We start from the raw sequence: 144,179 nt of genomic DNA on the forward strand, positions 1-144,179 counted from the left end.
TTGAGGATATATTAGGTAGCTTGTTCTTGTTAATCTTGCAATATTGCTCTATATGCCCAACTTGCTTGCATCTATTGCAAAACCGAGCATTGCCCTTCACAAAGCTAACTTTGGGAGTGACAAAGGCCGCCTTGCCTTTCTTGGGGATATAGCCTAATCCCTCTTTGTTGAGAGAGAACCTTTGGCTACCCAAGCACTTTAGCAAGCGGGCATCTCCACCATAGGCATTGCCTAAGGCACGAGTGAGCTCATTCACCTCCTTCTTGAGGGTCTCATTTTCCACTTTTAGTGAGGCATCACAAGTGATTCCATCACTCAAAGGTGAAGGAGAAGTGGTAGTGCTACAAGAGGTGTTAGTGGGAGCAACAAAAATATTTTCATCAATAAGATCACATGTTAGTCCCACATCACATGATATGATCACTTGCTCCTTCTTGGCTTCCTCCACTTTAACTTGCTCAATGAGAGAGGAGTGTGCCTTTTCAAGCTTAGAGCAAGCTTTGCCAAGCTTCTCATGGGCTTCCATTAGCCTCTCATGAGTGGCATTGAGCTCATCAAAGGATTGCTCAAGAAGTTTTACTTTCTTGCGCAATTCTTTGCACTCCTTTCTCTTCATCTCATTGCAAGTGTGCACTTGCTCACACATGTCCAAGAGCTCCTCCTTGGTGTACTCCTCCTCATCATCATCATCATCATTATCATTCCTACAAGAGTCACTTTCACATTCATCATCATCACTCACATCATATTTTACCTTGGTAGGCTTTGCCATAAGACATGTCGATGGAGTGTCAAAGATGGAGAGCTTCTTGTTGATGGCGATGCTTGCTAGTGCTCTCTTGATAGATTTCTTGTTATCATCACTAGAGCTATCACCATCCGAAGAACCATCACTATCCCAAGTGACTACATAGCCTCCACCCTTTTTTTCTTTTGGAAGGTCATTCTCTTCTCCTTCTTCTCCTTTTCATTTTTATCTTTCTTGTGCTTCTTCTTCTCATCTTCATCATTATCACTATTGTAGGGACAATTTGCTACAACATGATCGGGGCTCTTGCAATTGTAGCATCTTCTCACATACTCTTTGCTCTTGGTGTGATCTCTTCTCTTTCTTGCACCATAGCCCTTCTTCTTCATGAATTTGCCCATCTTGCGCACAAATAGAGCCATGGCTTCATCATCAATGTCACTAAGATCATCATCATCACTTGATTCTTTCTTGGACTTGCCCTTGTTCTTAGATGATGATGAGCTAGCCTTAAATGCTACACTCTTCTTCTTCTTGTCCTCTTCTTCCTTCTTGTCCTCCTTGTCATCCCCCTCCCTTTCCACACGATATGTCTCTTGTGTCATGACATCACCTAGTACTTGGTTGGGGATAATATCCTTCAATCCTCCTCTTATGATGAGCAATCTCAACATCTCAAATCTTGGAGGTAAGCACATCAAGAATTGATGAGAGACATCATCATCCTTGATCTTTTCTCCTAATACCTTCAAGTCGTTGACAATGACTTGCAATCGATAGAACTTCTCCGGAATGCTCTCATCATCCTTCATCTTGAAACTTGTCAACTTGTCCTTTAGGATGTACAACTTGGCACTCTTTACCACCGGTGTGCCCTCATATGTTTCCTCTAATCTCCTCCACACCTCATTTGCTCTTTCATAATCTTTGATTTGCTCAAACACCTTGGAATCAATAGCATTGTATATGGTGTTGAGAGCCATTGTGTTACATTGCTTGTTGATCGTGTCTTGGTTGGTGGGATCATCGGGATCAATGATAGCATAGTCATTCTCGGTCACATCCCATACTTGATCATTTATTGAACCAAGATACTTTCTCATCTTTCTCTTCCAATAACCATAGTATGTGCCATCAAAGAACTATGGTTTGCTCCCCACATGGTTGAACATAACTTGAGCCATAATTTGACACCGAGGTTGTTAAGCCTTTAATCAAATGGTAACCTAGCTCCGATACCACTTGAAAGGTCCTAATATGGCTAGAGGGGGGGTGAATAGCCTATTTAAAATTTTACAAATCAACTAGAGCAATTTGATTAGTATGACAAATAGCGAAAGCAAACTTGCTCTAGCTCTATAAAGGTTGCAAGCCACCTATTCAACAATTCTAGTTGCAATGGTTACTAGGCACACAACTAGCAATGTTACTACTCACTAAGAGCTCTCAATCTTGCTACTCTAAAGAGCTCCACTAGATGAACTTAAAACAACGAAACAAGCTCTCAATTCTAATTACACTAAAGAGCTTGCCACAACTAGTTTGCAATAATATAAATGAGTGAGTAGGGTGATTATACCGCCATGTTGAGGAATGAACCAATCACAAGATGAAGATTACGCCAATCACCGGGAGAATGCAAAAGACAAGAGACAACTGATTTTCTCCCGAGGTTCACGTACTTGCCAACACGCTACATCCCCATTGTGTCGACCAACACTTGGTGGTTTGGTGGCTAAGAGGTGTTGCACAAACCTTGTCCACATGATTGGACACCGTAAGAACCTACCCACAAGTGAGGTAACTAAATGACATGAGCAATTTACTAGAGTTACCTTTCAGCACTCCACCAGGGAAGGTACAACTCCCCTCACAATTGCCGGAGACGGCCAACAACAATCACCAACTCATGCCGATCCTCCATTGCTGCACCAAGCCATTTAGGTGGTGGCAACCACCAAGAGTAACAAGCGAAATCCGCAGCGCAACACGAATACCAAGTGCCTCTAGATGCAATCACTCAAGCAATGCACTTGGATCCTCTCCCAATCTCACAAAGATGATGGATCAATGATGGAGATGAGTGGGAGGGCTTTTGCTAAGCTCACAAGGTTGCTATGTCAATGAAAATATGCAAGAGCGTGAGCTTGAGCCGGCCATGGGGCTTAAATAGAAGCCCCCATGAAATAGAGCCGTTGGGCTACTCACTGCACTGAACACGGGCCGACCGGACGCTCCGGTTAGATTGACCGGACGCTGGACCCCAGCATCCGGTCACGCGATACACGCCATGTGTCCCCTCTCTTCAAATACTGAGCGCCCGATCCCAATGGTTAAGTGATGACTAGACGCGCTGCTGTGAGGTGACCGGACGCTAGACCTTAGCGTCTAATCGTTTCCAGTAAGGTTCCATTCGCGCAAAATCACGACCGGACGCGTCCGGTCATGCTCGACCGGACTCACCCAGCGTCTGGTCACTCAATGTCTCCACTTTACACCAGACGTCAGCGTACGTCAGTACTGACCGGACGCACCCTGCTAGCGTCCGGTCACTCTTCGTGCCAGCGTCTGGTCATAAGACCGAGACGCGTGCTCACTGCTGCTATTGACTGGGCTCTGAACCCATCGTCCGGTCACTACACCACCAGCGTCCGGTCACTCTATGAACCCCTGTCTTTTCTGTCTAGGGCATCGGTGGCACCGTCAGACTGTCCGCACTCTATGTGCGGACACTCCGCTAGTGAGGTTTCTAACCCTTGCTCAAATGTGCCAACCACCAAGTGTATCACCTTGTGCACATGTGTTAGCATATTTTCACAAAGCATTTTCAAGGGTGTTAGCACTCCACTAGATCCTAAATGCATATGCAATGAATTAGAGCATCTAGTGGCACTTTGATAACCTCATTTTGATACGAGTTTCACTCCTCTTAATAGTACGGCTATCGATCCTAAATGTGATCACACTCGCTAAGTGTCTCGATCACTAAAACAAAAATGGCTCCTATAATTTTTACCTTTGTCTTGAGCCTTTTGTTTTTCTCTTTCTTCTTTTCCAAGTTTAAGCATTTGATCATCACCACGCCATCACCATCGTCATGATCTTCTCCATTGCTTCTTCACTTGGGGTAGTGCTACCTATCTCATAATCACTTTGATAAACTAGGTTAGCACTTAGGGTTTCATCAATTAACCAACACCAAACTAGAGCTTTCTATGTTCCGATGATACGTTCCGCAACATTTTTGTTCGATAAAAATTTACTTAGAACCCTAAGCGATACAAAGAGACATGAAATGTAACACTTATTTCTCTTGTTTCATATGAACGTTTCAAGTGTCGTACATTGATTCATACTCTATATTACTCACATGTACAAACAAGTATGATGATCATGCAGTGTTTTAGTAAAATCTGTACAATGCAACACCGAGAGTGTTACACTTCCATTGTCACTTCTCACTTTCTTGATGGTTGTTTCAAACTTGTTGTGAATGCCTTTGACAAATGATTTGAATGTTGCAAACACATTACTCTTGTCAACAAGAAAGAATACCCATATGTATCTAGTAAAATCATCCACAATCACAAAACCATATTTGTTTCCACCAATGCTAGTGTATGTGGTTGGTCTAAACAAGTCCATGTGCATCAACTCAAATGCCTTAGATGTGCTCATCACGCTCTTCTTAGGATGTGTGTTACCAACTTGCTTTCTGGCTTGACAAGCACTACATAGCTTGTCCTTTTCAAATATGACATCTTTCAAGCCTCTAACTAAATCATGCTTGATCAACTTGTTTAATTGTTTCATTCCAACATGACCAAGCCTTCTATGCCATAACCAACCCATGCTAGACTTAGTGATCAAACATGTTGACAATTGAGCTTCTCTAGCATTGAAATCAACCAAGTATAGATTCTCATATCTAAATCCTTTGAATATCAAGTTAGAGCCATCTACACTTATGATCTCTACATCACCCACACTAAATATGCACTTGAAACTAAGATCACGCAATTGAGCTACCGACAATAGGTTAAAGTTCAAGCTCTCTACTAGTAGCACATTGGAAATGCTCAAGTCATTGGATATTGCAATCTTACCAAGCCCTTTGACCTTGCCTTTGCCATTGTCACCAAATATGATACTATCAATCCCATTGCTCTTGTTTTCATTGATTAAATTGAAGATTCTTGGATCACTGGTCATGTGTTGTGTGCACCCACTATCAAGCACCCAATTCCTTCTTTCGACTTTATAATTGACCTACAAAAGAAGATCAATTCTTTTTAGCTACCCAAACTTGCTTGGATCCTTGAAGGTTAGTTACCAAGGTCTTTGGTACCCAAATAGCCTTCTTCTTTGGGCCCACAATTGGTGTACCAATGAACTTAGCCTTCACACCATTGGCACCCTTAACGAGCATGTAACAAGAATCAAATTTAATTGAGGATACATTAGGTAGCTTGTTCTTGTTAATCTTGCAATTTTGCTTTATATGCCCAACTTGCTTGCATCTATTGCAAAACCGAACATTGCCCTTCACAAAGCTAGCTTTGGGAGTGACAAAGGCCGCCTTGCCTTTCTTAGGGGTATAGTCTAATCCCTCTTTGTCGAAAGAAAACCTTTGGCTACCCAAGCACTTTAGCAAGCGGGTATCTCCACCATAGGCATTGCCTAAGGCACGAGTGAGCTCATTCACCTCCTTCTTGAGGGTCTCATTTTCCACCATTAGTGAGGCATCACAAGTGAGACCATCACTCAAAGGTGAAGTAGAAGTAGTAGTGCTACAAGAAGTGTTAGTGGGAGCAACTACAATGGGTTTACAAAAAGATTCATCAATAATATCACATGTTAGTCCCACATCACAAGACATAATCACTTGCTCCTTCTTGGATTCCTCTATTTTGACTTGCTTGATAGGAGAGGAGTGGGCCTTTTCAAGCTTAGAGTGAGCTTTACCAAGCTTCTCATGGGCTTCCATTAGCCTCTCATGAGTGGCATTGAGCTCATCAAATGATTGCTCAAGAAATTTGACTTTGTTGCGTAATTCTTTGCACTCCTTTCTCTTCATGTCAACGCAAGTGTGCACTTGCTCACACATGTCCAAGAGCTCCTCCTTGGTGTACTCCTCCTCCTCCTCATGATCATCATCACTCCTACAAGCATCAATTTCACATTCATCATCATCACTCACATCATATTTTACCTTGGTAGGCTTTGCCATGAGGCATGTCGATGGAGTGTCGAAGATGGAGGGCTTGTTGTTGATGGCGATGCTTGCTAGTGCTTTCTTGATAGATTTCTTGTCATCATCACTAGAGCTATCACTATCCAAAGAGTCATCACTATCCCATGTGACCACATAGCCTCCACCTTTCTTTTTCTTTTGGAAGGTCATTTGCTTCTCCTTCTTTTCTTTCTTGTCCTTCTTGTGCTTCTTCTTCTTCTCATCCTCATCGTTGTCACTATTGTAGGGACAATTCGCTACAAAATGATCAGGGCTCTTGCAATTGTAGCATCTTCTCACATATTCTTTGCTTTTGGTGTGATCTCTTCTCTTTCTTGCACCATAGCCCTTCTTCTTCATGAATTTTCCCATCTTGCGTACAAAGAGGGCCATAGCTTCATCATCAATATCACTAAGATCATCATCATCACTTGATTCTTTCTTGGACTTTCCCTTGTTCTTGGATGATGATGAGCTAGCCTTGAATGCTATACTCTTCTTCTTCTTGTCTTCTTCTTCCTTCTTGTCATCCTTGTCATCCCCCTCCCTTTCCACACGGTATGTCTCTTGTGTCATGACATCACCTAGTACTTGGTTAGGGGTAATCTCCTTCAATCCTCCTCTTATGATAAGCAATCTCAACATCTCAATCTTAGAGGTAGGAACATTAAGAACCGATGAGAGACATTATCATCCTTGATCTTCTCTCCCAAAGCCTTCAAGTCATTGACAATTACTTGCAACCGATGGAACATCTCCGGAATGCTCTCATCATCCTTCATCTTGAAGCTTGTCAACTTATCCTTGAGGATGTATAACATGGCACTCTTCACCGCCGATGTGCCCTCATATGTTTCCTCCAATCTTCTCCACACCTCATTAGCTCTTTCACAATCCTTGATTTGCTCAAACACCTTGGAATCAATGGCATTGTATATGGTGTTGAGAGCCATTGTATTGCATTGCTTGTTGGTCTTGTCTTGGTTGGTGGGATTGTCGGGATCAATGATAGCATAGTCATTCTCGGTCACCTCCCATACTTGATCATTGATTGAACCAAGATACAACCTCATCTTTCTCTTTCAATAATCATAGCATGTACTATCAAAGAATGGTGGATCCCCCACATGGTTGAACACAACTTGAGCCATAATTTGACACTGGGGTTGTTAAGCCTTTAATCAAACGGTGACCATGGCTCTGATACCACTTGAAAGATCCTAATATAGCTAGAGGGGGGTGAATAGCTTATTTAAAAATCTATAAATCAACTAGAGCAATTTAATTAGTATAACAAATAGCAAAATGCAAACTTGCTCTAGCTCTACAAGGGTTGCAAGCCACCTATCCAATAATTCTAATTGTTATAATCACTAGGCACACAATCCACTAGGTCACTACTCACTAAGAGCTCTCACAATTGCTACACTAAAGAGCTCCACTAGATGAACTTAATCCACAAAGCAAGCTCTCAATTCTAGCTACACTAAAGAGCTTGCTATAGCTAGTTTGCGAGAATGTAAATGAGTAAGTGAGGTGATTATACCACCGCGTAGAGGAGTGAACCAATCACAAGATGAATACTTTATCAATCACCGAGATAATACCAAAGGGCAAGAGACAACCAATTTTCTCTCGAGGTCTTGTGTCGACCAACACTTGGTGGTTCGGCGGCTAAGAGGTGTTGCATGAACCTCGTCCACATAATTAGACATTGCAAGAACCTACCCACAAGTGAGGTAACTCAATGACACGAGCAATCCACTAGAGTTACCTTTCGACGCTCCGCCGGGGAAGGTACAAATCCCCTCACAATCACCGGAGATGGCCACGAACAATCACGAACTTGTGTGAATCCTCCTCCGCTGCTCCAAGCCATCTAGGTGGTGGCAACCACCAAGAGCAACAAGCGAATCCCGCAGCAAAAACACGAACACCAAGTGCCTCTAGATGCAATCACTCAAGCAATGCACTTGGATTCTCTCCCAATCTCACAAAGATTATGAATCAATGATGGAGATGAGTGGGAGGGCTTTGGCTAAGCTCACTAGGTTTCTATGTCAATGCGAATGGCCAAGAGAGTGAGCTTGAGTTGGTCATGGGGCTTAAATAGAAGCTCCCATAAAATAGAGCCATTGGCTCCTCAATCCACTGAAAAATGGGACGACCGGATGCTAGACCCCAACGTCCGGTCGTGCAATGTGTGCCACGTGTCCCCTGCTTCAAACGCTGATCGCCCGATCTCAACGGTCATCAGTACATTTAAGTTGTGACCGAACGCGCTGCTTGAAAGTGATCGAACGTAGGACCTCAGCGTCCGGTCGTTTCCAGTAAGCATCTAGAAGCAAAAAATCATGACATGCCCGACCAGACTCACCCAACGTCCCGTCACTTAACGTCCCTCCTGTGCGCCACTTATGTCATCATACGTTATACTGACTGGACTCAATCCCTGAGCGTTCGGTCAATTCTCACGCCAGCGTCCGGTCAAGAGACCGAGGGCAGACTTCACTGTGCCACTAATCGGACGCAGGACCCCAGCGTCTGGTCCCTGTGCCACCAGCGTCCGGTCACTCTATGAACCCCTATCTTTTCTGTATAGGGTGCCGGTGGCACCATCGGACTGTCCGCACTCTACGGGCGGACACTCTATGACAGAACCGCCCAATTTATACAAGATCAAGTATGGTTGTCCCCGCTAACACGTTGACACACCCATACTTTCACTCATATAAACCCGGTAGTCCGCCGAGTGTCCCGAAAGACCTCGGTAAATCAACATCACAACCAAGATCGCATGATTAAGCAAATACACATCACATACATCGGGTTGCAGCGGAAATGATATTACAAAGGGGTTAACAAATAATAGTACAAGTTTGGGTTTCAAAACCGCTTAGTGAAAACAACATAGCTTTCAAATGATTACATTAATATAAGTTCCAAATATATTGCTAGCTTAGTGACATCATCCGACAAAAGCATATAGATGAGAAATAAGTATAGAATCACCGAGCCCACCGGCGGTTAGCCACCATCATCAACAGGTTGAGAACTTCACCTGCAACAAGGTAGGATAAACACTGAGTACTCAAATGTACTCAGCCAGACTTACCCGTCGGAAACCAAAACAAATGACACCAAGGATCATGCAAGGCTTTCTTTAGTGGGCTAGCTGACTTATTTGCGAAAAGCATAAGCTATCATGAAGAAACCATTTTAAGTACTTTGCATCATCTTTATTATGACCTATCCATCTAGGTAAGCACCTGTACTATAGCAATCACTTGATTAACCAATAACATCCAGTTACCAATTTAGATTTAGCATATCCCATACCATCCAGATAACCATCATTGTTCCATAATAATTACTATGATGCAGTAACTCAAGTCAAGTGCTCACTATCCAGGAGCGATGGTGATTCGAATCGATTCCTAACCAGCTGGTGATTTATTCCTTACACAAACCTCACTCACCCGCTAAAGTGAGATATTGATCACCGAGTCAACTATCCAGGAATCTCGAGTTTGCCAGGAACCACATGTACCCAGGGGCCGACCGACTGCACTTTGGTCTTATCATCTCGCCCCCGTGTCCTACCACACCTGCTCCGGCACAGTGCGCTGTGGGCAATCTACTCGGCCCGAATAATCTCCCAGCTTCGCGGTCGGAAGGTACTTTATCCAGCCAGCTAAATGTAAGGCATGCGTTCAACATGACTCGAGGGCCAACAACGGTCGGTCCTTAATTGACACAGACGAAAACTAACAGCACCCCAGAACCCTATCTGGTTGCCTCCAACTTTTTCCGTCCGGTCTCCAATTATCCATCACACAGGGTTAATTCTAGGATATCATTCTTTCCATAGCTAAATTCTTCTAGTAACCACCTATAATGTAGGTGACCGGATATCTCCGATCGCTACCGGTCTAAGCAAGGCTAAGCAGTTATTCGATCCTGACCTAACAGGGTAAAAAGGTAATAAGGTAGGCAAGGATAGTAATAAATGCATCAACGGTTTCAATCAACTCCTACACCTTAATGCAACAATATATAACTTGTATATAGACAGAATTGCTTTTATAAAGTAGGAGACTTAGAATGCTCCGGGGCTTGCCTGGGATCCGACACAAGTCAGTTCAGTTAGCTTGCACCATCCTGGTGACATCTCAGATCCTAGCACTCGCTTAGTCCTTCCATCTTCGGGACAGATCCATCAAACACCGTCTTCGGGTTTGGCTCCAACATCATGTCCTTCACGTGGTTCATCTAGCGTACCTAGATGAGATGCAATATGCAAGTGCATAAATATGAAGAATAGTACCATGAGACACATCACCAATTAGCAAGCAAGACAAGCATAGTTTACACTAACACACTTAAGTACTTTGTGATGCTTAACTTAAACATCACACAATCTATCATGCTAAGATGGCAAAGAAGACGACAACACCAATCATGACACAAGTTTCCCCAGATCTCAAGTGCTCTAACTCAGTCATCATTCAAGGCATACGTTACACTTAACAATATACAAGCAAGCACTATAATTGGAATCTGCTAATTTCTGGACATGCAAACAGCAGCTACAAGATTTAGCTATAACTGGAGTTACACAAATCCAAATGACTTGCAAGAAGACATTATGGAAAGCTTATGAAATTTTCTACAATTCATCTTTAATCATCTTAGCATGATTCTCAAGTTAACTAAGTCAAATATATCTATTTACAGAAACTGGTCCACAATTGACAGAAAGCAATCATTTCTGAAACCCAACTTTAAACAGCTGTAACTCTTAAACTACTTGTCCAAATGACACCAAATTTTACTAGAAGCTAGATACATGAATTATCTACAATTTTTGTATAAACAAGTTTCACAACAAAGCACATTATCATGAAGAACTTTGCTAAGTTTCCAGATCTGTCCATAAACCACATCGGCAAGAAAATAATTATTAACTTATGTTGCAAATACATAATTGGGCAAAACCAACATTTCACACATGACTAAAGAACACCAGAAAACCTAGTGTCCATGACCAAATAAATTCTTTTAATGCATTTCTTAATTTATTTTAGATAACAAGGTGACTTAATGAACATATACCAAAAGTGCACAATAACTTCTACAAAAATTACAGTGGCTCACATATCCTCTCAATAGTCTATTGTACAAATTTCACTCCATTTGGATATGTATAGCAACCTCTACGAAAAAGACAAGTTGCTAAAGCAAGAATTCATGTGAGAGCAAGATAAACCAATAACTCACTCATACTTCATCCAATACTCATGAAATTTTTACCACACATCAACTATCACATGAGTAGCATGCCACAAAAATTTCACTTCATTTGGAGCCCTAGATCTACAGTTATGAAAAATAACAAATTCAACTAGCATTACAACCTTACTGCACAAATCTATTTTTACCGCAAAATATTTAAACTAAAACATGCCATATTATAGATCCACTGCATAGACAATTTCACAAGGATTCCAAAAAGTACTCATTTACTATTTTACGAATTTTCTACGATTTACTATGAATTTCCAAAGTTCCTGCAAAATAATTACTAACCAGTCCTTACGGCACTATTCACATGAGTCTATGACATTGCAGCTAGGCCCTTGACTTTCGTCAAATTGTCGCGCGAGGTCCTTGACGCGAATTTGGAGCAGAGGATCGCCGGGGAATCGCTGCTCCGGCCGGAGGAGGCCATGCCGTCGGCGGCTGAGGGGCGGGGGAGCACCAGCGGGTCCACGCGCACCCTAAGGCTGCCGCGGATGTCTGGGAGACGGGCCGTGGTGCCCTGGCCACGCATGCCGGCGGCATGCAGCGGCGGCGGCTGCGGTCCTCCGGTGGCGACGGCGATACGGCGGCCGATGGCTTGGGCGAGCGTGCGCGCGAGGTGCAGCACGACGAGGCAAAGGCGGTGGTGCACGTGGCTGCGGCCGTGGGGGCTTGGAGCGGCGAGGACGCGGCGGCGGCGAGCTCGGCCAGCCGGCCATGGCGGACGCGCGTCCCGGCGCGGAGCAGAGCGAGGAAGAGCAAGTGAGGGAGAGCGCTGGGGAGTGGGGAGCTCGGCGTCCAGCTCTATACTGCGCAGGGGAGGCAGGGCGCGTGGCAGAGGAGGCAGGGCACGCGGCAAGGAAGCTCGGCAATGGTGGCCACGTCCACGGACACGCGGCATCCTTTGAGGCATTCTACTGAGCACGTGGCGGGCGACGGTGAGGGCGACGTGGGGAGCCAATTTGGGCCACTTCCAGGCCGAATCAGTCCTTGGGCCAAAAATGAAGTTTGTTCACCTCGGCCTGCTCTACATTTTTCATTTAAGGAGCCAAGTCATTAGAGCTCTGGATCAGCGGGTAATTAGGCTCCAAGTTAATAGTGTCAACGCATTGACGGCGATGAACAAAAGCCCCAAATTGAGGGTCAAAACGAAGTCCAACAAGTGCCATCTTTATACATGCTCATCTCCATCATGTACACTCCAACTTTTATCTTTGGACCAAGTTGAGTTGCTTAATGAATTTCAGAGAACGTGAGACGTCAATGCCGATGTCGATGAATTTCTAGACTTAGAATATTTCTAAGTGCTGAAATCAGCAGCAAATTTGATCTTGTGACCTTGATTTGACTTACTTCCAAGATGATCTAGCTCTTAGTCCAAAAACAAAGTTTGTTCTACATGATATGGACTACAACTTTCATTTAAGGTCCAACCTTAAAACTGGTATAGAACCTACTGTTCTACTTTGACCAAAGTAGGATCACGATGAAGCTTAAATTATCCTTTTTGATCCATTGGAGCATTTTCTTGGCATTTGCCCAACATGAACCTTTCATGACTTTTGTTGTAGAGTTCATCTAGAGTCATTTGGGTATGGTTGCAAGATTTGGTTGACATCTCATATTCTCATTCACTTAATAGTGCAATTTAAGCACTTAGTAAAATCATTCCAACAAGGATATAACTTATCATTTCATGTGACTTTTTGATTCCAAACTTTATGAAACTTTTTAAGTGTCCAATATAGATGGGTATTGATGTGAGACACATGAAGATATCCCAATCACACCACCCAAGCATATATCTTGAAAAGGGGTCTATAGGCGAGCAAAGGTGCAATATCCAAGTTTAGGTTGGGGCTCGTTTCTATAGGTTGGACCTTGGCATCTTCATCATCACTTAATATGCCATGTTTGAGCTTAAACCCATTGCTTAACTAGTGGCAAACACCTGGGATGTTACAGCCCTCCCCCCTTAAAAGAATCGCGTCCCAAGATTCAGGACGAAAGACTTTTAGGGAAGAGAGACATGCTACCAGTTTCCAATATCAGCCATAGCTTTAGGCTACCTAGCTTCAAGCATAAGAGAGGCTAATTTGGTCAAGACACTTTCTGATACTTGTCCTTTGTAGTAAGTTTTGTCTGAAGAATTTCCTTCGTTGGCCTTCATGATGTATTGTTACTTTGGGAGGAATCCAAGATAGCAATGTTCTACGTACCTCGTCCTCGATGTACGAAGAGCGATACAAACGTAGACTAAATACTTGTAGCATCTACTTCCCAAGTGGATATAACACAGACCTTATGGACTTTGCACTAGACCGTAGTCGGTTGACGGATATTCCTTGCAACGATGCTATATTTGCTCCCAAGGTTTGAAAAGCAGTTCTCTATTAAAGTGGCTTGAGCACAACTTCTCGTAAAGGATGTGATCATAAACGAGTAAACGTCCTTTGAGGGTATGAGAAGCTAGTTAACCAATATCCAAACTGGTTGTAGCGGTGCAATCACTCAAATGTCAACTGATGGAAGGCTACCTAATGTTCCATGTGCACAGTGCTCTTTCTTTGATAACAATATTGTATGGTCTGAGTCTGCTGAGTGAGTGGTAAACATAGTAGCTGACTCTGTCGGCTCAACGTTCTCGATGATCATTCCTTAGGGAGCCTTCGTATCCAAGTTGCAACAGTGATCTGGGTTGAATCTGATGCAACCTCTTGGGTAAAAACACATATAAGGTACCAAAGGTATGTCAGCATTGGAGAACCATTGACGTAGAAGGATGTTAGCGAGGCTTGGAGGACAACACAAGTTGCAAGTAATTCACAAAACTAGGGACTAGTTCACTACCAAGCAGGTTGAGTACAATTTGCCTTCGTGGTGCAGTTGCACAGCAAGTTGGGTTGACTTGCATCGTAGCAAAACCAGCTTTCTTGAACTATATTTGACCTTGAGGCTTCCATTCTTAGGCCAATCAATATCTCAAAAACCATAATCTAAAAATCTGCGGTCTGACACCTTTCCAATTGCTTTCGAATTGCAAGGGCACAATTTTGACTTCTAGAACACTTTGACTGCTTACGCATTGCTGATCTAAGAGGGCAAAAGCAAGGCACATAGGGGTGCAATTAGTCTTCTCAAGGGTATGGAGGGTTGTCTAATCAGCAATATACCTACAAGTTGTAATTCCTTGGCATGAATTACAAACACCACCGTCTAATGCAAATGATGATCGCAGTCACAGCGAAATTGCAGATTCTGTACCCTTTTGTTTTGTATTCATATCTCACAAACTGCTACTCCAATATGCACAAATTTTTGTGGACATGTAGATCCATGGGTCTTCTAACTACTCACCAAAATTCAACTCAAATGGACACCGTTTGACCATCCAAACAATTCATCTACCAAAACTGCTCTGTTCTGAAATGGCAGCAAACCGAGCCGACAAGATATCTCTCGAATCCGATGTTTTACTCAACCAATACTCAAACAAACTTGAGGCATCGACCTGTCCTAAGTGAGGAATGAGGTCATCAAAATTTGAGGCCATTCCAACCACGTTTGAGTCACTAATTGCTGGCTCGAAGATAACCAATTTTTGTGTCACAAAAGCTGGACAGATTTCTTGTTCTTCCTTTTCTTTGCTCCACACGTTGAGGTGTGTGTTTTGCACTCACTAACTTTTATCGTAGCAGCAGCAGTCTTTCTCTAGCTGAGGATGGAGGCTAGAGTTTTTCTTACATGCTTCTCTAGTAACACTTCAACCATCGTTCTAGACACCAACTTGACTATGCACAAGCATTGGACTTGTGGGCTGTTTTCGCAGGACACAAAACATTATTCCACATGTAGGGCATTTCTACATTGACAAGGAACCATTCCTATATATCCTTCGGCACTTCATCCAATAGAGTCTGGACACATGTGTTAGTGGCACCTTGGGGCACAAAGATGCTGACTAAAAACTAGGGACATGCTTTTGCTAGCTCCTACCTAGCCGATACCACGTCTTGTACTATATACGTGATTGTCCAAGATGGATTGACTTGATAGCACATTTGGAGAAGAAGTAGCACTTGCATTGTGGGGCCAGGTTTGCTGTTTCCTTGATCAACATTGTTCTGTGAGATCTGGCCTTCATAGTTACCAATTAGTCGTTACCTAACTGAAGACTAACTTTCCTACTGGTAACAAATCAGTTACCCCTCAACACTAAAAAGGTTCCAAATCTTCACTCTTGATAATAAAAACTGTGGTCGAAGCCTATAGATGGTCGCCATTGAAGTCAGCAGCAAGGGGTCACACCAAAGAAGGTCGGTTCATCTACGTGATCCTTATGCACCTAAAGATTGAGAACTTGGACAGGAACTCATATATACCAGGTGACCTATTACATCACATAATATCTTGGTCCATTTATCATCTGACTGGTAACTTGTTTAACCTTAAGGGTGGTGCATCTTTCTGATCCAACGAAAATGACATAAGTTGCTCACTAGATGACCGACGTCATTACAGGGACAGTCACGTCGAGCAGAGTCACTTGTCTACCCTCTTGCAGTCTGTTTATGTTCCTATTAGTGACCTGTTCTTCAAAGGTTAACCATTGGACGACTTCACAAGGGAGTCCTATTGCATCTAGTTCGACATATATATCTCTTGACATGATAAGGAGAGATAACCAAGGAAGAGCTCAAGTGAGAATAACATATCGGTGTAGTTCTGCAATGGATCATGACTAGAAACCTCGATACCAACGCGTGCCGAGCAGCACAACCTTGTGTGCGCGCCCACAGGAGGCTCTCGGTTTCGTCGCGGCACCATAGATCGCTAATCGTGGCACCATTACTGAACATATAACCTACAAGAAATCTCACATGGCACAAATTGGGTTGCATAGGAGCAAGCACTATGCGAAGGAGGGATAGCAAACAAAGGTAGTCACAAGGTTAGGAGTCAACAAGCAGGGGATCCGAAAATCAAAACACAACGCAAGAGAGCATAGCTTAATTGCCAAAGACAACTGAGCAGGGGACTTCTTGCCAAATTTCCATATATGTCTTGTGTCCACCAAGTGATTACCAAAACTTGGACGTGGTTCTAGGATAGCGCTCTTCAACACTCGTATGCTTACCGAGGACAAAAAGGGTGATAACTATGGCACTAATTAAATAACAAGCATACATACCCACCACTTGGCTAAACTAGAGGACATTAAGCATGTAACCACAATTATTTCTAGCAAGGCTAAGCACACACTTTTCTCAAGCACTTCCTATTTAAACAACATGGAACACGGCATTCTTGTTTAACTCCACACAAGGAAGATAGTGCAATACATCGACCACAAGTTACTTAGTACTTAGAACAAAGGAAGGGAAGCATATTTATGCACCAGCACAATCATGATGCATGCTCGTCCTATTCATCCTCACGAAATTGCCAGCCTAAGGTGGCAATCACGTTCTACGTCGGTGGCATAACACGTACTCTCTCGATATATAGCTCGTCGTCAGCTACATTCAATCTACGCATTCGTGGTTAGCGTACCTGCAGGCAAATTCATTGCAGCCCATTCCCATAAGAGATAAGTAAGCACATAATGAAAGCAGTAAACTAAGATACTTTCCATATATACATCCCCAGATATATATACTTCGGTATCCATAGCTACCCGGTAGATATACCCACAATTAAGTACCTTCATATATACATGTGTGTAACATGTAAATATTCCAGTAACCACAGCTAACTCTCCCCTAGACCGACAGTTGGACGGTCATACTCTCACAACTCACACTTACCTGGGCGTAGAGGCAATTGATCCATACAGTACCATTCAAACGAATGACATCCATACAATAGCATGCCGTATGGACGACGAAAGAAAAATTGCAATACAGTACATCCCGCAAAGCTAGTACTTAGATAGCCACCTAATAGTCCTTAACTGGGCATAAAAGAAGATGTCGCTAGCATAGTTTTGCAAATAAGTTTTGACAAATTTGCCTATAGCTAAAGTTTTAGTTAAAATAGACTTTTTAAAACCAAAACTTGGCTTTTAAAACTATGTACCTGACAGTATTATGCTTAATCTCGCTCTGATACCAGCTGTGATAGAACCGCCCAATTTATACAAGATCAAGTACGGTTGTCTCCGCTAACACGTTGACACACCCATACTTTCACTCATATAAACCCGGTAGTCCGCCGAGTGTCCCGAAAGACCTCAGTAAATCAACATCACAACCAAGATCGCGTGATTAAGCAAATACACATCACATACATCGGGTTGTAGCGGAAATAATATTACAAAGGGGTTAACAAATAATAGTACAAGTTTGGGTTTCAAAACCGCTTAGTGAAAACAACATAGCTTTCAAATGATTACATTAATATAAGTTCCAAATATATTGCTAGCTTAGTGACATCATCCGACAAAAGCATATAGATGAGAAATAAGTATAGAATCACCGAGCCCACCGGCGGTTAGCCACCATCATCAACAGGTCGAGAACTTCACCTGCAACAAGGTGGGATAAACCCTGAGTACTCGAATGTACTCAGCTAGACTTACCCGTCGAAAACCAAAACAAATGACACCAAGGATCATGCAAGGCTTTCTTTAGTGGGCTAGCTGACTTATTTGCGAAAAGCATAAGCTATCATGAAGAAACCATTTTAAGTACTTTGCATCATCTTTATTATGACCTATCCATCTAGGTAAGCACCTGTACTATAGCAATCACTTGATTAACCAATAACATCCAGTTACCAATTTAGATTTAGCATATCCCATACCATCCAGATAACCATCATTGTTCCATAATAATTACTACGATGCAGTAACTCGAGTCAAGTGCTCACTATCCAGGAGCGATGGCGATTCGAATCGATTCCTAACCAGCTGGTGATTTATTCCTTACACAAACCTCACTCACCCGCTAAAGTGAGATATTGATCACCGAGTCAACTATCCAGGAATCTCGAGTTTGCTAGGAACCACATGTACCCGGGGGCCGACCGACTGCACTTTGGTCTTATCATCTCGCCCCCGTGTCCTACCACACCTGCTCCGGCACAGTGCGCTGTGGGCAATCTACTCGGCCCGAATAATCTCCCAGCTTCGCGGTCGGAAGGTACTTTATCCGGCTAGCTAAATGTAAGGCATGCGTTCAACATGACTCGAGGGCCAACAACGGTCGGTCCTTAATTGACACAGACGGAAACTAACAGCACCCCAGAACCCTGTCTGGTTGCCTCCAACTTTTTCCGTCCGGTCTCTAATTATCCATCATACAGGGTTAATTCTAGGATATCATTCTTTCCATAGCTAAATTCTTCTAGTAACCACCTATAATGTAGGTGACCGGATATCTCCGATCGCTACCGGTCTAAGTAAGGCTAAGCAGTTATTCGATCCTGACCTAACAGGGTAAAAAGGTAATAAGGTAGGCAAGGATAGTAATAAATGCATCAACGGTTTCAATCAACTCCTACACCTTAATGCAACAATATATAACTTGTATATAGAAAGAATTGCTTTTATAAAGTAGGAGACTTAGAATGCTCCGGGGCTTGCCTAGGATCCAACACAAGTTAGTTCAGTTAGCTTGCACCATCCTGGTGACATCTCAGATCCTAGCACTCGCTTAGTCCTTCCATCTTCGGGACAGATCCATCAAACACCGTCTTCGGGTTTGGCTCCAACATCACGTCCTTCACGTGGTTCATCTAGCGTACCTAGATGAGATGCAATATGCAAGTGCATAAATATGAAGAATAGTACCATGAGACACATCACCAATTAGCAAGCAAGACAAGCATAGTTTACACTAACACACTTAAGTACTTTGTGATGCTTAACTTAAACATCACACAATCTATCATGCTAAGATGGCAAAGAAGACGACAACACCAATCATGACACAAGTTTCCCCAGATCTCAAGTGCTCTAACTCAGTCATCATTCAAGGCATACGTTACACTTAACAATATACAAGCAAGCACTATAATTGGAATCTGCCAATTTCTGGACATGCAAACAGCAGCTACAAGATTTAGCTATAACTGGAGTTACACAAATCCAAATGACTTGCAAGAAGACATTATGGAAAGCTTATGAAATTTTCTACAATTCATCTTTAATCATCTTAGCATGATTCTCAAGTTAACTAAGTCAAATATATCTATTTACAGAAACTGGTCCACAATTGACAGAAAGCAATCATTTCTGAAACCCAACTTTAAACAGCTGTAACTCTTAAACTACTTGGCCAAATGACACCAAATTTTACTAGAAGCTAGATACATGAATTATCTACAACTTTTGTATAAACAAGTTTCACAACAAAGCACATTATCATGAAGAACTTTGCTAAGTTCCCAGATCTGTCCATAAACCACATCGGCAAGAAAATAATTATTAACTTATGTTGCAAATACATAATTGGGCAAAACCAACATTTCACACATGACTAAAGAACACCAGAAAACCTAGTGTCCATGACCAAATAAATTCTTTTAATGCATTTCTTAATTTATTTTAGATAACAAGGTGACTTAATGAACATATACCAAAAGTGCACAATAACTTCTACAAAAATTACAGTGGCTCACATATCCTCTCAATAGTCTACTGTACAAATTTCACTCCATTTGGATATGTATAGCAACCTCTACGAAAAAGACAAGTTGCTAAAGCAAGAATTCATGTGAGAGCAAGATAAACCAATAACTCACTCATACTTCATCCAATACTCATGAAATTTTTACCACACATCAACTATCACATGAGTAGCATGCCACAAAAATTTCACTTCATTTGGAGCCCTAGATCTACAGTTATGAAAAATAACAAATTCAACTAGCATTACAACCTTACTGCACAAATCTATTTTTACCGCAAAATATTTAAACTAAAACATGCCATATTATAGATCCACTGCATAGACAATTTCACAAGGATTCCAAAAAGTACTCATTTACTATTTTACGAATTTTCTACGATTTACTATGAATTTCCAAAGTTCCTGCAAAATAATTACAAACCAGTCCTTACGGCACTATTCACATGAGTCTATGACATTGCAGCTAGGCCCTTGACTTTCGTCGAATTGTCGCGCGAGGTCCTTGACGCGAATTTGGAGCAGAGGATCGCCGGGGAATCGCTGCTCCGGCCGGAGGAGGCCATGCCGTCGGCGGCTGAGGGGCGGGGGAGCACCAGCGGGTCCACGCGCACCCTAAGGCTGCCGCGGATGTCTGGGAGACGGGCCGTGGTGCCCTGGCCACGCATGCCGGCGGCATGCAGCGGCGGCGGCTGCGGTCCTCCGGTGGCGACGGCGATACGGCGGCCGATGGCTTGGGCGAGCGTGCGCGTGAGGTGCAGCACGACGAGGCAAAGGCGGTGGTGCACGTGGCTGCGGCCGTGGGGGCTTGGAGCGGCGAGGACGCGGCGGCGGCGAGCTCGGCCAGCCGGCCATGGCGGACGCGCGTCCCGGCGCGGAGCAGAGCGAGGAAGAGCAAGTGAGGGAGAGCGCTGGGGAGTGGGGAGCTCGGCGTCCAGCTCTATACTGCGCAGGGGAGGCAGGGCGCATGGTAGAGGAGGCAGGGCACGCGGCAAGGAAGCTCGGCAATGGTGGCCACGTCCACGGACACGCGGCATCCTTTGAGGCATTCTACCGAGCACGTGGCAGGCGACGGTGAGGGCGACGTGGGGAGCCAATTTGGGCCACTTCCAGGCTGAATCAGTCCTTGGGCCAAAAATGAAGTTTGTTCACCTCGGCCTGCTCTACATTTTTCATTTAAGGAGCCAAGTCATTAGAGCTCTGGATCAGCGGGTAATTAGGCTCCAAGTTAATAGTGTCAACGCATTGACGGCGATGAACAAAAGCCCCAAATTGAGGGTCAAAACGAAGTCCAACAAGTGCCATCTTTATACATGCTCATCTCCATCATGTACACTCCAACTTTTATCTTTGGACCAAGTTGAGTTGCTTAATGAATTTCAGAGAACGCGAGACGTCAATGCCGATGTCGATGAATTTCTAGACTTAGAATATTTCTAAGTGCTAAAATCAGCAGCAAATTTGATCTTGTGACCTCGATTTGACTTACTTTCAAGATGATCTAGCTCTTAGTCCAAAAACAAAGTTTGTTCTACATGATATGGACTACAGCTTTCATTTAAGGTCCAACCTCAAAACTGGTATAAAACCTGCTGTTCTACTTTGACCAAAGTAGGATCACGATGAAGCTTAAATTATCCTTTTTGATCTATTGGAGCATTTTCTTGGCATTTGCCCAACATGAACCTTTCATGACTTTTATTGTAGAGTTCATCTAGAGTCATTTGGGTATGGTTGCAAGATTTGGTTGATATCTCATAGTCTCATTCACTTAATAGTGCAATTTAAGCACTTAGTAAAATCATTCCAACAAGGATATAACTTATCATTTCATGTGACTTTTTGATTCCAAACTTCATGAAACTTTTCGAGTGTATAATATAGATGGGTATTGATGTGAGACACATGAAGATATCCCAATCACACCACCCAAGCATATATCTTGAAAAGGGGTCTATAGGCGAGCAAAGGTGCAATATCCAAGTTTAGGTTGGGGCTCGTTTCTATAGGTTGGACCTTGGCATCTTCATCATCACTTAATATGCCATGTTTGAGCTCAAACCCATTGCTTAACTGGTGGCAAACACCTGGTGTGTTACACACTCCACCGGTGAAGTTTCTAACCCTTGCTCAAATGTGCCAACCACCAAGTGTATCACCTTGTGCACATATGTTAGCATATTTTCACAAAATGTTTTCAAGGGTGTTAGCACTCCACTAGATCCTAAATGCATATACAATGAGTTAGAGCATCTAGTGGCACTTTGATAACCGCATTTCGATACGTGTTTCACCCCTCTTAATAGTATAGCTATCGATCCTAAATGTGATCACACTCACTAAGTGTCTCGATCACTAAAACAAAAAGTCTCCTACTATTTATACCTTTGCCTTGAGCCTTTTGTTTTTCTCTTTCTTCTTTTCTAAGTTCAAGCATTTGGTCATCACCATGCTATCACCATCATTATGATCTTCACCATTACTTCATCACTTGGAGTAGTGCTACCTATCTCATAATCACTTTGATAAACTAGGTTAGCACTTAGGGTTTTATCAATCAACCAAAACCAAACTAGAGCTTTCACACGTGGCTCGTGCCCAAGGGGTCGGGTGAGACGGAGCCCATACCCTTGGGGTCGGGCGACACGGGACCCGTGCCCTCAGGGTTGGGTGAGACGGAGACCGTCCCTTTGGGGTCGGTTGAGACTAAAATACATCCTTGATTGTCTAGGTGAGTCATCATCCGTGGTCCTCAGATCCCCTCTTTGGGTATCCCTAATACTGATACCCGACAGTAGCCCTCGAGCCTGCGGAGGAGTAGGATACTCCTTCATAGGCTTTTTCGGATGGAGGGACTTCGAGGGCCTTGATCTTCTACTGCCCACGGGATGCCTTGGTGGGTTGTGATTCCCTTCTGTCGCGACCGGACTCCTTGGGAACATGTAGCTACAGGATTCAAGGGGGCAGAAAGGATTTCTCTTGATTTCGATCCCTCCCTTGGATCCGATCGATCCGCCATCGTCCTACGACCGAGTATTCAGTCTCCTTATGAGTCCAACTTCCCTCGAGCTCCTGCGCGTAGCAGGGGTCTAGTCGAGGGGTTAGCTCATCTTGAGATCGTCCTCCCTCAAGCATTTTTTGATAAAACAGAGGGGCTGAGCCATGCCATGTTTTCCTCGATGGACGAATCATGGTGCTCGATGAGCTGTTAATGAGCTAGTCCGAGTGGGGCCCTGGCTTCCCATTCGAGGGGGTCTGGCATGGGTTAGCTGGTGACCGACTCTATATTCTTGGCGACCAATCCATATAGTTCTTGGGTCCGTTCGACCGGTCCCAAGGGCTCGCTGCCTTTCTTCAAGAAAAAACCAAGGATTAGGAACTGACCAAGACTCGAACGTGGGCCGGGATACCTACGTCGCTCATGTGCTCGGGTACTGGCCGCTAGCGGGCCCATCCCTTTCCACCCCTCACTCCAAAGGTGCCCTGGAATGATTGTGAACCCATCGGTGGGCCAACCTTTGAACTCCTAGGCCTGAATGGGCCATGGGAGCGTTTTGAGCTTCGTATCCCTCCTTAGCTGTGGCAGTTCTCAGCCCACCGAATGGGGCAAACCGTCATCTGGCACGTCCTTCGAGGGAGCGACCAGAGGTGGTGTGCGCATGTTTCTCGAAGAGGCGATGTGACATGGCATGGCGGGAGTGTAAATCTAGGCGGACGGTTCGCCTCTCGCCTCACCCCGCCTTATAAATAGCGGCCTCCCCTTCGTGTTTCGGCACACCAAATTGTAACCTTGCCTTCTCCACCTTTCCGCCACCGTTGTTTAGATCTGCTACCCTTGCTAATCCGCCGCCAGCGCCCTAGATCCGTAGCCTTCGCTTCTCCACCGCCACCAAAAAGTCCTTGCTCCTCCCATGGAGACATGGTATTACTCTAACATCACCCACGCACGCATGGTGGGCCTCATCAAGCATGGTCTTCTCCGCGGGAGGACCAATGTGGTGGAGTGGCTCATGCCCGGTCGCGAGGATGCACCGGCGCCACCCGATGGCTACGTCGTGTCCTTTATGCCCTTCCATGAGCACGGACTCATGATTCCTCCCCATCCGATCTTTCGAGGACTGCTGCACCACTACCAGATCGAGTTGCAGCATCTAAACCCTAATGGGATCCAGCACATCGCGGCCTTCATTGCGCTGTGTGAGGGATACCTAGGGATCGAACACCACTTCGAACTATGGAGGTACTTGTTCTCCATTTCCCTACATAAGAAGAGGGATATAGCTAGGGACCTGCCGGTGCTGATGGGCTGCGCGAGCATCCACCTCCGAGGGCAGCGGTCCACCGCGTACATGCCCTGTCAGCTATCAAGGTCCAACAAGGGGTGGCATGCGTAGTGGTTCTATGTGAAGAACGATGCCGCCGCCCCTTTACCGGATTTCACCGGACGCCTCATCGAAGAGGCGCCGCTAGTGAGGTCGTGGGGACCTCCCGAGAAGGAGAAAAAGAGGATGCACGATATCCTCGACGCCATGGCATTCCTGAAGAACCACGGCCTCTGCGGGGCCAGTGTCATCGGGGCATATCATGCGAGGGTGGTGCCGCTGATGGCGCACGCCCTCCCGCTGTACGGGATGACGCCCGTCGCGTAGCTTGATGGGACGATGCTCGCCCAGGGGCTGCTCCGCAATAGCGAGGTCACACAGTGCATCAAGGAGGTGACGGAGGAGTCTGATGTCGTGATCCCGATCCTAGGACATCTTGTGATGCGGCCAGACGTGGGCTTCATCGAGCTACTGGCGAGTTTGGGATTTTGGGCCTCCGTCACGCCGCTGCCAGAGCATGTGGCCGTGAGGGCGGCGAACCGCACCGTAGATGTGTGAAGGAAGAAGGATAAGGACGACAAGGAGGCAAGGCGGTGGGTGAAGCAGCGAGCAAGGCTGAACCAAGGAAAGTGGCGGCAGGGTTCAGAGGAGGAAGAGGAAGAAGAAGAAGAAGGCGACGGTTCTGGGTCGCCCATCCAATGGGATGAGCTCGGTGGCGGGGACAGTTTTGGGTCGCCCGTCCAATGGGATCCATCTCTGCCGCAGGCAGGGCCTTTCCGGTGGCATGCCCTAGGGTAGGAGGGGGAGGACGCGCCCCCGGAGCCGACGAAATCAAGTCGTCCCGCTCCATCCGGGCCTCCCGCGATGCCCCCGAAGTCGGTGGGAACTGGCCGCTCCGCTCCATCCGAACCCTCCAATCAGAGGGAAAGCTCGAAGCGGCAACGTGTCGACGAGGAGCAGCTAGGGTCGGGTGGGCCGACCCCAAAACATCATCGTCCAATGGCATTGAGGTGAGTCAAGAGTTTTTTTGTCCTTTTGTTCTAACAAATTTTTGCCATAAACTGACCGTCATGTCCTTTGCAGCATCAGAGGACGTGGGACTCTCCTGAGGCTTACGCCGAAGAAGAGCCTCCTCCGGCAGACGCACCAGGAGCTGGCTGACATATGTATATTTCAAGTGTTTCAGGCATTTCATATGTACGTTGTAATTGTTTCATATGGATATTGCAAAAGTAGATCGGGGGATGTTGCATATGTTGTAATTGTTTTAGAGGCATGTTGTAAGCGTATGTTTCAAGTGTTTCTGATGTTTTAGAGGCATGTTGTAAGCGTATGTGAAAGTGCATCTAGCCCTTTAGTGGGTTTTGGATGATTGAATGACAACGTGATTAAAGGTCTAACCCGTTTGCTAAGTGTGGATAGATAATAGGTTGTCTCACAGGTATTTAATGAAAGCCAAAATGATGTATTGTTGGAAACAATCTAATTCAAACACAAGACAACAATGCAAACGTAATTCATTCAAAGCTTATTCATTGTGGGATTTCAATAACTCATATGAAAGCAAGCATGTTGAAAAATAATTAATGAGACACAAGGGATTGCATATGGATTGGTCTCACCGATTGAAGCTTGCTAAGATGAAAGACAAGTATACAAATGAATTTAATGAATGATTCGACATCAAGTGTGACTAGATGGCTTGAGATGGTGATGATAGCAAGGAAAGGCTTCGAGGTACTAAGCAAGGGTGAAGGGCAAGCGACGGCTTGGGAACCGAGGAACCTCGCTAGGGTGAAGAAGGAAGTACTTGCATTTAGTCAAGGCACCAATCAAACCATGTTGATCACATTGAGGTGAAGAATCAAATCCTAGATGAAGTATTGGAAGTGACTTGATGCATTTGGAGCAAACTCATATTTATTTGAATGGAATCAAGTCAAATTGCTCAAGATGGCTATGCTCAAGGATAAAATCAAAGTCGACATGTTGACACCCTCACTTGATGAAGATTGAAGGCTATGGCATTTCGATTCAAGGAAATTCAACCCAAGCGCTTCAAACTCTGTTTTCATTAGATCTTGAGTTCATAGGTATGCCATACTATCAAGAGAGATGCATCATGTTGATAGATAACTATTCATAACTGCTCAAACCAACCCACGTGAAGAACGAGAGTTTTAAGAGACTTAAAACTAACTCGGTTTGCTGTGGTCAGCAATACCGGACGCGTCCGATATCTGCCTGACCCTGGTGACTTCTTCGTTGGTCTCAACTGGGCTCGTTGTGAGTTCCAACGTGAGTTGGGAGTTCCGGGGGTCGAGAGTTCCGACAATCGTGGGAGTTCCGACATCTCGCGCGTCACTGACAAAGTGACCGTTGGGGCTGTACGACCAATACCGGACGTGTCCGGTTGCCCAACGGCCACAAAGGAGCTATAAATACCCCTTAGCCTCCATCTTTGGAGGCTGCTGATTCTACTGACTTCCAGACACGTTTTGAGCCTTGAGAACACTCTCCAACTCTCTCTTAGTGATTGATTGATTCAAACTTGTAAAATCCATCTTGTGGGTTGAGTGAGATTCGAATTTGAGAGCAAGCCACCCTTGAGCACTTGTGCATATTGTCGATCTCGTGATTTGCATTTGTTACTCTTGGACTCTTCAGTCCTAAACGGCTAGGCGTCGTCGAAGAGTACCCGAGAGATTGTGGTGTGCCTCAGAAAGTTTGTAACGGTTCGATTCCACCGCCGCAAGGGAAGGAATCAAGCTAGTGGAAGGAGAAAAAGGAGTTGGAAAAGACTCCAGCTAGAGTGGCCTTTGTGGTCCTCTAGAGTTGACCTTCGATGGGTCGCTCGTAGCCCCCTCAATGGAGAGTAGGTCTCGACGGAGGCAGAACTTCGGTAAAACATATCGCGTGTCTCGATCTCTCTTTACACTTGTCATTCGTGATCTTGTATGTTGCTTGAGCTTGTATATAGGTTACCTAAAGGTATCAGCAACTAAGTGAAAAGAAAAGATCGAAAGGGAAGAAGAGGGGAGCTGACTTGCACAGCCCGTGTATACCGGACGCGTCTGGTATTGATACCGGACATGTCCGGTATTTCCTACCTGTGCTGAAATTATTTATTCTTTGTTCTAACTTTGTGGTTGCAGGGTTGTATCTCGTATACATATTCTATATACCTTGTTTGCCCTGTTGGCTTACTCGTGAGGGGTTTATTTTTCTGATTAGGAGTTTCCAAGTGTTTGGAAACTTCAACTCTAATCGTTTCCGCATTTTGAAGGGTTGAATTTTTAGAAACGTCTATTCACCCCCCTTTAGGTGGCATCCTCGATCCTTTCAGTATGTTTCAGAGGCAGATCTGGCCACGATGAAGGACTAGGGAGAATAAGTTTGAGATCAGTCTTCCTCATTCTTCAGTGACAGAAAGAAGAAGGAAGACACTAGAAAGAAGAAGTTTCTCAACTCCGCCTACATGAACGTTGCTCGTCGTTCGTTGGGCATGTGTTCTCAGGCCTTTTGCCAAGTGTTTGAATGTGCTGTCATCCATACTGCAAAGCGTCGGACATGTTTGGTTTTGAGATTTGGAGGTATTCACAGCGTCAGTACATTTAGATGAAAATCCGTTTCGAGATATTTGTAGTGTAATCCAGAGTGCTTATAATGTATTGATGTACCCAGCTATCATCTAATATAATTCTTCTTTCGTCGCAAAAAATGTGTATGTTTCGAGTGTTTCAGAGGTATGTTTCATCTGTGTTTTTCGGACGCATGTTGCAGGTGTGTTTATCTGGATGTTGCATATGTTTTACACATACGTTGCATGTGTTTTATTTGGATGTTACGTATGGTTGCAATGGTTTTCAAGTGTTTCCAGGTGTTTTTTTCAAGTGTTTTAGAAGCATGTTTCAAGTGAACTGCCTTCAGACGTATGTTTGCAACTGTTGTATTTGGATGTTTCAAAAGTAGACCGGTTGTTGCATCTCTCCTCCATCCCCACCTGCTGCATCATCTCTCCCGGCGCCGGCGGGGCATCCATACGACGTCGTGGCCAGGTCCTTCCGAATCGGAGGCGTCGCGCGCCCTTCCCCTCTTATCGCTCGGGCAGCGCGGGCCCTGCGTGAAGCTTGAAACGGAGTGCAACATACGAGCGCGTCTGTCTAAACGTCCGGTGCTAGCACTGCCGAACCGATACATATAGCTAACTCACGCACACCAACTACTCCATCGGACACCGTCACTTGCTCTGGCATGTCGAGCCGTAGTAGCGCGGGTGCTGTATTCTGGGCCTTCTGGGTCTCGGCTCCTGTAGCCCATGGTTAGGAACCTTTCTTCGTCAGTGACAGAGGCGCTGACAAACTTATAAGTCGCAGACCCTTCCCTTCTGCCTCGCTATGGACAAACACATGGGTAGCAACGGAGTGAAGTACTATGTGTAGCTGAAGCTCGCTAGGTACCTACGTACGTATGTACATACCTACGGTGTCGTCTACCTCGATCTGTAGTACGTAGATGCATCGGCACACGTACGCAAGCATGTGCCGCCGCTACGTAACGGTAACGTACCATGAATCCGATCACATACGTAGGTACGTGCCTGGCCGACAAATAAAGTCAGACAGACACTCAGGCCGATGCATATGCAAAGCAAAGCAAAGCGTCGTCGTCGTCGTCTTCGATCCATCCTGTTTGCTGTTGCGGCCTTTCGATTGCCGTACGTACGTACGTTACGCCTAGATCGGCACTCGGCAGTGTAGCATCTCTGAATTTCCTGAAGCTACCTGAAAATCTGAAAATCCTGTGGTTGGCTATGCTATGGCCTATCTATGGGCCAGGAATGAACAGTGTCTGGTTCCTCCTGTGTATTGAACTTGCCACACTATCCCGAAAACAACAATTATTGTCAGTTCAAAATCGGCTTTCACTGCCGAATTTGGAACCGACGGTGGGTAATTGACGATGTGGACTTTGGTTTTTCACGCGCAGGCTATTTTCACAAAAAAAAACATTATGCCCTGCACGGCTGCTCCTGCACCCACCGCCGCGCTAGGCCACCTGCCACGCTCGTAGTAGGGTGAGGCGTGGGGAGGAGGAGAGCGGAGGGGAGGAGATCTGGAGAGAGATAGCCACGCCCGTCGTCGGGGCCAAGGAGAGGAGGACAACATAGTGACATATAGCTTCACATCACAATAAAGCACTAATTTGAATTCCATATCCCCAATAACGTGATCCTTGGTTGGATATTTGATTTTATATCAATCTTGTGATCAAACAAGTTTTCCTCTTGATCACTTCCCTTGAATTGCTAAGCTCTTGATCCTTTATTCCTTTTTATTAGGAATGCTATCTGAGTGGTCAAAATAACCAATCATTGGAATTCCAAATGATTGATCAGCATTACCTCTTGATCATATAACTTCTTCCTCCTCTTCATGTGATCTTCTTTTCTTGCCAAAATGTGTCAAAGTAAGCTTATCCACAATATCTTTCAAGACCCATAAAGTGCTTGACCGCATTTCCAGATCTTCCAATCTTGATCAAAATATCCATACAAAGTGATTTTCCAAATCTATCTCCGCCATGCAAGAAAACCAATGTTGGGACCATCTTATCTCCGATATATCTTCTCTTTGTCACGTAATATTTGCTTGCATTCCAACCGTTTCATTCCCCATTTAATTTGTCCTTGACACTTTCAAGAAAGTTTTTTCTTGTTCAAGTGATCCAAGAGCACACACTTAGGGTACGAGCCCAATTAATTGATGTTTTTTATTAAAATAATCTGAATCTACCTTTGAATTCGTCGTAATGTTTCTCCCAGCTGATTCTTTACCATGCACGACCTCCAGTATGGCATTGTTGATGTCCACTTATACTTATCTGCAAGCTAGGTATACACACACATATATGTCGACGCAAATGTACTTATCACTGGTGTCGCTCTCACCTGGAAGGTATATATACAATGATCTTGTATTATTATTGTTCATGCACCCCATATATAGTTCATTTGACTTTGCCGCCTATCTGACCCACCCACTGCAGCCTCTCTTGTTTGCTTGCTAGCCTCAAACTAGTTGACATTTGATTGGGCCGGGCAATTAATATCTCCAAGTGCACATTTCATCTGGCTCTTCATGTTGCTCAATCATGTCATGACTGATAAGCCACTGGATAGGATGTGGTCCTGTGGATTGATCAGCTCCAACAAGATCCTGAGCTGTCCTCCCAAGCTGTTTCAATTCACTGTTTGTTTAATATAATGCAACTTTTCCATGGACTTTGGGCTGCCTCCAATCGTTGGTATCTCAAAGTTTTGTTTGAATGCTTCTGGTACTCGACAGTTATACTTAGCTTAATTTTGGTTTTGCCATTATGTATATGTCACAGAATGTGTTAATTAGTTAAGGTCTGGCCAGGTAGCAGTCTAAGATAAACTGAAAGTTAAGTTTCACAGGAGTTTTAGAAGAAAAGCACCTAGGTCTAACAAAATTATTAAGTGAACACCTGAAATTTTAGTCATTTTATTTGGTTTGTTCCTTCAAAATAAAAACAGCTGGGGGGTGGGGGGGGGGGGGGGGGGTTGCTTTAGAAAGAAAATCGTTTTAGTGCCGTCTATTCTCTAACTCATCCGATCCAATAGTTTCCAAGCATTGAACCGAAGTTTGGGGCGACTAGCTCATTGATTTCAGCTAATTAAGTACGCCATGCATCATGCAACTGCAAATTATTTTGTAAAGAAAACGAATACAGAAATGCTATATTACACCAATGTGTTTTGGGAGCTTTGGACACACGAATTTTTTGGCCTCTGGCCCTCCATTGTACCGCTCCCGAGGCCAGCTGCCATCGCCCTCAGGCTCGAGTTGGACCTCCGTCGCTGCCCCCGAGGCCCGCTGCCGGACCTTCGCCGTGGCCCCCAAGCCTGACCTCCGCCGCCCCCCTCCGCAGCGCCCGATCCGTGCCCGCGCTGCCGCCGCACCCGGAATCTTCCCAAATCCGGCAAGCTTTCTTCCCTAACTCTGGCTCTGGCGCCGTCACCCAATTTTTGTCTTTGTCCTTTCATATGAAAAATTTTGTTTCATGTGATTTGTGATTTGTGCCGACACCGCCGCGGATCCTTGTTACTTGTGATTTGTGCCGACATAGCCGCGGCCAAGGGCGGGGCGGTGAGCGGCGGCAAGTTCGAGTTCTGCGGTGTGTCTGGTGGTATAAGAAGGCGGGAGGCCATAGGATCTTTATCCTACGGTTGAAAAAAAGTCATGTGTTAAAACTGCATAAAACACATGACGGTCAGGTAGACAGACTCGAACGAATAACATAGGCTAGAGTCCATATAAAATAAATCCCATGCATATAAATTCAAACACGGACACACGATTGCTTAGCTTCTTGTACGGATAGGCGCGCTGACGTACTGTGCACATGGATGTGGGTTGCATTTTTACTAGAGACAAATTAAAGTTTGGTGCCGCTTACAGAGGTCTATTCCGAGTAGATATAAGAAGACCATTTCATGCAGCCGTTTATTTTGACTTGGTGATGAGAGCATCTTTAATGCTGTTGTCCATTTTAAATGTATATGACAAGGTTGTTGTTTTTTCTCATTCGGTTAACTATTTGTATTTTCTATAAATATGTGCGTACATAGACAAAATGTACATAGGAGTACAAGACTTGCTCAAGTAGTTTCTATGACAGATCTAGTGTGCTACCCTTTGGATTTGTCCGTTTGAGGAAGTTACCATTGCCAGACTTGAGCTATTTTACACGTACGGCACTCTCGTACTAGTAAAAATGAACAATTTAAAGCTAACATTGACACTTTGACAATCACCCTGTTCGCTTGTCGATTTCAGCCAGCCCAAACCAGTCAGCCAACAATATTTTTCTCTCACAATAAACCAACACCAGCCAGCCCAAACCAACCCAGAAACCAACCAACAAAAGAAGTTCTGCGTGTAAAAATAAAAACAACAACATCATCCCAACAGTTTGTTTATGGAGCATGGCCAGCAATACCGACAAACCGTAAATTTTCTGTGCCCCTCCCAACTCTCTAATTAGTCCCTTTATACACTACTTTTTTTTTGCTAGTTCCACTTGTCGGCCATCCATCTCATGCTTTCTCATCCTGTTCGCTTGTTGGTTTTAACTAGGCTTATTTAATCAGTCAACGGTGTTTTCCTCTCACAACAAACCAGCACCAGCCAGCCTAAACCAGCCCAGAGACCAACCAGCGAACACGCCGTCTGTCTCTCTCTCATTTTTAGAGTCCAAGCTCACGATACAGGATGGGTCCCACATATCAGGTGTCTATAGTTTAGATATGGAGCGTGAGTAGTTATGACATACTCCCTTCGTCCCAAAATAGAGGTCATTATAGAATGCGTATAGGTCAAACTTTCTCATCTTTGCCCAGCTTTTTGTAGAAAATACGTGTAATATTTATATCTCTAAATAAGTTTATTATAAAAGTATATTCAATAATATATGTAATGATATTAATTATGTATTATAAATATTAATATTATTTTACACATAAGTGATCAAAGTTGAAAATGCTGACTTCTCGGAAAACGAGAACAACTTCTATTTTGGGACGGACGGAGCATGAGTAATTTGTGCAAAGTGAGGGGGCGATAGACAGGAGCCCTCAAAAATAGCAAGTGGGTTAGAGATGGTTTTTAAGACGTTTTTGCTTAGGATAGAGAGTGGGGTTGGAGTCTCTAGACGATGCTCAAGTACATTTAGATGTATATATATAATAACCATCTCAGCAACATTACATCTGAGACACAATTAGCTGCAAGAAAAAGAAAACCCCTCTCACACTGAGCTGCAGCTCAGCAACTGTAGTACAACAGTAAGGTTTGATTAAGCTCACATCCTTACTTGTCTGATTGTTTTAAAGACGTGCTCCGGTCCAGCGTGTACGTCTTAAACTTATACGTGCCCCGGCGTACCGGCAGCGTCGGCCTGGATGACGTTGCGTTTGCCGCGCTCTGAGCAGCTGTTCTCGGCGAACTTGAGGCTGGCGCTATGGAGTCCCTTGCTCTTCTCCTCTTCGTTCCACTCCGAGGAGTAGTAGCTCTCCTCGTCGGCGGTGGCGCTGGCCGGGAAGAACATGGACCCCCACTGCGGGAAGTGCACGAACACCACGGGCAGCGTGCACGCCATGATCATGATGCCCATGTACTCCAGCCCCCTGGCGGTGGAGTAGGTGGAGGAGGTGAAGAAGAGCAGCTGCGTGAGCCCCGCGCCGAAGTTGCCGCCGGCGCCGGTCATGCCGGAGATGATGCCGAGGGAGCGCCGCGAGACGAAGGGGATGACGCCGAAGATGGCGCCACAGGCCGCCTGCGCGCAGAAGGAGAAGAGCACCATGGCGACGACGGAGACGGGGAGGGTGCTGGCGCGTCCGAGCCAGAGGCAGAAGGCGCCGCCGGCGGTCTGGAGGATCCAGATGTTCCAGAGGCGCGCGCGCATGCCCCAGTAGCGCGCGCCCATGTCGGAGAGGATGCCGCCCATGGGGCGCGCGACGATGTTGGCCATGCCGAAGCATGCGGCGATGGTGCCGGCGACGCGGAGGTCGAGGTCGAAGCGGTCGTACATGTACTCGGCGATGACGTTGTCGGTGGTGAGCTCGACGCCCATGCAGTAGCCGTAGAGGAGGACGAAGATCCAGGTCCGGTAGTTGGTGACCGCGTACCACAGGACCTTGGAGAACTTGTCCTTGTTGACGTTGCCCTTCTTCTGCAGCGTCCGGAGGTTGCCGTCGGGGAGGTCCTGCCCGAGCGTGAGCACCAGCACGCCCATGACGACATGCATGAGCCCCGGCACGAAGTAGGCGAGCCGCCACGCCGTGAAGGGCGTGGCGCCGCACTTGCGGATGACGTCGTACACCAGCGGCATGATGAGCTGCGTGGCGCCGCCGCCCATGTTGCCCCACCCGGCGGCCATCCCGTTGACGGTGCCGATGATCTTGCTGCTGAACATGGTGCTCATCCAGTACTGGCAGGAGACGAAGGTGGCGAGGGAGAAGCCGATGAGGAACCGGACGACGATGTAGCCCGCGGCGTCGTCGATGAGCGACATGCAGAACACGGTGGGCGCCGACAGCATGATGAGGAAGGCGCAGCCGTAGCGCGGGCCCAGCAGGTCGCAGACGGCGCCCATGGAGAGACGGGAGAAGATGGAGCCCGACACTGACGCCACCCCGGCGTTGCCGATGTCGGCCTTGGTGAGGTTGAGGTTGTCGCGGATGATGGGGACGAGGGGCGCCGCGGCGAAGGTGGAGACGAAGCAGGTGAAGAAGGAGATCCAGGAGAGGTGGAAGGTGCGCATGTGCGGGTTCGCGAACGAGAAGAGACGGATGCCCTTCGCCTTGTGCTCCGAGTCCACCGGCAGGTCGAACTTGCTCGCCACAGCGTCGTCGTGCTCCTCTGGCGCCGCCGTAGAGAAAGCGAACGCCGGCTCCCGACCGGTCATCCCGTGCAGCGAGCTCCCAGGCGCGCCAACGGCCTCCATGCCCGACGCCATTGCTAGTGCTTTTGCTCCTGCAGTAGAGCTAGAGCAGTTTGGTTGTTGCTTACTGGAGCTAGGTAGCTGCTTGTGCTTGAGGTTGAGGATGAGCATCGTTGGGGTACGTATTTATAGTGAGCTGGGGTGGGGCGCATGGTTGACATTTTGGGCATCTCGATCACTCTCGAGCCTGGCCTGGGAAAAGGAAAAACGAAAAAGAAAGAAAGATTAAGCTGCTGTGCCGGTCATGGACATGAAGGGTCATATCAAGCTTCAAGCTCAGCTGAGCTGAATTAACAAGGCAATTATTGGATCTGACGGAGTCATCAGTGCAGCGTTAATCTAAGATTGGAGCTAATAGATAGCTAGCTGGATTGCTGGAAGAGGAAACACGTTGAAAGCTGGAACTGGAACAGGCAAATCAAAGAGATGTGGGAAGTCGTTATCTGGCAATCTGTCATAGATAATTAGCAGAGAGAATGCCTGGAGATTAGTAGTATATTGTTAGTAAAGAAATGGATTCCTCGTCGCCGCATCACCGGAAGAGGAATATGACCTTGGTGGGGCTTGGCCTTATCCCGTGGGATCGCCCAAGGATCAGAATCTTCTTATTGGTAGCTAGACTTTTTTGGTGATGCGGCGTCCAGAATCCAGCAGCAGCAGACAAAGCGAAATAAAGTAAAAATGCCGATACATACTGCTGGTCAACTCAAGACGACGATCGGCAATGGCTAGCTAGCTGCTATGCCCAACAAGTTTCATTATTCATACATACTGTATCTGCATAATGCAATTATATGTGTCTATATCAGTTGTCAGTTTCCTTAATTAGTTACCGTGTGTATGTGTTAAAATTATCTTTTTACAGTAACAAGCTAAGGTGAAATCGGAGCTCCTCCAGCTAGCTGCAATCACCAGTGCATTAGTGCTTTCTCTCGACGCCACATTTCTTTCACCGGCGGCTCCAAAAGAGCAAGCGCCACTGAAATAAAACTATGGGTCCAGATCCTGAACCGTCGGTGTAAATTCATTTTTACTGGCTGTTTTTTTAAGTTTACCGTCAGTAAAAATACATAATTTCTACCGGCGGTACCGTTAAGAAAACAACAAGTAAAAATGTATTTATAGTGACAGTTTTCATAACCTAGCGTCACTGCAAATAGATGCCAGATATTAAAAATTAAGTACTAAAATTTGATTTTTTTTCAAACGACCTCAGATGGAGAAATTATCAAAATAAAAGTTGTAGATCTCGAAAAGTTATAGAACTTTGTTGTTTACAACATTTCCATTTGAAATTATTTGATGTTTCAAAATATTGTTTGAAATTCAAATTTTAAATGGTTGAAGAACTCTTATCTCTGTTTTTAATTTTCGGCTAAAACTTGTAACTAGTCTTTCTCCCTCATACTATCTTCAAATTACTTAATTTTTTTCCTAAAATTTTGTAAAATCATGCTCTATCAATTATTGTGTTCCTACATCTAATATTTTGGTCATCTTTTCATGTGAACATTTCAAAATTTTAGTTTCAAAAAAGAGAACTTCAAACAACATTTTGAAATATCAAATGATTTCAGCTGAAGAAGTCATGAACAAAATAAAAGTTGTATAACTCATAAAGATCTACAACTTTTATTTTGTTCATTTCTTCATCCGACAAAGTGGTAGTAAACATTGTTCACAAATGACATATCTCTTATATAGTTTCATAAACTATGTGAGAGATTTATGAATTTGTGAACAATATAGACTACCACTTTGTCGGATGAAGAAATGACCAAAATAAAAGTTATAGACCATGATGAGTTCTACAACTTTGTTGTTGATGACTTTTGCAGCCGAAATCATTTGCTGTTTCAAAATCTTGTTTGAAGTTCTCATTTTTTGAAATTCAAAATTCAAATTGTTCAAACCAAGTCACGTGAAAAGATGACCAAAATGAAAGTTATAGATCTTGATGATTTGTAGAACTTTATAGTTGACAACATTTTCATTTGAAATCATTTTATCATGGAAAACTACGTTTGAATTTCTCAAATTTGAAATTTGAATTTTTCAAACGACCTCGGATGGAGAAACAACTAAAATAAAAGTTGTAGATCTCGAAAATTTATGCAACTTTGTAGTTGACAACTTTTTTATGTTAATTCGTTTAGGGTCTCAAACAATCAATTTAAACTCGGTTGAGGATAATACGAGGAAAAAGAAAATCCATTAAAGATATAAGTGAGTGTGAGGTGCAGTTGTCAGAGGAGTATCGCGTGAGGGGGAGGTCGCGGTTCGAGCAGGTGGGGGCCTCCCTGGATTAAAAAAATTGCTATTTTTTAGCCCTATTTGCAATTTTTGAAAATCATTTGTAGTGGCGTTTTTCTTAAGAAAACAACTCGTGTAAATCATTTGTAGTGGCGGTTTTCTTAAGAAAACAGTCAGTGTAAATTATTTGTAGTAGCAGCTGTGAAGTTTGCGATTTTCACTGGCCTTTACCACTAGCAGTACTGACAGACGCCTATAGAAATAGCTTTGGAGCTGTCTGTAGTGAGCTCTGCTGTACTGCAAAATCATGCAGTCATCCATGCTAATGAATAGATTTAATAACCATCCAATAAATTCAACACAACACTTTGATATGCTTGTGATATCTGATCTCAAGCGTTGCTTAGATAAAATTGTTGGCGTGTTATCCTCTGTCAGAGTTAATGAGAGGATGACGCGTAGTGTACGCGTTTACTTAGCTAGCTTATTACCAGGAGTCGTGAAGTAGACAGCCGGCAACAATTAGAGGGGTTAAGTAGACTTTTTTCCCAAAAGATCGAGAATTATAGGAGGATAAAGAAGTTGGCGTCAACTTTGCTGTCACTGGAGTTAAGTGTATGATTTTGATTGAGCTCCCAGCTTCTAGGAATACAGCAGCTGATGCTGATGCCTAATAACGATGACAAAAGCCAAAAGGATAAGAGAAATTGCGGCTGCCTCCATCCAAAAGCCAGAAGACACCCTTTCACCGTTGCCCGATGATGGGGCCATGAGGTTCTTCAGCGTGTCTGTTGCATGGACAGTTGGACACCAAGAACAACTTTGCATCCATGCACACCGTCTAAAATGAGCTAATACAGGATTGTCAACTATATACAGGAAGCAACCTGAGACAGTGTCGATCCATATAAGCTGCCCAGAATGAATTGCTGTCATTCTGAGTCATCATGTACCTAGGTACTCTTCTACGAGAATCACGTCATAGTAGTAGGGACTGACAGTGTAATTATAGATGTATCATATGTAACAACACAAACAACTGATAATTATGAAACATGCATTACATCTTTAATTAATTGGTTGAATCGTCAAATGGCCTTGAAAGCAACAGCTTGTTAATTTGTAGACGATCGAACCAAGAATTAATCAAGGAAAGGATCATCATTGAGAAGTAGCACTATATAATTATGTAAGTACATAGTGCATGCACTTCGACAGTATTGATCATCATATATAGTTAGCTTATCTTATAAAACGGCGTTTGACAACCCTGATAAGTTCAAAGGGTCACAACACTCGGAAGTCGGCAGCTACAGATCGAGCAAGCCAAGACATAGTTTGGAATTTCGCGATGGTTTTCGATCCTGCCGGTGATCTCCATCCGGTAAATATCCACATCGGTAATTTCGTTTTTAACCGGCCGGATGAGATTCGTACGGATTTTCAATCTTTACTCAAAATTCAACGTAAAGTTTTAAAACTTTCAGTGGTTTTCCTTCCTGTGTGTGGGGTCGTCCCCGGCCCTCCTCCGGTGTTTGTGTCGCTATCATCCGTAGACCGAACGCTGGAGCTTCATAGTGCTGATGGTCGTCGTCGCCAGCATGGAGCACGATTACCATCACGTCTGGCTGTAAAAAACTGCAAGAACCAGCAGAGCTGCAAATAAAGAATTTTTTTTAACATATTTTTTAAATTATTTTTAAAATTGATACTGTTTATTTTTTTCAAAACTAACACTTTTATACGCGCCTGTTTGTACGGCGCGGCTAATTCACGCTGCCGCACCATGCATAGAGGCACGACAGGGGCAGTCAACGGCTACGGCAACCGCTGACGTGGCAAGTCTGACGCGTCACCCATCACGGTGCGGGGCTGGCGCGCCACGCATCACGTCGCGGCAGCCCCCTATACCCGGCCTCGCTTCTCTTTCTCTCTCTGTCTCACTCGGCCCATTTGAACCGGCTAGAGAGAGGAGCCGCGCCCTGCGCCCGCCGCCGCGCCACCACCACTCCCACCGGCCGCGCCGCCACCACACCGTGCCCGCACGACTCCCGCCCGCCGCGCCGCCACCACGCCGCGCCCGCCCCCCATCCGGCGCGCCCGCGGCCGCCACGCCCAGCGTGCCCGCGCCCGACGCGCCCCACCCGGCAGTCGGCAGCTACAGATCGAGCAAGCCATGACATAGTTTGGAATTTCGCGATGGTTTTCGATCCTACCGGTGATCTCCGTCCGGTAAATATCCACATCGGTAATTTCGTTTTTAACCGGCCGGATGAGATTCGTACGGATTTTCAATCTTTACTCAAAATTCAACGTAAAGTTTTAAAACTTTCGGTGGTTTTCCTTCCTGTGTCACTGCTACACAAACTTTAGTGGAGGCGGACGTTTCGGTTTCCCGCGGCGGGCAAAGCCGTCCGCCGCGGCCTAGAGGCCACGATTGGCGGGCAAAGCCGTCCGCCGCGGCCTAGAGGCCACGGTAAATCGTGGCCTTCCCGCGGCGGGCCGCTTTGCCCGCTGCGGTTAATCGATTTCCCGCGGCGGGCACGTTAGGATGTCCGCCGCGGTTAAACGTTTCAAAAAAAAAACAAAAAAAAACCCAGGAACCCGCCGGCGAGCCCATTCTCGAGCCCACCGACGAGCCCATTCACAACCCAATACTGGCGCCACCGCACCTCGCTGGATCCGTCGCCGGGGTCTCCACCTTGCCGGATCTGCCGCCGGGGAGGTCATCCTCGCAGGATCTGCGCCATTGCCGCGGGTTGGGGCCGTCTCGCCGTGGATCCGTGTCGTCGTCGTGTGGATCCACGTCGTGGGAGCAGGGAGTAGACGCGGCCACCCTGGATCCGCCGCCGTGTGGATCCACCGCCGTGTGGATCACCCGTCCCTGCGCGCCACACAGCTCCTCGCCTACGAGAGAGAGATGAGGGAGGTACTGAGAGGAGAGAGAGGGTGGGAGAGAGAGGGAGAGAGAGATACCGGGCACGGCGGCGCTCTCCTCGCCAGATCCGGCGTCGACTCCCTGCGCCGCCAGATCAGCCGAGAGGTGCCAAAGGTGCCGCGCGCGATAACACCCTTGATGACGAGCTTGGCGGGGTCGATCTCCCAGTCCTCATGGCACCGCCGCAGCGGCGTCAGCTCCTCCGGGCCCAACCTCGCGGACTCGCCGCGGCGGTTCCCCATCCCGGAGGCTGGGCCGACTCCTCGCTCCGCCGGGCGTCCGAGGTGGCTCTCGAGCTGCTCGTCCAGGCTCTTAAGGTCGATCTGGTCCGCGCGCACGAACCCAGCGTCGCCGCCCGCGCTGGTGGGCTGCCTCATGATTGCAGTAGTTGGAGCCGGGAGCACCCGGAAGGTGAGCTACGGTGGCAGCGGATGCTGTGGGGTTGAGCGGCGTGGAAGGCCTCACGTGGTTTGGCTGGCGCAGTGTCTGAAACCCTAAGTGCTCATTTTATACCAGTGCCTGCTACGGGCCTCGCCCTGGGCCTATTGGGCCTCGGCCTTAACCGAGGCGGGCTTTATAGGATGTCCGCCACGGTAAATCGATTTACGGTGACGGGCAAAAGTGCCCACCTTAGTAAATAAAAAATGCCCGCCGCGGTAAATCGTGGGATTTACCGCAACGGGCAAAAATAGGAGCCTGCCGCGGAGAGCATTATCACAACGCTGCGCAAATTTGTTTTTGTAGTAGTGTGTGTGGGGTCGTCGTCCCCGGCCCTCCTCCGGTGTTTGTGTCGCTATCATCCGTAGACCGAACGCTGGAGCTTCATAGTGCTGATGGTCGTCGTCGTCAGCATGGAGCACGAATACCATCACGTCTGGCTGTAAAAAACTGCAAGAGCCAGCAGAGTTGCAAATAAACGACTTCTGCATTCGTTTAATTGACCCCACCCCCTTACACATGATGTCGTCGTCGCTCCCGATCGATTTTTCACAATCAATGCAAACACAAAAATGCAAGTTGGAGAATATATGTCGATTTGTTGTCGTCCCTCCGGCCGATTGTTCACACGCAGTAGTGAACACAAAATGCGTATGCAATTATTTATTGTGCATCCATCCTCTGATGTCGTCTCGATCGGTCGTCATCGACGCATCGTCGTCGTTGACATGCATGCATATGTATGTATTTGATTTGAAGAGCTGATCGAGTTTGCAATTTGTTGCAAATTGTGTCGTCGAGTTTATGCAAAGCGTGTGCACTCGTCAGCTATGACTTTGGTTATTAATAGCTAGTACTATATCATTTCGTTTCTGGCCGTTGCATCGCTGCAAAAGATAGATGGATGCATGCATGAGCTACATATTGGTTATATTAATGTCAACACAGAATTTTCGTTCTGTGTGAGGACACACGCAGCAAGTTAGAAGGGTCTGCTCGATGGAGCTGTAGATCCGTCTAGCTTCAGCGTAGGGATAATCGATCCTGCGCACTCCTCTCGAGACGTGCCAGTCAATTTGACTCTGTAATTGACAATGAGAGAAAGTTCCTCAGTAATTAAGGACGGAACTTACCGGTGTTGCCAGACAGTCCCGAATGTGCGGCTCTGAGAGCCGATATGAGAGGATATCGACTAAACAGCTGATTCCAGCATATTCATGAGAATAAATCGGTTAAAGCTAATTAGGTTGTATAAGAAGAATCGATTCTCATTCAATATAAATGTCATTATTTGAGCAGATATTAATCAATGACAAGAAGATGTCAACAATGATTGGGTTGTGCTAAGCCAATGATTACAAGCAACCGAACTCCTTTTATATAAAGAAACAATTCAACATCATTTAACCGTTTAATAAAGATAAATCTAATGAACATGTTAGATCTCGTCTATCACTATGACCAGTGGGGCATGAGGCAGCAGAATCATGTAGACCGTAGAAATAACAATAGACTCGACGACCCTAACACATTACTAATATTAGTAGGGCATAAAACAGAATCATGCAGGTCGTAATACAATAATAAGATCATGGGGCTAATATATCTTTCAACCTATCTTTATTTCAACGGTCTCGTGATGCGAACTGTTCGTGAAAGCACTCGATATCGGCTAAAACAACCGATTCAGACATAGTGCATAGTTAAAATTATGTCTTATTAGGAATAGATCTATCAAATAACGATCCCCACTCCACGGTGCTAGCAGTGAGGTGTGAGGCAGAATCACACAGGCCGTGATAACGGGTCATAGAACGATTCTTGCTAGCCAATAAATCTACTCAAGACGTAGCATGCTTTAACCGCACACTACGCATGATCAAGATTAAAGTAAAACAGCCGATAAAACGTAACTCATCGTTTAAGGTATATATTAGATCAGTTTCAGATTAACAAACGATGGGCTAAACAAGATATAAGGCCGATCTAGATCAATCCCAATCGGGCAGAGTGATATTGCTGTAATTAGATAAATAATGAAAGCAATAAGCAATATCGGTAACTTAATGAATCCACCAAAGACTGTCACTCTAAGGTAGAGCCGATAACTTGACCTTGATCTAGTTCGTGCAATGGAGGTCGACCGGATCGATGCAACCATACTTGAACTAGGCAAGAATCGATAACTAATTTATACCAGGGTCACAGTGGAGGTCAACCGAATCGATGCAGCCGTACGAACAGAGGTATAAGCTATGACGGTACTTACAACAAGCAGTGGAGGTCGACCGGATCGATGCAGCCGTACTTGCTGAAGAACTCGCCGAGATCTACTCTACTCCTACTCCTAAGAGGTGATCGGAGCCAAAAAATTAAATAACTTGTATATTGGATTGATTGTTGTTTTTACAATAGTCGGAGTCTGATATTTATACCCGGAGTCTAAACATGAATTCTACTCGAGCATGATTCGTTACAATCTTTGGAATAAACGAAAACATTCCTAATTTAAGATAACTTGGACTCAAATCTTTCCCTTCTTACGGAGTCCAATATATAGTTTACTGACACCAACCGTAGTTCATCATCGCTATCCGCTGACGTCATCCCGAGAGATCCGATTCCAAAGTCGTATCTGAATCGGCTGACATCGATCCTCGTTCGATCGATTCCTTGACTGGCACAATCTTGGAAGCCTGCGATTTCCCGCGTTCTTTTCTCAAATTTTAGTGTAAACAATTAATAACTGGAATCTGGAATGGATCAAGGAAAAAAGTCGGCCCCGTGTACAAGAATTCAATTTGGTAGATTGCCTGCCTTCGCCGCCCCCAACCCCAAGCCCCCCCCCCCCCCCCCCCCCCCCCCCCCCCCCCCACACCCCCACACACACACACACACACCTTCCCCACCTATAAAACTACCGTATTCTACCACTGAATCAGTTTTGATGCTATTTTTAACGGTGAGATATACATTATTTTTTGGTGATATACTGTGTTTACAAATCTAATATTATTTTTCTAAAAAAAACTCCTCGAAGTATGAGCTGTGCATCTTTTTTTGGGTCGAAAAAAAATTGAGTACTTCAAATGCAAGATGAGATGTACATTCTTTTTGAGACAGAAAAGAGCACCCCCAATTCCTATCCATCAGTGCTCCAAATGTCGTGTACCAGCACTGTAGCCCCGTCAGCACTGGATGTTTGGAAAGCATCATGATGTCAATACGGCAACTGATGCACACCATTCCTTTTCTTCAGTCACCAGACCACTAATCGGCCAAGTGCCGGCACTACGGAATGATGTAAAACTTGACGCCATGGCCGTTAACAGGAGATTGGAATCCCAGAGCACGATGGTCGGTGTAAACAAGCACAGGATCCACTCAAATGCACACACCCAGACTGCAAGAACGGTAAACATGTGGGAACAAATAAACTAATTATTATCAAAGCCGGCTGCGCCAATGCCTTCATTGCTACGTGGATGCATTTTCTAGTTGTTTGCACCACCTACCAACATAAGAGTTCCCCTTCACACATTTATGAAGCTAATAACATACAAGAACAATAACCCTACCCCTCCCTCATTTTTTCATGTCCACAACAACAAAAGCCCCAGCATGTATGCAAGAACGAACTCAGTTGTGCCAAAATGACACGAATATAAGCCCCCACCAGTGCAGCGCGCATTTCATAGGCCAGGCAAATCAAGGTTGCCAGAGAATGTACACCGCAATGCAAAGAATCCTCACATTAGGCTCGGCCGCCTCTTGCCGGTGTCAGTCCTCAGTCTCTTGGCAGGCTTTGCCCACTGGATGTCTCCAATGCCGGGTGCAGACAAACTTCCTCCTTGATCCGAATGCGCGCCCCATCCAGCAGAATGCATCGACTGCTGAGATGGGTGTGGATCCCTTTGGAACGGCGTTCTCGCACCTCTGGGTGAGGGGACTGGGCCTGGCCGCCCAGGGTTGGCTGGCGAGAGAGGTCCAGCTCGGCCTGAACTAGAGGGGGACCCAATGCTGCTCCTTGCCCGATCTTGCCTTTTCTTCTTAACAATGAACATATCGCTCGGGTGCAACAAACCAGCACCATCCTGGAGCTGTTCCCTGCTGCCGGATCCAGAATGTCTGGGGTCTCTCTCTGATCTGGAACTGTGGGGCCGGCTGGGGACCTCGCTGGATTGATTATGCCTGCTATGTCCCGAGCCATGCTGCTCTGCTTCACTGGCACTGGCTCTGCGCTTATGGGCTGATGCGGTGTGCTTTGACGATGGGGCAGCAGCACCACTTGCAGCTCCTCCAGGATTCGAAAATGACGTCGCATTCTTAGCTTCGCTGAAGTCTGAATCTGGGAAGGCAATCTTCATTATGTTGAAAAATAAGTTATGGAGGGTCTCAGCCTCTATCCGGACCTGCATCATTTAGTCAGATAGAATAGATTAATATTCTAAGGCTAACACACGAGCCTCGAGTTCCATAACAGGTAGAAGCATAATGGTAATACAAAATAGATGTAACAAAGATACAATGTTTGATGTAGGGCTACCTCATGCCTATAGCTGAAGTGCTGAACCACACTTTTCAACATCTGTTGCATGTCCGCTATGAATTCAGTTACAGCACCATACTCGAATCCATCAACTCGCTGTTCAATTTTTTGTAGGTCCAGGGTGCTACTAGCCGGACCTCTGAATGAGCAATTTTCATTCCTCCGCCACCAAGAAGATATATTAGGTATGATTTGATGACCTTCTTTGTCAATCCTCCTCCAAAGCTTGCTTATCACATTTTTGCACTGCAGGTATTCAAGTCAAGAGAGCCTTAGTTCAGCCATACGACAAGCCAAAGGAACAAAAGAATACCAGAGAAGACAACATTGATATAAAAAAAAATATGGCATGCCAAAGGAATATAACAAGCCACAACATAATGTGAAAAACTTAGCTTGCAATAAATACAATCAAGATATTGACAATACATGGCATAAGTAGTGACTGAAACTAATTTTTTGCGATAATTGTGCTTTCAGATGATAAAGGGTTTCAATTCTACAAAGAATTGCTCCAGATTTCCCGTTCAAATCCTTTTGTTTTTGAAGCGAAGTAAATATTACAAGTCGCACTAAATAAATTAGGGCACAAAGAGCATAAGTTTGTGTGCCTACCTTTCTTTGCATACTGTCAGACATCTTTGTGCCACGGAACTCAGGGGTGGCGGAATCAATGGCCTTACTGTTCCAATTTTCCTTGGAGCGTTCAGCAGATCCCTCACCAGACCCAGACAAGTAAGTCAATTTCCCCGACCTAGAAGCTGGTGAAACCTTCCTAGATGGCATGTTGCGCTTCTGTTTCACTATAGGATGAACTGCATCTTGCTGCCTGGCAGCTGGACATGTAAAAGCACGGGCATCTAGGTTAGACTTAAATTGTGAATCATAATGACCATCTCCATGAAATGCAAGATGAGTACCATGCTGAGGGAAGACCCCTTCTCCAGATCTATCTTCCTGCTTTTCTGCGTTAGGTTTTGGACGAAGACGAATACTTCGCTTGCGTTTTATTTTTGGTTGCAGTACCTGTTCATCCTCACCGTCATCACGTTCATGATTCCAGCTCCCTGACTGCTGGAGGTCCATATGTGAGTCCCCAGACATTGCAATCTCACCTTCCTCTAGGTCATCTGGCTGCAAATCACCAGATAATGCTTGATGATATAGTCAACTGACACAGAAATTCAAGTGAAAAAACAAAACAGATAAATAACAACAATGTGTCAACACATACAGTTCTCTTTGACAAAGAGCCAGAGCGGGCATCTAATGCAGATAGAGACCGCAATTTTTTAGAAGATGAGGAAGGTACAGGTGGTGGTAATCTCCTGCTTCCAGAAGAAGAGCCTGTTGAACCTGCTTCTTCCATCCTATTAGCTTTTCTGCTTCTTAGTCCTTCAGTAAATTCATATACATCATCATTCACAGGCTCTTCTTCCTCTGATTCATCCTTGTTATCAGGTATCGAATCATCATTGTCCTCTTCATCTTCGAATTCCCCTACTTCCCCTTCTTCAGGTAGGGATGCAGTATTCCTCTCCTCAGAATCTTCATCAGATTCTTCAAGATCTTCATCATCGATCTCCCTGTAGATGGAGTACTTGCCAGTACCCTTTGGCCGCCCCCTTCTTTTCTCAGGTGTATCATTAGTGTCTAAAGCAATTCCCCCAGATGACATATTTCTTGATGGCTTTTTGGACAGACTCGCCACCACAGCATCTACTTCAGTGGAGTTAACACGAAGCCACTTTGGAACCTGATGATGCTTCGTCATATCACCTGTCCAATCAAAGTCTTCATCCATCTGATCAAAAAGCTCAACTTCACTTTCAGTCCTAGCAATCATACGGTTTACTTCCTGTAATGAAGGAACATCATGAAGAGAATCTTGATATCTCTCTTCATCGTGCAGGAGGGTCTCCAGAGTCATCCGCCTTTCCTCATGGGTTGTTCTTTGATCAAAACGACCAGCATTAATGACCTCATCTGCCATATCAATTTTGTATTGTTGGATATTGTTGCGGATGAGACTTTCAATTGATCCCATGTATCTGTCTTTTCCAGCAAGATCATCCTCCAAATCTCCACTCCCTCCATTTCTCAATTCATCCTCTTTCTGATAACTTGATATGTTATCAACAACAGCTTCCATGTAAATAACCTTTACCTCCCTAGTCTGCCCTATACGATGGGCCCTAGCAACTGCTTGCTCCTCATTTTGTGGATTTGGATCAGGATCATATATTACAACAGTGTCTGCACTCTGAAGATTCAGACCCCTACCAGCAGCACGAATACTAAGCAAGAATATAAAACAATCAGAACCAGGCCTGTTGAAGTCAACAATTGCCGACTCTCGATCTTCCAAGCTTGTTGTTCCATCAATTCGCCTATAAACAAGTCGTCTCCACTGCAAATAGTCCTCCATGATGTCAAGAAGCTTTGTCATGGTGCTAAAAAGGAGTACGCGATGACCTGACTTGTGAAGCTTAATTAAAATTCTATCAAGATTCCACAACTTCCCACAAGATCTGATCATAAAATCTTTCCCATGATTTAAGAATGGATATGTCAGCAGAGGATGATTACAAACTTTCCTTAGCTCCATGCACTTGTTGTTGAGATTCTTGTAAGTCTTGACCTGGTACATGGGATTCCGTTGTGCACGCCTTTTCTCATCTTCAGGATCAACTCTAATGGTACCAGTAGACTTGATCCAATCATATATAGCTCCTTGAACAGCAGACATTCTGCATCTCAAAACAATGGAATCCTACAACAACATGGCGGATTAATAATGTTATGAAGTTACCAAACAAATTAACCAATGAGACAAGGGAGAAAAGGATAGCACCTTCCGTGGAAGTGATCCTTCAACATCTTCCACACGCCTACGTAGCATGAAAGGTTCCAAAATCTGATGCAGCCTGTGAATTATTATTACTTTCTTCTCTGTCTCAAGCCAATCATCTTCTTCTTCGCTATGTGTAGTACCATCCCTCTGAAAAGGCTTAGAGAACCAATCTGAAAATGCCTTGCTACTGTCAAATACTTCTGGAAGCAACAAATTCAAGAGGGACCAAAGCTCCTTGAGATCATTCTGTAATCAATTTCCAAAAGCATCAAATAACTACACTATACGACAAAAAGGGTGCAATACTGACATGATAAATTGGCTATACTGTCAAAAAAGAAAAGAGAGAGACAAGGGATCCTGGCACCACAGAAAAAGAAAAGGCTGCTTCAAGACAGTAAAGCAATACTGGCAACAGTAGCAATATACACTTATTTAGTTTACCTGTAGAGGAGTACCGGTGAGAAGGAGGCGCCGCTGGCAGCGATAGCGATCAAGATCACGTGCCAGGACGGAGTCTCTGTCCTTCATCCGCTGTGCCTCGTCGATTATAATGTACTTCCAATCAACCCTTGAAAGCTTGGAACGATCAAACATAACAAATTCATATGTTGTTACAAGAACATTAAATTTCATGGCCATAACCTCCTGCAAGACAAGTCAATAAAAAGATATAAGAAAAATGCCTACAAGAGCTAAATGAAGAACATCAACAGGTATGCTACCAGATAGCTTAGCCATGCAAAATAACAAAAATGTGGTAAGCATTAATTTCAGTCAAGAGATAAACAGCCAAACAGGGATCTATGATAAGAGCAGCCATTCAACTAAGAAAACACTACCCTATGCTGCACAAAACATGTACCTGTACAGGAAATTATGTAGACTGATCTAGAAAATCAAAATAGCACTGTGTACAGCGCAATTTAATTTATTCCAAACAGTTTTAGAGCGTGTTTGCTGATGCATTTTTTATTTTTTTATTTAGGACATACAGTTGGCATGAAAACAAATCCAACAAAAGACAGGCATTGCATGCAAAATAAAGTTACCGGTACTAGTTATAAGCAGGTGGTTCCTTCAAAATCAGAGAGTGCATGGTTATAAGCCTTCCCCTTATAGAATATTTTCAGATTAGGATGGCTGGTCTTGAGTAATCAGGAATGTTTGTGTTTATTCACAACAAATGTATCAGGAAACTTTTATTGCTAAAATAAGAAATCATAAGGCCTAACATATGAAAAAATACCCAAAGAAAAAGCAGCTTACTTGAGAGAACAACTTCTGCCTTTGGTCCTTTGCACCAACATAAAAGATGCAAGATGCAGATGGTAACCAATTTAGCAGTTCGCTCTGAAAGAGTCAGCAAAAAATATGAGTTTCGGTAACAAATATCTTACCAAAAAAAAGGAAAACTTAAAAAAAAACTCAATGCATGAAGGACACAGAAGATGCACCTTCCAATTGACCAAGACAGCATTTGGCACTATTATGAGATGAGGGCCATAATTCCCTTTAAATTCCATCAGGTACGCAATCAATGCCATGACCTATTATAACAAATAGAATAGACATACAAATAAGTTCCTAGCCATTCGATCGAATGAAAAGAAGAAGCATTTATGATAAGATAAATATCGTGAATAACAGAAGTGCAGCAAGCAAACAAGAATAAGCAAGGGATGACCTGTACAGTCTTGCCAAGACCCATCTCATCAGCCAAAATGCCATTCAACTTATTATTGTACAAAGAAAGCATCCACTGTAGGCCCACCTGCATAACCAACAAAATGAATTGTAAGATCTCCTATGACAGGACAAAACTACATTGAAAATGAATACATATATTACTTCAGTTAAAAGCAGATATCCTACCAGTTGGTAGTCCCTTAAAGTTCCTGCTCGCAACAGTGACGGCTGCTTCGTAACTCTCTCACTTACAGCGTGGGCTAAACTATAGTACCTGAAAGTATGCAAGATTTTACCTTATTAAGGGTGAGGAGCATTATTCGAAACCTCTGTTGATCTGACAAACCCTACCTCAACTGTCAAATGAAAAAAAAAATGACTCCAAAAATGCAACTAAAATTTACTCCAGGTGCATATCTGAACTCTAAAGTAAACAAAATAGCGACAGAAAAAAATTCCAATACAACTACATTTCCAATTTAGTCACTTTCTTACTTGTTAACAGATGTATTATTCCTTGGCGCATTCATCTCAGAGAATGTGTTCCTTATCATAACCTCCTGACCAGCACATTGTGCAGCAGCCTTCACTTCTTCCTCAGACAGGCCCTGTTAAACAACCAGCATGTTCATATACAGGACTAGAAAGAAGAAACCTGGTTACATGCAGCAACAATGAACTCGTAATGTAAAACAATGAATATTTGAGCTACAATCTACAGAAACCTTCGGTGTCCAATGCTATGAACCCCAAAAGGAAGAGGGCTGGGGACATGCCAGTTTCACTCGTCTCAAGCAAAGAGTGTCAAAATACCTGTGCCCGTGCAGCTGCTGCAGCAGCATTTGCTGCCTCTTCTACTTGTTGCTGACTCTTGGCAGCAGTTATTTTTCCTCCTAGTTTATAAAGGTACTCTTCAGTCTGGGTCAAGAAAGAAGATAGGACATTGTATCTTTGAGCTGCATCCCCAGGAACACTAGTCTGCTGTTCCAACAATATTTGACGGTATCTTTCCACATCATTGTTTTTCAATGCCTCCATTCTTTTGTTCCGATCATCATCTTTCTTTTTTGAGAATTCTCTCAACATCCTTTCATGGTACTTGGCCACCCCTCGATTACGAGTTATTCGAGCATCACGAATGGCCCAATGTGCCTCCAAAAGCTTCTTGCGCCACTGGAAAATGGATTTCAGCTGCTTCTCTCTTGAAGCTCTCTGCATCTGCTGAACTTGCCTTACAAGCTCAACACGTTGGCGTTCGCATTGTCTGACAAATTTTCTGTATATCCTATCTGGCATTGCCATAATTTCTTGTTGTTCATGCTCAACTTCATCCCTTAGACGAGCCTGATGCTCTAGGAGTTTGAGTTTCTTTTCTTCAATCTGTAGCCTCAAGACAAGATCAGGTCGGATTCTTTTCCTCTCTAGATTAATTGCAAGCAAACCGCTTATCTTTTTTAAGTTATCCTCACGTTTCTTACCAAGAACTATCATCCCCTCCTGAGCTAATAAATCTTTCACATCATAACCTAGTGACAGATTGCTGTTGTAATTTGCAGGTCCCATCGAATCGTGTCTCCTAGTGAAGGACGGGAAATCGAATAATGGGCCATGGTATTTTCTGGGAACATCTCTTGGAGCTGGGGCACTGCTTGTGGAGCCAGTCCTTTTTGCCTGCTCAGCATCCGCTGAACCACTTTCTGCTGGTACAGATTTACCCCTCTCAGCATTGTAATCACTTCTCCCAGGTGTTCTCTGGATACTCCGTTCCAGATCCTGCTCAGATTTAATCACAGTAGTGTTACTATGCTCTGGTACAGAAACTGGTCCAATTTTAAGAGGCTCTTTTGGTGAAGCTTTGATCACTTGCATGGGACCAGGACCACTGGCAGGACTAGATTTGTCTTCTGAAGCAGAAACCTCCACCTTTGGTAAACAGGGTCCCTTCAACAATGCAGGTTTTTCAGGAGCTTTGTCACCACTCTCCATCTGCCTTCCATGTTCATCAGCATTGCTTACACCAGGCTTTTCACGATTATTTGTTGCCTGGGGTCCTGAAACTTGCTGCGGTCCTCCTTGTGAATCAGGAGGGCGACCAGATACAATTAATTCAAGAACTTCAGGCGGGAGTCGATCACCACGCTGATACCAAGATATGCAACCAAAGGAGGAAAAAGGACACATCAACATTAGATTGATCAGCTTGAACCTAAAATTACGGATTTAGTACCTTGAAAGAAAACAAAAAGACTTAAGGTTTGTCTTTCTTATACCTTTAAACGCCGGAAAGCTAATATCTGAGCCTTGAGTACATGAAGTTGATTTTTGGTGAAACCCGTTTGCCCTGTTTGTGGCCGAGCACTTGGAGTTGAGACCTGTGATCCTCCTGCTTCACCAGGGGTAGATGTGGGTGCAGCAACCTGGTTAAGCTGTTGCATCTGTCTGACATGCTGCATCTGCATTGTGTCTGAATTTGCAAGCACATTTTTTGGATTGGATTGCTCAGGAACCTTACTCACATGTCCAGAACTTTGGGGGATATGCATCGTTTGCGCACCATTGCCCCCTGTCATAGGTGACCTCACAGCCCTTTCATTTGAACCATCCCTGTTGTGCACAGATAACTGCTGTTGCAACTGCAAGTTGCTCGAATTCACCACCTTAGCCTCTTCCCCACCAGAAACTGAGCTCGGAGGAAGGGGTTGCCGGGGCTTCAGTAGGGCACCCTGGCTTGGAGCATTACCATGCCCTGGGGTATCACTGTTCACCTGAGAGGGCATTGCTTGCTGCTGCGCAGCCATGTTTGCCTCGTTCTGCTTCTGCATGGCTGCCATCCTGTTGTTCTGCCAGATCGGCAGGAATTGAGAAATTGCACTCATGTTTGCAGGATTGGACAGGTCAAAGTTGTGCTCTTTTGCCCAGGCTTGAAACTGCGCTGGTGTTATCGGGCCGCCACCGGCGCTGCCCATGCCCACCTGGCCTTGCATTGGCTGCATGGGCCTGATCATACCCATTGGTGGCAACTGCTGTCCAGGGACTCCTTGAGGCGGCATAGGAGGCCTCATATCACCACTTCTTTGCTCACTACTGCTTGATTGCCCCTGCTCTTTCTGCTCACACTGCCGCTTATACATCTGGGCCTGGGCCTGGTGAAGGGCCATAAGCTCCTGCATCTTGGTGGGGTTGTTAAGCATGTCCTGATCTCTTGAGGATGAACCCGCCATATTCATTTTGGCCTGCTGCTGGAGGAGCATCCCCTGGGCTGCCTTCTGCTGCTGCTGCTGCTGCTGCTGCTGCATTGCAAGCTTCAGGAACTGTTGCTGCATTGCAACCTGGTTGTGTACCTGACCTCCAACCATGCCCTGCGGTCCACCTGACATTGGCAGGTTCCTCTGACCCTGGAACGGTGACACTGGACCGGTTGACTGAGGGAAGCTCACGCCCGCTGGTCCCATCATGGCATGCGGCGCACCAGATTGGAAGGCTTGCTGCTGTTCATGGTGATGCATCATTCCCTGCAGCACAAGGTGATCCGTTCATCAGAAGTCTAGAAACTCACCATCACCAGAACCAGAAACAACAAAACCCATACTAGAGGGGCATATCGACTGCAAGCCGAGAAAACGAAAACGATTGAAGGGGTCGGATTCCTAAAAGCAAAGCACAAATCCGCATCGGCCATACTAAAGAACAGAGCTTATCCAAATCCAAATCACTCTTGAGAAAAACCAAAACCAAATTGAGAGAGAGTCAGGGTCAGACAACAACTCCGAATTGAAACCGGGGCAAGACGAAATCTCGCGCGCCACACACAACACATGTGCAATACTAAATTAATGAAATTCCGACCAGGCGAAGAGCAGCAGGGGAGCAAGACAAGACAACCAAAGGCACTGACACTCCTCCCTCCCTCCCTCCACTGAGGGGAGAAGACTACCGTTAGCGGAAGTCCACGTAAACACGCCGCCTTTTTCGCGAATCCCAAGGCGCGCACGGTAATCCCACCAATCGCGTTGGCCCCAAGTGCAAACCACACACACACACACCACCACCACCAAAATAAATTCGAATCCAGAACCCAAAGCCGGGGTGTGGGGCAGACAAGGCAAGGCCTACCTGGCCTCTAAACCCTAGCTGCTGCGCCTGCTGCTGGGCGGACGCCGGGGTCGGCTGCTGCTGCTGCTGCTGGTCCGGGTGTGGCGACGACGCCGGCGAGCCCCGGGAGCTGCCGGAGGGCCCCCCGCTGGGCTGCATAGTGGCAGGCCCGGGGGTCCCCTGGGGGGAGAAGCGGGTCCGGGAGCTCCTAGATCTGGCCGATTCGGGGCTCCCTCATGCGTCCGCGGCAGATCTAGGTCGGCCGGGCCCGCGCGAAGCCGGATCGCCGCCGGAGATGGCCCTGCGGAGGGCGCCGGGCGTGGGTGGTCAAGCCCTAATCCGTGTTTGGGAATGGGTTTTTTGGGAAGAAGACACGGGGAAGGAGAGCGAGGCGAGGGTGATGGTGGGATCGTAAATCAGTAGGAGGTGATGGGTTTTTATGTTAAAAAGGAGACACGGAGAATGGAGACACTAGAGAGTGATTTGCATGGAACACCTCGTTGTTTCGTGAACTACGCATTGGTTCAGTGGCTGTGATCTTCTGTGGACATTGTTGGAATGGCTCAGAATTGGAATTTGAGTTGTGTAGGAGTATGTAGTACTAATACATTTGGAATTGGAATGTGCTGTCAAATGACTAATGAGTATGTATGATATGATTTTTTTCTGTTGAATTTCTTACTTGGGCAGCATGGTATTGACCTGGACAGTGTGCTGTGTACTTGTACTCCCTCACTTAAGCCTGGGCACGAAAAACCGACAACCGAACCAAACTAACCGGAACCGAAACCAAAATATTCAGTCCCAGGTTCAGTTCCAGGTTCCCACGAACCAAAATTATTACGGTTAATTCGGTTCCAGCACTCGGTTAACCGAATTGACCTGAAATAACTGAACTAAGCTGTTGGACCTCTTGTTTTTTTTACCGCAGGCTTGAATATTTGAGAGAACAATAACATATATGTGTTGTACTGATGTTTTATGTTGTATTGCTGTTTAAATTGTCCCTTTTGACTGCATGAAAATCAGGCAAAATGCTGCCGAAATTTGCAATTGAATGTGTTGTTTCCTGGTTTCTGAAAAATTTGGTTCCATCGGTTAGAACCGAAACCGAACCGAATTAACCGAAACCGAAATTCCTCGGTTCCGCATTTTCAAAGTAACCGATCGGTCTATTTTTCTCAGGTAACCGAATTAGCTTAAGAACCGAAGAACCGAACCGATCGGTTTCGATTAACCGAACGCCAGACTGACCCTCACTGGTCGAGAAGTTGTACCAAATTTGCATTTGTTACTGCAAATTCATTGTCTATTTATTTGTTACTTGGATTGAGCCTACGATAAAATAGCAAGGCACAGCTCTCAACATTGTGGTGGTGAATTATACACGGTGGGAGTAGAAAAAGAGAGAGACAGAGACATGAGTTTGCATTAAACCTCTTGGTCCTCTATGGACAGTAGTGTCCTGGTGCATCGAAGTATATATATTGAATATATTTCCATCTAGTGCATCCTTATTTTTAATTGATTGGATGGTTATGGTAATAAGCAATATTGCAATAACATTGTGTGCGTGGACCCAGTGGAGGTAACAAAGTCAGAAGAGCAATTAAGTACAACTATAGGAAGCAAAGATGCTATTTTTATTTAATTTTCATAGTAGGAATGTTTTTGTGACAATGGAACAACAAAAACTGTTGTAGCCGCGCGCAACTCCACTGCTAGCGACTAGCGAGGATGCGCAAATGCAAAGTCTGAGTGGTATTACGTGTCCCTGAGCAGCTTCCTGATATGATTTGACACCTCTTGTTATAGGATGGTACGTGTCCTCCCTGCAAAGAAAGATCCTGGCGGCCGGACTACTGCATGCAACCGCTAGCTAGCTGTAGGAGTGCTGTGCATGGCAGGTCAAAGATTCTGGCGGGCAGGAGTAACCGTCTGTTCTGTTCTGACGACCAACGGCAACGGATGGGCGCAGTTCTTGTGCCAGTTCGTTTTGTCAGTTATAACCGTGTCTCCCCGGGCTCCGGCCTCACCCCATCCTGCGCAGTGCATTAACTGCTGCTTGGCCTAAACTTGGGCACTGAAAACGAGCTGCTCCGATAGGCCTAAGCTGACAGGTCAAGTGTGTGCATGCAGTAAAACACGAGCAGGAGGCAGGAGCAGCAACCAGGATTCAGAGTTTCAGACTGACACACTTAGATCGACAGGAGTACTTGTTACGATGGTGACCACTGTCATTGATCGAGGAGATGCATGTTTGAGGAGCTGCGCCCAGGGAGGGAGGTACTTGACCAGGGGCATTTTTCAGGTTGAGAAGCAAACACGTCCACCGAACCTGAATATGAAAATCGCGGGATTCTGTAGGAGGGAAATAGCTGGATATATAATTCATACTTCAGTTTACCGGTAAAGTAAAGGACGTAGTACTAATTCAGACTAATAACACTTGATGAACGGTCTGGAGACCGACAAGTTCTACAAGATTTACGCCGTCGTCTAAAATGCACCAGTGCATCATATCTTTCGTTCTGTCGTCTATCCAGAAGCCAAAACACACAGTGTGTAGGATCAGGATTCAGGAATCGGATGATGGATGGAAGAGTTAGGTATCATCGATCGTGTACAGCATCAGTAGTACTACATGCCAAAGGATTCAACTTGCCCTGCAGATAATGGAGGATCCGATCAGACGCCGCCTGCTCCCGCCCTCGCTCGCCGACCTCACACTAATCGCTAGCTTCGGTTCCGGTTCCGGGGAAGAATCGAAGACCGGAGCAGGAAGACAGCATCACGCGTGGCCTGATCCTCCTGCTGCTGCTTGAGCTCTAGACAACCCTGATGACCAAGCGGATCGCCATGGGAACACCACGGCGGCGGTGGCGGCTACCACCTCCATGTATATATGACAGGAATTCAGGTTCAGGACTTCAGGGACCCATTCATCATGCCTAGCTACTCGCTCTGGGGGTGGGGGATGATCCGATCCAGAGTGAGGCGTGCACACACAATTTATAGCTGGGAGAATTTATTTGGGGACGAGACAGAGATAGACACGGGGATCAGAGCTGCTGCTCTGCTAGCAGGAAAACGAAGATATGGGTGCATCTGCTCCGGCGGCATCTTCCATGGATATGCTCGTCACAGGTATATACTAATGCTTCACAGTTCACTCCACCTGCTTTTAGTTTGCTGCTACTCCTACTAGTACCAACTTTAATTTTCTTTCTTTCTTTCTTTCTCCTCTTGGCTCTTGATCGTCTTGGATGGTGGAGCGCGATGGCCATTGGCTAGTGCTCTTCCTTTGGCCCAAAGATATTGGTGGTTCTTCTTTTTTTTTTTTGTTGCCTCTCCTCTGGGTACAGCTGTAGCATCTGTTCGTACACACGCACGCCCACTCAACACACGCACGCTACTCACACTACCCGTATACAAACAAACCTACAACTACACTCAGATCTAGAAGGTCGCGTCCTTGTCGAGATCACCGAAATCCAACGATTCCGTAAGCGACGGGTACGTCACAATCCCATTGTAGCACCACGCGGAGGCAACGAAATTTATTTGGGGACGCACTCCGGTGAGACACCAGAGTTGCGATCCTCAGGGATCAAACTCTGGCGGGCAGCTCTCACACCGGAGAAGCTAGCCACTGAGCTACGCGCTCGTTCTCTGGTGGTTCTTCTTTTGTTTCTTCCAGTGGATCACGGATTTCGAACACTGTACTGGACGGCGGGCCAACTGTACGTAGTAAGGGCGTGATTAGTTAGATGTAGTTGATTGACATCAGTACACGTATGTTCGGGTGGATTTGAGTGGAACTTGAACTAAAGTCCACCCCAACACATCCGATCCATCTCAACACATGTGGATTGAGGTGAATCCGACAACATCCAAACACGGTCTTACTCTCTAACCCTATCTCTGTTTCTTCTCACAAGGATTCCGCCAACACCGTACTATTGAATGTTATGGCCATCTAATATTCTAATGGCCTAAATTAATTTAGAAAACAGGAACAAAGATACGATAGAGCCTGCGCGGCCTTGGTGTGCCGACGGGCCGGCTCGGCACAGCCGAAGCCTTATAGGGCATGTTTGGTTGCCCGCGTAAGAGCAAACTAGGCTCCCGGGATGCAGCCTGCTCATGTTTGGTTCCCTGGCCACCGTCCCGAGCCAGGCTCCGCTCGTGCAAAACCCCCCCTCCTGGCCTGGCTCGCGAGGAACGCCCAAATCGGCTGTTTTTCTTCAGCCTAGCTCGCTCCGTGCTCCCGCGAGCTCGCGCGCCTGGTGATTCCGTGCGTGAGGAGATGGCGCGAAGATCCTAGGGTTACCTCCCCCATTCCCGCCATTCACCGCCTATATATCTTCCCTCCCATCGCCTCCCTCTCTTCTTCTTCTTGTCGCTCCTCGTCTGCGCCGCCGGTAAGCTCCACCTCCTCTTCCTCCTCCCCCCAGTGTTCTTGATGGATTCGTGGCCTCCTAATGCCTACCATCTCTCTCGATTTGTTGCAGGTGCCGTGGATTTGCGTTCTCTCAAAGCAAGTGAGTTTTCCCCTTCTCTTTCTTCATTTTTTCTGTGCGATTTGAAACCCTAGGTCACCATTGTTTGTTGATCTCGCTGCAGGCACACCAGATCTGATTTCTTGGCTGTTATTGCGGTATGGATCCTTGTTCTTAGGTCTCAATTTTTTTTCTTGTTTTTTTCCAGTAAAAATCCTATTTTGTGTATGCTAATCCTCTTTTCTTTGCTTGTGTGCTTGCATATCTGAGCTCCCTCACCTGCTGGGTTGGGCTTTTGCTGGTGCTGCTGCTTGTTGACGTGGGTATTTTGTATATCTACTCCCCCTCTCGCTTCCCCCCTAATCTGTATCGTGCGATAGTGAGTCCTGCGTTCTTGGATTCGGATGCATGCCCTACTTTGTGAGATTATGAGCTAGTATATAAAATTGCCATTTTGTCTGAGCTATTGTCCAAGTCTGTGATGATTCCTTTTGTCCTGAGCTATTGCCTTAGTCTATGATGATTCCTTTTTCTGAGCTATTGCCCTAGTCTGTGATGATGAAAGTCTTATTTTTAGCATGTTCTAGTATATGATGAATCATTGATCTGAGCTTTTGTCCAAGTCCATGATGATGACATTGTCATTCTGAATATTTGTCCTTAAATTCTATTCATTTTTTCTAGATGGACATTGTCAGCCCCATGCTGCTCATATGGATGACAATGCTGCCTGGGCACTTCAGAGGGATGAATGGGCTAATCACATGTGGGCTAATAGGGGTCTTTCTAGAATCTAGAGTTCTATTATGTATCATTAAGTTGCCTGTAATTCATTTTATTCATGGACAAATGCTGTTTTTTTTCCTGTGATTCTACACTTGATCTGAGACTTTGGGCAATAGCAATGATGTTTTTTTCTGTGATACTACACTTGATCTGAGACTTTGGGCAATAGCAATGATGTTTTTTTTTTCTATGATACTACACTTGATTTGAGACTTTGGGCAATAGCAATGATGTTTTTTTTCTATGATACTACACTTGATCTGAAGCTTTGGGCATGTGCAATGATGATAGATTTTCTGTGATACTACACTTATGCTGAGGCTTTGGACATGTGCAATGATGTTTTTTTCTTGACATAATACACCGGTGCTGAGGCTCTGGGCATGTGCAGTGATGTTTTTTCTTGACATAATACACCTGTGCTGAGGCTCTGGGCATGTGCAATGATGAATTAGGCTATGGCTGAGGAGATGATGCCTGCTGATGAGCTTGTGTTCCCTGGACTGGATGGTGGTCTTTTGGCTGGTGACAATGTGGTTGCTGGGGATGATGTGACTGGTTTCATACCAGCATCACAGGAACCTGCTCAGCAGAGGACCTACTTGGCCAAGCACTACTACATGTGAAGGCTTCACAGCTTGGGGTTGATCCTTTTGTGCAGTGGTGGCCTCTTTTGTGCATACCTAACTACAGCTGGTGGATGTGTAGTGGGTTGACCTTCTCTTTTGTGCAGTTGATCTGATCCTGCATAGCTTACTTACTAACACTAACATATAGTTAGTGTCTTAGATAATCCTGCACCTACAACCTAGATCAACCTAGTGCTGGCAATCTGACCATGAGTCCATTGCCAATGATGTGAACCTTGTGGTTCTGAACTTCATATGGGCACCAGCCTGTGCCTGTGATTTGCACAATTTCATTCCGAGCACTTGCCTTATTGCCTGTGATGTTTGTTTTTCTTATATCTGAGCACATGTCCATTGCTTGTGATGCTTTATGATTGAACTGAGCACTTGTCCATTGCCTGTGATGTTTTTGGATTGATCTGAGCACATGTTCATTGCCTGTGATGTTTTTTGATTGATCTGAGCATATGCCCATTGCCTGTGATGTTATTCTGATTAATCTGAGCACATGTCCATTGCCTGTGATATTTTTTTGATTGATCTGAGAACATGTTCAGCTATGGCTTGGTATGTTGTTCATGTTGGGAAGGAGCCTGGGGTCTACTCCAGCTGGGCCGAAGCACATGCTCAAGTAGATGGTTTCAAGGGAAACTGCTACAAAAAATACAAAACAAGAAATGAAGCTTTGCTAGCTTTCTATGGTGATCAACCTGAAAATCCACCTCTCCTCCAACCTGTCTGTGCACCTCTACTAGAAATTGATGGAAATGGCAACTTTCGCTTGTGCCACAGTTCATTTATACTTGTAATAGCAGTAGTTATTGCCTCGCTAGTAGGTTTTTTCATTTGGAAATTGATGTAATATCTGATGTCAACTAGTGGGTGGTAATGTTACCACTACATGCAAGAGGTGACTAGAACTTGTTGTATGCAGCCAACCAAACAATGATCCATGCATGGGCTTTTTAAATCTGCAAACACATGCATGCAACCAAACACTGTCTCAGCACAGCCTGGTTCCACAGATGCATGCAACCAAACAACCCTTGTTGCATGCATCTGGCCTGGGCAAATGCAGGCTGGCTGCCTGGAGCTGGCCAGGTTGGGCTGGGAAGGGTACCAAACACGCCCATAGTGTCTTGCCTGGGTCGTAGGTGCAGACCATGGGTGGCCACGGCATGACCCGATGAGTCAATCCTGCCTTGGCTAGACCCGTGCCGTGCCGACAACCTATTTAACCATGTATATTCGCACCCAATAATAGCAGGTGGGCCCAAGCCGCTCCGCACCACTTGGTCATTCAAGACTCTTCCAATGCATTGGTTTTCTTTCCATAAAGAGGAGGTTTTATTTTCCATTTTATTGTAATGTATGGATGGACATATTTTTTTTGAAAAAAGGAATTTTGTTCTGATTTGAACACTTGATCATTCCTTATTTCAAGTTCAATCTGTAACTATTCAAAAAGAACTTTGATAGAGCAAGACAAATCTAAAGGCAGACAACTAGCTACTGATATATAGCTTAGCGCTAATCATATAAAAGATAATCAACCATGCTTCGTGTATACTCCTTTATTCCTATAATATAGTGCATTCAAGCATTCAAAAATTTTATCCAAATGTATATAATAGATTTTAGGGATAATGAGATAGTTTTGCATTAAGTAATAGCACAAAATTGGTAGGCACTATATAGTTACTTGACATATATCAATCAATCTGCATTAATCAGGTTGATGATAGCGATTAATAAATGAAGTAAGGATATATATGTCTTTTGTATCCTCTCTTATAATTTATATTATAAATTTATTTTAAGACAGCGGGAGTATCTCTATTGCCGCAATCTCTAAGTATCGGCATTCCCACTTCAACTTGTGTTATTACTTTATTTGAAGGGTGGACCAAAACCACGTCTAATATCTGGCCTGAAAATAACCTGACCTAAAGTAAAAGTATATATAACTTCTTTTTGTCAGAGATATATCACGGTTTGGTGTTACCACAAAACCACACTTTCTTTGGTGTTACCTACTACTAGAAGGGTCCCACCGTTTTTTTTGCTTGTTTGGGATCTTTCCTAGGTTATTTGTTCCGGGAAATTCTACTCCTGTAGGTCTTGTTTGGATGTTGTCATATTCATCTTAATTCATATGTGTTGATGTGGATTGATGTAGAATTTGAACTAAGTTCCAACGTACCCCTATCCACAACAGCTGATGTGGATTGATGTGAATCCGACTACGTCCAAGTAGTAGAGGTGGTGTCACATGAAAATTATCACAAGTTGCAATACCGATACATGCTATAGAGATTTACTCCTCGAGGAAGGAGAGAGATGTTTGGACATGCGCTGGACTAGTGGCCGGTGGCCTATTGTCCTAATTTGGCCGGTTGGCCGCCACCATCTCCAACTAATTGCGCTTAAAATAAAGTTGTTTGTTTTAATTTTGCTTTTAGTGTATAATGGCATCTGAGGTTCTGAACCTTGCGATGTGCGAGCATCATCTGAGAATGTGCTGGACGGGACTTGGCGGCGCATGCATGACCTGGACGCAGGCGAATCGTATCATGAGGGTCAAATTCGGTTTTTTTTTTGTTTATTATGTAACTTTATAAAAAAATGGAGTCTAAATAAGGGATTCTGCCGCGAGCGATATACCTATACCTATTATATTATGAATGCTTAAATATTCTCTCTATCCTGAATTATGGAGTATCTAAGTAATTTTAGGACTACAATAAAGAGTCTAACAAAAAAAGACTAATTTGCCCTTCACAAATTAGTTAGATAAGGCATAGTTTAAAAAGGCAATTATGCATGCCATTGATTTTCATGAGCCATTTTGGGCAAGTCGACGATGTTTAAAAGGTATGCATCATAGATGCACGCATCTATGTGATTTACAAGACAACCACGCATTGATAGGGTTAAGCAATCCAAAATATCTTATAAATGGAGACAAATTTTGAATCTTTGATACATTTATTTCAAAATTTCAGGACAGGAGTGTTTTAGAAAACCGGTTTAGAGATCCAGTTTTTCATAAACTCCTGGAGTTGATTTAACATACTTGAGAATATTCGTGCTATATGATGTCTCCATGTGAGTACGTGACTGATGACTGACGACATATCATGCATGGCACTTGACACACTCTCGCTATCAGTCAACTGTCCCTCCGAAGCTCAACAAAAAAGGTCCAGTTGCCTATAGTTTTCTTTTCAAAAAAAAAAAAGAAGGTCCAGTTGCAATTTAAAACAAAAACAGCTGCAGCTGCAGTTTGCTGACGAAAGGTTACAACAACGGTTGCACATGTTACTCACTATTGCTTTTGTAGTGGTATACTTGTGAACACAACACACAGCCATGTGCATGATAGGTGATGGATTAATTAATATATAATTAACCTAACATGTTGATGGGGCGATGATGGACGTTAACTACCAGATGCTATCACTACGATTCGGTACGACGGGTGCAGTGCATCTCAGCCATGCATATAGGACTACTCGTGCATGAAAATGATTGGATTGGATCACATCACATCACACGGCCTCCAAGGTCGCCGGCGGCGGCAGCAGCGGCTGCTTCAGGCAGGAGGCGGCCGCGTCGGGCTCGTCGTCGCAGACTCCGGCGGCGGCGGCGGCTTGCTTTGCAGCGAGCGCCCTCTCCTCGCTCTTGCCCCACAGCACCAGGTAGAGTCCAGCGATGATGAGCACTGCCCCCATGATCCTGCAAGGATTCCAGAAATGAATCATGCAAACATTTTTCTTCTTCTTCTTTTAATTATATCGATGGACGGAGAATCGAAGAAGAAAGATATATATCGATCGTCAGGTACATAATTAACGTACCCGCCGAGGTAGAATTGCTCGCCGCGGTCGATGCATCACGTCTGCACCGCGAACGCCACGCCGGACGCCACCAGCCCCTGTTCCAAGCGCCATCATGTCTCGTGTCATGTCACCTTCGATTCTTGCCATGCCGGCGATCAATGCGTGCGTGCTAGTCGAACTGGAACAACCCAACTCACCGCGTAGAGGATGGTGAGGAGCTCGGAGCCGGAGGTAATCGTCCACGCGGCGGCGTCGCGCTCGACGACGGCGGCGACGGCGAGGAACTGGAGGAGGCCGAAGAAGCAGGTGTAGGAGGTGACGGACGGGCGCGCCAGGTAGCGCTTGAGCACGGGCGCCTGCAGCACCAGCCAGCCGGACCACGACAGGCAGTGGCCCATGAGATAGACGCACCCCAGCGCCCAGCTCTTGCTGCTGTTGTTGCCGACTGCCTGCGGCAGCGCGACGGCGGTCACGGTCACTACTGCCGCCGCCGGGCCGAAGACGGCGGGGCCCTTGAAGAGCGTGATGACGGTGGCGCCGGCGACGCAGAGCAGCGTGCCGGCCGCCTTGGCGAGGCCATCGCGGCGGCGGAGGCGGACGCGCTCGATGCCCAGCGCGGCCGCCATCGCGAAGGTGATGGCGGGGACCGAGTTCTGGATCGCCGAGGCGAACGTGGGCGACGTGTTGTCGAGCCCCAGCAGGTAGAAGCCCTGGTTGGCGGTGATCCCGCACAGCGCCAGCAGGAAGAACTGGAGCAGGAAGGCGGGCGTCATGGCGGGCCTGTCCTTCTCCAGGAAGTAGGCGAAGGGGGCCAGGAGGCAGAGCGCGATGAGGTTGCGGTAGACGGGGAAGACGAGCTTGCTGACGCCCATGTTGAGCGCCAGCCACGACACCACGTGGAAGCCGGCGTACCCGAACTGCAGCGCCAGCATCGCCACGTGCAGCCGCGCGGCGCGCTCCGTCTTCGCCGCCGGCACGCCGCCGCCGCCGTGCAGGCCACGCACGTCGTCGCCCATGATCGATCACCTACCTGGTCACGTGCTACAGCTAGGTGTCACCACACCTCTAGGCTGCTGCAGCTGCGGCTGCAAGTAGGAAGCAATGGACAGGACCGAGCACAGCATAAGTGTGCAGCTGCTCCTGCAAGACGGATGGAAATGGAGTGGATGGTGCTGCAGGTGCAGGCCCGTATATATACTACTCCGTATACTGGTAGGGAAGGAGCTGAGATGCGTGGTTGCAGCGGAAGCGACAGGTGGTGAGCTGTGTGGCCCTGTGGGTGTGTGGCCTGCTCGTGCGTGCTCCATGGCTGCAGGGGGGAAGGAGAGCTAGATGTCATGTCGCAGTGTGCTTGGACATGACCTGCTGTCGCAGACATGCATGTCGGTCGCCTCTCCCACGGGGCGCACCTTTCTTGCATACAGCAATGGTAGTACAAGAACATGTAGGAGAGGACATGAGTGCAAACACATTGTATCACTAGAATTGCAGATTAATGAACATCAATAGACGCCCGCCGTCTGCTACTACCGTCCACTGCCTCACCTAACTCTAACCCCTCCGAGCCCATGGACGACAACGCCCTCACCGCTACACTAAACTTTGGAAAACCGGACAAATAACCGCCTAGAGTGGTATTGGGAGATGGTTTTGCTGATGTGTCAATCCACTCTGGCTGGTTTTGATAATGTGGCATCCAGGCCCACCAGTCAACCTGTATGACAGCTCCTGCTCTTCCTAGCTACGTCTTCTGCCGGACCTCGCCCCCGCCCAGATTGTCTTCTCCGACGTCACCGACCCAGCCGCGTTGCTCGCAGAACTCGCCCCGCCCGGCCTGTCCACGCCGTGGTCTGCGCAGGACTCGCGGCGGCGGCGTGCAGGACTTGCGGCGTGTCCAGAAGCCGCTCCTCGAGTCCTAGCGCGCCAAGCTCTAAGTTCGAGGAGGAGCTGGCCGCGGAGGCCGCCGGGACCCGCCTCACCTAAAGCGTCGTGTGCTCGGGACCCAGACGTACGTCATGTTCGGCGACAGCAAGCTCTGCACCTGTAAGACCATCAGCGAGGAGGACCTCGCCGCCTTCATCGCTGATTGCATTTACTACGAGGACAAGGCTAACAAGGTGCTGCCTGTAGGAAATCAAGATCACAATCACAACACAATATCGTTAATTGGCTAGCCTAGACAAGGATTTGCGCTCAAGAACACGAAATGGACATGAACCGGCAACTGTCGACAGGGAGTGACAGTGCCCTTTTTTCACTGATTGAGGTCTGCAATAAAATCACGATTACAAGTAAACTGAAGCGCTAACTCACACTTCGAACTCTAGGCTACTTATACCAGCAGTCATTACACACACTTGTTTAGAATAAAACTGCTAAACACAAGATACAAGTGACCAACAATGCAACTGCACTGTCAGTGCACGAACGTGGGCGCGCTCACCGCGCCGGCTCCAGTAACCGTTCCCGCTGCATCTTGAATTCAAACACGCTGCTTCTCCCGCTTCACCAGCATCACGAGCAGCCTCCAAGACTTCATTGTGCAGCTGGCTTACACCAACATACTCCCCCCTAAGCCTGATGCACATCAAGCTTCCTGATCCCGAGTAGATGGTTCATCACACCCAACATCACTGCTGGCAAGGCTTTTATCAGAGTATCTGCCTTCTGCTCTGCAGTGCACACTCTCTTCACAACAATCTGCTTCCTCTCAACAGACTCCCTAATGAAATGGTATTTGATATCTATATGCTTACTCCTACCATGAAACACAGGGTTTTTCATCAAGGCAATAGCTGAATTGTTGTCAACAAATAGTTCTATTGACTTTGGCTTCCTTCCAGTGAGCTCACTCAACAGACTCCTAAGCCATAAGGCTTGCTTTGCAGCTGTTGTTGCTGCCATGAACTCAGCCTCGCAAGAAGATAGAGCAACAGTTTTCTCCTTCTGAGAACACCAAGTAATCAGACTCTCATTCAGATAGAAAGCCATACCTGCTGTACTCCTTCTTCCTACCAAGTCACCAGCCAAATCACTGTCAGTATAACCAATTATTTCTTCTTCTTTCCCACCTTGGGTATACACCAACCCAAAATCCACAGTACCCTTCAAATATCTCAGTATTTGCTTTACTGCTCTTTGATGCTTCACTGTAGGTTTCTCCATGTATCTACTAACCATCCCCACTGAAAAAGACAAATCTGGTCTTGTATGCAGTAGATACCTTAGACACCCAATTACTCTTCTGTAATCAGTGGCATCACTCTTTCTCCTCCTTTATCCTCATCAAGTTTAGCTCCTGGATCCATTGGGATTTTGGTAGGATTACAATCTTCCATACCAAACTGGCTCAATACTTTCTTTGCATAGCTGGACTGTCTGACATTAACATAATCCTGCTGCTGATCAACCTCAATCCCCAGATAGAATGATAATAAACCAAGATCACTCATATCAAATTGTGAGGTCATTTCTTTCTTGAACAACTCAATCTCAGCTGGATCTTCTCCTGTCACTATCAGATCATCAACATAAACACCAAGTATAACTGCCTTCTTCCCAACTCCCCTAGTGTACACTGCTGGTTCACTAGCACATTTGCTAAATTGCAAATTCTTCAGACTACTGTCTAATTTCACATTCCAGGCTCTAGGAGCCTGTCTCAAGCCATACAGTGCTTTGCTTAACTTCAGAACCATTCTTTCCTTTCCTTTCTCCACAAAGCCTTCAGGTTGTACTACATAAACTTCCTCTTCCAATTCACCATTGAGAAATGCTGATTTCACATCAAGATGATGCACCTGCCATCCTTTGTTTGCTGCCATAGCTAGTATCATCCTGATTGTATCCAGCCTTGCAACTGGTGCAAACACTTCCTCAAAATCAACACCCTATTTTTGTACATACCCTTTAGCTACCAGCCTAGCCTTGTGTTTTACCACCTCTCCCTCAGAGTTCCTTTTGAGCTTGAAAACCCATTTAAGCCCAATTGGCTTCTGTCCTGGTGGCAAAGCAGACAATTCCCAAGTCTTGTTCTTGCAGATAGATTGAATCTCACTCCTCATGGCATTCATCCAATTCTCATCACCTGCTGCTTCCACAAAACTTGAAGGTTCTTCCATTACTGCCAGCAAAGCAGCAATTTCTGTGTTAAAATTCAGTTCCACTTCTTCTGATTCCTGATAGACCTCATTCAGGTCTCTGAATCTGAGTGGGGCTTCATCATAGTTGTCACTGTCATCAACATCCATCATATCATGATTCCCCTCAAAGTTCTATACTGAATTCCCTAGAAATACACTGCCTGCTTCTATTGTCGGATTTTCTTCAGGCACTAGCTGACTGCCAACTGACTCTGAAACAGACTCACTGCCTCCTGCTGTGTTTGTATCTCCACTTGGCATTCCATCTTGAACATCTGTCTGATGGTCTTGATCTGCACCAATCCCAACACCAAATCTCCGAAAACCTCTAGAAAAGAATTGCCCATCCCCTTCTTCTCGGTTTTCAGTAAAATCCCTTTCTTCTTCTGCTTCCCAGCTCCACTTCTGTGACTCCTCAAAAACAACATCTCTGCTAACCACTATTCTGTTGTCTTGAGGATTGTACATTCTGTGAGCCTTGCTTCCTTCTTCTATGCCAAAATACACCATTGGCACACTTCTATCTTCAAGTTTCTTTAGATGTGGCTTCACTATCTTCACATGCCCTTTACAGCCAAAAACCCTCAAATGGCTCAGATTTGGTTTTCTTCCATTCCAACCCTCATAGGGAGTCCTATCACCCATTGCTTTGGTTGGCAGTCTGTTTAGCAAGTACACAGCATGTCTGACTGCCTCAGCCCAAAACCTTCCTGGTAAATTCATGCTTTTCAGCATAGCCCTTGCCATCTCCATCACCGTTCTGTTCTTTCTTTCTACCACTCCATTTTGTTATGGTGAATAGGGTGCAGTGAACTGGTGCTTGATCCTAGCTTGTTCACACATACTCTGAAATGACTTGGCAAGAAATTCCCCTCCCCTATCTGATCTGAGGATCTTCAATTTGTGGCTTGAAGAATTCTCCACATCTACCTTGTACTTGACAAAAGCATCAACAGCTTGGTCCTTGTTCTTCAGCATGTACACCTGTGTCCATCTTGTGCAGTCATCCACCAACAACATGAAATATTTGTTGCCACCTACAGTAGATGGTGTTATGGGCCCACACAGATCCACATGGACAAGCTTGAGTGGCTCATCTGCCCTCCACAATGCTGAATGAGGAAAAAGCATCCTAGTTTGCTTGGCTGTCAAACAGTCTTGACAAACTTGATCTGGATGCTATATCAATGGCACTCCTCCAACCATCTCCTTGTCAACTAATTTTTTCATGGCCTGAAAATTCACATGGCCAAGCCTGCCATGCCACAACCAAGCCTCATCCCCAATACTAGTCAACATACAAATTGGATTCACTGGTGCCAATTCAATTTTGTAAGTTCTATTCACTGCTCTCTAAACTCTCACGATCAGTCTATGTGGATTTTTCTCTGTAACAACTATTTCATCATCATCCATAACAATTCTATGCCCAATCTCTGTCAACTGACCCAAACTGATCAAATTGCTCTTAAGTTTAGAAACATAGTAAATATCATGCAACAACCACTGATCACCAGATCTCCCTTGAAACATAATTGAACCCTTCCCCATAATTTCAACAAAAGAACCATCGCCAAACCGTACCTTACCAGAGACAGTATGATCAATGTCTCTGAACATCTGTTGATCCCCCGACATATGGTTGCTGGCGCCATTATCTAGGTACCAGACATTATTCATGGACTCCTCATCACCCTCTTCAACGAAGTAGAGCGCCGGCATCACCTTGGACTCTTCCAGATACACCTCTGAATGTAGACTCATTGTCTCAGTGTGCTCATGCAGTCTCAGTTCAACTGTTTCTGCGAGCAACACTGACGGCTCAGTCTCCACTGTCCTGACATGGTGAGCCTCTTCCTCTTTCTTCTTCTCCGGGCATCGATTTGTGTAGTGACCGTTATTATGACACTTGAAGCATTTTATGTGACTCTTGTCACGTTTGCTTCCGCCATCCTTGGCTGCTTCACCTTGTCCTCCACGGCCACCACGTCCGCCGCCACGACCTCTTCCCTGGCCACGACTGCCTCCATCATGAGACCTCCCGCCTTTAGACCCTTCTCCCGTCGATCTCTTCTGGCGCGCCTCCCATTCTGACTGTGTGAGCAACAACTGCCCATTGTCAGAACGCGCACCACCGGCTCCCCGCCTGGTACACTCATCAAACGCCTTCAATCGACCAACTGCATCATCGAACGCCATCTTGGACAGATCATAGAACTGCTCGACCCCCGCGATCACATTGAGGTATCGATCGGGCACGGTGTCAAAAAGTTTCTTCACCAGTGCTGCATCTCCCAATGTACCACCAAGGTTACCATACTTGACTGACATACCCGTCAGTTTTCCCACATACTGATCAAGCTGCTCATCTTCCTTCATCCGCAAAGCGTCGAACTCGCTCTTCAGGGTCTGCAACCGCGCTTCCCTCACTCGCTCCGCACCAACAAACCTCGCCTTCAGTGATTCCCACACCTCCTTTCCAGTCTTCTTGGTCGCCACTTGCATCAGCAAATCATCGGGGAGACATTGCAGCAAGTGAGCTTTCGCCTTCCTATCCTTTGCCTTCGCCTTCGCCGCCTCTGCCGCCGTCGTTGCCTGCTCCGACGCCTCCGCAGGCGGTTCCACGACCTCCCACACTCCCTGATCCTCCATGATCGCCTGGACTCGAATACACCAACTGGTGTAGTTCGTCGCCGTGAGCGCCGGATATGTGATGCGATCACCGCGATCACCGCCGCCGCCTGCGCCGCCACTCCGGTCGCCCATGGTATGGATTTCTTGAGTGTTTGTGCGTGATTAGTGGGTCTGATACCAAATGTAGGAAATCAAGATCACAATCACAGCACAATATCGTTAATTGGCTAGCCTAGACAAGGATTTGCGCTCAAGAACACGAAATGGACATGAACTGGCAACTGTCGACAGGGAGTGACAGTGCCCTTTTTTCACTGATTGAGGTCTGCAATACAATCACGATTACAAGTAAACTGAAGCGCTAACTCACACTTCGAACTCTAGGCTACTTATACCAGCAGTCATTACACACACTTGTTTAGAATAAAACTGCTAAACACAAGATACAAGTGACCAACAATGCAACTGCACTGTCAGTGCATGAACGTGGGCGCGCTCACCGCGCCGGCTCCAGCCCGCTGCATCTTGAATTCAAACACGCTGCTTCTCCCGCTTCACCAGCATCACGAGCAGCCTCCAAGACTTCATTGTGCAGCTGGCTTACACCAACACTGCTCATCGGCGGGCCGCTGGAGAAGGGGGAGATGCTGTTCCGACTGCTCGGGCGCGAGCCCAAGTTCATCAAAGTGCCCATCCAGATCATGGACGCCGTCATCTGGGTGCTCGATGGATTGGCCAAGCTGTTCCCGGGCTTGGAGGACGTCGCCGAGTTCGGCAAGATTGGCAGGTACTATGCCTCGGAGAGCATGCTGCTGCGGGACCCGGAACAGGCCGCTTGCATATGCAAGCGTCGAGGGCATCGTCGATAGCGGGGTAGGCGGCGGGATTTAATTTAACGCGAAGACGAGTTCGAGCTCCTGGTGGCACCTGCACCTGCTCCATCGTAGTTCTAGCTAGTGATTAGTGTACTCTCGTGTCTCTTGGCTGGCTGGTTGGTTAGGCTGCTGGGCGTGCTGCTAGCTTACTCCGCCGCCATCGCCGCGCGCGCGCGCGGCGGCCAAGATCGACATGCAGCTGAAGCTGGTTCCGGGGAACTCCGTTCCTGGACAACATCTCCGGCGAGCCCTACACGCTGCACACCAACGTGTTCACATCTTTGCCAGCGATGATTCAGGGCGGCAGCTTATCCTCCATCTGCACGTTGGGAAACTGCGTGACGACGGTGGCTCTTCCGTTCTCTCCGTGCGAATATATGTTCCGAGCCCCGAGCACTACTGTCCGCTGCCAAGCGTGCGCCGGTCCTGGCCGCAGCCGCCGCCCTCCTCCCCTGGCCGCAGCTGCTGCGCGCCGCAGCTGGCCGCCGCCACAAGGCAAGATGCGCAGCCACCGGCCGCCACAAGATGCGTCATCGCCGCTCGATGCTCTGCCGCTGCCGGCCTCTCGCGGTCCCGCCCGGAAACGAAAAACATGGAAAATTTTCCCTCCCGCAGACTGCCAAGAGCCCTAGAGGCCATGTCATCAAGGGCAGCCAACGTGGAGTGCCACGTATGCAAAACCACCTAGCAAAACCACCCAGAGAGTTATTTGTCCTGTTTTATAAAGTTTAAGAGTCTGTCTACTACATAAATATGTGTTTTATGTAGTTTTTAACACATAATTTTTTTTACGTCATAGGATTAAGATCCAATAGCCTCCACCCTACCTCCAGCCTCCAGCCTTCCACATATCAAATATCACATATCACAATTTTTTTTCAATAGAAGGACAAATCACAGATTTGCCGTCATCGCCACTACCATGTGTGGTCACGAGTGAGAAAAAGAGAGATAAAAAATCTATGTATTTTTTATGCTAAAACACGTGTATTGTATAGTATTTCTAAAGTTTCATATGTACCATACCTTCTATAGTTCAGTCTTCTCGACTCGGTTCTCCACTGCGCGCGCACCTCGTCGGCACCCGAGCTCACACGTCGGTGGGCGGTGGTGGCTCCCGCCACCGGGCTCATCCTCTCCTCACTGGCGCAACTGGTGGCCGCCGATTCCTCGCGTCACCGCTCATCTCCCGTGTAGTTGAGGGCGCCAGAGGCCGCGCGGGAGGCGCCGGACGACGAGATCCGGCGTCTATGTGTGCAGACCGAGCAGTGGCGCAAGGCGACGGAGGTGGTGGTTGCGCGACGACGATGACAACGGCAACACGTGGGGCTCCCTCGCCACGATGCTAGACGATGGTGACGACGAGGCGTTCGGTGGCAAGCGAAAGGGCGCCAGCATCCGCGTGCTCTGCGACCTGTGGAAGAAGGGGAGCAACTAAGATGGTTTAGTGTTTTACTGCATTTGAGGTGTTCAATTTTTTGCATAAGTTAATGGCATATGCAAAGGTTAAAAAAGTTTTTCTTTCTAAAATGGTCATTTACACGTGAATCAATAAAAAACACAGTGCTTTACCGGCATTTTTTTTACCAACCAAACGATTTCCAGTTTTTTCACAACTCACGGTCCACGACAGCTTTTTTATAGCTCACAGCTCAACTAAACACATGCTTAGGTCTCTCCACCTAATGCTATTGTGTTCATCAAATTCCTAGCATGAGTTCTTGCAGATCTAAGCAGTGTAACGACCCCCTTGGCATACTTTTCAGTTAGCGTGCCTGGTGACTGTGTTAGACAAAAACTATTTAGAGTATATATAAAATTCAGGTATAGAATTGATCCAGCTTCCTGTTCTTTTGTCCCTCCTGGCTGCTCACATTCTTGATTCTTGCATCTCAAACTACCTAGCTTGAGATGCAGCAATCCAATCCCTTCTGGTGGTCCTACACGATTCTCTTGCTTGCTGCACGCCTCACTTGTCTATCACACCATATCATGCAGTGCCACCTCAAAAGCTTCAGGGAGGGGAGGAGAGATTAGAGAATCCTAGCCCCCTTCCCTTTTCCTCCATGTGAGCCAGCCACCAGAGTAAGTAATCCTGCACTGCCTGTGGTTGGTTAGTTGGTGATGAGATCGATCTATGGTGATCCCAAGAACAAGTCTCAACTTTTCAGCAGTGTGTCTCCTTTAAAAAACTTCTGAATGCGCGAATGCGAGGGGGACACAGTGTTGGCAAACAGCAATGCAAATCTAAGGACCACTCCTTTTACATGTAATTATATATATATGCAGCTCAAAACTAACCAGCAGAAATGCATGTGAGCTCCAGTCAGTGAGCGTGCGGATCAGACAGCAAATCGCCAAGAGGGCTAGACAGCAAATTGCCAACAGTAATTCAGACACTAGTATTTTTTTTAATAAAAAAATACTATTTGTCTTTCTGGATCAATGGGTGTATACATGAGATGCTTTACAAGAGCAGCAGACAAGGTTTCCAACATTGTCCCTTTGTATTGGACTTTTTATCAACAGCATGCATCAGTGGGACTTTAGTTACATACATTGCAGGGCCAACGTTATTAGTATCAGGAAGAATTAATCAATGGAAATAGCAAGCTTCAATTCAGTGATCGACACGCTCCTTGGAATGACACCTCAGACTAACTAGTAATTAAGCAATTCCCTTCATGTTCATGCCACTCACATCACCGCCTTCAACACCATCGTTTCGGGGAGCGATTCCTTCAGTTTCCCTTGTGTGAATCTCCTCAGCATCTCCAGGGAAGCTTTCGGCTGGTCCATCGGAACCATGTGGCCCGCATTGTGAACCTGCATTTGCATAATATGGAGGAAACGTATACTTGTGAGTTTTGTTTTATCTTCGCATATACCTACACTTGCTGTTGGGTGTTGTTGATCTTCAGGCGGGAAAAGGGTTCGATAGCTACAGCCAGTCAGGATGAGTGGTCCCTTTTTTCATGTTAGTATCATGGTACATTTTGTGAAGCACGCCTACGTTTAGCGGAACCACTCTTAATTTTGCCAGCATGAAACATCTCCTTTTGGGGAAAGAGCTGAGTACTAGGAAACAAGGTAAAGTAAAAAGAGTGCTAGATCGCAACCTTGAGGAAGCTGAGTGGTCCATGGCTCTTCAAAACTCCAGCTTCAGCACCGTCTACTACAAACAATGAGTCAGAAGAGGATACAAAGTCTTTCTGGCCAGACCATTCCATGGAGTGTACCCATCTCGAGTTTCCTGCCCAAACACAAAGACATTCAAAATGGTATACTTGGTGGCTTAACTGCAAAACCATTAAAGAATCTGATGATGCACAATTGCACATGCAAGAGAATTAACGATAGAGGGTAACTTTTAAGTAGGATACTTGTTACATCAATATTGAATTATTGATTTTGCGTCAAAATATTGAATTATTGATAAAGGTCCTCCATATCTGAAAGCTTGCAACTTGCAGCTGAAATGACACGTTAGCATTTTGTACTTTTTTCGAAGGGAAGATGTCTTTTCAGTTTCCCAAGATAGAACAACAAGACAAAAGGTGCTACAATAATGTTGTTGTCCCTTCTACTTCAGAAAGGACTATTTCGCAACAAATATTTCATAGAGAAACATTTCTTTTTCTTTTACGAATTGACAAGCAAACCAATTTGATAACAAGTTTGCATTATTTGCAAACATGACCATTCTAGATGGTCCACATTTATTTGTCAGCTCATTGAGATTCATCCACAACCCCATAATTAGGCAGACAAAAAAAAAAACTGTCCGCTCGACTGATTGTGCTTATAATGTCTTCAAAACTGGTCACGGGGCAGAGTGCAAAATTCATTTATGCAGCTGAATTTTTACTGTGCTAACCAAATGTTGCAATGAGAAAATAGATCTGATGAATGTCAGTCCTACACAATTATTTTGATTTCACTGCTAGTAGCCTCGTAATATTAGTCATTCCATACCACATCAATTAATAATATGGTCGACAAAAGATAGATCTATGTGCGGCTACTTCCACATAGAAGGCGTGTCCATAGTCATGATCAAACAATAGATGAAAGACTGTAAAATAAAATACATAAATAGGTAAACAAAATTATGGAGCCCCCTGCTTACCGAGCCAATTGCATATAAGGTCATACTCCCCAGCATATATAAGCACGTTAATCCCATCCTCAAGTAGAGCCGGGATGCCGACTTCCAAATTCCTCATCCAGTCTGTGAGCATTGCTTCATAAACAGTAGTACTGCAAGACACAAAATCAATGTCACCAACTCCAAGTGCCTCTTTGACCGCTTTGTCACCAAAGAACTTCTCCAGGTTTGAGAAGTCATAGCAAAGTTTCCCTTCACATTCCTTCCTCACGTCATAGTACTGCAAAGAGGCCATTGATGTGTAAGGCTTCTCGACCTTAGTCAACAGCAAGACGTTCATATAGCAGGGCATTGTTTACTCACATTCTTTGTCCCAACAAGCTTCATGATGGAGTTGAAAATATTATTGCAGACCATATAAGCTGCCATGCATGATGCTTTCCCATCAGTACCTGAAACATTAGCAGGGTTAGTACTGGGTATGAATCCTTTTATTTAACATAGAGTGTGAGGATGTGTCATTCCAATGAAACTTTTAAGTACTACATTAATCCTCTTCTGCTAGATTCAGGAAGGTCACCATATGTTGATGTAAAAGTTTTTCGATGATTACTAGAAAATAAAATCGTGCAATGTTCACAAAGGTTTCTTTGTAGTACAAGTACTCACCACACATCTTAATTGCAAATTCACATGGTGGGATGAACCTATTGATCCTTTCGTAGTCGGATTTCTCAATAAGATTCATTTCCAGCGCATAGTCTGTGTAGGCTTTGTATTGGATTTCTGGATCAGTGAGACCATTACCGATAGCAAATCCCTAGAATAAGATTAGTTAAGAATTCACAAAAGTTAAAAAAGGGAACTGAAAATGGAAAAGGGTTGAAAGTTGATGCAAAGAGGCTAATACTCGTACCTTCAAGTTTATATGAATGCCTTCGTTTGCTTTGTTTCCTTGGTGAACTCTGCATGCAAATGCTGGAATGTAGTGCCCAGCATAAGATTCTCCAGTTATATAGAAGTCATTCTTTGCAAATTCTGGGTGCTTCTTAAAGAACACCTGAAATGGCAGTTTAGAGCAATTAAATAACATCCATGAGTCCATCACTTGTGCTTTTCTCAATTCCACCCAACACAATCAAGCAATATACCAATAGCCCAATATGATTCTGCTATAGGAACCCTTCCCTTCCATTTGGTGCCAATTGAGATCCAACTTTTAGATCACAATAGCAAAGGTGATTCATGATCTTTACTACCTCTAATGAAGCTATGCAGCCAAATTTGCCATAATCCTTTATACTTTTATGCGAAAAGGTCCTCTCAGCCTTGCTAGCATCTAAGGGCACCAATCAGCACAGTGGACTTGCTGAAGAGAATAAAAAGCTTATATAGGCGTACATATGCCTCCACTGTTGGTGCCTTACCACCGTGTATGATTTATTTCTGAAACCTTCTCATAATAAATAATTTTAAAAAGCCTAGACACTAAATTTTCAATTTGACCCATTTATCCAGGCCATGGACGGTGGTGTGGCCAAATCCTTGGTTGAGCAGCCAATGTAGACATCATGCGAAGGCCACCATGGCAAAAAAGGTCAAATATGTAAATCTTGTGGGATAAGGCTTATTATTAATAAAAAAAGGTTTTAAAAATCCCGTGTGTGATCATTCTTTCCTGAAATAATTAAGAAAGTTCCCCTTCTGTATTTAAGGAATGTATGTATAATATGTTATGACTTCTTTATGCTAAATAACATCTTAGTTTCAGCTTCTGTCCTCAACTACTATTTGAAAATGAACTGACCGAACTTCTATGGTGTGATCATACAGCACATGGAATCGATGCAATAAAAGAGAGAGAGCACAACAGCCAGACATAATTGATACAAAAGTAGCACCTGAAGAAAGTCATATAGGTCATTGCTGACACCAGTTTCATCATGACGAGTATCACGATCATCAGAGCTGTAGCTAAAGCCAGTTCCGGTTGGCTGATCAACAAATATGATATTTGAGATCTGCAGACATCAAGTCATATCAGAAACAGAGGAGGTCAAGTCAACCTATAGCAATGAAATTGACATGATCTATGTAATTCAACATAAGGTGGGAGCTGTGCAGCAATAAGAACTTTCTACAACGATATACTGAATTTAGTACAATCTCTTTCCAGAAATAGGGAAACAGCTCTCTAAATAGTTAAGCTGCAGTACTATAGTAAGCATGCTTGCTGCTGCTGGGCTTGTAATTGTAACTAACTAATACCATGGAGCTATTGGAAGTTGGTCGATTAAGAGGCCCAATAAGTAGATAAAGATAGCAAACATGGTGAGCTGGTTATAAGCATTTACCTAAAGTTAGTAAATATAGATAGTAGTAGTAACAAATATGCCTATTCTGGTTTATGGACAAGAAAATATTTTGTTCCACAACTGCTAGCAGACAGAAACATTGAAAGTGACCTTTTCACTAACGGCTTAACTTGACTATTGCTACTCTAGTCAACATAGGTTGAAGTAGTTAAGGTTTGTTGTTTTCTTCTTAAAATTGATTGCAAGCAAAACTGGAATGTTCAGTTTGAGACTTGTTACTGTAAGTGACAACCCTGACGAGACAGGGGATCATAATAAAAGAGGTAGGATTCGATTACTTACTGTGTCCCAACCGAATTTGTTCCAAACAAGCGACATGTTGTTGGCGATGGTGAAGGGCCCGTTCTCGTAGAAGACGGCCAACTCGCTGCTGCAGCCGGGCCCTCCGGTGAGCCAGATCACGACGGGGTCCTCCTTCTTGCCCCTCGATTCGAAGAAGAAGTAGAACATCCTGCAGCAATCAAGGCACACAAAGCGCGTCCAATTCAATGTCGCAAAATTGCTCGTTCTTTTATTTTTTTATCGTCAACCACACGCAACGCAACTCAACGGGAAAAATCGCGTCTTGTTTGGTCTCATCAAACGCTCTGGGTTGCCGTTACAAACCAAAGATCCAAGCTTTACAGCACAATCACCTGGCGTCGTGCGTGTGCGGCAGACGAAAGTAACCGGCGTGGTGGCCGAGGTCCCCGACCCCGTCGGGGACGCCGGGAAGCCTGACGCGGCGCTCCAGGAGCTCCCCGGGCGCCACACTGGGCCCGTCGCCGCCGCCCGCGTCTGGCCCCGCCTCCTTCTCCCTTGGCAGGAGGTTGAGCGCGCGGATGAGCCGCTCCGCCTGCGCCGCCGGGAAGGTGGCGTCGCGGGGCAGGCGGAGGCCGCCTTCTCCGGCGGCCGCCGCCACGACGGCGACGGCGGCGAGGCAGAGGAGAACCAGGAGGCGTGAGGATGCCATCGTGGGGAGGAAGGAGGATGGATGAGTGAGTTCGTGGGGATTGGATGGAATGGAAGTGGAACTGGCAGCGGTTTCTCCTCCGATTTATAGGTAGCGTCCGTCGCGTTGAATTGCGGTGGCGTTTGAAACCGACTAGCGCGAGAGGCTTCCTCTCGTCCGGTTTGGTGGTTTCAGAATTCAGAATGGCTTCAGTACTAAACTAAACTAAACTAAACCTTGCTTGCAAGCAGAGACCAAAGAGATTCCTTTCATTTGTGGACTTGGGAAGATTTGGCGGACACCTACTACGATGGATTCATCCTGTAACTTCGAACTCTGTTACTATACTAGATCGCCGTTGCGATGAAGAACAACAAAAGGAAGAAGTAGAAAAAAACAGGGATTCTGCAGAAATTATCAAATTATTAGAAGAGTCAATCACTAGTATTTTTTTTTTTTTGGAAAAATTGACAGATTTTTCATGGTGATGTCAGTGTCATTAGTGTCAGTTCCGCCGACACCCGGGAACAACGAGCTCATCGTCATCATCAGGTATTCAAGTCATGGCGTGCTTTGAATCTTTGATGCATGTATGGTGTGCTCTTCTCCCGCCCTGCTTTCCGATCCGTTGCAACTGAATCTGCGGCAGCGTTTCAGTTGTGCCACCCATAACGATACTTCCATGCATTCTTCGTGCAATCCTCCACAGCTACTACACATACATACTACGCCATAGCATCTTTTTTTTTCTGCAGTCTGTTGTCCTAGTTTGACCGAACCTGCTGCTGCTGCTGCTGCTGTCAGTGACTCAGTGTCAGTTTCACATGCAGTTTGGCAAAGCCGCTTAGGGGGTGTTTGGTTTCAGGGACTAAAGTTTAGTCTGTGTCACATCGAATGTTTGGATGCTAATTAGGAGGACTAAATATGAGCTAATTAAAAAACTAATTACATAGGAGTAGACTAATTTACGAGATGAATCTATTAAGCCTAATTAAGCCATCATTAGCACATATTTATTGTAGTATAACATTATCAAATCATGGACTAAATATGCTTAAAAAATTCGTCTCGCAAATTAGTCGCAATCTGTGTAATTAGTTATTTTTTTAATCTATGTTTAATACTCCATGCATATGTTCAAACATTCGATGGGACAGAAACTAAAATCTGGACTAAGGAACCATACACCCCCTTAACATACCGGAGTATCATATACTACTACGGTGTATTATGAATCTCTCAAGGCAGCAGCCTTGCTTTTGGGTTGGCTTGCAAGTCTGGAGAAAGGAAAGGAAAGGAAAGGAAAGGAAAGGAGATAATGGACGTGAACGTGACGCTGCTCCTCACCGCACCGAACTACTAGTCCTCTGCTTCGCTTCATTCTCTGGCAGCATGCATCAGAGATTCAGAGCAAGCATGATGATGTATTCAGCACTTGATCTAGTACGTAGGAGTAGTAGTAGAAGATTAGCAAGCCGATAGCATGCTGCGTTCCGTGACGCAAGTGCCTGTGGCCTCGACATGAGCCTGCGGCCTTCTTCGCTTCTCTTGTAATCCGTCTTTTTCAACTTGTTTTTTTAGTTGGAATAATTTTTTTTTTCACAATAAATCTGTCGGAATCATATTTCTCAACCAGTGCACCTTCTTGGTTCCGCTTCGGCCCCCAAGATCGGTGAGACCTGGACTGGACATATGCACATGTTGCTTGCACGCAGCATGCAGCAGGGAATCGATGGAAGGGTCACTGACTGATTGGTTGCTTTGCTTTGCTTTGCTTGCCGCTCCATCCATCTCGATCGGACACGATTGCCTGCTTTATTAATTTGGCTCCTGTTGCTTCGCTTCCGCTGCTAGCAAACGCGATTGGCAACCCGGATATAACGCGGCAGCTCCCATCCGTCTAGATCCAGATAAAGCAACTCATCAGCATGATCATGTGGCCCGGTGTCAGTCAGCTCGATCGGGATTATCTGGGATCAAGATGGCTGTCAGTGTCGTCGTCCTCCTCTTATGCATGCACCGAGACGTGGGGGAAAAACTTACCATCTCACTATCTCACCGTAATACTGTTTGGTTGGATGGACGAGATAAGTCAATTTCTGTCTGATTGGTAGGACGAGAGTTAGATAAGATTATAAGATGCACAAGTGATCCAAGACAATAGGCCGGTTACGGGAAGGATCCATTGTCTTCTATTTATTTACACCTAAAAAATTCATACTATCATCGTTTGCGCCCCCGCCCGTTTACCTCGCTCGATGGAGTTGGAGTCCGTCTCAAATACGACAGCGATGGTTACGTTTTACTAACGCACATGGCAAGGAGCGAGAACCTCCAGATTTCTCTCCGGCTCCAACAAACTTTGGCGGAGGTGCGTTTGCCCTAGCCGGCCCTGCGTCAAAGCAGCCGAAACAGGCGCCGGGAGGCCGATGCACCTAGATGGCCGAGCATGAACGCGTACGGAGGTGCGTTTGCCTTCCCCCATCGGGTGATCGAGCGCACCACGAAGCCGATGCCACAAGCTCGAGGAGATGGGATGGGCACGTGGGGGCGTCCACGGTGTTAGATTGATCTTCACCTGGCTCGGTCCAATGACCGAGTGGGACCCTTGACTCGTGCTCTGATCGGAGCGTCCAGCCGTACTCCTGGCTAGTGGGTCCCCGTTGTGCAGCGCTACAAATAGGAGGTGGGGGCTGGGGCTCGAGACACGAGGTTCACCGTAGCCGCCAACTCCCCACCTACGTCCTAAACCCTAGTTCGATCGAGAGGGTGCATTGTGAGCGACGGAAAGCGTCACTGCCTTCGTCGTCGCCACTGGACCGTGCCTCCACTGCACTGCGTTCGACTACGACACCGCCGCCGGACTTCACTGCTATCTCTACACCGACGTTCGCGTCCACACCACCGAAGATATGGCTTCCACCTCCGTCATGCCTGCCGATGGTCGGTACCCTTGCCTCTACCTCTCTCCCCTTCTCTCTCTCTAGTTTTGTTCTAGGTTGATCTATGTCTCATATGCCATTTTAGTGAAGTTGAACCCGCTGATCTATGCCTAGATGATCCACTAGTTCTATCAATGGTATCAGAGCCTACCTAGCATGTAGATCTAGACTGGGGAAGAATTTAGAAGGAGATGATTCAAAGCGATGCGGGAATTCCCCAAACCCTAACCCTAACCCTAGAAAGAAGGACGGTGAGGGGAGGCACCTACCCGGGCTTCTCTCGCCGCAGTCACCACCGCCGGCGTTGCTCCGATGTCGCGCGGGAAGGACCACCCGAGCCACCGGCCGGCGAGGTCACGCCACCGTGCGGCCTCCACCTTGGGCTCGGGGTCAAGGGCGTTGCCACAAGGCTGCTCGACGGCGGCGTGCTCACCCTCGGGCGAGAGCGCGCGCCGACGAGGGGCCCCGCGGCGGCGCCGTCACCTTCTTCCGTCGGTTGCCGTGGGTAGCTGCCACCGCTCCGCTACACCAGAAGTGAGACGGAGGAGGAGAAGAGTGAGGCTAGGGTTAGGGGAGGCCGACCGTGCAAGGGGGGGCGTTTTGTTCTCCCGATCTGTGCGCATGGTCATGATCGACGACTAGGAGTGCTCGGGCCAGCTTTTGGTCAAGGCGGGGAAGAGAATTCCCGGCCTAGGCCTAGGTTACGGCCTGGGTGCGGGGAGTGGTGCGCGCGCGGCTAGGCCAGGCCGTCTTTCGAGGCTGGGCCACGGGCTGAGCGCGGCGCACGCGAAGCTGGGCCATGGGCCAAATTTTGATGCGGGGCCAAAATAAATGCAAAAGTGATGTTTTCAATTTTATTATTTTTAGAAGCAATTTTAGATGAATTATAGTCAATTTTGAAGGTTTAAATCTCTGCTCAAATTTGAACCAACGGGATGATTTGTTCAGAGAGTAGTTAAGTACTTGTAAATGCTTCTGAATAATATTATTTTAAGATTATTTTTCATGTTTTCGCTGCAAAGATGATGCTTATTATCTTCTGATTAAATTCAAACCAACGGGAGGATTTAATTTTGAGGAGTAGTTAAATTTTCAGTAAATTATGATATTGTTATTTTTCTGACCAAAGTAGTTAATAGCAATATTATAATTTTATTTATGAGTTTTATGCATTAATTCTATTTCTGTCCAACGATGATGTAGAATTAATGTAGAAGAATGATGTTTTATTCTATTTTCTACCATCGGTGATATAGAATAGAACTGAAAGATTTAAAAGTTTAATGCGCATGTTTTAACCAGACCAACGTAGGGTTATTTTCATGCTCATTACTATTGATCATTGTTTAATAATTTTTAGACAAAGATCTCTATGCTTTCATTCTTGAAGGCAGTAAAGAAAATAAGCTAGGTACTTGTGACTCAGAAGATGAAAAGTGTAAGTTCTGTAAAAAAGAAGGCCATTGCATAAGGGACTATGTTCTCCTTAAAGAATGGCTAGAAAAGAATGGTAAGGAAGTTATTTCCTTCATAGTTGAATCCTTGTATACAGATTATGCCATCAATATTTAGTGGATTGACTCAAGTGCAACTGTTCATGTTGCCGATTCTATGTAGGGATTCAGGGATATAATTAATCCAAGAAAAGGAGACAAAGCAATAAGAGCCGCAAATGGCGTCGAAGTTGATAAGGAAGTTGTTGGTCAACTCCCATTAGAGCTTAACTGTGGCTTCACACTTAGCTTAAGAAATGTCTTTTATATACCCTCTATGAAGAGAAATTTAGTTTCAGTTTCGGTCTTAGACGATGATGGATTTGATTGTTATTTTGGTAATGGCTAGTCAGATTATGTTTAATGATAAATATGTTGGTCTTGCCTTCTGACAAGACGAGCTTTATTTGCTATCACTTTGTGAGAATGTGAAAGTTATTAATACTGAGAATGAGGATACATCCTTGTGGGGGGTCTGACCCTGGATACCCACAGCAGACCACATGGGCTGCGTCCTTGGGGGTGGTCTAGCCTACAAGACGAAGCCTTGCGGGGTACGACTCTGCTCGATGGCTTCCGTAAGACATCTGGAGGATATCCTGAAGATACTACGAGATCTATTAGAATATGTATGATCCTAAGATTCATGTAATCAGTTATTACTTTCCGGTTATCTCTTAGATCTAACCGACTTGTAACCCTGCTCCTCGGACTATATAAGGCGGGCAGGGACCCCCTCCAAACTCACGCAATATCATACGATAGCTAATACAAACCAACAGACCACAGGAGTAGTGTATTACGGCACACTGACGGTCTGAACCTGTCTAACTCGTGTGTCTCTATTGCCTTCTTGTTCTTGATCTCACGCTCTTCTGCCGATCAATCTACCTTCGTGGGATACCCCTCGGAGGACTGACGATGATATTATGTCGATAGTTGGAGCGCCAGGTAGGGGATGCGTGATGTTTCCTTGTCAAACAAGATGGCTTTTTCCTCAGGCTCTTCGTCTCTCCCATAGCCCGGCCAGATCTTCACGGTCGGATCGATCTCCTGGATCATCAACGCTGACAGAGTCGGAGAGCTCCTCGAGCCAGCGTAGATCATTTCTGTGCCGATCATCCCTGCACCTACGACTGCAGATCCGATCTCGGAACCACCTCCGAGGTCGCCTTCATCAGTAAATCACCGCCCGCTCCTCGCTACCAGAGGAGGCAGATCAACAATGATGATCTGATCGAGTCCATTGATCGGGTCGGTCTGAAGCTCGCCGATTGCCTCTCCATCGCCGAATCGGCCCTGGACACTTTGGTTCAGCACCAACCACCCTCTGATCCAAATCTATCGAAGGCTGCTCGAAAAACTCTAGGAGTTGCGGCTCGGCCCTTCGGGCTCACCAACGTCGCCACTACTTACCAAGACGCCCTGAGGGGCAAATTCGCCGACTAGGTGGGATACGCCCATCCACTCGTCGACCAGATCGCCGTCCAGCCCCCGCTAGCCGTCAACATGCTACACATAGATCGGTGCCCCAAAGCATCCCTCCAGACCATCTCGGAGGAAAATCCGGGCTCCGAGTCTCAGGGCTCTATGGAGACCCTCACCGAAACCTTCACCGAGCAACTCCTTCTCCCACCCTTCTGGGGTGGCGCGATCTTCAACGTCAACATCGACAGCCCTCCTTGGAATGGCGAAACCGAGGAGGAACGCGTCGCTCGTGAGAACCAGAACGTCAACCGCGTGCAGCATCGAGAAAATGAGGCAGCCATTGCGAGGGCCAAGGCTGCTCGAAATAATCGGCTTGACTCACAAGGAAGGCCACTCCCGCTCCACCACGACCTCGATGAAGAGTTTCTCCACGTTGATGGCCATGACGTCTTCAAGACTCCAAGCGCCAATCTGGCAGTGGCCGCCAATGAGCTCGCCCGCCTCCCATAGACGCCCGAGCTCGCCAAGGTTGCTGTCATGCTTAAAGTGGCACACTGTCAGGTTAATGAGATCCACAAAGATCAGAGACCTTCGTGCTCTATGAGCATGATTTGTCGATCAGTTGTGCCGAGATCCAATCACTGCCCCAGTCAAAGCTGTTTCATCGACCAGTCACTGCCTCTCTAGGGGGGAGCCAGGGGCCACCACACCAAACACCATCGCCAACATGACCAGGAGGTCAAACAGGACGCTCGAGTGCACCTCAGTAACCTCTAGGATGCACGACGGTGTATCGAGCAACGTCGCTTCAGTCGCCATGAAGATGAAGTACGCCACCGCCAGGAGTACAAGCAGGAGTACGGAGACCCGGACTTAGCTCTCAAGCTGATCGACGCTGGCAACGCTGTAGCCAACGCCAACCACAACCTCGAAGGGCCCCCAGCGTTTACGAGGGCGCTCCAAACACTTTAGTGGCCCTGTGGTTTCAAAATCACTAGGGTCGAGCCCTACGAGGGAAGGATGAATCCAACACAGTGGCTATAGGCTTACGCCACCGTTGTCCGCGCCGCCGGAGGAGACACTAGTGTCATGGTGAACTACCTCCCCGTCCTGCTCACACCACCTGCCATGAGCTGGTATACTAGCCTTGCCCCAGACTCCATCGGATCCTAGGAAGATCTAAAAAAGTCTTCACCGACAACTATATGGCTACGTGTACTCGACCGGGCACCAAGCATGATCTCAACCGTATCAACCAGAAGCCGTCCGAACTCCTCCGCGGCTACATTTGACGCTTTTCTGAGATGCAGAATTCTATTTCCAACATCACGGAAGCTGAGGTCATCACCGCCTTCATCCGAGGACTCCACCATCGCGAGCTTCGCTCCAAATTCAACCGCAAGCCACCCACAGGCATTGACGAGATGATCACTACTGCCAACCAGTATGCCGACACCGAGGAAGCCAAGGTACGCTTCAATGAGGATGTGGGCACTCATCGCCCACCTCGCCGCTACGACGACCGCCCCGACAACCAACGCCACAACGACCACCGCTTCAACGACCACAGTTACCATCGTGACAGCGGTCGTGATCGAACAGAAGGACCCAAGTTTGGCCAAAATTGCCGCCGCCGGCCAGACCACATTGTTGCCGCCGTCAGTCAACCTTGTGCCAAGCGCAACTACGACGAGCAATACCAAAAGATCCTCGATGGCCCATGCCCTCTCCATAAGAACGTCAAACACAAGATGAAGAACTACCTCGACTTGGCTAAGGAGTTTTAGGACAAAAAGCTGGAAGACGACGCCAATGACAGAGCCGGAGGCCATCGACCACCTAGGGGCAACAACAATGCCTTCTAGGACCACGACAAGGAGGTTGCCATCATCTTCTGAGGCCTCACCTCCACCGAGAGGAGAAGAGAACGGAAACTCGCCACACGGCGGGTGCTCTCCATCACTACGGAAGATGCCACCACCAACCCCAATTATCGCCCATGGTCCGAGGTCCCCATCACCTTCAACAGGGCCGACCAGTGGGTGGACATCCCCTACATAGGGCGTTTCCCACTCGTCCTCAACGCAACTGTCCAGAAGGTGCTTTTTACAAAGGTGCTAGTTGACGGTGGGAACGCTCTGAATCTCCTCTTCACCGGAGCCCTAAAGGAGCTGGGCCTCGGGCTATCAGATCTCACACCCTCTGACTCCTCCTTTTGGGGTGTGGTACCTGGCAGGGCCTCCAAACCGCTTGGAGAGATCACCCTACTAGTACAGTTTGGCATGACAAGCAACTACCGCGTCGAACACATCAACTTCTACATCGCCGACTTCAACACCGCCTACCACGCCACACTTGGTCGGCTAGCTCTGGCCAAGTTCATGGTTGTACCACACTATGCGTATTTGGTGCTGAAGATGCCTTCGCCAGCAGGAGTTCTAGCCCTACGGGCCAAGCTCTCCATCGCCTACGCATGCGAGACAAAGAGTCTCGCCCTCGCCAAAGCCACCGACCTCTCCATCCAGATGGCTAGCGTGGTCACCGAAGCCAAGATGGTGCCCGCCGATGACATGGAGATCCCAGAGCTAGAGCCTCCTCGCACCTCCGCCAAGTCTAAGGAAGTCAAGGAGGTCAGCCTCGGCCTCGACGACCCCTCTAAGACCGTAAAGATTGGGGCACACCTTGACCCCAAATAGGAATGCGTGCTCGTCTTCTTCCTATGTGCCAACGCCGACATGTTTGCTTGGAAACCTACAGACATGCTGGGGGTACCACGGGAGAAGATTGAGCACTCCTTAAATGTCTCGCCAACCACCAAACCGATCAAGCAAAAACTCCACCGATTCGCACCAGACAAGAAAGAGGCTATTAGGGTTGAAATAAAACGGCTCTTAGCTACCGGATTTATAAAAGAAGTGTATCATCCTGAGTGGTTAGCAAACCCTGTTCTCGTTCGAAAAAAGAATAAAGAACCAAGAATGTGTGTTGATTACACTGATCTTAACAAACACCGCTTAAAGACCCCTTCAGTTTGCCTCGGATAGACGAGGTTGTAGACTCCACCACCGGCTGCGAACTGCTCTCCTTCCTTGACTATTACTCCGGCTATCACCAGATCTCCCTCAAGGAAGAAGACCAGATCAAGACATCATTCATCATGCCTTTCGGTGCATACTGCTACACCACCATGTCCTTCGATCTCAAGAATGTCGGGGCGACCTATCAAAGGGCCATCCAGATGTGCCTCGATCAATAGATCGGCCGCAACGTCGAAGCTTACATTGATGATGTGGTCGTCAAGTCTAGGACCACCGACAATCTTATTGTTGACCTTGAAGAAGCTTTCGCCAACCTTAAAAAGTACCAATGGTAGTTGAACCTTTCAAAGTGCATCTTTGGAGTTCCATCCGGTATACTGTCGGCTACATCGTCAGTGCCTGTGGCATCGAACCCAACCCTGACAAGGTCTCCGCCATCACCAACATGAAATGGCCAACATGCATCAAGGATATATAGAAACTTATAGGCTGCATGGCTACTTTAAGCCGCTTCATATCGTGCCTCGGTGAAAAAGGGCTACCGTTCTTCAAACTTCTCAAGGCCGCCGAGCGCTTTTCCTGGTCAGAAGAGGCAGATATAGCTTTCGAGCAGCTCAAGTTGTTCCTAACAAAGCCTCCAATCATGACGGCGCTACAGCCAGATGAAACTCTTCTGATCTACATCGCCGCTACTTCCCGCGTCGTCAGCACAACCATCGTGGTCGAATGCGAGGAGACCGGGCACGCTTATAAGGTGCAACATCTGATATACTTCATCAGTGAGGTACTTAACGAGCCCAAAACTCATTATCCTCAGGTCCAAAAGCTGCTATACGCCATCCTGATTATATCACGCAAGCTCCGCCACTACTTCGAATATTATAAGATCACCGTAGTTACCGAGTTCCCTCTAGGGGATATTCTCCGCAACAAAGAGGCCAATGGCCGTATCATCAAGTGGGTTGTCGAGCTTGGCACTTACTCTATTGAATTTAGGAGCAGGCCTATGATCAAGTCTCAGGCACTTGCTGATTTTGTCACTGAGTGGACCAAGATCCAAGAGCCCATCACTGCCACCTACCTCGAGCATTGGGTGATGTACTTTGACGGCACCCTTAACATCAATGGTGCTGGTGCGAGCATTCTGTTCATTACGTCGACCAAGGATAAGCTCTGATATATTCTCCGGATACACTTTTTGGCCTCCAACAACACTGCCGAATATGAAGCATGTCTCCACGGACTCCGTATAGCCGTTGAGCTCGGTGTCAAACGCCTCATGGTATACGGGGGCTCCGCGCTGGTCATCAACCAGCTTAACAAAGACTGGTCTTGTTCCAGCGAGAAGATGGATGCATATTGCGCCGAAATTAGGAAGTTTGAAGGTAAATTCTATGGCATCGAGTACCACCACGTGGTACGTGACCAGAATCAGCTTGCTGACCATTTATCCAAGTTGGGCTCTTCTCGCGCCGCGATCCTACCGAGGGTCTTCGTTCAAGATCTCCTGGCGCCATTCATTAAAGAAGATAAGGAAGTTTAGGAAGTTCCCCCCACCGAGCAACTGATACTGGCGGTACCTTCGCCGGCCACCGATTGGAGGGAACAATTCATCAAGTACCTCACCAGCGCCGAAGTACCCGCCAACAAGACTAAAACTGAATGCCTAATTCATCGAAGCAAGCATTACGTGCTGGTAGACAACAATTTGATGAGGAAAAGTGCCAAGGAAGGGATACTGCAGAAATGCATCACCCAAGAAGAGGGAGTGAAGCTACTTCTCAAAATTCACTCTGGTTCCTGTGGCAACCTCGCGGCCTCTAGAACACTGGTCGGTAAGACTTTTCGAGCTAGTTTCTACTGGCCCACAGTCATCTCCGACGTAGAAGACCTTGTTCGACATTGTGAAGGATGCCAATTTTTCACCAAGCAAATACACGTGCCGTCACAAGAGCTGCAAACCATCCTAGCTTCCTGACCCTTCGCATGCTGGGGACTAGATATGATTGGGCCTTTCAAGCTAGCGCCAGGTGGTTTCTGGTACGTGTATGTCGCCATTAAAAAGTTCTCCAAGTGGATTGAGTATAAACTACTCGTCTCGGCTACTACAAAGAAAGCAGTCGAGCTCTTCGAAGACATCATCCACAGATTCGGTCTCCTAAATAGTATCATCACCGACCTCAGAACTACATTTACTGGCCATCACTTTTGGGACTTCTATGAAGACCATTGCATCTCCATCAAATACGTCTCCGTTGCTCATCCTAGAGCCAATAGCCTGGTCGAACGGGCGAATGGCATGATCCTTGATGCCCTCAAGAAGAGACTATATCAGAAAGAAGAAAAGCACCTGGGCAGATGGCTCAAGGAGCTACCAGTTGTAGTCTGGGGACTACGTACTCAAGCTAGTCGCAACACCGGTGTGTCTCCATACTTCTTGGTCTACGGCTCAGAAGCCATACTACCAGTGGACATTGTCTTTCGAGCACCGAGGGTGGAAAACTATGATGAAGAGCAGGCCACCGCTGTTCGGACAGAGGATGTCGATAGGGCCGAGGAAGAATGCCTAATCACTTGTGTCTGCATAGCCAAATATCTGGAAGGCTTGTGGAGGTACTACAACCACAACGTCAAAGGTCGTTCATTTGCTGTCGGTGACCTCGTTCTGCATAGAAAACAAAAAACCAAAGGGATGCACAAGCTCTCCTCCCCTTGGGAAGAGCCTTACGTCGTCAAAGAGGTCACCCGACTAGGGTCTTATTACCTATGTGACTTAGGAGGAATCGATGTTCCTAGCTCGTGGCACATCGAGCACCTCATACGTTTCTATCCTTGAAACGCCCCAGATATGTACTCTCCACTTTATGATAAACAAAGTTTTGGTCTTCATAAATTATCTCCACTTTTTCTCCATTATGGTTTAATCTCCACTTATGGTCGCCGAGCTCTTTGCTACTCCATAGCGAACTCCAATACGAAATCACCATAACTACGTCGATCACGTTTCTCCAAATCGCCGAACACTTTGCTCCAAATCTCTAAGATATTTCACCGATCACCGAGCAGCATACTTTCTTTTCTGTTCTCTTTGGAGAAAACCCAGTCCCCGATCTCTCCCTACATGTGCCATGACCTCTGCGCTCTACATTATGGGTGGTCAACTGTGGTTCCTTGGTCACGCCTATTCCTCCTACACGTCCACGGGCTCCACGCTCGACGTTATGGACTATGGGCTAGCCAAGGCTGAGAGCTCAGCACAGAACTAATTGCTCGAACGCCGCTTATACTACCTATATCTCCAAGCTATTTCGATAACCGCTGAGCAGCACACATTCCGCTCTGTTCTCTATGGAGAAGACCCAGTCTCTAATCCTTCCCTACACGTGCCACGGGCTCCGTGCTATGCGTTATGGGTGGTCGACTATGGTTCCTTGGTCATGCCTGTTCATCCTACACATGCACAGGCTCCGCACTCGACGTTATGGACTATGGGCTAGCCAAGGCCATGGGGGTCAGTAGCGAACCAACTGCTTGGACGCTACTTATCTTATGTATAATTGCGTTATGGTTAAAACTACAAAGATTTTTTCGTCGAACTACAAGCAAACTGCATACACATGCACCTTATAACATTTATCACATACATAAGTGTTTTTTGCGCTATCACATGTTCTAACTACACTGTCCAGAAATTACAGATGATAATCTCCGAGCATATCACCGAGCTTCGCCATCGATGCTCATCTCACCAAACAGGTCGATGTCGTCGGCTAGCTTTGTCGCCGCATCCTCCACCTCATCCTCCAGCTGATGGGTCTCTGCCTCACTCAGCCCTTCGGTGAATCTGCCCCCTATCACCTGAAGGTCAGCGGATTGATAGTGGGACCAGACTACCGCAAGGGCATGAGTAATGCCGATAACAACGGCGTCGCGATTGAAGTTCTTGAAGTTCTCCCATACCGTCTTGCACCTTTCGATGACAATGTCTGGGCTCAGTGGCCTACCATCGGGTTGAGGAGCCGCCTCCAGGTCGATGCAGTCGAGCACTGGTTTGACTTCGGCAACTATGGCGTCAAACTTTTCCCTCTGTGTTCGGGCGTCCTGCTCCAGCACATCAAATTGTGCTTTGACCCTCTGACGGTAGTCTGCAAGCATTACAAAGTTCCATCAAGAAAGGAAACGACTTCAGCATTAACTCCGACCAGGGAGTACTTACCGTTCAACTCCTCGACCAGTTTATCTGCTCGCCTTGTCTCCTTCGCCTTTGCCTTCTCCTCTCAGAGTTGTTCGAGGGCTTGGTGCAGCTGGCCGAGCTCCGTGTTTTGCTCTACAAGCACAACAGTCATCGCAAAAAATATGGTTGTTCAGCAATACAAAGCACATTGCTGATATACTGTAGCTACTTTCTGCTCGGATACACTTCTGAGCTACTTGGAAGTCTGTTCTAGTTGCGTGGAGGCACTCGCCAGCTGCTCAGACTTGCACCGTAGCTGCTCGGACGCAGCCGCCAGCTACTCGGACAGGACCCCCTTCTGGTGTTCCAGATCTCGCGTGTTGGACTTAGCAAGGTCTCGCTCGTGCCGGGCTCTCTGGATGTTTCTCTCCATCAGGTTCATCGCCTCTCTGAGTTTTTCGTTCTCTTCGATGAGGGGTTCCATCCTCTTTATCAGCTGGTGCTGCTGCTCGGTAGTACGAGTTATCCCCTACAAATACACAATTATAATGATGAACTTTGATCTCCAACGTCAAAGATGACCACTCTAGATGTAGTACTGACCTTGATTTGTTTCATCACTCCGGCGAGGGCGGTCTTCAATCTCCTCATCTCCCTAGTGGTGTCTTCCTCCTCGATAACCACCACTTCGTCACCGCGCTTGCGAAGGATTCGGACAGCTTGGGGTCGAGGTTTAGCGCGCTCGATCTCCTCCACCTCGTCCTCTTCCACCATAGCTCGAGGCACCACCGGGGGGCTCTGTGGCCGGACAACAGCTCCAACCATGCCCTGCGATGCTTTAGGAAGCGCTGTTTGTCCCTCTAGCAACACTAGCTTCACCACCCCAGACTTCGGTGCATTGCCGGCAACTCCAGCCTCTGCTCTTGAAGACTCAGTGGTTCCCACCGTTGCCTCAGGTGCTGCCGCCGATCCATCCATCGCTAAGATCGCTAGCAACAGCGGTTGACTCCTCCTCTGGCTGCCGAGCTTTTGGGGACTCTAGGACGGTAGCTTCCGGCATTGTTTCCACCATGGGATCAGCCGTCGACGGTTTGGTAGTCTGGATTGGTGGGGTCAGACCCTCCGCACGTTTTGCTCTACATCAGATCAGTTCGTCAAGCGCCAAAAAAGCTAAGAAATGACAACAAAGTAACTCCAAGGAAAGTATACTCACGGTTTGGTCTGTCGGAACAATTTCTTGAACCGATGACGTCTACCCAAGCACCTAGGTGTGGCCATGGGGTCAACTCCCGTACTCTGCGGTGGAGGTCCAGTTTCCTCCACTGTTGGCCTCTATTCCGCCTGCCGCTCTACGACTCCATCCGCCTGCTGTGCAGGGACTCCCGTCGTTTGCTGCTTGGGGACTCCCGTCGCCTGCTGCTCGAGAACTTCTTTGCCTCTCCTCGCTTGTTCCTCTACGCGAGTGCTGCGCGGAGGTGCTTCAGTGCTCGATGGAGGAGCCACCAAAGTTTTGTCGTCGTCGACCACTCGAGCATCGCGGTCCTCTGCTGTCGAGTGGTCTGATCGCCACCAAGTGAGATGCCACCCGGTTTGAGGGGACCGGCGGCCGCCGTCTTCCTCTTCTTTCGGGCCGGCTCGTCTGCTGCTGCTCTTTTTCCCCGGACTGTCTCTGATACTAGGGGTGAATTTGCTGTCCGACCGTCCCTAGACTATGACGAAGCGCTGGCCACATCTTCCTCAGGGCGAGCCGATGGCCGGGCATCTACACCCCTCGGCCAATCACCCTTTGGCACGCTGGAGAAGTACATCGCTCTTTCCTGTGAATGGATCTTTGCATAAGTGCATTAGTTCACTGCTCGATAATGCTTTAGGATTAAAAGTGTCAGGGAAAAACAATCAAGATGGTTACCTGAGGAGGCAGATTTGTATAGTTCAAGGCCCTCGTTTGCTTTGGCTAGCTAAATGAGGCGTTGGGAGCGAATAGCTCTGTGGATTGCTCTAGGACAATTTGTTTCGTTAGCCATTCCGTCCTCTCCTGGGTCCCGTCGTCATCACCTCTATAGTCAAAGCTCGGGTGGGCCCTCTCCTTGCAGGGCTGGATTTGGCGCACTATGAAGCTTGCCGCCACTAGTTCGTTGCTAATCTCTACGCCTTCAAAGCAGGTCGAGGAGCTCCCTTACTTGTTCCATGTCAGCGCTATTCAGTTTCTCCGATCAGCTTTTCTGGTTCTCCAGGATATGGTGGACGTCGCAGCGGATTGCAGGGTGACTCTGTTTCATGTAGAACCACTTGGAGTTCCACCCTTTCAGAGAAGTGTTCAGTGGTACATTAATGTACTCGCTGGTCATTCCATCTCAGAGCTATAGATATACGCCGTCGACCACCTTGGATCCATCACTGCCTTTCTTCTTTAACCAAAACAGGTGTCTGAAGAGGTTGAAGTGTGGCAGAACCCCCAGAAACGTCTCACAGAAATGAATAAAGATCGAGATGTGTAATATGGTGTTAGGGTGGAGATTGCACAGACTAATTGCCCAGAACTCCAGCAGATCTTGCAAGAAAGGATGAACAGGGAACCCTAACCCACGCCTAAAATAATCCTCGAAGACTACAACTTCATCTGTGATAGGCATCGGGAAGGGCTCACCATTGGCTGGCCGCCATCTGACGGTGACGCAGTCAGGAAGCACACCCGCCTCCACCAATCTCTCGAGCTCCGCTTCCCCCATGTGCAATGGTACCCACTCTTCGTCGTGACTGGCTCTCGCTCCTGCCTTCATTAGGCTCGCCTTCTTTGGGTTCACAGCTCTCCTCTTCGGTGCCATCTCTCCGATCTAGATGGGGACTGGCGTCGGGAGCGTGCGTGGATGCGAATCTAGACATGTGAGGGTTGAGGATATAGACAGAATGGCAAAGTGGCAAAGGTATGAACGAGGTATTCAGCAGCGCAGTTATAAAGCACTTTCCCCACCCTTTTGCATTCGAGGGTTTTTGGGAAACCGTTCCTACGATTTGCGCCCCTCCAAATTCTTCGACGCGGCTTGTTGGGCTATAACATGGGCTTTCATGCAATCGTCTCCCATGTCGCTAAGTTATCGCTGTCGATGGTTATCACTCACCGAATAATCGCCAACTTCGCCGCCATTTATTGGGGCTCAGTAACAGTTACTGTACAACCATCGCTTCGGTTTTTTTTGTCTCGATTGGGTTTTTCATATATCTCTGTAAACGGCTCGGGGACTGGCTGCTAGCTCGGCTGGTCTTTTTACTATTTTTCTATTTCTGACCCTGGCACCACGTGACTGCATCACGTACTGTCAGGCTCGGGGACTAAGTGGGCACACTTCACCTTGCGGTGAATGTGCGCTCTCTCATTTCAGGGCTACGATCGAGGGCTGGCTGCCTGTTCGGCTGGTCTTTTATTATCCTTCTACTTTGGACCCTGGCACCACATGACTACGTCATCTACTGTTAGGCTCGGGGACTAAGTGGGCACACTTTACCTCATGGTGAATGTGCTTGTTTTGTTCTCGAAGACTCCGGGCCTCTTGAAGCTGAAGAAGACTATCTCCTTTTCTCATGATCGGACTCTAAGTGGGCACACTTGGTCCACTGTGGAGAAATTTTTATTTCTGAACTTGAGCTCCTTACACCCTTATGGCAAGCTATGCTTGGGTTATGCTACTCGGCTACAATTCGTGCTTCTCGATGATAGTACACGCTGCTCGGCAATTGTACACAATTGCTCACAACTGCTCGGCAACTCATCACGGTGGTCGGACCATGAGCTCGACTGCTCGACTTGGTTCGCACCTGCTCGGACAAGCTCAAGACGGCGTTGCACAACGGGTATAAGGTGCTCGGAGACTAGTTGTGGGGGGTATGACCCCGGATACCCACGGTAGACCATATGGGCTACGCCCTCAGGGGTGGTCTAGCCCACAAGACAAAGCCTTACGGGGTACGACTCTGCCAGGCGGCTTCCGCAAGACATCTGGAGGATATCCTAAAGATATTACGAGATCTGTTAGGATATGTATGATTCCAAGATTCCTATAATCAGTTATTACTTTCCGGTTATCTCTCAGATCTAATCGACTTGTAACCCTGCTCCCCGGACTATATAAGGTGGGCAGGGACCCCCTCCAAAGTCACGTAATATCATACGATAGCTAATACAAATCAACAGACCACAGGAGTAGGGTATTACGTCACAATGACGGCCTGAACCTATCTAACTCGTGTGTCTCTGTTGCCTTCTTGTTCTTGATCTCACGCTCTTCTGCCAATCAATCTACCTTCATGGGATACCCCTTGGAGGACTGTTGACGATATTCTGTCGACAATCCTTGTCTATGAATGCAAGAAATAAGAAGAAGAAAATTCATGACGTATCATCGAAATTATGGCATTGTCGTTTAGGCCATATTTCAAGGGAGAGAATAGAACGATTGATTAAGAAAGCAATTCTTCCGCCATTAGAATTTTCAAATTTAGAACAATGTATTGATTGTATTAAAGGAAAGTATGTTAAGAAAATAAAGAAAGACGCCAAACGAAGCGCAAGAATTTTAGAAATAATTCACACAGATATCTGTGGCCTGTTTCCTGTGAAAAGTGTGGATGGTTATGATTCATTTATAACATTCATAGATGATTATTCTCGTTATGGCTATATTTATCCAATTAAAGAAATATCAGAAGCATTGGATAAATTTAAGATATTCAAGGCTGAAATAGAAAATTAGCATAATTTAAAGATTAAGATAGCAAGATTCGACCGTGGGGGAGTACTACGGCCGGCATACCCATAAGGCCAAGTTCCTTGATTTTTTGCAAAGTTCTTACAAGAAAATAGCATAGTTGCCCAGTACTCTACACAGGGCGAGCCTCAGCAGAATGGAGTAGCTGAAAGACACAACCGTACCTTAATGGATATGGTGAGAAGTATGATAAGTTACTTTACTCCACCGATAAGTTTATGGATGGATGCGTTAAAAACCGCCATTTATATTCTTAATTGAGTGTCAAGTAAGTCGGTGTCCAAAACACCATATAAGGTGTGGACAGGAAAAGAACCCTCACTTAACTATTTACATGTGTGGAGTTGTCCAGCTGAGGCTAAAGTCTTTAACCCAAACATAGAGAAGCTAAACTCTAAGACAATCAGTTGCAATTTCATAGATTATCTAGATAAGTCAAAAGGTTGTCACTTCTATTGTCCTGACAGACATACGAAGTTTATAGAAATAAGACACGTCATGTTCTTGGAGGATGAGATGGCTAGGGGGAGCATGGTAGCGCGAAAAATTAACCTTGAGGAGAAGCGGGCATATGTGCCCACTCCAATGGTTCAGGAGCCATTCTTCTCGCTAGCTATTGCTGCTGCACCAACAGTGCAAGATACTATAGTGACAACACCAGTTATTGTTTCTCCCATAGCGACTATAAACGAACATGAGGAACCTGTCCTTCAGGATCCTATAGAGCCCGTTGTCGCACATGAGGAAGAGCAACAACAGCCCCATATGGAACACGTGCCAACTAATGAGGCCTCAGAAGGTCTCAAAGAGCTAGAAAATCAGCCATTCCTGATGACTACGATGTCTATGTTAGTGAAGAATATGTTAGTGAAGAATTTCAAATAGAGGGTGATCCCACCTCATTTGAAGAAGCCATGAGAGGCACTCACTCGTCTAATTGGCAAGAAGCTATGGAAGCTAAAATGAATTCGATGAATACCAACAAAGTTTGGGACTTAGAAGAAATTCCTAATGAAGCCAAAACAGTAGGCTGTAAAGGGGTCTAGAAGACAAAATGTGACTCCAAAGTGAATGTGGAAAGATATAAAGCATGACTTGTAGCAAAAAGGCTTTACGCAAAGAGAATGAATAGATTACAATGCGAGTTTTTTCTTTAGTCTCATGCAAGGATTCTTTTAGAATCATAATGACGTTAGTGACACATTACGATTTAGAATTACATCAGATGGATGTAAAGACGGCATTCCTCAATGAGGATTTGTATGAAAGTATTTACATGGCACAACCCAAAGGTTTTGTCATGGAAGAAAAAGAACGTGTGGGATGCCGCCTGCAAAAATCCATTTATGGGTTAAAACAAGTCTCTAGACAGTAGTATTTGAAGTTGATGAAACAATAAGAAAGTTTAGGTTTAAAGAGAATGGGAAGGACAATAGCGTTTATGCAAAGTTCTAGAATGGAAAATTTATTTTCCGCATCCTGTGTATAGATGACATCCTACTCACCAGTAGTGATGTTGATCTACCATTAGAGAAGAAGTTCTTGTCCTCATGTTTCAATGTGAATGATCTTGGTGAAGCGTCATTGATTCTAGGAATGAAATTCATCGAGATAGAAGAAAAGAGGTATTAGGACTATCACAAAGGCATGCTTAGAAAAGATTCTAAAGAAATAAAGTATGCATGCGAGTAAACCTACGCCTGCTCCTATAATCAAGAGCAATAGATTTGGGAACTTTCAGTGTTCCATAAACCAATATGGGATCAATCAAATAAACATGGTTCCATATGCTTCAATTGTTGGGCTTAATGAGTGCACAAGTAAGAACTTACCTTGACATAGTTCACGTGTTTGGGATGTTATGGCAGAAGTCCAGTCCAGATATAGATCAGTGGAATGGAGTTAAGAATATCTTGCAATTTTGCAAAACATTAAAGGCCTCATACTGAGTAAAGAAGAACAAGTACTTTCAAATAGTTGTGGGTACAAATGTTAAATTTCGGCGAGATGTGTAGTGAAATCCACATTAGTTGCTAATACTCGCAGTTGGTGTTTTTATTGTGGAAAAGCTCCAAATAAATAGTTGTGGTATCATCAATGATGCATACCCATAGTATAGCTTGTTATGAGGCTTCAGGGACAGGCAAAAGTGGTTAAGGAAATTTATACCCGGAATTTACAATGGTAGACAATAGCAAAAACCATTTAAAGTAAATCACTCCTATGACAACAAGTCAAGTGTGCTGTCAAACACATTGACATTAAGTTACATGTTGTAACGGAGAAAATCCAGAATCATTTTAAAAGCATTTGAGCTTATAAGTACCGAGCAAGTACTTGTGGATCCGCTTACCAAAGGCTTACCACCCAGTGCGTTTAGAGAACACACAGTCAACATAGGTTTACGAAAAGCTTATGATTTCTGGATACTAAGGGCCTAGTTGAGAATCTGTTTCAAAACAGAGAGGTGTATTGTAGCTGTTAGTCTAACGGTACTAACTGTTACGACGAGGCATGCTCTATGCACTAATCTGTGATGGAATGGGAAAAAAGATAAAGTGAATTAAGTTTTAAGTCATAAGGTGAGATCAAGGGGGAGAATGTTAGATTGATCTCCACCCGGCTCGGTCCAACGACCGAGTCGGACCCTTGACTCATGCCTTGATCGGGGGCGCCCAGCAGTACTCCTGGCTAGTGGCCCCCCCGTTGCGCAGCGCTACAAATAGGAGGTGGGGGCTGGGGCTCGAGACGCGAGGTTCACCGCAGCCGCCAACTCCCCATCTACGTCCTAAATCCTAGTCCGATCGAGAGGGTGCGCTGTGAGCGACGGAAAGCGCCACTGCCTTCGCCGTCGCCACTGGACCGCACATCCCCTGCACTGCGTTCGACTATGACACCGCCGCCGGACTTCACTGCTACCTCTACACCGACGTTCGCGTCCACACCACCGAAGATATGACTTCCACCTCCACCATGCCCGCCGATGGTCGGTACCCTTGCCTCTACCTCTCTCCCCTTCTCTCTCTCTAGTTTTGTTCTAGGTTGATCTATGTCTCATATGCCATTTTAGTGAAGTTGAACCCGCTGATCTATGCCAAGATGATCCACCGGTTCTATCACACAGCAGTAGAACTTACGACGCCTAACGGAGAAGGTAGCCAACAACGCCAGGCGCCAGGAAGGAGGCCGCCTCGAGAGGGCTCCACGCGCGACGCCGTTCGCCGGCCAGGCAGCCGACCGACGTGTGACCGCTGGGCCGAGCAGCGCAAGGAGGAAGCTCGTACGCCGGCCGGACGTACCCGAGTACATCACGCCGGCGGCCGGAGGGCTATGTCAGGACTCAGGAGGAGGACGCCGGTTGATCATGCCGATCGAAGTCGGAGGCTGGGGCACATGCCTGGTTTGCGGCCGAGCGTAACGCAACTGATAAGCCCAGACGTAGGATCCGGAGGAGACGCCCCCGACGCCGGACGACTACGCGAGCCGGAGGAGGCGCCCCGCAGGAGGAGAGCCTCAATCCACGACGAATCATCGGCAGCGAGCCGAAGGAGCCGCAATGAATCATCCACGTCAGGGCAGGTTGCACAGTAGGTGTCACATGCATGTTGCACCATCCCAACTGAGCAAGGAACAAACTACGACAAGCAAGGCATGCATGCACGCGTGTGTGCGCCGTTCATCGCCCGAGGCCTCGTCAACTGGGAGATGAAGGCAGAGCAGGCAAGCAGCACGGGCGGCTGTAAAGACTGCACCGACAACGCCATTGGCACGTGGGAGAGCGGCTCCACCTATCTCGACACTCCACACCACTCAACATTTTTCGAGGCGGACGATGCGGGAGAGCGACTCCACCTCCTTCGACACTACGCGCCGCTCGACACCGGTGAGGCGGATGATTGGGGCAAGCTGAGCTGCGTTATGCTAGCTCCATCCACTACGACAACATGTGCCGCTTGGCACGCGGTGCTGGCAGGCGAAGCTGGCGGTCCAGCCACCAGCCCACCAGTGCAGGTACGGGTAGCAGTTTCGGTTGGAAAACCCCTCTAAGCCGTAAGATAAAATATCATCTGAAAAAAAAGAGGTTACGGGAAGGCCTTGCAAGGACGGAGACGGTGACCGGCAACAGGAAATCAATCCGATAGCCCAAGTCTAACATAGTATGAAATACTTGGGCCCGGTTTGTATGCATGGTGGGCCAACTAAGACTCGGCCTATTACTGCTAGGTAGCTAGCCGTGTGCTATATGTCATCTGCCTTGACATGAGTAAGGGGAGACGAAGAACTGAGGGGGTGTTTCGAGTCAGGATGTTCGGAGGCTAACCCGTCGGGACTGAATATGAGTTAATTATAAAACTAATTGTAAAAGTTATGACTAATTCATGAGACGAATCTATTAAGCTCAATTAATCCATCATTAGCATATGTTTACTATAGCGACCACATTGTCAAATCGTGCACTGATTAGGCTTAATAGATTCGTCTCGCAAATTAGTCGCAATCTATGCAATTAGTTTTATAAATAGTCTATATTTAGTAATTTAAATTAGTGTCTAAATATTCGACGTGACAAATACTAAATTTTAGGAGGAGAAACCAAACACCCCGTGAGAAAAGAAAGTCCGGCTACATCCAGTTGGCGGCTGCAGCGATATGAGGATCGTCCTTTATGTATTCAGTGCCCTAGTTCGTTCTTGAGCGGAGAAGATATATCTTGTATAAGTTAAATTTTGTTGCATTGATCCGAGGATCCTTTATGTAATGTAAGGGGGTGTTTGGTTTCAGGGACTAAAGTTTAGTACGTGTCACATCGAACGTTCGGATACTAATTAGGAGGACTAAATATGAGCTAATTAAAAAACTAATTACACGGGAGTAGACTAATTTACGAGATGAATCTATTAAGCCTAATTAAGCCATCATTAGCACATATTTACTGTAGCACAACCTTATCAAATCGTGGCCTAAATAGGTTTAAAAAATTCGTCTCGCAAATTAGTCGCAATCTATGTAATTAGTTATTTTTTTAATCTATATTTAATACTCCATGCATATGTTCAAACATTCGATAGGACAGGGACTAAAATCTGGACTAAGGAACTAAACACCCCTAAGTATTGCCTTATTATCTTTCCACATTTGGATATAAGTGCCCACATATATAAATTTTTGTAACCACATGCAGAAAAAAGAGTGGATGGATGCGGCCAAGTTAAAAGTGAAGGTCGCGTTCCTTGACCCTTTTCTCATTAGCCATGCCTTGCACGAGGCCCGCTTATGTGGAAAAGTACACATCGTGCATTCAAAGATGCCTGCTCTGACAAGCAGAGAGAAAAAAAAAAACAGGGCTGAAAAACGGTTTCCAGGGTGGCTTTCTTAACGTAGTCACCAATAAATTTATTCACATACACGGTTTTCTTAATGCAACCACCAATCGTTCATGAAAATTTAATTCTAAGGAGATTATCTTAAGGCAACGAACTCTAGAAATGGTTTTCCATAAATGGTTAGAATTTTGACACTATAGTCGACGACATAGTGCCGATTTTAGACGGTCGGACTCCCACAGCAGCACCGCGGAGGCGCGGTGCTTCAGGAGAGCCATGAGCATTTGCATCGGGGCCCACGCACACGGTGAGGTGGCCCTTGCCCGCACAGCACAAGTTTGGCTGTGGGTCGCCGCACCCTTGTGCCCGCCAGCCCCTGTGGCGTCGGATTCGGGGTGGGGAACGCCGCATCTAGGCCTAGGAGGTGCGCCGCGGTGTAGTTGAGCGCGCACAGGAAATCGACAGTCCCGCCCCATGGCGTCGAACACCAGGCCCGGGTCAAGCGCCCGCTGCGGACGGAAAGAGCGTGCTACCGGCGAGGTCGTAGAGTACGTGCATGTTCTGTTGCTAATAGTTTCCTACCGTCATCGTGTTTTCGTCGTCCCCGCTGGGCGACTACAGTATCGCAATGCACGTGTATGTTGGCCCACAGAACCACCGGCTCAGGTGAGTGAACCACCCGCTAGTGTTGCCGAGCACCCACTAGCCGTGCCGACCACGAACAAGCATTGTCCGTCCCTACGCACTATGGCTAGAGCTTGAAGAAGAAGGGAGAACAGAGCATGCACACACAGTACAAGACACTAGCATTGGCCGAAGCCCTGTCTGGGAGATGGCAAATCTGAACTCTCTTTACTGAGTTGCTGTGGTAGTCTATTTATACAACTTTATCCATCTAGTCCTAGTACAGCGCACATGCTGTAACAGTAACTAGATAACATACAGGGTTGACTCTGCGTCAGCCTCTGCATGTGGCTACAGTGCTGTAGGTGAGTCGTGCGGCGCCTGCACCTACAGCCGCTACAGTATCACAACAGGAGGCCTTTCGGCGCCGCCTTCCCTTACTATGTTCACACAAGGTAGCAGTAGATTATCTAACAATCTTCCCCTAATCCTACTGCTAACCCTTGTACCTCCTCCATGCCGATCATCTCCTTCAGCTCCGTGAGTCGAAGACGTTCGAGCGGCTTGGTGAGGATGTCCGTGAGTTGCCGACCAGTTTCGACGAACTCGATGATGATCTGCCCTCCATCGACACAGTCCCTGAGGAAGTGGAACTTCACGTCGATGTGTTTACTCCGGTCGTGCAGAACTAGATTCTTCACGAGGGCGATGGTGGACTGGTTGTCCATCATCAGTGCTGGTGGGTGAGCTTCCACGCCGGTCAGGTCGCCCAGCAGCCGGCGCAGCCACACAACTTGGCACGCCGCTGAGGCCGCCGCTACGTACTCTACCTCGCACGTAGATAACACCACCACCTTCTGTTTCAACGACAGCCATGAAATTGGGGCCAACCTGAGGAAGACGAGCACGCCAGAGGTACTCCGTCGTCCGTCGATGTCCCCCGCCATGTCTGCATCACTGAACACAGTGAGCTACAGCCTACTCCCACTGGTCTTTAGGAAGATGATCCCATGATCTACCGTCCCCTTGACGTAGCGCAGTAGCCGCTTTACCGCAGCCTAGTGATCCTCTCTAGGATCCTCCATGAAGCGACTGACGTAGCCCACGACAAACGCAATGTCCAACCTCGTGTGGACTAGGTAGCGCAGACCGTCGACGATGCTCTGGTAGAGTGTTGCATCCACCTTCGCCGCGGTGCTAGCCTTCGTTAGCTTTAGCCGCTCCTCCATCGGAGTCACGCATGGCTTGCACTCAGCCATGCCGCTCCTCTCCAACAGCTTGGAGGCATACTGAAAGGTCCTAATGGCTAGAGGGGGGTGAATAGCCTATTAAAAATTTCTACAACAACACTTAGCAAACTGGTTAGACAATTATGAGGCGAAGCAAGTGTTGCGCTAGCCTACTAAAAATGCAAGCTGCCTACCACAATTCTAGTATCTATAGATTCTAACCACACAATGACTATGGCACTACACTAAGTTAGTATGCTCTCAAAGGCTAACTAAAGAGCAACACTAACCAAACTAACAAACTCTCACAACTAGCTACACTAAAGAGCTTGATAACTACTTTGCGGTAATATAAAGAGAGTGAGCAAGAAGGTTATACCACCGTGTCGAGGAGTGAACCAATCAATCACAAGGATGAATACCAATAAAAACCAATCACCTCAGAATCAAATGATAAACACAATGATTTTTTACCGAGGTTCACTTACTTGCCGGCAAGCTACTCCTCGTTGTGGCAATTCACTCACTTAGAGGTTCACACGCTAATTGGCATCACACGCTAAACCCTCAATAGGGTGCCGCACAATCAACACAAGATGAGGATTACACAAGCCATGAGCAATCCACTAGAGTACCTTTTGGCTCTCCGCTGGGGAAAGGTCAAGAACCCTCACAATCACCGTGATTGGAGCAGGAGACAATCACCAACCTCCGCTCGACGATCCTTGCTGCTTCAAGCCGTCTAGGTGGCGGTAACCACCAAGAGTAACAAGCGAATCCTGAAGCGAAACATGAACACCAAGTGCCTCTAGATGCAAACACTCAAGCAATGCACTTGGATTCTCTCCCAATCTCACAAAGATGATAAATCAATGATGGAGATGAGTGGGAGGGCTTTGGCTAGGCTTACAAGGTTGCTATGTCAATGCAAATGCCCAAGAGAGTGAGCTTGAGCTGGCCATAGGGCTTAAATAGAAGCCCCCACAAAATAGAGCCGTTGTACCCCTTCACTGGGCACAACACGGGGTGACCGGACGCTCCGGTCATATTGACCGGACGTAGGACCCCAGCGTCCGGTCGTGTGATGCACGCCACATGTCCCCTCTCTTCAAATACAGAGCGCCCGATCCCAACGGTCAAGTGATGACCGAATGCGCTGCTACGAAGTGACTGGACGCTGGACCTCAGCGTCTGGTCGTTTCTAGTAAGCATCTAGAAACAAGAAATCATGACCGGATGCGTCCGGTCATGCTCGACCGAACTCACCCAGCGTCCGGTCACTTGGCGTCTCCTCTATGCACTGCCACATCAGCGGGACTGGACACATCCCTCCAGCGTCCGGTCACTAAGTGACCTAGTGTCCGGTTAGAGACCGACGCCAGCGTCTTCGCTGCTTCTGCTGACCGGACACGCCGGTCCTTCCGAGACTAGCGTCCAGTCACTTACAGTGACCTCCATCTTTTTTGTATAGGGCGCTAGTGGCACCATCAGACTGTCCGCCGGTGAAGTTTCTAACCCTTGCTCAAATGTGCCAACCACCAAGTGTATCACCTTGTGCACATGTGTTAGCATATTTTCATAAATATTTTCAAGGGTGTTAGCACTCCACTAGATCCTAAAAGCATATGCAATGAGTTAGAGCATCTAGTGGCACTTTGATAACAGCATTTCGATACGAGTTTCACCTCTCTTAATAGTACGGCTATCGAACCTAAATATGATCACACTCTCTAAGTGCCTTGATCACCAAAACAAAATAGCTCCTACCATTTATACCTTTGCATTGAGCCTTTTGTTTTTCTCTTTCTTCTTTTCAAGTCCAAGCGCTTGATCATCACCATAGCATCACCATCATCATGATCTTCACAATTGCTTCATCACTTGGAGTAGTGCCATCTATCTCATAATCACTTTGATAAACTAGGTTAGTACTTAGGGTTTCATCAATTCACCAAAACCAAGCTAGAGCTTTCACATACGCGCTCTGACCGAGCGTGAGTTCCACCTTCCTCTATCTCACCTCGATGCTGAGGTAGTAGGAGAGTGCGTCGAGATCTCTCATTCAAAAACGAGCCGCCATCTCATGCTTGAAGCTGTTGATGTCCTCCGTGCACGCGCCGGTGACGATTAAGTCATCCACATACACGCTGACGATGAGCTCCTCCTTTCCCTGTCGCCGTGTGTAGAGCGCATGCTCGGTTGCGCACCGCTGAAACCCAAGCTTGCCCAGCGTGGCGTCAAGCTTGGCGTTCCATGCTTGGGGGGTCTGCCACAGCCCGTAGAGTGCTTTGCGCAGTCGGAGCACCTTGTGCTCCTCTCCCTTGATGGCGAAACCTAGAGGAGAAGGGCTTGAATGAATTATACATGTAGGGTTATGAGGATGCTACGCTAGCCGAAAAACAAAAAAATTCGACCTCATAAACCAGGATCTATATGCATGGGGCGGAGAAGGGCTTGAATGAATTATATCTGTAGGGTTATGAGGATGCTACGCTAGCCAAAAAACAAAAAATTCGACCTCATAAACTAGGATCTACTGTTAGTTATATATCACGGGATTACCACTAGACGCGCAGGTGTAGCGGAAGCGACTCGATGTAGTCGAACACGTCGTAGCAGTGCCGTGCAGTTGCGAGGTCATCCGTCCATCCATCCCCTTCGTGCGGTTCATCCTTGTGCTCCAGATGCAGCACCTCCGAGGTATCCACACGTACAGGGAGGAAGCATTGCGCCTCCAGACTGCTAGGTCCGTGAGGAGCAGTAGGCGCGAGCGTAGGATGGGCAGCGACGGCGGCTGCCAAAAGGTGTGGATTGCTTAGCCCTATTGCCCACCCCACATATTTATAGGCGTCCCTAATGAGCTCCCGAGTTAGAGGCCCATTAGTAACCCTAAGCCTTGTCTAATTCGGATCCAATCTAAATTAGGCTTCTAGCCCCTTAAGCGTGCGACCCTATGGGTTCACGCACACATAGACATCGTCTAAGTACTCCTACTCGGCCATTAGTTGATAGCGGCCTCTAGCAAGGCATGTCAACTCCTATGTGTACGCAAAGATTATATCAGACGAACCACCACAAAACCACATACTTGTTATTCCCTTGCCTCATGATATTTGGTCCAACTCATAGGTTAACACTTAACCCAAGCACGGCCATGCATTTCTTGATCTAATCATTAGAGTGATCCAGTGATATCTCTCTCATATAGAGAGGGGCAAATTCCATCTTAATTGTCTATGTCTCATAGCATGTTTCTCGACAAACCCAAAAACTACCTTTATAACTACCCTGTTGCGGAGTAGCGTTTGATAGTCCCTGAGTAGGTCGTTTCACATTTTGAATACATACAATAATCTCAGGTCTAAGGACATAGCGTACATGATGTGAATAGAGATAATAATGACATCTCACGTTGGGTCAGTCCAGCCCTATGTCATACATGTGCCCACATTATTAGTTTGACATCTCCATATTTATAACTTGTGAAACATAGTCATCAACTAATAATGTGCTGAACCATTATTCATGTGTGTCCTCACACGAACTCTGACCAAGGACAACATTAGAATAACCATTCAAGTAAAAGAGTTTCACAAACAATTCACATAATTGCTAATCGATACAGGTTGTCTTTAATGGAAATTCAATGAACTCATAATATATCATGGATACAAGGCAATATAATCATCTCTATGATTATCTCTAGGGCATACTCCCAACAATCTCCCACTTGCACTAGAGTTAATCTCGAAGATATCTAATACCCATAGCTCTTATGTGCGCCTCATGCTTAGGCTATGGAAGAGCCTTTGTCAAAGGATCTGCAATATTCAAATCTGTGTGTATCTTGCACATCTTGATCTCATCTTGTCTAACGAACTCTCGAATGAGGTGAAATTTCTGCAGTACATGTTTGCTCTTTTGGTGATTCCTTGGCTCCTTAGCCTGCACAATTGCCCCATTGTTGTCACAATGTAGATTCAATGGGCTGGATGCATTCAGAAACACACCAAGTTCAATGAGGAACCTCCTCATCCAAACACCTTCCTTCGCAGCTCTAGAAGCTGCAATGTACTTGGCCTCTGTTGTAGAATCGGTCACCGTCTCCTGCTTGGAACTTTTCCAACTTACAGCACCACCATTTATTGTGAACACAAAACCTGATTGAGACTGTGAATCATCTGTGTCAGTTTGGAAGCTAGCATCGGTGTAACCATTTACAATGAGCTCCTCCTCACCTCCATAGATTAGGAACACATCTTTAGTCCTTCTCAAGTACTTAAGAATGTTTTTAACAAGTGTCCAGTGACTCTTTCCTGGATCAGCTTGGTACCTGCTCGCAACACTTAGAGCATATGAGACATCTGTGCGAGTACATATCATGGCGTACATGATGGAACCAACTGCCGAGGCATATGGAACCTTACTCATGTGCTTCCACTCATCAGCTGTCGAAGGACACTGTTTATCACTAAAGCGCATACCATGTGACATAGGCAAGAACCCTTTCTTGGACTATTCCATGTTGAATCGTTTCAACACCTTGTCAATGTACGTATCTTGGCTTAATCCTATAAGCCTCTTCGATCTATCTCTATAGATCTTGATGCCCAAAATGTATGCTGCTTCTCCTAAATCCTTCATAGAAAAATTATTATTCAGTGAAGTCTTTATGGATTGCAACATAGGAATGGCATTCCCAATCAATAATATGCCATCCACATACAAGATCAGAAATACAACAGCGCTCCCACTTTCCTTCTTGTAAACACAAGGTTCTTCTTCATTCTGACGGAAGCCAAACCCTTTGACCACTTCATCAAAACAAATGTTCCAACTCCGAGATGCTTGCTTTAACCCATAAATGGATTTTTGAAGCTTGCAAATTTTTCCAGCATTGTTTGGATCAACAAAACCTTCGGGCTGTATCATATACACGTCCTCATCCAAATTCCCATTTAGAAAGGCTGTTTTAACATCCATATGCCATATCTCATAATCAAAATAAGCAGCTATTGCTAGAATAATCCAGATAGATTTAAGCATCGCTACCGGCGAGAAAGTCTCGTCATAGTCAATTCCTTGAACTTGCCAAAAACCCTTTGCAACAAGTCAAGCTTTATAGATGTGAACGTTTCCATCCATATCCTTTTTCTTTTTATAGATCCATTTGCACTCTATGGGTCTAACCCCATCAGGCGGGTCAACCAAGTTCCAAACTTGATTGTTTCCCATGGAATCTATCTCGGATCTCATGGCACTTTGCCATTTCTCAGAATCTGGGTCCATCATTGCTTCCGCATAAGTCACAGGTTCATCATCGTCTAACAGTAACAAATCCCCACGCAACTCATGGATTCTTGTTGACCTTCGTGGTTATGGCGGTGTTTCTATTACCATGGGTATCTCAACTTGTTTTGCTACATTAGCATCACTCGTAGAGTCCTTCCCAACTGGCTTCTCTTGAACTTCTTCAAGATACACCTTCTGTCCACTTTTCTCTCTTTTGAGAAACTCTTTCTCTAAGAAAACACCGTTTCGAGCAACAAACACTTTGCCCTCTGACCGGTTGGAGAAGCTAGGCTTCCCAATTGGCCATGTCTCCACGATCCCTAACCGTTAGGATGACCTTGTAGACATTTTCCACACTTCTACTTCTTATCATTCCCTGCATCATATTGCAAATATGAGCAACCGATCTGGTATCAAATACCCAAGAATTAATATAAGAATTAGCAAGGAAAATGTCTACAAGGTCATCCTAACGGTTAGGGACCTTGGAGACATTCAAGATTAAAGGCGTGGATTACTTAGCCCTGTTGCCCAGTTGGAGGCCCATTAGTAACCCTAAGCCTTGTCTAACTCGGATCCAATCCAAATTAGGCTTCCAGCCCCTTAAGCGTGCGACCCTATGGGTTCACACACACATAGACATGGCCCGAGTACTCCTACTCGGCCATTAGTTGATAGCGGCCTCTAGCAAGGCATGTCAACTCCTATGTGTACGCAAAGATCATATCAGACGAACCACCACAAAACCACATACTTGTTATTCCCTTGCCTCACGATATTTGGTTCAACTCATAGGTTAACACTTAACCCAAGCACGGCCATGCATTTCTTGATCTAATCATTAGAGTGATCCAGTGATATCTCTCTCATATATAGAGAGGAGCAAATTCCATCTTGATTGTCTATGTCTCATAGCATGTTTCCCGACAAACCCAAAAACCACCTTTATAACTACCCTATTATGGAGTAGCGTTTGATAGTCCCTGAGTAGGTCGTTTCACATCTTGAATACATACAACAATCTTAGGTCTAAGGACATAACGTACATGATGTGAATAGAGATAATAACAACATCTCACATTGGGTCAGTCCAGCCCCATGTCGTACATGTGCCCACATTATTAGTTTGACATCTCCATGTCTATGACTTGTGAAACATAGTCATCAACTAATAATGTGCTGAACCATTATTCATGTGTGTCCTCACACGAACTCTAGCTAGGGACAACATTAGAATAACCATACAAGTAAAAGAGTTTTACAAACAATTCACATAATTGCTAATCGATACAGGTTGTCTTTAATGGAAATTCAATGAACGCATAATATATCATGGATACAAGGCAATATAATCATCTCTATGATTATCTCTAGGGCATACTCCCAATAGGAGATTGCCTGACGAAGACTGTCTCCGCTAGCTCGCCGTTGAGGAAGGTCAATTTAACATCCAAGTGATGGACGCATCAGTCCTTTGTTGCTGCCAAGGCTAGTAGCAAACGGACCAACTCCATGCATGCTACTGGAGCAAAGACCTCATCGAAGTCTATGCCCTTGTGCTAAACAAAGCCTCGAGCGACGAGGCGCGCCTTGTGCTTAATAATGGTGCTGAGCTCGTCCCGCTTGACCTTGTACACCCACTTCAGGCTGATCGGACGGCATCCTGGAGGTGGATCGACGAGCTGCCATGTCTCATTTTCCTCGATCGCCTTCATCTCCTCCAGCATCACCCGTTGCTAGTTTCTGTCCCGCTCGGCCAGCATGAACGTGAGTGGTTCCTCTGCACTGACAAGCAGCAGCTCTACGTCATTGAGCAGCCAACCAGCCAGTCCTAAGGGTCCTGTGCCACCGACAATGTCGTCCAGCCTATGGAACCGCACCTCCTCACCTTCGTAGAAGGTATCCACAAACTCAGTGATGTCACTTGGAGGTGAGGCGAACTCAATCAGTGTTGATGGAGTTTCCTGTTCTGCCGAAGTGCTCGGCACAACACCTAGAGTGCTCGACACCCTGGTTGCAATGGTCGGCACTACTTTTGGACTTCTCGTCATAACTCCTACAATGTTTGGCCACACTATAGGAGTGCCTAGCCTCAGTCTTGGAGTGGTCAACACTATTGCAAGATGTCTTGGCTCCACCATTGGAGTGCTCGGCACCCATCTTGGAGTGGTTGCCACCACTATAGAACCTTCCAGCGCCACTCTAAGCGTGCTCGACATCCCTCTAGGAGTGCTCGGCACTCCTCCCTGAGCGCTCAGCATCCCTCCCAAAGTGCTCGGCACTACCCTAGGAGTGCTCGGTCCTACCGCTGGAGTGCTCGGCACTCCTCCCGGAGTGCTCGACACCTCTTCCCTAGCATCTCCACCACTATGGATGACTAGGTGCTCGACGATGAAGGTGCTAGTGAAGCCGCCAGCTTCCCCCGTGCTCGGACTGGTCCAGTGCCAAGCCGCATCCTTGTCGAACACGGCATCATGAGAGACAAGCACCTTGTCTCCACATGGGTCATAGAGCCATTACTCCTTGGTACCCTACGCGTAGCCCAAGAACACCATCGGTGTGCTCCTATCCTCCAGCTTGGTGAGGTTTGGCTTCATCTTCCTGACATGGCCGATGCCGCCGAATGTCCAGAGGAAGGACACGCTCGGCTTGCGTCCATACCAAGCTTCGAATGATGTCTTGCCTGTTAGGGCCTTTGTTGGAGCGTGGTTGAGGATGAACACCGTCGTGGTCACCGCCTCCCCCAGAACCTTGCCAGCATGCCTTTGGCCTTCATCATGGATCGGGCCATGCCGACCACCGTCTGGTTCTGCCTCTCCACCATGCCATTCTATTGTGGCGAGTATAGCATGGTGTGGTGTTGCCCCACACCCTGATCTGCGCAGTACATAGCGAACTCTACCGAAGTGAATTTGCCACCGTGATCAGTCCTCAGCACGCGAAGCTTCTTGCCGCTCTCGGCCTCCGCACGCATCTTGAACTTCTTGATCGTCGCGCCGCTTTGTCCTTGCTCATCAGGAGTTGCACCCACATGTAGTGACTGCAATCATCCACGAGCAGGGGGAAGTACCGCCGACCACCATTTGTAGCAGGCATGATCGGCCCACAAAGGTCGCCGTGGATGAGCTCAAGAGCGTCCTTCGTGCAATACTTGGTCGCCTTTGGGAAAGGTAGCCTCCTCTACTTCCTGGCCATGCAGCTGTCACACAGCTTGCCTCTATGCTTGATGTGGGGTAGCCCTCAGACCATCTTCTCCAGCCGACCAAGCGCGTCGAAGCTGAGATGTCTGAACCGGGCATGCCACATCCATGGTTTCTCAGAGTGCCTTGCCGCTAGGCACACCGACTGCTCTACCTTCAGGTTGAGCAGGTACAACCGGTTCAGGGACCTCTTCACCTTGGTGGGAAGTCGTTGCTCCCGGTCCCTAATCCTAAGGACTCCATCCTTGATTAGTACCTCGCTACCGTGCTCATCTAGCTGACCAATGCTGATAATGCTGGAACATAGCTACGGGATGTAATATACATATGTTAGCGCATGGTGCTTCCTATTCTAGCACCTAAAAATAATGGTGTCGCGCCCTTGGATAGCCACCCTTGAGCTATCACCAAACTTCATCATATCGGTAACATCGTCGTCGAGCTCAGAGAAGGATGCCTTGGAGCCCGTCATGTGGTTGCTGGCACCGGAGTCTAGATACCACCGCTGCTCCTAGTCAGTGCCCACACGTCCTAGGTGAACTTGGGTGCATAGTTCGTCAAGGTTGACAGTCTTCAGGGCCTTCCTAGGTCCTTCCACTATCCACGCCTCTTCCTTCTCCTCAGCCTCAATGTCGTGCAGTGCATAGAACGTCGCCATTAGGATAGTGGCCTCATCCTCATCATCAGCTTGCGCTAGATGAGCTTTAGCCTTCTTCTCCTGCTTGCGATTTGGGCACTCCTATGCCCAATGGCCCATCTTCCCATAGCGCCAATAGGCATTGGGGTCGACCTGCTTCTTCTTCTCCGAATAAGCCTTGCCACGGTGCTTGCCATCACCACCGCGGCTGGAGGAGGCTGCCTTACCGGAGTTCCTCCGAGCAGCCCACTCCTCTTCCATCAGCAGGAGTTTCCCGCTGTCGACGAAATATGGTCGGTAGTCTACCTAGGGGTATGCCCAAGGTAGTAGATTGTCGGCACACAGATGCATAAGCTACAAACAAGATGGTGACGCAAGACAGACACGAGGTTTTATCCAGGTTTGGCCGCCGTGAAGGCGTAATACCTACGTCCTACGTCTGATTGTATTGCTGTATGTCAATGAGAGATGTTTTTTAGAGGGGTCCCCTGCCCGCCTTATATAGTCCGAGGGGCAGGGTTATAGATCTGGAAACTAATCCTAGCCAGTTACAATTGCCATAGGTGGCCAGATAAGGATTCCTATTCTAACCGACCAGGATTTTGCTTGACCTCCAAATCTGCCTTGATTCCTTGCGCGGGATTCCGAACAGATTGGCCGGGCCACGTGTCATCTTCTAGTGGGCTAGACCCCCTGATCCGGGCCAGCCCAAGCCTAGCCGTAAGGGTATAGGGGTTAATACCCCCACAGCTAGTCCCCGAGCACCATGTATTATGCTACGACACACCGTTCGATCTCCTTCGACTAATGCAATCCGTCTTCATGTCATCTCCAACTGGTTGAAACATTAACCAATCGAATATGCCAGCATTCTGGTTAGAACAGAGAGCAGTAGACCACGATTATAGCTGAAGATTCCGGTTGTCCGAAGAATGCATGGTGCTCTAAAAAAAGAAAAAGATTTCTTTCCTTATCAAGTGTGCCCACTTGTATTTATGAAAAGAAATGTAAGTGACTCTTGGACAATAGTAGTTCTGGCAAACAGTCAGAGCGTAGGGGTCGATAAAATAAGCACATTCACCGCAAGGTGAAGTGTGCCCACTTAGTCCCCGAGCCTGGTAGTAGGTGACGTAGGCACGTGGTGCCAGGGTCCAAAAAGAATTCCCACTGAAGTTGAGAATCCAACCGTCGTACAAGCAATACAAGATGCACTGGCAGGTGTATCGTACCGATGTAGTCCTCGAGCTTGCTAGAAGGTGAGGTATCAGCCTTGTAGCAAGGTCTAAATAAATGCCTCTCGACTATATGCGAGTACAAATCACATGTAGCCGAGGAGAGCGGTCTCCGAGCAATCTTCGAAGAGTGGTCGGGGCAGTCCCCGAGCATGAGAGTGATCAGAACAGTCCCCGAGCACGATGGTGGTCTGGACAGTCCCCGAGCACGATGGTGGTCTGGACAGTCCCCGAGCACGATGGTGGTCTAGACAGTCCGCGAGCACGATGGTGGTCTGGACAGTCCCCGAGCATGATGGTGGTCTGGACAGTCCCCGAGCACGATGGTGGTTTGGACAGTCCCCGAGCACGAGAAGTGTGGCAAAAAACCATATGCCACTTGTACCATATATATATATGTTTTTTACTTGCTCTGTCAAGTCCAATCTGACACGTCTAGTCAAAAAAGTAGATGGGTATAGCACGTCATACTGCCTTCTTGTCTTTTCAAGCAAACTGTTGCATGGCACCTATAAGTAGGTGCATCAGCGTGGGCCCTCTCACACTGGTAACAAAGAGGCGCATACACTGATAACGAAGAGACACATATATTGGCATAGATCTTGAGGATGTGAAAACAACCGTCTATGGCGTGTGCGCACGTCTCCCAAGAATCTCGGGCAGACGAAACGGTAGAACTCTTGGTTAAATACATTATAGAATTGGTAAGTTACTTTTTACTAAACCCCATTGCCATTCGTAGTCACAACCTTCTTCTTCCTTTTGCCAACCCTAATACCTCCGAAATCACCACCAATCAATCCTCCACCATTTCCTCATTCATCAGCAAGGCCAGATTCATGGTGATACAGAAGAAAGCAGGAGTCATGGCGAAGGAGTGGTGGAAATCGAGAAGCAACGAGCAGACCATTGAAGACCTCATCACCATGGGAGTACTCCACAACAAGGAGCTCGCAGGATGGCGTGCGCCGGAGGGCGAGGGGTTCCCCGATCCACAACCAGGTGAGATTGTGGTGTTTGAAGACTTCTTTAAGCGGGGATTTGGGGTTTCGGTACATCCTTTCCTTCAGGGGCTCTATCTGTACTATGAGATTGGGATTTGCAATCTGCATCCCAACTCGATCCTCCTTGTCGCCACCTTCATTCATCTTTGCGAAGCATATGGTGGCTTCCAGCCCCATTTCGATTTTTTCCACCATCTTTTCTGTCTGCGAAAGAAAGGAAGCGGCGGCTCGAAGATAGCCGGAGGTGTGTACCTCAACCTCTGTGATGGGATGAAGGCCCAGTACCTACACTGCCCATGGAACATGTCGCTTGACGACTGGTATAGGAAATGGTTCTACATCCGTGAAGAGCTGACCATGATCACACTGTGCGACGTGGGGTTCATTCTGGAGAAGAGGACAAGCTGGTCAGAGAAGCCTGAGCACCTGGAACAGATTCCAGAAATATTTGGGATGATCCTGTGGAAGAAACTGGACGGTCCGAGCGTGGTCAGGAGCTTCATCAGCCAACGGATCTGGCCCTACCAGAGGAGGGTATATCCTGGCTACGAGTACCAAGGTAGCATGGACCCGACGAGGACGAGGCAGGGGGCGCTTGATAAAAACGAAGTCAGAGCCAGAATTGGAGAGCTATTTAACTTAGCTGATCCAAATTATGTCAGATTAAGCGACATCGAGCACGCTTTCAAGCTTGCCCGACCTCCCCCAAAGGTAACTCATCTTGCCCTGTACCCGTAGTCTTGTATTGTGGTAGAAACTTATTGTGTTCACTCCCATTTGTTTCCCAGATTAATGGCCAGGATAGAGCGACAGTGTTTGTGTCGCCACCCCCTAGAGTAGATTGGCTGCAAGTTGCTAACCCAACCACCCAGACCAGCATCGGGGTCGAGGATGTCAACTGGTCCGTGCTCGAAGTTGGAGAGGAGGCAGCGGCCAAAGCTGCTGGTAAGCGGCCGGCGGCCAGCAAGCGTCGTCAAGCGATCTTTACTTTGTCGCACGATGACACAGAGGAGGGAGAGGATGTAGACATCTTTCGACTCATCCCTCGAAAGAGGAGGAGGCAACTGGAGTCGATGGAGCATGGTGGCTCCTCCGTGCCGGTGGGACCTACATCACCGACCACTGCAGCGCGAAGGACAAGCGGCGAAGGGGTCAAGCACCAAGGCCCAGCGATGGTGCTGGATGTAGAGGGAGACCAGGTGTCACCCACACATCATGCGGGGTAGGCATGGCCGAAGAGACACGCCTTCGCCACATCATTCCGCGCTTCCAACATGTAAGTATTTGTAACCTTGATGTAAGATAGCAATTTGTGTTGAATATGGTTGCCTTCTGAACTTATCTCGGATGTACTAGTTCGGCGTCCACCAAAAGTCCAGACCAGCTAGTCGGAAGTTTCGTGGCTCCATCAATAAGTTCAGAATAGACTGCCTAGCAGCCGATCACCAAAGAAGCCATAGTAGAAGATCCATCGTTACCTCAGTAAGGGAGCAGTCAGACAACAGTCCTCGAGCAGGTGGTCAAGGGACCAACTGAGCCGGGCATGAATGCTCTGAGCACTCGACCTGCTAAGGACAACACTTCAGTGTCAAGGGTGATGGAGCAGACCGAGGAGCAACAAACGGAGGTGAGAGCACAGCCCACATTCACCGACACTGAAACCCGTGGGAAGGCTTTGGTGATCACAGAAGCTGCTGATGCCGGATCAGCATCGAGACCCGAAGATGAGCCCAAAGAAGATGAAGTGGAGGAGGTCCTAGGCCGTCCACAGGACAAGCGACAACATGTGTATGTGTCGCATTGGTAGAACGACCAATGGGTTATTCATGAGGAAATCCCAGAGGTCGAAGAGACCAAGAAAGTCGAACGGACGGCGAAACAGCTAGTGACGGAGGTCCAAGTATGCTTTTCTTGACCACCTGATCTTGCTATCTAGTCAAGCTTTCCTACTTAGCCATCTGTACACAGGACTTAATGAAGACCACAAGGTACCACAAGAAATGCTTCGACCAGATCGAGGGGATCTCTGCAAGCAACAAAGAGCTGATGGTGGAGGTGGAACGCTTGCACCACCGACTTGACGCCGCCAACCATGAGAAGACGAAGCAAGAGTCCTAGAACCAGAACCTGGTCGTCCAACTTAGTAATAAAGAGCAGGAAAGAATAAGTAAGTAGCCACTTTATCACAACGAATGCTGACAAGTGTTGTTGCGTTGTTGGTAGTAACAGCTGTAGTGCAGGCTTAGAAACCGAAGTGGTCCGTCTCCAAGAGGAGAACTGTCGTGCGGTCGTGGAGTGTGATCGCCTGAAAGAGGACAACAGAAAACTGGTGCATGACCAGTCGCAGCTTCGGGGCCACACGACCAAGATGAAAGAGGAACTGAAAAGTAAGTTTTTCCAAACCCCTTTGCTCACTTTCGTTGCCTGCCTTATCTTGTCATGGTATGACATTTTAATAGCTTGTGCGGTTTCCAGTTTTAAAAGTCAATGCCAAGAAGCATCTGGAGGCCATGATAAAAGACCATGACGGTTGGAAGGTGCAATGCCAAGAGATCACCAAGGATCGGGACACTTGGAAAAACCAGTGCCAGGAGGTGGCAACGGGCATTTTGCCGGTCCTTAACCTCATCGATCCAGCGCTTACAGAAGACGTGCCAAGGACACCACAACTGGGACTAGTCCATAGATGCCAAAAGGAATGGGGATGGTTCCAGGAGTTCATGAAGGAGGTGGGTGAGTACATAGGCGCACATGTGCTAAGCATGGTACGTGCTCACTACCCCTTGATCGATCTCAAGCGCCTGGAGGCTGGATACTCGAAGGAGGTAGATCCAGACAAGGCTGAGGAGCTTTGGATGACCCAGCTAGACTTGTCGACAAAAATAATTGGCGACATTAACCTATGTGGAGGCGGGACAGCACCTGTACAGGGAACGCCATCAACAAGTCAGCTGGAAGCGTCGACATTTTTAAGCCAACCGGCGAAGCCTGCGGTCTCGACCAGCCAGGCATTGGTGGGGCCATCTTCTTTAGCTCAACTAGTATAAGAGTCCCCGAGACTCGAGCATGATGTCAGGCCCAGCGAGCAGTAGGTGCCACGTGCCCCGACCAGCCAATAGTATAGGCTGTAGCTATAGAAGAAGATGCAGTTGTGTTATTGTAAACTTGGACCGTTTCAGGCAAGCTTGTAATAACGTAACTGTATATCAGCATAAACTTGTTTGTTTTGTAGAAAACGTATTTAAGCTTGGATCTCGTGTTGGTGTAACTAAGTGAGAACATGCTAGTGTTCTGTTTAGTTGTTCCAGTTTAGTCGACACGTCATCCTGAAAGGTTTGTATGGCCCTAGTTTGTCATGTGGTCGAAGTGTGAGGTGCGTAGCCTGTGCACACGTAGACGCACACAAGTCAAACCAGAGGGGACCTACTGATCACCCATAGCGTAGAGAGTAGATCCCATGCACGCGTTGGGAGGAACCGGAGACAGGGCCTGCTCCGAAAACCCAGGAAGGAATGGTGGTCGGTTTTGACTGGTTGAGTTAGAATAACAATAGACTTCGAAGTGACACATTAGAGTGGTCGGAGAAATCATAATATCTTTATTGAATTAAATCAAAAGTACAAGAGGAGTACATATCTTAGTGGTTAAGCATAGAAATGCCTAAGCTTGTTGATGTGCCATGAATTGGGTACGTCTTTACCATCCAGGTGAGCTAACCTGTAAGATGTTGGTCGCGTAACCTCCTTGATCATGAAGGGCCCTTCCCATGGAGTTGCGAGTTTGTGGACACCAGCCTGATTCGTCTTCCACTTCAGGACCAGGTCCCCAACCACGAAGAAACGCTCCTTGACGTTCTTGTTGTAGTACCTGCGCAAAACAGCAAGGTATTTGGCTGTACATACACAAGAATCGAGCCGCTTCTCTTCTACACTATTCACTTCTAGCTCCCGTACTTCATTGGCCTTGTCTTCGTCGAAGTTCTCTACCCATGCTGATTTGAAGGCTATATCTGCTGGGAGCACTGCCTCAGCGCCATAAACCATAAAGTATGGTGATACGCCAGTATTGCGACTGGGCTGGGTTCTGAGACCCTAGACCACGGCTGGTAACTCTTTGAGCCATCTTTCGGGAGCTTTGTCATTTTCTCTGTACATCCTCTTCATAAGTGCGTCCAAGATCATACCATTTGCCCGCTCGACCTTTCCATTAGCTCTAGGGTGTGCCACCGAGACATATTTTACTACTACGCTCCTTTCATCATAGAAGTCCCAAAAAGCGTTCCTAGTGAACTGAGTGCCCAGATCAGTGATGATGCTGTTGGGTATGCCGAAGCGGTGGATGACCTGGTCGATGAACGTGATAGCTTTTTTCTGAAGATGCTTAGACTAGGGGCATGTACTCTATCCACTTGGAGAATTTATCGATCAGCACAAAGACGCATGTAAATTTCCTAGGGGCCGGTTTAAAAGGCCCGATCATATCTAGTCCCCAGCATGCGAAAGGCCAAGAGGCTGGTATTGTCTGGATCTCATGTGCTGGTATGTGGATTCTCTTGGCGAAGAACTGACAACCCTCACAATGGCGGACTAGCTTCTCTACATCGGCTACGGTTGACGGCCAATAGAACCCTGCTTGGAAAGCCTTGCCAACCAGCGTTCTCGAGGCCACGTGGTTCCCGCAGGAGCTAGAGTGGATTTGGTCTAGGAGATGTTCACCATCCTCCTAGGTTATACACTTCATCAAGATTTCCTCCTTCGCGTTCTTGTGCCACAATTTGCCATCGATGAGCAGATACTGCTTACTGCGATGCATTAGGCGTTTGTTTTCTGTCCGATCAGTGTAACCACTACCATCTGTCAGGTACTTGATGAAAGGTACTCTCCAGTCAGGCTCATTAGTGGTCGGAGGTGGTTCGGTGGTGTTTGACATCGGAACCGTAGCCACCAATAGCTGGTCTAGAGGCTTGTCAACCGTGGGATCTTCTTCTTCGATGGAAGGCGTGAGCAGGTCCTGAACAAATACGCCATGTGGGACTTTGGCTCGGGATGATCCTAACTTTGACAGCGCATCTGCTGCTTGATTTTTGTCCCAGACCACATGTGTGTACTCGATGCCATAGAACTTGCCTTCTAGCTTTCTGATTGATTTGTAGTATGCATCCATCTTTTCACTGGTCGTATCCTAATCCTTGTTGAGTTGGTTGATGACCAGAGCCGAGTCTCCATAGACATAGAGATGTTTGACACTAAGCTCGACCGCAATGTGCAAACCATGTAGGCATGCTTCATACTCGATAGTGTTATTAGACGCTGGGAAATAAATCCTGAGGACGTATCGGAGCTGCTCCTTCGATGGTGACACAAAGAGGACCCCTGCACCTACGCCGTCGATGTTGAGAGAGCCATCGAAGTACATCATCCAATACTCGTCGAGCCCCTGAGAGGCAGGTGTGCTTAAGTCTATCCACTCGATGATGAAATCGACAAGTGCCTGAGACTTAATTATAGTATGGCTTGCGAATTCCAAGGAGAAAGGGCATAGCTCCATTGCCCATTTGATGATGCGCCTATTCGCATCCTTGTTGCGAATGATGTCTCCTAGAGGGTACTTGGTCATGACCACCATATGATATCCATCGAAGTAATGTTTCAACTTTCGGGATGTTATCAGTATGGCGTAGATCAGTTTCTGAATCTGTGGGTACCTGGTCTTGGATTCATTGAGTACCTCACTGATGAAATAGATTGGTCGCTGTACCTTATAGATGTGGCTAGGCTCATCGCGCTCGACCACCATGGCGGTGGAGACCAGCCGATTAGTTGCCGCGATGTAAAGTAGAAGGGTTTTGTCTTCTTTGGGAGCAGTGAGGACCGGAGGTGATGTAAGGAATTGCTTTAGCTGTGTAAAGGTAGCGTCTGCCTCCTCCGACCACTCAAACTTCTCGGTTGCTTTGAGCAGCTTGAAAAATGGTAGTCCTTTTTTGCCTAATCTTGATATAAAACGACTGAGGGCAGCCATGCATCCGGTAAGCTTCTGAACATCCTTCACCTTTTTGGGCGGCTTCATGTCCAAGACAGCTTTGACTTTCTCCGGGTTAGGGCGTATGCCGTCATGACTGACGACGTTGCCAAGCAGTATACCAGAAGGAACACCAAAGATGCACTTCTATGGGTTTAATTTCCATTGAAATGTGTTAAGGGCTGCAAAGGTGCGTTCTAGGTCATCAACAAGGGTATATGCTTCCTTGGTTTTGACAACTACATCATCAACATAAGCCTCGATGAGGTCGTCTTTTATCTCGTCTTTGAGGCAGGCCTGTATGGCGCGTTGGTAGGTAGCCCCGGCGTTCTTGAGCCCAAACGACATGGTCATATAACAGTAGGCGCCGAAAGGCGTGATGAAGGATGTCTTGATCTGGTCATCCTTTTTGAGAGCGATCTGGTGATAACCAGAGTAGCAATCGAGAAACGAAAGCAGCTCACAACCGGCAGTTGAATCTATGACCTCGTCTATGCGAGGTAAGCCGAAGGGGTCTTTAGGACAGTGTTTGTTGATATCAGTGTAATCAACGCACATTCTCCATTCATTTTTCTTTTTGCGTACAAGAACCGGGTTGGCTAACCACTCTGGATGATACACTTCTTTGATAAATCTAGCTGCCAAAAGTCGTGTAACTTCTACCCTAATAGCCTCCTTTTTGTCGTGAGCGAACCATCGTAGCTTCTGCTTGATAGGTTTGGCCTTGCCGTCGACATTTAAGGAGTGCTCGATCAAGTTCCGAGGTACACCGGGCATGTCAGCGGGTTTCCATGTGAACACACTCATGTTGCTCCTCAAGAACCTGACGAGCGCGTCTTCCTATTTAGGATCCAGGTTGACCCTGATAAGGGCTGTTTTACTGGGATCACCGTCGACCAGCTGGATCGCTTTGTGCTCTTTGGACTTGATGTTCTTGCGTGGGGCCTCGAGCTCTAGGATCTCCAGGCGATCGGCTGGGGTCTTCTTGGCGTCGAACGTGGTCTTGGCCATGCGAATAGAGAGGTCGTGAGCCTCTGCTATTTTGAAGCTGTCATCCTCGCAGGTGTAAGCTGCGTACACGTTGCCCCTAAGAGTTAGGACCCCCTTCTCAGTAGGCATCTTGAGCACCAAATACCTGTAGTGAGGTATGGCCATGAACTTAGTGAGCGCTTGTCAACCAAGGATAGCATGGTAGGTGCCTTCAAAGTCGGCGACCACAAAGTTGACATAGTCGGTGCGGAAGTTGTCTAGGGTACCAAATTGCACAGGTAGCGTGATCTGCCCGAGAGGTGTAGAGCTCTGTCCGGGGAGAACACCCCAGAACTGCGCCTCGTATGGCTTGAGATCAGCCTGGGTTATCTTTAGGGCTGGCAAACTATTCTTGAACAATATGTCGATGGAGTTGTCGCCGTCAACCAGCACTCTATCGAACTGAATCTTGTCGATACAAGGATCGAGAACTAGGGGAAATGCCCTGACTTAGGTATATCAGCCCATTGGTCCTTTCTGCTGAAGGAGATCTCGTGGTGAGACCAAGGAGGAAGCCGCGGATCGGCGATGAGGTTGTCGGCGTTGGCCACATTCAAGCAGGCGTGGGCAAGCAGCTTGCGTTCTCGTTTGGTCTCGATGGACACTTTGCCCCCAATGATGGTGTGGACGCGATCGGTTGGCTTGATGTACTTGTGACGGGGATCTACGTCTTCATCATCATTATCCTCGTTGCGCTGTTCCCCTATGTCATTAGGCTTGTCAGATGTATCTGGAGCCTGTTGATGCGTGTAGATAGACTTAAGAACGCAGCAATTTTCCATGGTATGGTTTGACTTGGGATGGAGCTAGTAGGGCCCTTTCAATGCTTTGGCGTAGTCTTCTTCGTAGTTGCGATGTCCGCCACCTTTTTTAATGGTGTTGACCTCGCCGTCGTCTTTCCGAGCATGCTTGCCCCTGTAATCGTCACGACGGTTACGCCGCTGATTACGCTGGTCACGGTGGTCGCGGGAGTCATTGCGCTGGTTGCAGCGGTCAAAATTGTCGTTCCAACCATGGTTGCCGCGGTAGTCGTTGCGGTGTGGGGGGTGGTCGGAGCGTGGAACCCTTGCTGCTTCTTCGATAATTATCTTTTTAGCATCATCGGTATCCGCATATTTTTTAGCAGTGGCTAGGAGCGCTGTGACTGATTCAGGTCTCTTGTAGAGGAGCTTGTCCCTTAGGGCACCGTGGAAGCGAAGACCAGTGATGAAAGCCTCGATTGCCTCGTTGTCGGAGATTGACGGGACCTTGATGCGTATCTCCGAGAAGCGTCGGACGTACTCCCGCAGTGGCTCATCTTTGCGATCTCGAATCCGCTGCAGATCATATTTGTTGCCGGGTTGCTCGCAAGTAGCAATGAAGTTGTTGATGAATGCTTGCTTGAGCTCTTGCCAAGAGTCAAAGTAGTTCACCGGTAAGCTGACCAGCCATTGGTGGCCTGCATGGCCGACGGCGACCGGGAAGTAATTAGACATGATGTGCTCGTCAGCCATGGCTGATCTGCACGTGGTTTCATAGAGCATAACCATAATTCGGGGTTCTCCTTGCCGTCGTACTTCTGAAGTTTCTCGAGCTTGAAGTTCTTGGGCCATATGACTTGGCAAAAGTGAGAAGTAAACTGCTTCAAACCTGGAGGGCCGTGGGTAGTATCGTATTCCATACGGTGATAGCTTTTGTGGGATGCACGATCATTGGCTCTTTGGTTAATACGATCGCGCAGATCGCGTTCTCTGAGGTAATGGTGGAGATCGTTATTGCCATCACGGTGATCCCAGTTGCCACCCTAGTTAACCCTGTGACCGCGGTTATCACAAAGATTGTCACGGTTGTCTTGGCGGTTGTCGTCCCGGTAGTTGCGGTGGTTGTCGTCCCGACCACCATCACGGCCACCGTCTCCGCCTTGACGGTTGTCCGATGGGTCATTGTTGCGAGAGCCACGTTGGTTGGGTGGCTGTGAGCGACTTGAGTACTAGCAGCTGTGGCTTGACTTGACTGAGATGGATGGAGCTCGGGCTTGATTTACAATCTCTGCGGTCTGGGCCATAGCAGCCGTCAGGTAAGCTTGTATATCATCTCGAACTGCCTAGGTTTTTGGGGTATTGGGTAGTCGTTGCATTGTCACCATAGCAACAACTACGTTGGCGCTTGGAGTCCTGAAGACCTACTTGTCCCCCACCCTATCGAAGGCATTGTTAAGGTAGCGTGGCTAGACCCTTATGCGGCGTGCCTCCTCTTCTGCCTCGGCTTTGATTTGTCGGCGATTAAACCGATCAATATTACGTGCTTCACGTGCTAGCCTTTCTTGTTCTGTTTCGCCAACTACCAGTGGTTTGTCATTACTGACAACATTGATCAAGTCCCCTCACCTTGGTGGGAAAGATGGGAATCGTGGAAACCCCGGGGCATAGTCTGAGATATCCAGATCGTATTCAACGCCTTCATCGTCATGATGCTGGAGCTCGGTGCGGACAGAGGCATTAGATGCGATGCCAGACGAGGAGCTTGAGCCACCCTCTTGAACTGTGTGGATGGATCCTTCTTGATAATCCTCAATCTGGACCATGTTGACGAAGTTACGTAGGCCGTAGGGCTAGGCCTGGTAGTTCTCCATCGAGGCTTCATACTCGGAGAGCCGGAGACCCGTCGCGGAGGCTGGCCAGCGATGAACGGAGTGCCCTTCAGGAGTAGATGTGACCATGAGATCCGTATCGAGTCGTGTAGGACGACTGGCCTGAGCTGGTCGGGTAGATCTATTGTGGGTAGTGGTTACCTGCTCATTAGGTTGACTTTGAATTGAACTTACTAGAGCTAGGGTTTCAGCAAGTTTGGTGCCGACCCAATCGATGGGGTCGAGCAGGTCGGTGTTGTCGATCTGCTTCCCTTTGTAGCGAGGAAGCGGACGACAGGTTGTCGGCGTGGTTGAAGACGATGCGGGCGTGGCTGGAGCCAGATCCACCATGGTCGGAGCCGTAGCCGATGCAGGTGAAGCAGTGGTCGACGCAGATTGAATCCGCGCCTCCTCCGTGGTCAAGGCGATGAAGTCGTCGGAGCCAGTGGTCCAGGTGATCTGGCCGATGGTGAACATGAGGTTGTTCGGCGTAGCCATGGAGCTGGGGATGATGACCATCTTGTTCGCTTGGAGAGCAATACGCACACCCCCTACCTGGCGCGGCACTGTCGATGAAATATGGTCGTCAGTCTACCTAGGGGTATGCCTAAGGTAGTAGATTGTCGGCAGACAGATGCATAAGCTACAAACAAGATGGTGACGTAAGACAGACATGGGGTTTTATCCAGGTTCGGCCACCGTGAAGGCGTAATACCTACGTCCTACATCTGATTGTATTGCTGTATGTCAATGAGAGATGTTTTTTAGAGGGGTCCCCTGCCCGCCTTATATAGTCCAGGGGGGCAGGGTTACAGATCTAGAAACTAATCCTAGCCAGTTACAATTGTCATAGGTGCCCGGATAAGGATTCCTATTCTAACCGACCAGGATCTTGCTTGACCTCTAAATCTGCCTTGATTCCTTGCGTGGGATTCCGAATAGATTAGTCAGGCCACGCATCGTCTTCTAGTGGGCCAGACCCCCTAATCTAGGCCGGCCCAAGCCTAGCCGTAAGGGTATAGGGGTTAATACCCCCACACCCGCTGTCCTTCGTTGTTGTCGCCTGCTCCAGGCGCTCGTCCACCGCCCGTAGACGGCCTGTCACATCTTCAATGGTGAGGGTGGACAAGTCCAACATCGTCTCTATGGAGAGAGCGATCTGGATGTACTTTGCTGGTACGGAGTGGAGGTACATGGAGACCGCCTCCTCTTCGTCGATGGTGACGCCATGGCTCTTCAGCTTGCTGATGATCGTCTACAGGTGGAGGGAGAAGTCCTCCACCATTTCACCATCCTTGAACTTGAGGTTGGCATACTCCTGCTTCAGAAGCTGGGTCATCGCCTTCTTTGCGTAGTCAGAACCGACACGCATCACCGCAATAGCCTCCCACACCTCCTTAGTCGAGCTCTTCACCCCCAACGGCTCCTTATACTCTGCCTGTATAGCAGCAAGGATACCCTCCAACGCTAGCATGTTATCCTCCTCATTGTCGGTGCCCTTATCAACAGCATTCCAGAGCCGTCGGGCTCTGAGCTTGACCTTCATGGTCACCGACCACTCTCCATAGTTGGTGTGAGTCAGCGTCGGCCAACTGGTGCCGTTGACCTCTCAGACCATGTGAACAACGACCTTCGGTCATGGCTAGGTAGCCACAACAGTGCCACTGTTGTCGCCCTTCTCCAAACCGCCCATCATCGCCAGCGGTTAGTCTAGCGACGACGCTTATACGGCTCTGATACCACTTGTTGGCCCACAGGATCACCGACTTAGGTGAGTGAACCACTCACCGATCTTGCCGAGCACCCGCTAGTGTTGCCGAGCACCCACTAGCCGTGCCGACCATGAACAAGCATTGTCCATCCCCACACACTATGGCTAGATCTTGAAGAAGGGAGAATAGAGCATGCACACATAGTACAAGACACCAGCGTTGGCTGAAGCCCTGTCTAGGAGATGGCAAATCTGAACTCTCTTTACTGAGTTGTCGTGGTAGTCTATTTATATAACTCTATCAATCTAGTCCTAGTACAACGCACATGTTGTAACAGTAACTAGATAACATATAGGGCTGACTCTGTGCTGGCCTCTGTATATGGCTACAGTGCTATAGGTGAGCCGTGTGGTGCCTGCACCTACAGCGGCTACAGTATCACAGCAGGGGCCCTTTCGGTGCCACCTTCCCTTGCTGTGTTCACACAAGGTAGCAGTAGATTATCTAACAGTGTAGTTCTAACCATTATTCTTGTCCTCGACCAGAAACGCGTGGTTCTCCCACGGCAGGTCCAGCGTCACACCCTCGAACTACAGCTATAGCTTTGGCATCACCGTCTTCGTCGATGCCGGGAAGCAGAGAACATCAGGTAGGGACCTGACGATCATGGGCATCATATTCAGCTAGGAGATGAAGGCGTCGCGAAGGAGGCTATAGACGATCGGCGGAAGCAGTGTGATCGAGGTGCCGGAGTCGATGATCATCCCATCGGTGATGCCATCGTCCTTCAATGCGAACGTGGACACCGACACCTGTAGCATCGTTGACCCCACTGTGATGCTCTGTAGATTCAGGTAGTAGGAGAAAGTCGATGTCATGTTGAGCGGGGTAGTCTGCATGGTTGCGCCGCCGCCGCCGCTGCCGTAGAAGTTCACCGACAGGCCGAGCAGCACGGCGCTGGGCATGGATCCCGTGATGTTGGTGAAGCAGTAGGAGAAGTTGTCAACTTTGAGTTATGACGGAAGGGACAGGGCGTTGTGGCCAAAGCTGGCGATGCCGGTACCGGACGAGTTGAAGTCGAGCAGTCCTTGGTTAAAGGAGCTGCATCCAAAGGCCAGGCCGTCCATGGCTGCGCTGTCATCAAATGTGGATGTGTCTGCGGTGAGGAGCCCGCTCGTCACAAACATGTCGACGTATAAGTAGGTGTAGACGCATGTCTGGTTGCCCCAAGCTTGGGGTGTGCCGGTTGAAAGGTCCTTATTTGGTTTTGGTAATTGAGTGACAACCTAAGTGGACTAATTATGTTTATGTGAGATACACAGGTGATTAATCCACAGGTACGTGTGTGCGAGCAACATATGCCATGAAGGTGAAAGTGGCTTAGAGATGTTGCAAAGCTCACACATGTGATGATAAAGGAGCTTAAATGCACATGAGACATGACATTGAGTCATGTGATCAAGGTGGAGAAGATCAAGACAAGACTTGGCTTGATGGACTGGTTGCAAGCGTGAAGGGCAAGTCAAAGGCTTTGGAGTGATGGACCGCGTGGCGGTGAAGCTTGAGCAAGACTTGGTGCCGATGGACGATGGCAACGGTGAAGAGCAAGTGAAGTCAAGATCAATGAACCAATATGATCACGTGATGATATGAAGTGGATCATATCATTGTTGATCGTGTTGGTGCATGTGTTGCATCGACATTGAAGGAGATGGAATGGAATGCGCAAGGCAAAGGTATAACCTAGGGCATTTCATTTCACCGGTTATAGATGTGTAGAGAAGTTTATGACTAGGTTTAGGATAGATGGCCGTACTATCAAGAGGAGCAAACTTGTTTGCATATCGGTCATCTAGTGCCACTCAAGTGATCTAACTTTGCATCGTCGCTAGGATCGAGTGGCGTGGCAAGTTGAGTGGCTAACATCCTTTGGGAAATGATTGTGAAAAGCTAACACACATACACATGGTAGTGTACACTTGGTGGTGTTGGCACATCCCCAAAGGAGGTGGTGTTTGCAGGGTTGAGATGGGTTTGGGCCGGATGCTTTCGGGAAAATAGAATGCCTATTTTCTATTGCATCGGATGCAAATTCTTGTGGTTGGCACATTGGAGCAAGGGTGAAGAAGTTAGAAGTGAAAACGAGTTGATCGCGAAGACGCTGGCGTCGGTCAACTGACCGGACGCTGGGTCTGAAAGCACCGGACCCTGGCAGCGTTGGTCCGGTCAAACTAATGGGTGTGCACAGTACTGAGGGTATTGCACCGGACGCTGGTCTGTGTCCGGTCAAGGTGGACCAGACGCATCCGGTCGAAGAAATACGCCTCGGGGAGCTTACTGGAAACGACCGGACGCTGAGGATTCTGTGTCCGGTCAGTTTAGCCGGAGCGTCTGGTCAACTACGATGACCGTTGAGATCGAAAGAATACCGTTGAACACAGGTGACACGTGGCTATCATCGGGCGACCGGACGCTGAGGTCCAGCATCCGGTCAACATGACCGGAGCGTCCGGTCGACCCGATAGTTGTCCAGTGAAGGGGTAACGGCTAGTTTAGCCCATGGGGCTATAAATAGAAGTGGCCTTCAGCCATGGCTAGTGCTGAGTACCTTGGGGGACTTTGTGTCCATGCTTGAGAGTGCTTAGGAGCCCTCCATCTCACACATACTTGATAGCGATCATCCGATTGTGTGAGTGAGCAATTCTAGTGTGATTGCATCGTGAGGTTGCATCGAGTGGCACTAGGTGATCGAGTTGCAAGCCGATGGTGCTTGTTACTCTTGGAGGTTGCCACCTCCTAGACGGCTTGGTGGTGGTCTCCGTCGAAGCGCGCAAGAAGCTTGTGCGGCGCTCCGGAGAAGTGCTTGTGAGGGGCACGTGTGCTCGCCCCGCGGGAGTCACGAAGAGCAACTTTAGTAAAGCGTGTCATTGAGCTACCCTCACTCAAGGGGTAGGTTCTTGTGGCGCCCGACGTGCAGGCTTAGCGGGTGATGCTAATTAGCCACCGAACCACCAAGTGAGCGGTCGACACAACGGGGACTAGCGTGTTGGCAAACACGTGAACCTCAGGAGAAAAATTATCGTGTCAACCTTGTTCTTCCCGTTGGTTTGCATCCCTATTACATAAGCTTGCAATTACTTTTATACATATTAAGCTTGTGTAGTTGCTCTTGTAATTAGATAGCTTGTGTAGCTTACTAGTTACCTTCTTGCTTGTGTAGCATAGAAGTAGCTCCCGTGTGTGGCTAATTTGGTTTGTGTAACCTTGTTAGTCACATTGCTTAGTTTGTGTAGCTAAGTATTTGCGCTCTCTAATTTAGCATTGGTTGCCTTGTTATTGAGCATTGCTAGTGAGCTTAGTTGGCTTTGTGCTTTTGCTTACTAGCATGTGTAGGAGCTCCCTTGTTGCTTAAAGTACTAGAGGCATAGGTTTGTGTGACCTTGCTCCTAGCATTGGTTAGGTGAGCTCTAGCTAGCCCGGCACCTTTGTTGCTTGATTAGTATCTTTGGAAGGTGCTAGAGAACATAGATAGAGGGATGTAGTCTTGGCTAGACCGATAGTTATAATTCCACACTTATTTTGGTTAGCCGACGCGATTAATTTTAGAAAAGACTATTCACCCCCCCTCTAGTCCGCCATCTCGACCCTTCACCGGTGCCGCACGATGGCCATGGCAGCTGCTGCTAGCACATCGAGGAGTTGCAAGGGAACGGTGCAAATGTGCTAGAGTTTGACATGTCGAAGTAAGGTAGGGCCTGGTCGTAGCAGGCGACGCACGGCTGGCACTGCGTCTAGATGAGGGTCAATTTTTTTTGGAATTTGGCCTTTTTTAAGAAAATTTACATTTGACCCTAGGGAGACGTAAACTTATCTTTGGACCCTAGGGGTCGGTGCTAGGACTCATGGCTCTGAGGTAACACGTCTCGGTGCCATAGATCTTGGCTCCGAGGTGCCTAGCCACGCACAGCAGGGCATCCTAGGTGGCATCGACGTGGCTGGTACCTCGGAACCATAGATCTTGGCACCGAGCTCAGAGCCATGGATCCTGGCGTCGAGCATGGATTCAAAACCCATGGCCAAGTTTTCCTTACCGAGGCTGCTTTCATTTCTTCCTCCTTCTCTCAGGTTCTTCCTCTCCCTAACCCGCCCAATCTCTTGAATCGACGAATTTGACCTTGAAAATTTGGATTTGATCCATACATCTTCGCGAGCAAGGTATCCTCTCTCCCCTTATCATTTTTATGCATTGATTTGGTATATATTACGTCTATTTTGCAACCCTAGATATGTTATTACCAAATATTTGAAGTGATTTTTTATTTTTTGTATTATGTAACGGTAGGATGCCAAGGCGTGGTAAAGCTAGTAAGGAAAGGTAATCTCTTATCATCGTGTTATATTATGTTTTCATTTATGTGCAACAAATGGAAAAACCCTAGGTTTAGGGTTTAATGTTCATTGCTTTCGGTTCTTAGAACAAATTTGGTTCAATTGTAGTTATGGCCGGATGACCAAAAATACCTTCGACCCATTGCCTCTGCATAGTGGTGTTCCAGTGACCATGTGCTAGTGCGGTGATCCTTGCAAGGTAGCCAAGTCCAATGAAGAGGACACTATAGGCAGAGGTACTGGATGTGTGCCAATTTTGCGTTTGAGCCTACACTTCATCAGTGCCGCATTAACAAGATGGTGAGAAATTGATGTTGTGTAATAATTATTTTGTATCAAATGAAGTCTTACATGATTTATTTGTTTTGTAATAATTGCATTTGTTGTAGACCCCTCCACCACTCTATGATTTTGAGAAGTGGATCGACACTGAGATCAAGCCAGAAGATAAGGAGTGGATGCAGAAACTATTGTGGTGGGAGGCAGAGGACAAGAAGATGATGGAGAAGAGACGCAGAGAGGAGTCTCTAGAAAAGGAGCACAAGGAAGAGGAGGAAAGGAGGCGTGTTGAGATGATGGAGAAGAGACGCAGAGAGGAGGCTCTAGAAAAGGAGCACAAGGAAGAGGAGGAAATGAGGCGTGTTGCTGCGTACAAGGAGAAGAGGGAGAGGAAGTTTGAGCGTGTGTGCCGAGCGAAGGCAGCGATGGAGGAGAATCCCGATGTCTAGAGGAAGGGAAAGTGGCCTCGTTGCACTCAGTAGTCTTCATGACTTGATAGTTCTATGGTTTATTCATGAACAATGTTGTCTAATCTTGGACTTTGCATTGTGTTGTCATGTAATGCACTTTAAGTATGGACGTACCTAGGGCATGTTCTGTGTTATTTAGTTTGTCGTCATGTACTTCAAATGTTGTTATGTTGATTAATGTGCTCTATTGTTGGACCTTTCATAGTGTTGTTGGTTTCATTATTTGTTGTCATAACATTGAGTTTAATATTGCATAGGTAGTGAAACGAGTTCACGTAGTGCAAATAAAACGTAACGAAGTAATAGATTACCTAATTCAACACACAAAACACATGAAATGGCATGTGATAACATATACTAAACTAGGGTACAGAGGTCCTGGACTAAACCTAACATGCCTTAGGTAATTGAAGCAAACAACAAGTACATGAAATGGCATGTGAGAACATGTGCCCAACAAGGGTACATAGTTCCTTCGACTAACCCTAACATGCCTTAGGTAATTAAACCAAAAAAACAAACACATGGATGTGGCCCGTTAATAAGATTGGTCTGTCCTAGTAGTGTGGCCACATAGCAAATTGTGTTGCATGTTCTCTACAGTATCCTCCCATTGTTGGTGGTGGTGGCGGCGGAGGCCCCTTGTTCCTGTGATTAGGGTAGGTGCAATATGGATCATTGTAGAGTACCTCCTATGAACCGACACCATTGTTGTTGTCGTCCTGTTCGTCATCCTTGTAACCGCTGCTAACTTCCCTTTCTAGATCGAAGATACGGTCGTGCAGGTAGTAGATGTACTCCACATGCGGATAAATAGGTCGAGGATCGACCCTACCTAGTGAACCCACTAGTTTTCTTCGACCAAGGAAAGACTACAATAAGTATGTCATGTAAGTTGTATAGAAGAGGAACATATTGAAGAAATAAATAGTAATAGCAATTACCTATGCTCGTGGGTATTTGAAGAAATGACGACCTCCATATATTCCCTCGGTAAACATCTGCACTAGGCAGTCCTCACCATGTATGTATTTTGGCCACTCTTCTTTCCGTTCATCGTATCCTCTCAATGGTGCCTCTTTGGTGAAATCACTTTTGCTCTCAACTGGGAACCTCTCCTAAAGAGCTTCCTCAAAGAAATTGGGACCAAGAGAACCCTCCCACACAATGGGAGTTCCCTTCCCCTTTCCTCTCCCTCTGGACGACCCTCCAGACATTGGTACTGCAACGAAAGGAAATACTAGTTGGGAAGTAAGTAGCAATGCATCCAACATTGCGTATATATAGGCGGAGGCATGTTTAGTTGTCGTTTCAATGTGTTATAACTAGTCCCAAGAAGCCTAATTAGTTTCACTGAAGAGCCTATTTCAATGGACACTGAAAAACCTAGATTCGTTTCTTGAAAAGTCTATTCGTCGTTGACATGATAAATCATTGAAAAGCCTAGATGCTATAGGTGTACTATGTAAGTAAAGTGATAAATCGTTGTGGTCATCGTACTCCTCGTCCTTGTAACTAAAAAGTCTATTTTCATTGTCTGAAAAGCCTAGATTCGTTCACTATTACTGAAAAGCCTAGATTCATCTACAAAGCGTCTGTACGATATGATTGGACTATACATGTTCTAATGAATTTATATTTAATCTGTGTACTACATTTGTGCCTTTTTAGCAGTGTAGTATAATTAATGATTAACGAAAAAAATTCGCAAGAGTTTCCCTTGTTTTAGGAGCATTCATAGTTACAAACAGAGACATAATTATATAATCTAAACATTTAATCATCCAAATAGCACAATACAACCACATCGAACATCACAATCAACATAACATGTCCTGCATGGTCCAAATAGTCCATAATGTCCATACAGTTCCCAAATAGTTATAGAAAAGTAACTACATACTATCCAAATCTCCACACATGCAAAATAAGCAAAGTCCATGCGGCCCAAATAGTTGTGGCATAGAATCAAAGTTGGTAGCATAGTCTTAACCTACAAGTCATCGTCACTGCCTCCTAGTCTTACCCTTACCCTTGTGGCCAAGAGCGCCGGTGCCTAGAGTGTGCTTGCAAGGCGGACGATGTCGTCTCGTTCCTACAACCTGTGTAGGCTCAGTCGAAGGCATGTACGTGAATTATGCCCAAGTCTACCACATTTGCCACATTGGTTCTGCTCAGGGTCAGTAAGAAAGGGGGTTGCTCTCCCTCGCCTCGTTCTACCAGAAACCTAGTCCATGACCATCTTGTGCCTCGTCCTCTTTCGAGTTCCACGTTTGTCCCAACGTGTACCTGGATCCACAATGTATTTCAGCCCAGTGTAAGGTGGCCACTGACCCTCGTCTAGGAAAGGCTCAAAACGGAGAGACCAAGTCTGTACAAGGCTGTCAGCACTGAACTCCCATGGTATCTGGGTCTCGTAGGCAAAGTTGCGATGCTGAGATGCTGCAACATAATGAGAACAAGGAAAGTGGTACTGCCTGGTTTTCCCACATCTGCATGAGAAATTACTAAGTACCACAATATAACTCCTTGATGGCCGGACCTCACCATCGGACGTTGTACCACCCCTTTCTGTGACCTGGTACTTACCGGTGTTGTGGTTAAAGCAATCGACGTCATGTGTGGCAGCCATTTCCTTTGCCTTGTCAAGATGCTTCTTAGGTTTAGGTGCCTATTTTTTATTATTACTCTGTAGTGCCATTGCTTGAGCATGTCTCTCGTTAAACCATTCAACTAGCCTGTAAAAGGTGAATGATACAATGGCATTGACAGACATGGCACGTATACCCTCGAGCACACTATTAAATGACTCCGTCATGTTGCTAGTCTGAAACTTGTACCTCCATCCACCATCGTCGTAGGCTCTTGTCCATTTCTCAGGTTCTCTCATCAATCCTCTCAGCCACTGCCTACCTTCTGCGTTTGTTGCCGTTTTTAGCTGCTCCAACTTCTCCTCGAAGAACGACACCTCAAGCATGCGAGCAACCTCCTCGAATAGAGGAAAGTTGTCCTTTGTACCATCCTTCCGAAGTAAATTCTCGGTAAGGTGCCGAGTGCACCAACGGTGGTTTAAAGGTGCATACCTCGGAATCTGCTCCTGTATGACACTGAGTATGCCCTGGTGTCTATCAGATATGACACCAACCTCCCTATGAGGGCCAATAACATGTATCCGAACAAGCCGCAAGAACCATCCCCAGCTATCTTTGTTCTACCTCTCCACAAACTGATCTTTCAGTTAGGGTTTTGAAACGGTTTCAGTTAGCATCATTGAGCAATTAATTAAAGGTTAACATCTATCAAACTTAACAACAAATTACACAGTAACAAAGAGCAAGTATCACACCAAGCCATGGAACAAAAGTTGCACAAGTTTTATTTATGAAAATTGACTCATTAAATCACCAAAAGATTGAACTTAACACTGAAATTCATGGACTTAGGCAAGAATGACTAAGTTTGAAAATCAGCCCCAAATCCAATCTTTGGGCTCCAAATTAAACATTTTTAACTTAGAAACTCAAACAAACTTTTGTTCTATATTAAAGAGCACACTTTAAACTATAAAGTTTATTTTAGCAAAATTTAATTGTTTAGCCAAATTCACATATATAAATCACAAAGAACATTAAACACTATTATTGATATCATTTCATGAAACATGTAAAACACCATACATGCAACATAAAAATACTATAATTGAAACATGAAATACATTTATGCCACAATGCTTATGCATGATGATGATCATAATCAAGGTTTTGATTGCTTTTTAACATCTAGGATGTTACATACTCTTATCAAACTCGTAAACCTTGTCCGATCCAGAGTATATATATATATACCTGAGAGCTCTACAATGTAACTTCTCCAAGTCATAGTCTGATGGTAGCTAATAACCATGATTGCCTCACGGTATGTAACTATCAATTTCTGGTAAAATGAACAATAGTTCTTCTACTTTGTTTCTCCGTGTTCTTCTACTTACATGTACTGACGGGAAAAAAAAGGTTCCTAATAACCGCTGCCACGTGTCTACACGTGCTCGTACGTCATGCGTGGTTAGCTAGAGATATGTTACTCGTGCTGCTCACGGTCACGGTCACGGTCACGGTCACTTAGGAATACGGAGCGATCTAGAATACCAGTTGATTTGTAAACCAGTGCTTAATTATATTGGTGAATGAAGAACATGCATGAACGTCGACGTATTATATATAATAATAGGGCCGGGGGCTAGCTGATAGGTAGGGTTAACTAAGTGGTTAAGACGCAGCTGACAGTACGCGCGCATTATACTGCTAGTTACTACATACTCCATGCAAGTGATGATCGACATGCAGAGAGGGAGGGCAGCCGCCGCCGTCCTACTCGTGCTGCTGGCGGCGCTGGCTGCTGTTTCATCCACGAGCGGCGCCGGCGGCGGCACGGTTATTAGGATGCAGCTGAGCCACGCCGACGCCGGCCGCGGCCTGACCCCAGGCGAGCTGCTGCAACGCATGGCGCTGCGCAGCAAGACCCGCGCCGCGCGGTTCCTCTCCGGCTCATCAGCGAGCGCCCCGGTGACACCAGGGTACCCCTCCACCGCGGAGTACCTGGTGCACTTGGGTATCGGCACGCCGTCGTCGCAGCCGGTGCAGCTTGTACTAGACACCGGTAGCGACCTCACATGGACGCAGTGCCTGCCTTGCAGCTCCGCCGCCGCCGCCTCGGCCTGCTTCCCCCAGGCTCTGCCTTACTTCGACCCGTCCCTGTCCTCCACGTTCGTCAACCTCACCTGCGACTCGTCGGCGTGTCAGGACCTGCGGCCGTGGTCGTCGTGTGTCAACCAGACTTGCGCCTACAATAGCTACTCCTACAGCGACAACTCCACGACTAGCGGCAAACTGGTGGCAGACACGTTCGTGTTCCAGGGCGCCCAAGGGCAGACGGCCGTGCCGAACCTGTCCTTCGGCTGCGGCCTCAACAACAGCGGCAGATCATTCACGCCCATCGTGACTGGCATCGCCGGCTTCGGCCGCGGCAACCTGTCCCTTCCGTCGCAGCTCAAAGTCGACAACTTCTCCTACTGCTTCACCAACAACACGTCGACGTCCAGCCCCGTGCTGTTCGGCCTGCCGGCGAACCTCTCCGGCGGCGCAAGTAGTGGAGCCGCCGTGCAGACTACCCCGCTCAACACGACCTCAACTTTCTACTACTATCTGAATCTGAAGAGCATCACGGTGGGGTCAACGACGCTGCAGGTGCCGGAGTCCGCGTTCGCGTTGAACGCCGACGGGACCGGCGGGACGATCATCGACTCCGGAACCTCCATCACGTCGCTGCCGCCGCACGTTTTCAGCCTCCTTCGCGACGCCTTCGTCTCCCAGCTGAACATGACGCCCGTGGCCGTCACGGCCCAACCTGATCTTCTCTGCTTCCCGGCGTCGACGCAGACGACGACGATGCCGAAGCTGCAGCTGCAGTTCGAGGGCGCGACGCTGGACCTGCCGCAGGGCAACTACGTGTGTCCTCAGGACAACAACACGTGCATTGCGATACTACAGTCGTCCGGCGGGAACAACATGACGATAATAGGCAACTATCAGCAGCAGAACCTGCACGTACTCTACGACCTCGCCGCCAACACGCTCTCTTTCGTCCCTGCTCAGTGCGACAAGGTCTAAGACTACTCGATCTCGGCCGCCGCTCGTGCCGTGCCGTGCTGCTTCCGGGCCGGGTGTGCCCCTACGTACTACTGCTGTTGCATTCCCTCTGCCTTAATTTTCCCTTCACCTTTTACGTGAATATTATGTATAATATAACAATAATAAAGTGGTACTACTTGCTGATTCAGTACCACACGGTTTGTATTTGGTTTGTCTACAATATGTAACAAGTATGTACCACTGTATATATATACTACTACCAAACATGTCCGTGCATTACAGTTGGAGAAAAAAATTATATTAAGAATATTTTTTGCGATTACAAAGTACAACTCGAGCTCTTTGTAACAAGTAGACTAGCTACATGCCCTTTACTCAAAAATATATATCATAACTTTAATTTTCATCATAGTCATATGCTACTACAGTTAAATATCAAGTTCCATGATTTTTTTAGGACGGTATGTCCGCTGATAATTATGATGAGAGATCTCTCTCGATTTTCCATGTGATGGTTCTTGTTAGGGATTTTTATTAAGAAAATTCTTTAACAAAAGAACCAGTGCAGGCTCAGTACCTCCTCTCCGGAGTGGTCAGAGTTCGAGTCTTGAGGGACTCACTCTTTGTGGCATCGGCCGCAGTGACCAGGAGGGGGAAAGAGACTCCCTCGTCTGCCCCACATCCAAATCACAGGTCTATGGCCAGCTTATCTCATGGAGCTACGGTGCCGCTGTGTAAGGGTGGGGCAGAGGTTCCGGGGTTTTCTCAATCTGCGTGAGAAGATCTTCTTCTTAAGCAGGAATACCGAGGGGTTGTCTAGCCATCGCAGATCGAGTTTTTTTTAACAAAAGAATGGTACCATAAATTAATAAATAAAATACGATTCTAGTATAAATGTGAAAGAACCCTAAGATATATTATATATACAAGAGAAGAGGGGAAGCAAAGGAGACCTCCCTCTAAAATTAGAGACGTGTGCAAGAGGATGAGAGAAGAGAGAGAGAGAGAGGGAGCAAAGGGAGACCTCTCTCTAGAATTAGACACATGGGTGAGAGGAAGAAATTAGAAGAGAGAGCGGCGGGAGCAAAGCGAGATCTCCGTCTAGAATTAGAGACGTGGATGAGAGAAGAGAAAGGGACAGAGAGAGGAAGAGCGCTTCCTATTGACTGAGAGAAAAGAAAAGGAGAGAGAGAGAGATCCAACCTCTCTTTTCTCTGTGTGGTCTTAGAATTACTCTAAACAACTAGCTTCATCTCCCTTCAACACGACACTATTTACACACTATCTACAATATTGTTGTAGGAGCAATTTTCCTCTTTCTCCTCTAAATAAACTAAGCACTGGTAAAGCCAAGTTTTTTAGCTTCACTGGCTCTGCCTCCTTGTGGTACTCCATCATAGAGATGGAGCTACTCGAATCCCTTCCAAATCATGGCGTGGGCCTATATCTAAAAGAAGGGAGGGTAGAGATATCATTTCTCTCCGTCTCCTTCTTCACCCCCTCTCTCCTCACCTCCATCTCACATTCTCTCTCTCCCTCCCTTCCTCTTTATCTAAGTATTTCTAAATGGCTAGCATGCCATTTATGCTAAAGGGCCTCTAGCCTAGTAGTTAGAGCACCTCAGTAACATCCACCAGGGTCTGGGTTCGACTTCTTGTAGGAGCGAATAAAACAGGTCTGGAATGAAAAAAAAAATCCAAAAAATAGGTTGAGGTTTTCCCTACTGACTTCGGTCAAAAAGCATGCCATTTACATACCTAGAACTAAAGCCTAATATCGAAGTTTTGAACCTACATGGTCCTCTAAAGGGTCCGTTTGGTTGGGAGACAACATGGGATGGATGAATGGATCTGTCTCAGTTTTGAGGGATGAGATGGCTCCGTCTCGTGTTTGGTTGTGGAGAACGAGATCATCTTTGTTTTTGTTTAGTTTAAGAACCTGAAAAGTAGGATGAGACATTGATATATGAGCTCCATCTATCAGCATTTCTTCTATTCTCCTCTTCCTCCGATCCCTACTTTATCTCTTCGTCTTCCAGCCGCTATCCGTATCTCAAGCCTGATTGCTTTCCCCTCTTCCTCCCTACTTTGTCCGTTCATCTTCCGGCCACCGTCTGTATCTCAAGACTGAGCGCATCCCACGCTGCCGCTCGCACCCCGTGCCGTCACCACTCGCACCGCGCACGGGCGCCTGCTGACCCCGCGGCACGGCCGCCTGCACACCATGCCTCTGCCCTTCGCTCCCTGCGCCTCCATCTTCTGCCCCCACGCCCTCAGCTGCGTGACTTGGACTCACCGCCGGCCGTCTTCTTTGTGCACGCGCCGCCGTTAGCCTTGCACGTGGCCGCACTGGTCTTCCCCGTGCTTGCGCGCTTGCATGATGGAGCACTTGTCCCAGGTGGGACGAGCGCGTCTGCCAAATTCCTAGGGACTGGCGAGTTCCACATCTTCATGGAATATTCTTCATGGGATGACTTCGCCCCTGGATGACTCTTATCCAAACATCACTGAAACCAGGTACATCCCAGTATCCCACCCTGTCTCTGAGGTCCTAGCAACCAAACGCTAAATAAGATTTCGAGATCAAAATAACCACACTTGCTTTCACACATTTCAGGACGTTATTACCGAGCCGTGTAAGTGCAAGTGTGCAACCCAGTCTAGTCACGTGGTGATGAAAAAACAGTTATTGCATAATTTCCATAGGTATATCCTTAAGAACAAAAGCATCATGTCATAATTGTCCGATTTTCATAGGCGGTTTTCCTAAGGAAGAACCACATGTGGTAAGTATTTCCACACACGGTTCAGATCATCACAACCTAGGGTGGCCTCCGTCATATATATATATGCTCTTCAAACTTTGAGTCACACGTGGAAAAGGTAAGATCGAGATGCATATCTAGAATATTCATATTCTAGTATTGATTCGAGTTCTAGAACAAGCTGTCATTTTCTAAAGATGTGTTGTGTAGCATTTTAAATGTTGTCTCTAACCTAGTTGGTTATGTTACTTGTGGTACAACCTATCCACCTGGGTCAACGTAGAACTTAACGATGTTATTCTTTCATTGATATCTAGCGTGCCTATCAACGATAAGGAGATGTTTATGGTGACTTCATCAATCTTAAGATTTGCCGCATGTGGTAGGGTGTTATTTTCATTTATAAGAGTGAGCGTGTGCAAACGTATATGCAAGCATTGTCGATCTTGTGTTTAAAAATTATTGCCTGCCGGTTGGACGGAAAAACAGCTACTTGTACAAAGTAATATTGCTCCCTTTCGACAAAAAGAAAACTCTACCTTGTTGCTGACCGATTCTTTTTGACGTCGATGGTACGGTCCTCCTCCAGTATCAAACAGATGCACGTCGTGAAAACTGAAAAGGAAAGGATAAAAGAAATACAGAATGCAGACGATTCCTCCTGCCACTTGTTGGAACTTTTCTGCAGCCTGGGAACATGGTCTGGCCGTCTGGGTGGAAAATGGAACCTTGTTTGCTGCTGTCTGCAGTGGAACATGGAAATTTCCGATTGACAGCGTGGGCTTAGGGCGGCCTCAAGGTGGTTGAAGTCGCTAGCACGTGTGAGACTTTGTCCCACGAGGAAGATGAAAATTGACACGTACATCAATGAACACCTCGTTCGTGATGCGTGAATTTACTCTTAACTTTATTTTCTTAGTGTCTCGCTGCCACATCACCTGACGATGTATGATTACTGCATAAGACGCCCGTTGGGGCGTCCACAAAAGCTGTAGAAATAGCTTGCATGTAATATATTTTATTACACGTGGACGAGAGAAGCGGCATATTCGCTGGTTGGTTTCTGGGCTGATTTAGACTGGCTAGTGCTGGTTTATTAGGAGAAAAAAATTCTATTGACTAGCTGATTTAAGCTGGGAACGGGTCACTAGCTCTTGCTCGAGTAGAGTCTCAGCACAGAATCCGAAAAGCTTACCGTCACTGACACCCCCCGTCTTTACGTCTGCGATGCGCACTAGTGTTTTCCTCTATTATTTTAACTTTCTTCTGTCCGTTGCCTGTTCGTTTGCTCGTAAACGATAGTAAATTTCCCGCCAGGAACAGTGTTTTTCTCTCACACCAAACCAGCCAGTAGTAAATAATCCACGATACGATACGGCCTCCCAAACAGGCTGTTGAAGGGGTCTTTTAGGGCGAACCCAACAGTCCCAGGTCCCGTTTAGTTGGCGAGAAATTTTGGAAAATAATACGGTAGTATTTTCGTTGTTATTTGACAATTGGTGTATAATTATAGTCTAATTAGGTTTAAAATATTCGTCTCGTGAATTTTGTCTAAACTGTGTAATTAATTTTATTTTTTATTTATATTTAATGCTTCATGCATATGTTCAAAGATTCGATGCGATGGAAAATCTTGAAAAATTTTACAAAATGAAGTGGAACTGACTGCTAGGTATTTGGATCCATGTTAGCTCAAAAGACACTCACTCAACAGTTCACCCACAGCACAAGCTGCAAAGAACTGTGGGTCTCAAATGTTAATTTTTTTTATCCTTTCCTACGAAGAATCGTGTATGTAGCCTCTAATAAAAGCTCCCGACCTCCTCGTTTCGTGTGCTCCGAGCTAACGACTCGTGGCTAGCGAGTTGCTTTTCTGCCGTTCTCTCTCCTCCAGATCAGCTACGGTTGCAACTTTTTGCAACCTGATGAATAGTACCACTTTCGTTTTATTTGGCAAGTCTTGTCCAATCGTGGACTAACTAGGCTCAAAAGATTTATCTCGTGATTTCTAACTAAACTGTGCAATTAGTTATTTTTTTACCTACATTTAATACTCCATGCATACGTCCAAAAATTGATGTGATGAAGAAAAAGTAAAAAAACTTGGAACTTTGAAAGAACTAAAGAAGGCCTACGATCAAGTCAGAACCAACTCCGGTCATAGTCAGCTAGCTACGTAAATACCTGTTGGAGAGGCTAGTACTCGTCCACCTCTATTTTCATCTTTAAAAAATAATATTTTATTTTAGTTATCAAGATTTTCTACTCTATACATATTTTCTCCGTACACATGTTATCTTTATCCTGTACTCTATACTCACTATTCTATATTTTATTCTCCTCCCTCTCCCTTTCTCTCTCTCCCTAACTCTCTCTCTCTCTCGCTACAGTGCTTAACGCGCAGCAGACAGCCTTATAGCCAGATGGCTGGCTCATCAAAGTATGTAACCTCAGTTTACAAAATGTCACGCAAAGTTTGTCTCGTAACTTGTTGCAACCATTCTTTCTTAGAACTACGGCACCTCAATCTTTCACTTCGAAACAATCATGAGCAAATATTCTTATTAGAAGCAGAGTCTGGACGTAAAGACAGCAGGAGATTGAAAAAATGCATGCTTTTATTGATTGATGTGTTTGAATAAACAGCGATTATACGAATACATATGCCCAAGAGGTGTTTACGTGTGTTCGTGAGCAACTAGTAGCTAGTCCTTTCGGGATAGACCCGAAAGGTCCTGTATATACAGGTAGCACTAATCTTCATTAGCAACCATCTAATAGCATAATGATCTGCTAATTGATCACTTTTTATCTTGAATACGCAAAGGTTTGCACATCTTTGTATTAAGATCGGGAAATAATGAAATTTACAACGACGCGCCACGAACATGGCACACTAGAGAGATTAGGGTTATAAAATCGGCTTTGTCTTCCCTAGCAGAAGGAGATCAAGAGATATTACTCACTAAGAGCATCTCCAACAGTTTGCTATCTTAACTTGGCATCCATATAATTTTGGCAAAATAAGAAAAAATAGCCTCCAACAGTTTGGTAAAACAACTTGGCATCAATAGCAACTTGGCAAATCTTCCCTCCGCGCGCGCAAATATACGCGCGCGTATACGGCTGCTCTTCGTTTCTTAGCGGGGCTCTTCGTTCGCTTAGCGGGGCTCTTCGTTTTGTTAACGGGTTTTTTTATTTTACCAAGTCAAAAATGGCAAACTCTTGGAGATGGATTGTTTTTTTTACTTGGCATATAATTTTAGGAGTTGGCAAATCACAAGATTTGTCAAGTAAAAATTGACAAACTCTTGGAGATGCTCTAATCATGGTACCTAACCAACATTGGCATTGACGATCAGACGCGCTGGCTTTTGCGGCACCTCGCCCGTTCTTCATGTGAGTGAGGGAAGGGCTGTCGCATTGCCTTGAGCTAGTCGACGAAGATACTGTCGTAGGCATTCTTCGCTGCCATTGCAGGCTTCGTCTATCTGTCGAGCATTCCCATCCGCTTCATCACCAGCTTCTGCTAATTGATCACTGACTAGCTAGTTCTAAGACTCCTTGATCAATTTGCTCCTTATAATTAATCTTAATTCAATAATCCTTTGATTATATTGATAACTTCTCTAAAAACCCTGTGGAAAGAAATTGAGGAGGAACTAAAGCTTTTATATGCTAGTAAACTCATTTAAAACCCATTAGAAAAAAAAATAAGAGGAAAATAATATGGCATATATGGAGTGTTGTCTTACTGTGAACTTATATGGAAAAACCTTGAAAGGAAAAAATCCATAAGCAAAATCCAGAGAACAATAGTACGATATGCAGGTATAACCTCCCCAAAAACCTCAAGGGAAGGAAAATATGAAGAACAAATATTTTTTTGGTACCTTCTCAAAACCCTATATGAGAAATAAAAGATATATAACATAATATGCCTTGAAATTTTCCCTTTTGAATCCTCAGTGAGGAAAATAGTAGATACTGCATATATTCTTATATTAATATTGCTCATTAAATTTTTTTAGGAAAAACCTTCGTGAAAAAAAAAACATAAAGGAAAAATATTATTATTTATTGGTAATTGGATCAAAGGATACGTGCTAAGATTAAGTACAGGGACCGACTAGATTTGTTTTAGGTTTTGTTTTTCCCATGGCCTTATTATTAAGAGGGCCAAGATGGGCACCTTGAACTGTTACAAGGAAAAAGCATATTGTCTTTCTAGAGAGGGCAATATGTGTGATATAAGTTATGGTTGAAAGCCATTGAACTTGAACGATACATTTGAGTTACAATGCCGACAAGACATGTATTTCTAGAGTTCACTAAGCAATAGGTACATGGTTATACAACCCCGCCTGAGTCATCAGTGTTCAACTAGAAGTTGATGGTTCAAAATTGCTCAACTAGCAACCTCTAATGCCTTTCAAAAATAAAAGGCAACCTCAAATGAAATCCCACGCTCCCACAAAGGATAC

At 46.8% G+C, this 144,179-nt stretch overlaps 5 protein-coding genes and 2 pseudogenes across 6 annotated transcripts; 2 read left to right on the top strand and 5 right to left on the bottom strand.

Annotated features, from left to right (window-relative positions):
• Positions 1 to 33,075: 33,075 nt before the first annotated feature.
• LOC136470906 (high-affinity nitrate transporter 2.1-like) lies at positions 33,076 to 34,764 on the bottom strand. The gene has a single exon (XM_066468636.1). It carries the CDS (start codon positions 34,762 to 34,764, stop codon positions 33,184 to 33,186), a length of 1,581 nt encoding a protein of 526 aa, XP_066324733.1. The 3' UTR covers positions 33,076 to 33,183.
• Positions 34,765 to 43,813: 9,049 nt separating this feature from the next.
• On the bottom strand, positions 43,814 to 54,180 carry LOC136475531 (ATP-dependent helicase BRM-like). 2 transcript variants are annotated; one of them, XM_066473018.1, is made up of 15 exons: positions 53,596 to 54,178; positions 51,753 to 52,994; positions 50,296 to 51,621; positions 49,978 to 50,090; positions 49,669 to 49,756; positions 49,481 to 49,567; positions 49,251 to 49,343; positions 49,063 to 49,146; positions 48,238 to 48,441; positions 47,794 to 48,039; positions 46,174 to 47,712; positions 45,860 to 46,073; positions 45,555 to 45,775; positions 44,937 to 45,185; positions 43,814 to 44,802 (listed from the first exon to the last, which is right to left on the bottom strand). In XM_066473018.1, the coding sequence occupies exons 1-15, from the start codon at positions 53,731 to 53,733 to the stop codon at positions 44,140 to 44,142; spliced, it is 6,507 nt and encodes a 2,168-aa protein (XP_066329115.1). In that variant the 5' UTR covers positions 53,734 to 54,178; the 3' UTR covers positions 43,814 to 44,139. The 2 variants fall into 2 exon arrangements, with proteins under 2 accessions (XP_066329115.1, XP_066329114.1); XM_066473017.1 differs by having other exon boundaries at positions 45,555 to 46,073; positions 53,596 to 54,180.
• Positions 54,181 to 63,042: 8,862 nt separating this feature from the next.
• LOC136470908 (protein WALLS ARE THIN 1-like) lies at positions 63,043 to 64,349 on the bottom strand (annotated as a pseudogene).
• A 135-nt stretch (positions 64,350 to 64,484) lies between these two features.
• On the top strand, positions 64,485 to 71,789 carry LOC136468434 (divinyl chlorophyllide a 8-vinyl-reductase, chloroplastic-like; annotated as a pseudogene).
• On the bottom strand, positions 68,829 to 70,241 carry LOC136470797 (uncharacterized). Its single transcript, XM_066468524.1, has one exon. It carries the CDS (start codon positions 70,239 to 70,241, stop codon positions 68,829 to 68,831), a length of 1,413 nt encoding a protein of 470 aa, XP_066324621.1.
• A 1,573-nt stretch (positions 71,790 to 73,362) lies between the features above and the next one.
• On the bottom strand, positions 73,363 to 78,541 carry LOC136470909 (serine carboxypeptidase 3). Its single transcript, XM_066468637.1, has 9 exons — positions 78,103 to 78,541; positions 77,750 to 77,918; positions 76,994 to 77,113; positions 76,009 to 76,152; positions 75,762 to 75,912; positions 75,456 to 75,544; positions 75,114 to 75,372; positions 74,104 to 74,237; positions 73,363 to 73,810 (listed from the first exon to the last, which is right to left on the bottom strand). Exons 1-9 carry the CDS (start codon positions 78,417 to 78,419, stop codon positions 73,682 to 73,684), a joined length of 1,512 nt encoding a protein of 503 aa, XP_066324734.1. The 5' UTR covers positions 78,420 to 78,541; the 3' UTR covers positions 73,363 to 73,681.
• Positions 78,542 to 135,516: 56,975 nt separating this feature from the next.
• On the top strand, positions 135,517 to 137,213 carry LOC136470910 (aspartic proteinase nepenthesin-2-like). The gene has a single exon (XM_066468638.1). It carries the CDS (start codon positions 135,603 to 135,605, stop codon positions 136,947 to 136,949), a length of 1,347 nt encoding a protein of 448 aa, XP_066324735.1. The 5' UTR covers positions 135,517 to 135,602; the 3' UTR covers positions 136,950 to 137,213.
• Positions 137,214 to 144,179: the final 6,966 nt, after the last annotated feature.

Source organism: Miscanthus floridulus, chromosome 8 (assembly GCF_019320115.1).
Source record: "Miscanthus floridulus cultivar M001 chromosome 8, ASM1932011v1, whole genome shotgun sequence".
Classification (NCBI taxonomy): Eukaryota; Viridiplantae; Streptophyta; class Magnoliopsida; order Poales; family Poaceae; genus Miscanthus; species Miscanthus floridulus.

Excerpts from the sequence above, each read along its gene's own strand:
- LOC136470906 (XM_066468636.1), bottom strand. The coding sequence starts at position 34,764 with ATGGAGGCCGTTGGCGCGCCTGGGAGCTCGCTGCACGGGATGACCGGT.
- LOC136475531 (XM_066473017.1), bottom strand. The coding sequence starts at position 53,733 with ATGCAGCCCAGCGGGGGGCCCTCCGGCAGCTCCCGGGGCTCGCCGGCG. Across the intron at positions 48,040-48,237 it reads TCACCGGTACTCCTCTACAG|AATGATCTCAAGGAGCTTTG; the intron begins GTAAACTAAATA and ends AATTGATTACAG. Across the intron at positions 46,074-46,173 it reads GCTCTTTGTCAAAGAGAACT|CCAGATGACCTAGAGGAAGG; the intron begins GTATGTGTTGAC and ends GGTGATTTGCAG.
- LOC136470797 (XM_066468524.1), bottom strand. The coding sequence starts at position 70,241 with ATGGGCGACCGGAGTGGCGGCGCAGGCGGCGGCGGTGATCGCGGTGAT.
- LOC136470909 (XM_066468637.1), bottom strand. The coding sequence starts at position 78,419 with ATGGCATCCTCACGCCTCCTGGTTCTCCTCTGCCTCGCCGCCGTCGCC. Across the intron at positions 76,153-76,993 it reads ACCTATATGACTTTCTTCAG|GTGTTCTTTAAGAAGCACCC; the intron begins GTGCTACTTTTG and ends CTGCCATTTCAG. Across the intron at positions 75,913-76,008 it reads GCATTCATATAAACTTGAAG|GGATTTGCTATCGGTAATGG; the intron begins GTACGAGTATTA and ends ATCTTATTCTAG.
- LOC136470910 (XM_066468638.1), top strand. The coding sequence starts at position 135,603 with ATGCAAGTGATGATCGACATGCAGAGAGGGAGGGCAGCCGCCGCCGTC.